This window comes from Plodia interpunctella, chromosome 4, assembly GCF_027563975.2.
Source record: "Plodia interpunctella isolate USDA-ARS_2022_Savannah chromosome 4, ilPloInte3.2, whole genome shotgun sequence".
NCBI classification, from domain to species: Eukaryota; Metazoa; Arthropoda; class Insecta; order Lepidoptera; family Pyralidae; genus Plodia; species Plodia interpunctella.
In genome coordinates, this window is record NC_071297.1 from 7045968 (window position 1) to 7190146 (window position 144179).

The following is a 144179-nucleotide window of genomic DNA, read 5'->3' on the forward strand; positions in this document are numbered from 1 at the left end:
AACTGGCCTTAATGAATCGTAATGGCCCCTATAATTCGCGGCGTAACTAACTGGCCATGTGGGGTCTTCCCCCCTGCCCACCCCGTTTCATCCCGGCGTCCCCAGTTTGGAAGCGAGCCATATCGCGTATGACAGCGGCGATTCTCTTTTTAAAATTTCCAGCCCAATCGCTTCTGCGATTTGCGGTTACGTGTTCAAAATTGTACAGAGGCGATTTGTCACGCTTTCCGAAAATACAGTAATTGGTCCCGCATAGCTCATTTAAACATTTATTTGTTTTTAAAATGACGAACGGAACGTTAACATTTTGAAAAAAGAATATTCTTGTTATATTTTCAAAAAATAATGTTTATTTATTTCTTTATATTTACTGTTAACAATTTTAATGTAAGATGTAACTTCCTAAAACCATATACATTCGCTTTGTATTGTCGTGCCATGCGGTAGTACTGTTTTCATTGTCCGTAAACAAATGGCGGAAAGTGCTAGAATTATGTTTGCCAACGCAACAGCCGTCGCCCTAACTTTAAACTAAAGCTAAGAGGTCGTTATTCCTTCAGTAATTTATTTAATTGCTCTGTGGCGTAATTATTCATGAAATTACGGCAATTAAGTCTCGGGAAACAATTATTTATTGTACAAACTTGACTCTTAACTCACATTTTATTCCATAATGCATCAACAGATAACAAGACGTTGCTATTTTGTTTCAGATCGTTTTAATTACTTTTAAAATTCAGTTGAAAAAATGAATAAGTTACACTATACAAGTACACATAAGTGACACTTGCATTCTGTTACTACTAATAATATAATACTCTCTAAATTATATATTTTTAATAATATTCCGAAACAATCAATCGAAATGACTCGAATAAGTAATCAATTTATTTTTTAAATCTATCTAATCTAATTTTTGCTTATATCATACAACGTACGTAGTATTTTACTATATCAGAGGGTTATGTATGTACAAATAAAATAAATCTAATTAAAGCGCTATATTTTCGGTTTTATATTTTGATTTAAAATGTTAACACCAGAGATATCACTGACGCAAGGTAATTAAGTGGTAGAGTGTCGTTAGGGCCACGTGTGCCGATAATTTGTACGGACGTAGACAGTAGACACACATAGGCTAAGCTCGACCCATCAACTCGACGGCTCTCGAGCGCGCTCTGCGTTGTTACAGCAAGGCTGAGATTAATTAAAGTACTACAACTACTACCTAGGTAGAGTCTATTGATGAAAAAAAATAAAAACCATGTCACGTTGGTGGTCAAATTTTGACAGTTTGTGGTGCCTTTTTTGCCACGTGTCTTAGCTAGTGATGTGGTAATGTGAACTTAATTAGTCTATATTCAATCATACTATTTTTTATATATAAGTTCGAGGATAAACATATTTTTAATATGTGTATTTTTATTTGAACTTTGAAATTTTCTTGCATGTAGCAAATATTATTTAATTTTGGTGCAATTTTATTTAGATTCCAGAAAAAATAAAAGTTTCTAGGAAACTGGATTGTAGGGTACTCATTATATTACGATATAATCTAACAACGATTGACTATGCTTGATATCTCAAACTCGTTTTCTTCAAAAACTGTTATTATTTTATTAACTAGTTATTAAGTGAGTATACCTAATTATAATCAATTAATTATTAATTGATTACGACTAATTAATTGTTTTTATGAAAATATATTTTAATAATAAAATATTAACATGTAATTTTATTTTGGTGATCTTTTTTATAATAGCAAAACAATTAAAATATACGATCAAAATGACATTATAAATATTACGAAATGGGACGCAGAAATGGTCCTTAATTTTAACGGCTCACTTTCAAATTCCACAGCGATCCTAATTAATTTCCCAACTACACATGTGTGTAAAATACCAATTAGCCGATACCCGGGCAACAAAAGACACACGGCCCCTAATGAATTCGTAATCTCGGTAATCTGGTATGAGGAATGGTCGCAAATAGCGTCGCAGGCAAACAAATTAAAGCTAGCCCAAAAATGAATTTATCACGTTCACCCGCTGCCGGCGCGCTCTAGCGGCTCGCTCTGTGAAACTATTTGCAGGTTACATTGTGATAGAATCTGGCACCTTTTTGATATAGGCAGGTTTTTTCTTTTATGAGTGATATATGGGTGTAATCTTTATACGTTTATGTTATAGAATTAATTAACTTAGCATTGATTTCTACTTATAATAGAAAGAAAGTTCTACTATTCACCCAGAATACGATTCCAAAACAACCGGTTATTCCCAGTGGCATTCGGAGCTGTGACGCCTCAACATATGAAGACATCCATGTTATAATAATAACATTTAAATTAAAGTGAGACCCAAATCAACGGCGACCGTGACTATTACCGCCAAATGCCGCGCGTCCCGTGCTGGATGTTTTAATTTAGCGTCCGGCAAACCACTGTCCGGCTGCAGATGGCGCCACTCTGATTAATATGCACAACTCCAACTTGGATGGCTCTCTTTGTATATGAAACTTCTAATTTTAGTTTAAGGTCGGTTGTTACTTCATTAGAAAGAAAAAATCGATAATGATGTCGGGAAGTATTTTTTCAATGGATTTGTTCAAACATTGGTTGATGTAATCATTTATTAAAATCACAAAATTTCTTACAAATTTCTTTCCCTCTCCCTTTTTTCTCGAAATTTTGATCAACTGAAATGCGAGTAATCCTTTGAGAGGTGCATGCTATACACCGGTCAAATAATTGTTTATCTATTGTGTCTCGATTCTGGGCTTCTCGAGATGGGTTGTCGTATTCGAGGATTTAAATAAGAAATAAAGACATGTTCCATACAGGTTTTGCTAACGCTAACACATGCCAAACTCGCATATAAACCCGACACTGATATTAATAGTCAATCTTGATAAATCCGCACCTTTTGTTGAATACTTAATCGTTCCAGGTAATCAGTATTCGGTGGCGGTGCCGATACTGGGGAGCGAGATAAGCTGGCACCGGGATTCCGGGATCCTTGTGACTAATCGCGGGATCACCTCCGTCGCTGATAATCCCGGACAAATTATAGGGGCGCTTATACCAACTTTCGGGCTCATTATTTAACAGTCTCAGTACCTGTGAACTCCCTCTTTATGATGAAACTTGGGTTTTCAATTATGGATTTAAAGTTGCAAGAATTTGGTGGGGGTTTGTTCGACAAGTTTTTGGGTATTTTGTAAGTAAAAGTCTGATAATTATTAACTTAAATACATATGATAATATCATTTTTCATAGAAAAAGCAACCGATACTGGGAACATCTTTATCTGATTTTGATTAAAGGTCCTAAGTTCCATACTGATATTATAAATGCGAAAGTCTTTTTGTCTGTCAGTGTCAGCTTTCACGTCGACGGGCCGATTTTGATGAAACTTTGACTGAATATAGAAAATTACCCAAGGTCAGAAATAGCCGCGCGCGGAACTCCTGGTAATAGCTAGTATGACATAAATTAAATATTCTACTTATTCTCCATCACATGATAATCAGTGACAATCAAGAAAATGGAAATAGCCAATGAAACCGCATCAATAAAATAAAAGGCTGCGGCGACTCATAAATAAATACGCTGAAAAATGCAAAGAGAGAAATAAAAAAAGGAATAATGGCGGGTATAAAAGAGGACAGTTTTGTCACAAAGCCGCATGCGGGCCCAGATATTGACAGTAAATTTCATTCATACGGCATTAGTGCCGCGCCATCAGATACAGGGATAGCTGTCGCAAACATACGACTTTGTAATATGTAGAAGGGAAAATGTACCAATTTTAATTTTCATACCTTATAGTAACTTGGCAATTCATAAAAAAATGTGAGAAGATGATGATGATGATAGGAAGAACTCTTGTGGCGTGTAGTTCCGTCATAGAATAGAACTACTGCATATGCTCCCGTGGTGTTTTACGAGGTGACTAAGGAGCCATCCTAGCAATTCTAAGGAGGGCTGACGTCAGGCAGGCGGCAATTTGTAAATGACAGCACAATCATCAGCATTTTAAGGTTTGTTTTTTATGCTGACTTCGGGATTCGCGTTTTATAGAATGCCATCACTTCATATTAACCTCTCGTGGATGTCATACGTGACATCACGTGAAGATTAGACAGAGATGGGAAGATAAAAATAAAACGTTATGCCCGTTCATAAGTCTACGTCGCAGCGTAGCGATGCCTAGGGCTGTCCGCTACGCGTTCGACACTCAGCCAGTCTAACTTGACCGCTGGAGATACTTCTTTACTACACAATAGCGGACAAACCACTTTGTTTCATCTCAAAGAGGTTCGTGTATAACTTAAATGCAAATTGAAGACGCCAGATAAATAAACTTAAAGTTTAAATAATACCCGCAGAGTCCTATCACGGGTAGAATTATTTTGACGGTGTCCATTTTGATGGATACTTTGGTAAATAATAAAAATACTAAGCAATAAAGAATAACAGTTGAAGTATATATGATACAGTAGCAATACAAAATTGATGTGATTTGTGTTTGTTTCTCGTATTAGTTATTAGCTAATTAGCACTAACGCGCTAATGGGTATCACCATAGCGATGAGTTACATCCAGTCACATAAAAAAAAAACTCAATTTTACCCGTCATATTGACCCAAAACACGTGTTTACAAGGCGGTCATTCTTCAATTGGAGCCAATATTTGGCGCTCCGGCCGACTGTGACCCGGTAATTTATCGCCGGACAAACTGAACTTTATCGAAAGAAGGAATAACTTTATTATATAGTGACCGGATGTAGGGGCCGCTTGTACTCTCGAGTGCTACGATGTTACGCTGTAGGTATATATTTTTACCTTCGGCCGTCATTGAAACTGTAGGTTTCTAACTAGTTGACAAGGAGGAAAAAAATATTTGTTTGAAACCGGTTTTGACCCAAGAATTATTTCTTTTTACGCTTATGAAAGGAGGAACGCTTAAGGGAGGAAATTAGTCGAATGATATAAAAAGTACAGATACAGAAAATTTTAATCATATACAAATCTTAAATATCACTCAGAATTGTATAATCATACAATGTACATAAAGGTGTTTTTTTATTCCTTACGTCTAAATGGACGTTACGTCTCAATGAATTAATGTGTTTGGTGGAAAGTGAGAAGATGAGTGTGCATATTTTATTGAAATCGTTTTAAAATCAAAGGTCTAACAAAAAGGTTTTTCAAAACTCGTCACGTCAGACATTTAAGAACTCTTTTGGTGAAAAATGGTGTCAAAATACAAGCACTCAAAGCATTTAGGTACAATAGATACAGCGCGTTTTCTTTGCACATGTACCGTTTACGTCGTTCCATTTTTATGGAGTTGGAGGCATTCTTTGCAATGATGAAATATGTCGCTCCGGCCTTCATTGTAAACACATTTCGGGAATCGTCCGTGCGTCCGGCTTAGCAATTTTATTTCCTAGGACATTTCGCTCGGACGGAATGTTGGATATGAGCCGAGCGAGTTATTTCTAGTTACATTTTTGTACCGCGATATTTGCACTCGTGATACGATTTTGTGTTTATACGTTCTATTTCCAAACGATATATTTGGAAAAAAATTTACGCTTGGATATTTTTCCAGTTGGATAGAATAAGCTTAGTATAAAAGGTCTACGTAAATAAATGATGATGATAAAGCGGTTATTATGAAATCGAAAATGATTTAATTTGAATCAATAAAAAACTACATTGTTGAAGTTACAACATTTCAATAAATAATAAAAATATATTAGTATAATATTTACTAAAAAATTTAATATATATAAATCACCCAGATTGTGTTAGCTCCAAAGTGAGTTGGAAACTGCTATTTATGGGATACCACATTTTTATAAGATATAGGTACATATAATAAACATCCAAGACCCAAGTCAATCTGAAAAAGATGATTTTCCATCTAGACCTGACAGGGGATCGAATCCGGGACCTCTTGAGCAGCGGAAAGGCATGTTAACCATTGCGCCATGGAGGTCGACAAGGAAAATATTAAATTTTTCGCTATAATATAACAAAGTCCATATCTGCAATATTTTACTTAATTTTCCAAAAGCTTTTTATCCTGGAACCTGTGTGGAGGAACTTGGCATTTCTTTGAGCGTCGGAGGGGACAAATGAAAGATGTCCAATAAAGTTTCATTTGCCGTCCGCGTCCACTACACAGGCCCTTCAGAGCTGATACGATACCCTCACCGTTCACGGCCCACTACGCTTATTCAGTGAGACGTCTTCGCTAAACAGCCACTTACGACGTAAACTGTGGCGATTCAGAATATTTTTCGATGGGTGCCTTTGTTGTATAGATAAGTGTAATGAACAATTTAATTATAGATGAGAGTAAGTAAACGTAAGTATTAGTCTTCGGCTTGTGTTCGCTAACACATGTATTTTTCGTAAAGGCACGCCATGATTGCGGAAAGTCTACTCAGCCATCTTGCATATAAAGGAAGCTTTGCGTAAACTTTTTTCGTAGTTTTTAAAATAAATGCAACTTAATTTTAAACAAATTCTCTACGTTCAATACGTTCCAAAATAGTACAATTTGATGTTGATTTTATTTTCCAAAAAAACGGATTTTTTTGAGAATCATCATCGTCATTCATGCCTGTTTGCTTGCTCAGTGATAGATAAAAAACACTGATTTCATTTTTTTTCTCACACGAACCATACTCGTTTATGTTCTATGTCTGTCAGGTTCAGTGGCGGTCCGTCTGGTCTGATAAAGGCTGTGTAATGTTACAAAGTGACTTGAGTGGAGCCGCGTCGCCCCGGGCGACAGCCCGGCTGTATGAAAATATTCTCCAGCATTATATGTCATTTAAGTATGAAGTTCTTTGTCATGTTTATTGACTGCTTCTAAACTCAGTTCAAAACATTCTAGTTTTAAAACATTCAACATGATATTAAAGTCGAATTATAGATAATACTTATGTATATATTTTGTTATATTTACTATATATAGATAGATAGCTATATTGTTACTTCGATCTTATACTAGAAAATTTCAAATTCGGCTGTGCACATTTTTCGTATTTTATAGAAAATCTTGCATTACAACTGACAATCTAATTTGAATATTAAACTCCATACTACAGTCTTGATTTACATTATGAAATCAGTACTTTCGTAAGTATATAAGGTCACTTATTGATCGATAATCGTGATAGTGATCCACTTGGTTTCTGATTGGCTAAAACAAAGAAACAAAAGCAACCATGCTTTGGTGTAAAAGTATATCTAGCCATTCTCTTACGTTATTGGAAAACGGGAAATCTTATATCGCATACTTTTTCCTACTTTTGACATGATTCAGTGTGACGTATATCACAGCAATACGGCAACACGTGTTAACAGCGCCATAATCGCGCGGGTTAACTGCCGAACTTGGCGCTTGTGAAATACGAGCGACGTGTAGTGTGAACCGCCCTTCCGGAAGCGCCGTGTAGTGTGTAGCGGCCTTTAACAGAGACGCTATAGTTTAAATTTGCTTTGATTCGATTTGTTAGGAATAAAATATTATTAATAAATATATGATTTTCTTATTCTCATATCTTGCTTGAGGTATCATACGATTATTTTCGTATTTTAACTTAATTTTTTTTTCCTTCGAATAGAAAGAAAAAGAAAGTGCCTAAATATTTGTGATAAGGAATGTAACTTATACGAACTACTTTAAAATAAAGATATGGTACAAAATAGGACAGAGTTAGACATAATTAAATAAATGTGAAATGTTTAAAAACAATAATATTTTAGTAATTTACAGCAATGAATTCTTCGATCGAAAGCATAAAGAAGGTTTAAGATTTTCCACAGAGCATTATTATACGAAACCATTAAAAATTAAAAACAAGAAATGTTTTTACCTACCCTGTGAATGAACACCTATACGAAAAAGAAAGGCTATAATATGAGCACCAGGTGGCAAAAAGTGCCTAGATACTCTATAGAAACGGTTTCAAAGAAACATAATATAGGTAATAACCGTTGGCGTCGGAACATAACCATTGACACGATATTAAAGTATCAGGCGCCACACGTGTTTCCATCGACAACTTTGCCAGCACTATATTTATATAATTTAGTTATGGGATTTTGAAAATCATGAAAAATTACAGACTTTATGTATTGCGTATATTGTAATCTAAAGATTCGTTTTCTAGAATACCTAATAGGGTACTTAGTTACCATCAAGTCAAATCAGATACTTTTTTCCGTGTATCAAAAACAAAAATTATAATGGGGCTTGGGGCTATGGGAGTGGGGACGAAATGATATCACAAATCTTGAAATCAAAAAGCGTTTCAATTATACTTTGATGGGAACTAAAAAATTCAAAATCTTACTTTACATGAAATTTATCAATTAATGTGACATTTGATTATCGTGATTTTATATGTGAATGCATTTATACATTTTATTTTATACACAGGCAACTACCCTATTCAGCCGCCAATCTCTCGTGTACTGCTTTTTTCTTAGCCGAATGTCTTAAATTCAAAAATCGAAAAGAACTCTTTTAGAATTTCGAATAAAAAACTTCTAGCAGCCATTTAAAAATTAGACGTTTCTTCAACGTTATTGTGGGGTCGATTTTTCTAAAACTTTTAAATTTAGGTAACGAAATACCAGCCAGGACCAGCGTCGAATTACACATTTTTTATTTGTAATTAGCAGGGTCACACCAGTACGGCTTCTCCTGAACTTTGACCAGGGAATCTCTAGCAATGCGTATTGTGTAACACGATCGTTTCTCCGTGCTATGTTTAGCAACTATTCTCTGGGTTTCTTAGTCTGAAAACAAACTCTCTAGTCTTGTAATATTGAATTCCGATACACACGAGCTGGAAATTTCTTTGGTGCTTCACACACACATACGATGAAAGTGAGTAAACTCACTTCCAACAACATTCAAAAGGAATTGAATAATGTTGTAACCACACATTGTATAAATTATAGTAACAATTTACGATTTTTTTATCAAATATTTCGCAGTACCTAGTCAGGAAATAAATATACTTATCATAAAACGGTAATGATTTTTTCTTTCACATTATCCTACAAATAAAGAGAGGATAAGTAGTAAAATATCTGCTATGAACATTAGTGAGTTAACTGAGACGTTATAACAATTAAACTTCTAATGCGCCTGGTTTAGTGTCCGTGAAAAGGTTAATTACTCAAAAATAACATAACATACAACATAAGCACCTAAGTACTTGGTAATAATATAGATAATTCTTATAAATTTGAAACAGTATAGTGTCTAAAACAACAAACCAATTAATTGCTGTAGATATAGATGTAGCAGAAGGGGCATTAAACCCACACATGGCCCTCAAACCATCTTGCATAAATCGCGGCATTAATTTTACAACTCAAATGTAACAATTTAGTTTTAGTCAAGTAAGCGCTTAGTTAGTCGCCCGCGGCACCCCGCCTCGCAACTTGAGCGCCCTCCTTTGCCGCTAAACAAATTTGACAGCTCCAACTTAGCTCAAGTTTGTGTACAATAACGCAAACTTACATTTCACACACATCAAAATAGCTTTCGCATTTATTACCTCCTAATAGAGCTTATCTTACTTTAAATTTGGATTTTAGAATGGCATATTTAAGGTAGTGGTTCGTATTAAAGTTGCGTCGGACTAGTTAGCATTGTACCCACGTTGAAACAAGTTGTCATGATTATTAAGGTGTTTAGGAGTCGTACCTGGCGTGTGATTACTTTGGGAACTGCGTACGCAACCACCGACAGGTAGTTGGGTATCGTCTAGACATCAAAACTGTTAAACATAATTCAGCATTCCAGTCTAGCTATTGTTGTTAAGTTGAACATCAAACTCGCTGGCTATAGATTTTATATGTACTTATAAAAATAGTACAAACTATATCTACTATCTATTGATAACATTAATAATCTATTGATAGCTTTCTTGATTTAATTGTTTCAATCAAGAAATGTGTTTATTATCATGTTTTTAATTGTATGTATCTATGGTTAAATTACATGTTAAGTTTGGAATGTCACCTTCTTTTGAATCATTTGTGATCTTTTGGTAAGTAAAATTTCTTTTATTTATAATGAAAATACAGTTTTTAATATAAATACCCAGGTAACCGGGTTTTTTAGTGTGATAATGTGGAAATAACGAATTTTCCCACATAAAAATTAGGGTGATATCGTTGTTATAGAAAGCGCAAGAACAAAACTAAGTACAATATTGCTTGTTAGTATAGGATATATGTATTAGTTTCAGGACTGAAGGCCTGAAGCAAAAGGGCGCGGTTCGTGAGCTCCGTACGATAAGATTAGGCTTCCGACTTATTTGCATGCCATACATAAATTCATACACCGCCTAACTGCCGCTGTCAGCGCTTGTTTGAACTAATTATTCTAGATACGGGCTTTTAGATAAGTATTATTTTATTCCTACTAAAGTAACCTAAAGAATAATCTTGATATTTAAAACACTGTTTAGAGTGATTGTTTTTTTCTTCTTTTAAGACTTAATTATGAAAAGTTAGTTATTACTTAAAAATGTATATTGTAGTACCTAAGTATATACAATAAATATTTTTCCGAAAAATCTGTTTATGATTCATAATTTCTACGGACAGAGAACACATAGTATTTCACAAAAACTTATGAAATGCAGGCAACATATAAATTAATTAACCATACAATATAAAATAAAAACCATTTGACGGTGGAAATCTCACGGATTAATTTTAAAAATAGAATCCGCGATACGGAAGCTTTTAAATACGTATAAATTCAGCATGTCATGGGTAGCCCGCCTTTATCAATTACAGGCCCACGTCAAAAAATGTAAAGCGAAAACGGTTACATGAACGACCATTTAATATTTACTGATGCTTAAACGTGGCGTGGGGCGCTTTGAATTGCCAGTATCATTTTTTAAATTTCGAATGCGGTTTGTCTGTAGATTGTATCACGTAGTTTGGTACTTGTGTATCTAACATCATCTAAATGGTAAATCCTTACAGTAACAACGTACGACTGTATAACCTTTTTTTTCACTTTTCTTGCTCCTGCAAAATTTGTAATTATGTTTGGATGTAGGTAAAATTTTAAGCTCTGTGAATTATTTTATTGCATAGAAGCGAAAATTTCATGCAAAGTAAATTCTATAGCAAAAAAGTAAACTCATTTAATTGGCCAAGATAACAGATGCGTAGGTACATTCAAAAATATTAGAATGCTTGTTTTAGTTTTGACAATTTCCTTGCAATCGAAGTGAAAAGAGTATATTTATGTATACTTTTATTGGCGTGTACGTATTACGTTGTGTACGTTGACAATAAAGCGACATTTCAACGTAACTATCCACACACAGTTACGCCTCGTCTAAAATGCTTTGTCAAATATTATTCATAAAAAGGTAATAATTTTCAACGTTGGGTAATTAAAGAAACATAAAATTTCGAAAATCGAATGAGAATCGCAGCAAAAACAAATGCTTAGTATTTAGTACTTCAATTAATTAATTCCGATCGTTGAAACACAAACTAAACCATAATTTTAATGAGTATTAAAAACCATAAGGTCGGAAAGCAAACTGCATATAAAATTAAAACTTCCGCATATTATATTAATTACAACTGGCTTAACAAACGGAAAATATTTGCTCATTTGGCGGCGCACATGATAAATTGCAAATTACTTGGAAATTCTCGTTTTGAGTCCGTCCGTTTAAATTTTTAAACGTTGTTGGAACAACAGTGCGAATGAAATCACTGGCAAATAATGAGGGTGAATTAAAAATGCAAAAATTGATTAATGGGCCGTTGCCGGTCAAATATGTGCTTAATAATATGAGGTGCTGGCAACGCTGCCAACTTCGTTGTTCTCATGTCGCTGCTTTATTTAAATACCACGAAGCCATTTTTTTCTGTCTGTGCAAAACGTATTTGTTCAGGACTAGCTGCGCCCGCGGCTTCGTTTCTATTGGACTTTTGGTTGCATTTATTCATTTGAACTCGCCTCTTTTTGGTTCCATAGTAAACAAGGAACCATTACATATTTCTTTCACGTCAGTCTAGAGTTCTTTTCGCAGTTTAGCACAGTGTTTCTAAAACCTGTAATTTTGTATCGTGTGGACGTACATAACTATTATATATACTATATTTCCTATGATAAATATTAATTTAAAAAAAATAAAAAAGTAACATAGATGTGCAATTAGTAATCAGCATTTCGGTATGTAGAAAAAACTTCTCTTCAAACACAGAAACATCAGTGAACATTTTATTCACTATGTAAATACCATACCATACAAAATATTTTTGTTAAATCTTATCCCTTTATTAATAAAAACGTTATTCTCTGATTAGCCTCGGAATAGTTATTCTTTGTATTGTCTCGTTCTTTCAATGTCAAATACTGAAAAGAGAGAGAGGAACAAAACATAGAAAAACTACTCCAAGCCTAATCAGAGAATTAAATGTTTATTAATAAAGCGGTTAATGTGGTTCACAGAATACATCTACTTACCAAATTTCAACAGTATACCTAATTCTTATAGTTTCGGAAAAAAAGTGGCTGTGACATACAGACGGACAAACAGACAGATATGACGAATCTATCAGAGTTCCGTTTTTCCCATTTAGTTACGGAAATTTTTTTCACTGATTTTTCTATAATTGTGAGGAGCATCAAAGAGGCATCAAATCAAATTAAGTCCCGTAGAATATTGCATCTACATATGCTTCGCCACAAACGCCACGCCGCAGATACAAAATCCCGCGCCCGATGACGCCCGCAGGGCACAAAGTGTCATTTTTACCAAATAGCCAGTTTAATTACACCACTGCCTGCTGCAAATAAAATCCCAGCTTCAAACAAATAGACTGGTATTGTAAACCAATATTGAAAAGCGTGGAATACGCACCTACCTACAGTTAGCGAAAGCGAAGTGTTGTAGAGAAAAGCTACAGAAACAATGGTTATTTTATTTTTCATAAAACTCATGATGACAAGAAACTTTGTTTTGGTACCTTTTAAAAATATGTAAATATATAATAGCCTACTCACATACCTATGCTTAGAACATCATTAAAATATCATTAAAAAAAAATTTCGATTTTGCTGTATTTAAAATTTGTGTAAATAAATGTTATGAAAAAGGAGTGTCTTTGAATACTTTCGAGAGCTAAAATATGAGTTACTGGTTAGGCATATTTACTATTACCTATTTATCGGAAAATAAATATTTCTTTGTGAAACATATGTATTGCGTCTCCATACTTCCATATCTATGCTAATATTATGAATAGGAAAATCTGTCTATCTGTTTCGCTTTCACGGCTAAACCGCTGAACCGATTCCGATCGATACAAAAATCAACCCCCAAATTACTATAATGGAGGGAGAAAGTTTTTATGAAAATCATGTTTGCTATAATTTCACGTGGGCGTAGCCGCGTTCAAAAGCTAGTCTGTAATAAATCGCTATATTATGGCAAGTTACACGTATATTGGTGATTTTTCCTTCCATTTTTACAAAGCTTACATTGTACAAATTGATTCATTCCTCTGCTAGTCTAAAGCAGTAATTATATTGACATGCTCAAGTAACTTTTATACATATAGGTAGACATATGAAATAGCTAATCCTAACGCCGAACTGAAATTGTCCGAAACAGATTAGTTACATTAACCGAATGAGCGGCAGATAAAGACATTCAGTCAGCCAATCGGAGCGATCGGCAAAGCGTTCCACACAACCATTACACAAAGTAAACCGCACGTATCGCGTGCCCGACGCACATTACGCCTTGCCCACGGCAGCTGGGATTCAGTGATTCTCAAACTCTGCATTGGATAAAGACGCTATCGGCATTGGATAAAGGCGTAGCGTAGGCGTGCGTAGTCGTACGTCGATACTTCATACGTAGCGTATGAAGTATCGACGTACGACTACGCACGTCAGTGTCAAATCTTATAGAAAATAACGGAACCGTGACGTGCTACGTCGTCACTACGGATCACGACTGAGCAATGGGACATATTTCTAGTGATATTTTAGAAATAACATCAAGTGCCAGCTACTGACCACTACTTTTTTCAATAAAAGCATATCCGAATAGGCTAAATAGTGTCCAGTTCACGCCCCGTTCCAAATTTAAAAAGTTTGGCGGCCATTGCTCCAGATGCATGACGTCGCCGCACCGCAGCGAGATCGCGACGATAACGCCGCCATGCAACAGTTCTAAACACCGTAAACTGTGAATTATTAATCTTATCGACTAACATGGCCAGGCGCCGGCGAAAAATTTAATGAAGCGCTTTTTACGGTTATTAACGACGAATTCATTGCAGTGAGTAATCGGATATGATTGGATGGAGTTTACATGTTTCTCGCATTTCTGTGTATTGATAGAAATTAAAAAGAGCTCATTGTTGCATAGCATGTTTCATAATTTGTTGGAATATTTGTTATAAATCATATATTTGTTATAAAAAATATTGCTTACAGACTCTAAAATTAAATAGGGAATATAACTAACTATAAAAATATATTGTTTTCATTTAAGTAATTTATAAAAAATACTCTTCAAATATAACAAATTATCTTTTCTAAAAGTCAAATAATGGGTTTATTTCCAAGTCCAAGTCCATTTAATCTTAATTAAAATAAAACAAAGAACGCCTCAGACATTTGCAATCATAAATCAAAGAGAAAAGTGAAAAACATTCCACCCTTTACAACACAAGCGGAAGGCAAGCAAATTCGCTAATTTTATCTGAAAATGCACTGAATAAAGATATATTAGTGGCCGAACAGATAAAGGAATAAATTGTGGGCGCGATAAATCAGCAAAGGATGGTTTTAATTACACGACCTGCGGAACCACTTATTTTAAGCTTCGGACTTAGTGAGACTGTGAACGGTTCAAAGGAAAATAAATTAAAATATTAAATTGTATTTAGGAAATTTAATGATTACTAACTAACAACCACTTAAAGGTGAATGCTGTTTCTAGAATTTATAATACCCAATTTCTTAATATTATATAAAAAAAAAAAAACAAAAAAAAATCTGTATACAAATACACATTTTTTTTGTATGTATATGTATGTACACTTATAACTATATTCCCTGTTATACTCTTCGTATCCTTACTAATACTATAACTGCGAAAGTTTGTGAGGATGTATGATTCTTTCACGTAAAATCTACTGGACGAATTGTTATGAAATTTGGTACACGGGTAGAATATAACCTGGAATAACATCTGGGGTACTTTTTATCCCAAAATTCCCAGCCAGCCCAAAAGCCTCCGGAACCCAGCTAGACAGTCATATTGGAAGGCCTTAGCATATCCTATAAATAAAAAATCACGCCAAATATGTACCTGCATAAGGCCAGAGAATGAATCGTCAAAAAATTTTAATTAAATAAAAATGGAGACCGCGAAAATCTCATTGTGACCCCAGCTTTATAGGTTTTGCAACAAGGGAAAATGTAAATAAAGTTAATTATTGCTAGTTAAGTGATTTCAGACTTACTGAAATATATTTCACCGTGGATTGTAACTTAACCTCGAAGCTAAGTTACTTCAACTGCCTTAAAATTACCGCTGTCTATAATTTGAAATGCTAATGCGAGAGTTAAGAGTTTGCTTAGAAAGCAGGTGAGCGGATTTCATAATTAGTTAAATGTTTGCTGGTTGTACTTCATTTTGTTATTGTTTCGTTCGTGTAGCTTGAATTTTTCTTAACAACTCTCTTAGTTTGTGAAGATCAATAAATATTACGTTTTATTTAAATTAAAGATGATATAAAAATATTTATAAATAATGGGATATTACCACGTGGACCACAGATTAATAATAACCATACAGAGTTTGGTAAATGACTTACAGCTTTTAATATACAGAATTGTATTGCAACATTATAAGGTTTCCTTGTTTATTGCGAAACCCTAAAATTGTTTCAACGCAAGTGGCACGTTACACGCACCAGCCGTTCGGAATCTCGCTTTGATTCTAGCCTAAGAGTTAAGTGTTATTTTAATTATTAACATAATTAACCTTAATTAGACTTTTTCGCGAGTGCGCTCGTGGTAAGCGAGATATGAGAGAAATGTCGGCACACTTTAACACAGAATAAGGGGAGAATAGAAGTGGTACTCATGTGGTCTGACAAGGATTTTGTGACACGATGCCTACTATGGCCCTTCGTGCATTTTCCAATAATTTCGAGCAGTCGGTAGTACCATGCCGAATTAGGGATGTCGATCGATAACCATGAGAAGTGGACACGAAAAAGTAGGAAAGCGACCCATGGGCTCCGATGCTCAATGACTAAAGAACAGCCAGGTTGACGCTCAGATGAAAAAGAGAATAGTGGTACTTATCACGTTTATAACAGGATAATATACATACGGATGAATCTTGTTTTATGGAATTTATCTCAGCTACCGTTCCCTAATGAACTTGTAAACATTGATTAGAGAATTTTTTAAAATAAATATATTAGGACAAATCAGACAGATTGAGCTAGCCCCAAAGTAAGTTCTAGACTTGTGTTATGGGATACTAACTCAACGATGCTATATTTTATAACATATACATATATAGATAAACATCCAAGACCGGGCTAATCAGAAAAATATCATTTTCCATCATGACCCGACCGGAGATCGAACCCGGGACCTCTCAGTTCAGAGACAAGCACTTTACCACTGCACCATTGAGGTCGTCTTGCTTTATTCATATATATTTTAACAGTAAAAAAATATTTTCGTAAAACACCCACAAACATTTTAAAAGTGAAACTTAACAAGAAAATAATTAACATGGAAATTTTCAATAATCATTTTTTTTAATAATCTTTATGAAATTTTTAATAATCTTTTATGGTACATAATTCGCTTTCTCTCTATCACACTCCTAAAACTTTAATACAATACTTACTCGTGGTATTTAAAAAATCGTCTATCGTTCTGTATTTCCATTTTCAACAGGCTGTAATTAGGGTGCAATTTCAGCACAGAGCTCGAGTGGTTGTTTGCTTAGCTGTATGGCTTCAAAAACCCTCGTGCGGCAATTAATGCGCCGTTTAATGAAACTGACTATGTATTGATGAGCTAATTAGCTTTAGCACAATTTTCCACTCGGGGTGGCAAAGGTGTCTTTTTTTAAACGCGCGTCTTTTTTCGCTTGGCTTGAACTTACCTTCGTTGCTACCTATGTACGTATAGAGTAAATAGTATTATTTACTCTATAATATATACTATATAAGTTTAACAAGAAACAATGTATATTGTTTCTTGTTAAACTTATGTGATGCAACTATGTAAGTTTCGATAAAGTAAAAAGCATACAAAACATTACTGTAAAAGATAGTGAACTAGAGAAAAAATATATACTGCGTACTCTAGCGAGAATTTCTGAATGAAAGGGAAAAGGATCATAAAAGAGGACAAATGCAACAATCGTAAATGAACAAAGCAATAATTGTAAATAACAGATAGGGTATGAAGTATGAAGTTTCATGTGCTACATGATAAATTATTGATACACTTTGATAAAACGTTCAAAAACGGAGTGTTTACCTAGTTATCTGCCATCAAAAGGTAAAAGCTGGGATTTTACAGCTAATTAACAGTTGCCAAATAAGCATTTGTTCGCGATGATTCGTGGCCGCGGGATCTGTCAATAACAGGCAAACTGTGGATATTGTTATAGTGGTAAAGCGGAAAATTTAAACGTAGTAATTGTTGATGATGAGAACAGACCGACTTCGATCATGGCGACAACTTCAACGATTTTGAACTCGCTGGTATGCTCACATGTGGCTTATGTATTATTATTTTCTAGGCCAGTCTTATTTGTGAACATAGTTATTGATTTTATATTTATGAATTTCATCATCAAAGCAGGTGAAATATTGTCACGAAATGTCTATCCATGAATAATTTTCATCGAAATCTTTTTCAGAACAACTTATTTATCAAGGAAATAAATTAATATTACATTTCATGGGTTTCGTACCTCTGAAAAAACGGGACCTTTATAAGGACGTTAACTACATATAATTTTTTTACCAAAAGTATTACTACTTTTCGTATTTTCTGAAAAAGTTGGATTCTCTGACACAAGCATTTTCTTAAAGTTTTATCAATTTTTGTAAGTATCATTAATACATTTTTAGCACTTTTTATAACCACTTTGTTGTCCGTCTATGTCTGTCTGTTTGTCAAGATCCTATTTCTCAAGAACGCGTTTGTTTGTCAAGATCCTATTTCCCAAAAACGCTTAGGTATCAAATCGAATTCAAAATTCAAATTCAGAAATTAGACCTTCACAGGCACTTTTTCTCGTCAATTTTTATATTTATAGTTATTTCTCACAAGCTACAAACTACTGGCATTTCGGAACGACCACTGCTGAGAAGAAATGCCGAAAGAAACTCATTTGAACAGTGTCTATCATGCCAGATCGGCTTACCATTATTGTTTCTTCTTTCTATATATGAAATTACAACTGGGCTATTTTGTTCAGGACTCTGATCGGGTTCCGCAGATAGCCGTGAGTAAGGACTGTGATGACCCACCTTATATCAGAAGCGGTACTTCACGGTCTATTTATGAGCCCGGGCTATCGGGAGCCAGTAAACTTACATAGAGAACAAACACACGTATTCTTCAGCCTTCGGCTTGAAAAATGTAGTAAGTATTTAACAGATATAAATTTTATATTAAAATTTATATCTGTACTAAAATATATAATAATATGACTAACATTTATATAATAGATATACATTTTAGTTGTCGCCCTCGCTCGGGTAAAAACAATAAATTATACACCTAAACCTTCCATAGGAATCACTTTATCTATTGATGAAAACCACATGAAAATCCGTGCAGTAGTTTTTTTAGTTTATCGTATAACAGACATTTATATATATATATTTATATTTATAGTATAACAGACTTTGCAAAATAAAACCTTCTAAAAACTTACAAGGAGAAATTATAAGTTATACTTGAGATATTTATTCCATTTAAAAACAGTAAGCATTTTCTCATCAATTAACTGGTGCATTTTAATTAAGGTGTTAGGACCATTATCTCCGTATTTTTCTACAGCGCGCTCATAAATCAGGGTAGAACAATGATAATGCGGCGGAATTAAAAAGTGCTCGCGAGTGACACCGCTGAAATAAAGGACTTTGCAATCTTGGCGGTTAATGAATTACGTTTGCTAATTTTTAGTAGGGGCCGTACTTAGGAGATGCACTAAATATTTTTAATATATACCGAAATTAATAAAAAAATCCGTAAGTCAATATCAAAATATACTGACATGGAAAACTAAAATTTAGCTTTCTAAATACGAACTTTTATACCTATAGGTATGTTAGATTTAATAATAATTAGCAGTGGAATCTATTGTTCTAAAAATAAATATTAATACGAGTATCTCCAAGAATTGTAGTAAAATGTACACATTATACAATTAAGCTTGAACCAGTTTTGAGAATAGAGAACAATACGTACTTGAAACATTAAAATTACTTAATAATATAAATATTTGAAACTTTAGATTTATATATACCTAAAGGCTTACCTATTTGTTTATGTTGTTTAGTAATCTAACAATAGATAATTAAATAAATAAATTGTTTCATTTTTGTTTGTAATAATTTGTTTGTACGAAAAATAAGAAAATACATCAAAATTAATACAAGAAAGATCCATGTACAACCTCTTTGTTTCTCTAAAATTTACATGAAAAACGTTTGAGTGACAAAATATGTTGCGCCAATTGAGGAAAAAAATCCAAATACTTTGTAAAATGTAACTTGAGTCCTTCGCAGGATGAATCGACCAATTGATGGCAAAATAGCTATCGCCCGCGGCTTCGCCCACGTGAAATTTCCCACGGGTACAGATGAAATGTGTAAGTATGTCCTTCTCAGTACATGTATGCAAAATTAAAAAAATATATATATTAGTTAGGATAGGATAGCTCAGTCTCCTACTTCCTTGTCAGCAGCATCATGGATCGAGTTATTATAAGATATTCGAATGTATTCGTGAGTTCAAAATTAATTATTATTGACGCATAGTACCTATTTAGATTTTGGTTATTTTTTATTTATATAATGTAAACACATAATTACAAGAATCCGAATTGTTGTAAATAAATAAATACAGTTCGTGATACATCTCTGTGTGTAAATAAAACATCGGTGCATTATGATGTATACTGGTCGGAGTGGCCCTCGGCACTTTCTTAATTAATCACCGCAGATTAAACATGAAATATGAGCGCGATAACCGATTCCACTGTTTTTCATAACTTACATAATTAAAACTGAAATTAAAACCAACGCTCGGAAAATTTGTTTTTTTTTTTAAAGAAAGATTCTTTATTCAAAAAAATATCTGCGAAGAAAAGATTGTGAAACTATATATTTCTTAGTAGTGACTACGATTTTCTTACGATTCTTTTTCTTTCTTTACGATTAGTGATAAGGAAATTTGTCATCCATAGTTAATCTTTCCTGCCCATTATATTTGATCAGCTTTGCTTCATTATACTTACTAGCACCACTAGCACTGCTAACTATAAATGTAGATACATTCTCGTACTAAATATCATAACGTTTAATAAATAAAATGTTCTAAAATTAAACTTTATTTTAAAAAAGCAAATATGTGTGACATGCATGCATCTACCAATATAAAACTAAACTCCTAAGCTTGAAACTTAAAAAAAAATTATAACCGAATTACATTCTATAAACTTATCAAATATCATAAAGTTTAAAAAATAAAAATTTCTAAAATTAAAATCTTCAGCTTGAAACCAGCCAATATTTCCCGGAATATTCCTTGGAACGAGACATTTAACGTTATTGAGCGGTCCCCGTAGGAACAAAGAGTAATGAAATAAGCATTATGGAGATCTCCCGCGGCGCGCCGGATCTTTGAATAACTTTGAATGAATTTAGAGCTTATCTTTATACCTAGTGCTGCTCCAAAAATTGAAGATTTATATCCTTCGAATACTGTGTTTTACTTACTAAGTATCTTTGTTGCATAAAGAACACATGCTAAAAGTACAAACCTACACAACAGAAAGTTTTAAATATACTGGCGGATTTATTCCACGAAGGGATATATTCCAGTCAACCAGAGCGAGAATTTGAGATAATGTAATTAGTCAATATGAAAAGAATACCTACTTAGATCTATTTAGGTACCTACTAGTACCTACGCTAACGCTTTATACCTAGCGTTGGTCTGTTGTTTCATAAGTACTATCTGTAAAATACTTGATAAGATCGGTTTAAATATTTTGTTTCAATCGCTTTCCATGTTTTTATTTATAATTTAAAAGCTAAAAATAGTGAAATTTCTAAATTTGAAATCTGAAAACGTTTTGAGATTCAGATAAAACACCTTTATGTGAAATATAATCATGAGATGGATGATAAACAGCATCAACGTAAGGGGAATGTATACATGTATTTCCAAAGATACTTCCTGTCTTAGATTAGGTACAGAATTATTAATTCTGTAATCATTTGTATATATTTACTATAAAAAACTTTGAAATCAATCACAATATTTACTGACACTTGAGTCAATAAATATATAATCTTCTTCTTCCTCTACACCAGTGATATTAGGTACATTATATTGATATACATTGACGGAATAAAATAAAACGACCGACGTTATATAAATTTACCAATGTATATGAGATTCCGAGGTTCATTTTTTTATTTTCCCAAAATGCCTGCTAAATATTTTATTACAAACCCAAATAAAACTTGAAGCTTGACTTGATGAGAGTATCATTCATGGCAACGATTCTGTTGCGACTGAGGCTTCGCCGGGTGGGCGTGATCAGAGGGGGGCGGGGCCTCCGCCCAGCGCTGGTCTCCGCCCACCCCGCGCCCCGCCCCGTCTGGACGGAAAACGTGACAGGTGGGCGTGGCTTGTGAAGTATCATCGTTAAAGGACACTTTATGAAGCTATTCGTTATCATCGATACCAATTTAAATTTAGTTTGTCCAGTTAAGTATTCGCAATTATCGGCAATAATTATTTTTGGAACAACAGTTCACAGCAATTCTTCTAACATAAAATTTACTATGTAATATATTACACATAACACACAACTTAATAAGAAATATATTACACATATAACACAAATATACTACACATGACAATAATGATTTGACATTTGTTTTAGTTGCTTTGAAAAACTATTTCATCGTGTGTTTCATGTTTCAATTGTAATTTGTCAATTTAATGCAATACCTACTTGTCCATAGGTACTCTTGTCAATTATAATGTTCCATTGGCAGTGCATTACGTGCACTTATTTCTTGGTTTTTCAATTGGCCAATGAATCCTTGAAATATGTATTATATAGGTATCATGTTATGTTATAAAACTATTTTGTGGGCCAATAAAATATAGTTTTTTTTGGTACCTAAGAGTAGATGGCGGGATAACCTCAACAATTTATAAAAGAATGGCCAGACTTTGCCTTGGATCGAGACGGGTGGGAGAATAAGAGAAAATCCTTGGCCCTGCAGTGGGATATGTCTTATGTCATCAAAAGGTTTAAAAAATATAGTCGTGAAATAAAATAAAGCGTAACATTTCATTAGGTAGATCGAGAGCGCACATCGAGCAAGGGTATATAGCAATCCTATAAGTATACCTGAATAGTTAATAATGTAATGTAATAGTTAATAATGTAATGTAAAATAATAAGTATACCTGAATAGTTAATAATGTACATTGTAATGACGTGACTGCTAGTTACGTTGCTAGATTACAACAAAAAACGAATCACTTTAAAATATCCTGAACCATTAAAAATTTATGTCATTCATAATACATAGGTTACAAAGGTTTCAATTAACTTTATAAGACATGTACTTAAGTACATTGAATAGGTACGTAAAAAAAACTTTAATAGGTACAACCCATGAATGCTGATTAAAACATTCTCTTAAAAAAACAAATTCATTTCAAATTCCGAGCTTGAAAACTTAGCTGAAAAATATAACGATGAATAATTGAGATGTCTTCAAAATATAGCAGTGAAATGCTAGTCTCGTGATGGAGTTGAGCGGCGGCATGGCGGGAATGTCTTTGCTAAATTGTTTACATTAACGGGCCATCTCGAATACTTTGAGCCATAACTCGGGCGCAGTGTGGTAGCTAACTGCCAGGGAAAGTTATAAATAGGAACTCTTTTTCGTAAGCTGAAACGATTGAGTAAAAGGATTTATCGAATAGGTAAAAACCTTTTACTCGATCTTTGCAGTTTAAGAAAAAGATATGTAGTTTATAAGAGTTCTATGCGACTTAGGGCCCGTTTCAATGTTTGCTGATATTTGATAGCATAAATATCTAACACAAAAATTGTGTTTCACAAGAGTTGAATAAAGCTAATTGGCCAATCACATTAGCTAGATTCATCTGGCGATTAATTAATCAATCAGATTACAGTACGACAATGTATGAGAAAAAGTGGCGAAACAGACCCATAGAATTATAATTTTTGTTTAGCTAATATATTCCTGATTTATGCACGTGTCATGGCATATTAGCATCTTCCAACATTTTCCATTTTTTATTCAATGTGGTCTTCTAAAGTTTTATATTTTAATTTTTTCATTAATTTTCCGCCATGTTGTATTTACCAGCTACTACAATGCCACATCCAAGTGTCACGTTCAAGGCTTTGAGTTCCAACCCTTTGTAAAGATGAGAATTTCTTTGATGTCGACAAGTATCTAGGTAGGAATGTTTTGACGTGAAATGTATCCTGTTATACATATGATATATATGATTTACTGATGATGCACCATTTATGTAATCATAATCAATTGAATATATATGGAGGTTCATTTAAAAAAAAAGGGGTTGAGAAATGTATCTTTGCCAAACCTTGTGGCTCATGTCGTATGTAGGTACTCTAAAATAACTACACTACAATCTAATTTTCTAAAAACTTTCCATTATTCAGAAGTCTAAAACAATAATAAAAAATCCATAATGTTTGCTACCTACATGAAAGACAATTTTAGAGAAACATAAAGTTCATTTTCAAAATATGTAATTTCTCTTCGATTATTCTATTTACAAAAAAAAAAGATAACATAACATTTCAATGTGTACATAAACAAAAAACAAACATAAAATATTATCTATATTTCTTTTATCTATGTTATTACCTATTTGTTATTACTAGCTAACAGCATCGCACTGGCGTCTGTTATCAGTGATTACGAGTTTAATTGTGCGTTAATTCGATCTAATTACTGATGTGGGCATCCGTGACCTCATCGAACTAGGAATGTTTGATTGAATACTGATTCCGGCCGAATACTGAGCATTGTGGGTTTATCCAAATTAATGGTGATTAGGTTCCATTCTATAGACTATAGACATTGAATAAATACTATATCACTATAGGGATGTGCCGTATATAAATTCTTTCTTCTCCGGAATTTCTCGCAATTTAGGAACTTAGATTAAATTAATAAGAAAAAATACATAGAATTGACACTTTAGATGATATAAATAAACTGTATTGACCTATTTATCACGTGACACGAAGAATCTGTCTATAATTTTAGATTTATTTATGTAATAAACACTTATTATAGATAATTTTGTTCGTAATAGGCCTATGGAGACAACCAGAAAACACTCCAAATCAATAAAATATAACAGATACATTTTTGTTCTTCATATTACAGTTTTGAATAGTTACAGTGCGTTGATGTAGTTTGAAAATGATAATGACTGCCAATCATTATTATTACCAAATTCATATAACACCAACCTATATACCACCATCGAAATGATTAAAGTGGATAAATTTCCTAAAAGTGGAAAGTAAAACACCTACCTTTTCTACAAACCTAAGACACTTCTGAAATTCTAAAAAATAATGTAAACATATAAACATGATCCATGAAATATTGAAGGTCATCTTACAATTAATAAGTGCAATATAGAAAACAGCTTATAAAAAAATCAAACAAAACAAAAACAATCGGAATACATTCTAATACTTTTACGCACACAAGTTAAACACCCCTTTCGTTAGTCTATGCCAAAAAACCACTCCGATCAATATTGAGTGACGTCATTCAATTTTAATTTCCATCAAGCGTGTCCAGGTTCGGCACTAATTCATTAGCGTCACAGACATCCAATACGTCATGTGCGATGGACGTCAATGCACGTCAGAGCACGTCACCGTGATTAGACGGTGATTGTGCATTGATCGCTGGCTTTGTTTGCCAAGCTAATTTGCTTGATGTACGGTATCGAAACAAGACTTGAATGTAGCATTAGAGCTTCTATATTTAGTGATATATACATATATATTATTTTATACGCCATTTTTTATATGAAAATGGTAATACAAACTTTATAGTTATCAAGTATAGTCACACAATATACAGACTATTTTTTGCATACATTTTGTGAGCAAATACGGATGATGAAATTAAGTCTGTATCCAAGCAATCGATTTTTCGATCTCTCATACAAATTGTATGATCAACTGATCGGACTTAGTTATGGAAAGTCGAAATCGTTCTTCTTTCACTATTTATTTTTATTGGAAGTTGTTTCATTTCATGAACATTGTTATACTGTGAAAATGAGTACAGTGAATAAATTGTTGTATATTTGGATATACAAGGTTGACTATAGACGTCATCCGTACTTACATTCCAAATATAAATCTGTATTAATCTCAATCCTTTAATCCTCCGGAGCTGCCAAAATGAAGTAGTAGCGCTATAAAAAGTGTCATAAAGGCATAACGGGGCGAAACGCGCAAATAAACGAGCCTTTTGTCGTAAAACTGTCGAATTGAACGACGCTATACAGCCGACTCGAACCGGCCGTGGCCAGTTAAAACATTAGGTTTTTAATTCCCAATATCGATTAAGTTTAAGGGTAAGTTGCACCGTTAACTTTGACTTGCGCACAAAAACACAAAGTACGCCACTTTGTTTAAGCGTCAGCGGCGGGCCGGTTAAAGTCAACGTCAAATTTGACGTTGCAACTAACTCTAATTGATAAAATTTCCATCATAAAAGATATTTTATATATATATACGAAACACGTGTAAATTGACCTTCAATCTTCTATTAGGAATGCTGGTTTCCAGGCGGTGTTTTTCTTTCGCTGTTTCAACATGATATTGTAGATGAGTAACTGAGTAAGATGGTATCCATTGATAGACTAACGAGAGCGAAACTATAGGCATTATATTGACAACCTCGGTGGCGCAGTGGTAAGGTTCTTGCCACTGAACCGAGAGGTCCCGGGTTCGATCCCCGGTCGGGTCATGATGGAAAATGGTCTTTTTCTGATTGGCCCGGGTCTTGGATGTTTATTTATATATGTATTTATTATAAAATATAGTATCGTTGAGTTAGTATCCCATAACACAAGTCTCGAACTTACTTTGGGACTAGCTCAATCTGTGTGATTTGTCCCAATATATTTATTTATTTATTTATTTATTTATTTATAGGCATAAGTTAGTTCGCCAAAACAATTCCACGGTAGCATAACATAAAATCAGGTGCGAGAAGGGATCATGTGGGCATTAATAATGATAAATTTGTGTCATTAATTCGTTCGGCTTAGTCTGGGAGTGCGCGGCGCCGATAACCAAATATTAACTCAATTAGTGCGCGCCGCTCTCAAATGTCTGCTAATCCAACCTCTGGGGCCCTGAGAATTATGACAGGACAGAGCGATACTATTGTTTTAATACGAATGTGTTTAAGCCGGTGACGGGTCCGTCAGTTTCGAAAATTGGACTTGGTTGGATTATGTCTATTTGTAATGGAAATCCGACTAAACAAACTGTAGCTTTTGTGTATTACATAACTTCAACTAAGGATGCCGAAGATCGAGTAGGTGAAGAAGAAAAAAAATAGGTAATCATGAGCTCCGAGGCTAAACGAATGGGAAATGAACCGGTAGTAGGTAGTACGCACGGGTAATACGTTTAGAAGAGATTTTTTGTATAGCTGTATTGTGTAACGTAAGGATTGATTTATTTTATTGCATTACATATGTATGTGTCATAATTCTATTTATAACAACATAGTCATATGCACCTTGTCAGGCATTACAATGGGCGAGACAAATATTTTATGTAAGGTATTCTGCGATAGAGTAGTTCGGATGACTTATTAGGTGATTTAATATTCGATTACATATAATTCCATGTTAGGTAAAATGGATCCAAAATCCCTGTCATAATTCTGACACGGCTCCCAGTCGGGCAGGCGCAGTGCAGGTATGTACAATGCCCGCGTCACACTGTGATGGATGCGGCGCGTCAAATTCGAACATGGCTCGCGTCAGCTGGGCGTCGATGCAAAGCAACGTCAGTGTAAAAGTCGACATTTTTTCTCCTACTATTTTTTGACTTTTGTATTGACTATAATCAGCCATTTTCATGTCGCTGCTACTGCGACTTATATTATGAATGGATAAAGAGAATGTGTTCTGAGCCACTACTCAGGCCATTGGGCCTGAGTAGTGGCTCAAAAGTGGATTGATGGGTTTTAACGACTGCAAATACAAGCGAGACCTACAGCTTAATGTGACTTCCGAGGCAAGTACCTAGCTCGAGATAATACAATAATTGTAGATCAATCATTACATGGGCGACCTAAAATAATTTTAAGGTCACCCATCTCATTAGATGGGTGATGCTCGAGTTGTGTTGAGAAAATAGGGAGAAATTTTTTAAGAAAAATTATGATAGCGACTTTTGGTTATGAAAATTATGCAGCTCGAGCATATTTATTTTACAAAATTTTTATATTAATAATTTTTATAACCAAAAATCGCTATCATAATTTTTCTTCAAAAATTTCTCTCTATTTTCTCAACACAACTCGAGTAGACGTAACGTATGTACATACAGTACTTGAGGCAACTATGCGTTGCACCACGATAATATAAAATAAAAGGTAATATTTGGCTACTCTTGATTTCTTTTTGATTCATCAGACATTGAGACCTTTACGAAAATACAAGTAGAAATAGATTCACATTACCTAACGTAATGACTCTGCAATATTTACATGTAAAACTGTACTTGTATACTGTCGTCTTACTCATTTCAAGACTCTACGAAAGAGTATTTAAGAGAGCAAAATGTATGTCATCGGTAGCCATTGGTATAGTACCTATGGCTACCAAATATGACAAATGTGAAGACAAAAATTTTACATAAATTTTTGTCTTCACACATTAAATGAAAAACAAGACACATTGAATGAAGTGCTCCATCTATACGATATTTAATTTGCGCCTCTGCTCGTCTACAATCTGTCATTGCTAACAATGCATTTGTCATTACAATTGGCCATATTAATTGGATTAGTGCAATTAGCCGACCCTTCAGTACAGCAATATGGATTTCCAGCTAACTATGCGTTATACACTGAATACTGTAACACCGTAGGCAAACTTAATTTCTTTTAATAATTAATTATGTTATATTGAATATTGATTGAGGTCATTGTTAATGAATTGGGCCAACTGTGTTAATTACATATAACATTTAATTAAGACGATTTTGTTTCGGTCCTATACAATTACAAAATGTAAGCAAAAATAAATCAAAAGTAAATACATACTTATAAAGAAATAACCTCGAAATATATCCTATTAAAATAACGGATTTAAAATTAAATACCAAATCGTTTCAAAAAAACAAATATGCCGTACAAAAACAAACTAAATCCAATCCAACTCGCGAATAAGACCGTTAAACAAATTATTTGACATAATATCGTTAATTAGAACCCTCCTTTGTAGTCGGGGAGGGTAATTAGGTTCGAATGCTCTGAATGGGGCTTTTTATGCTCGTTACGGCTAAGACAAAGGGCTAAGGAGTAAACACCGTATTCAGCCAAGATTTGCATTGGCTCAATGAAAGAGTTTGCCTTTAATTCGGTTAAGAGTTTGTGTTTGAATTGGTTTTCAATCCAAATTGAGTAAGCATGCTCGTAAGATATATATTGTAAATTCCTTTATGCAAAATATTATAATAAATTATTACTTTTATGAAAAAGGAATAACTTATATTAAATAGCACTAGTCTCATACGGGTATCATGTATGGTTTTTAACTCGTATCTTTGTTGTGTATCAATTTTAATTATAACAGAAATTGTCTTAAAATTTTCACGTAATATTATAATAATACTAGTTTACAATAAAATCTAATTCAGTAATCTCAGTACCAAAATATTTGTAGACAATCTCAAAATAACCCCCCGAATGGGTATCATACAGTCCTAAAGAGTCTCGCCTTAGTCCCGCTGCATAGAGTTCAAAAAACACAAGACGTTCCCCCTTAGTCTAATTGCTGCTATTGTTCCGCCTGATTTGATTCCGTATCTCTCTATAGGGCACAATCATTATAACGAGCTTAGCGGCCACGGACGCTCGCGATCAAAAAAGTTGCATCTCAGTTTTTCTTGTCCATATTAAATTCATACATGTGACAAGCATAGGACAGAGAAGGATAGCCTAAGGGAAGTGAGTCCTGTGCACAATAGCTGGTGCACACTGGTGATGATATGGTGATAGTACTTAATGTCACATTCAATTTATAATTTTTACTCTACTGCAGATGTAATCTTGGTAGGCTAATAGTAATTAATCTATTCAAATAAGAAGGCCACCATGTCCAGAACTCGTTAAATTTATCATTAAGTATACTAATTAATCTCTGGTTTGATCGCAGAAAGAGATCCTTCTCGTCCTTCTTCTTCTTCCTGGCTGCAAACTCAACTATAACTGAGACATGGGTCCATTTTCTTAGTTTTTCTTCTACACACAATCTTCACCATCCTTATTTTTTAATTCATTGTTAAGCAAATCCTCCTCGACAGCCAACTTTTTGGATTTTCCCTATCTGCCAGGAGCAAACTGCCACAATACTGCTAGTTTATGTTTAATGAGTATGTGTAATTTTCCAGTCTATTTTCCTTTATAGACAAATAATTATAGAATAACAAGATTGAGATCTTATTTATAAATGTAAATGTTTGTCTGTGGTTTTCACTCTTTCACGACTACATCGCTGAGCCGATTTTAATGAAATTTGCAATATATATACTTAGTGACCCGTGGTTAAACTACCGCGGGTGGAGCTGCAAACAAAAACTATAGTTTATAGATATAAAAACTATACTATAGTATATATATAGTAGTAAACAATAAAGTATAGTACCTCGTTAAATTTTAATTACTATTTAAATAATAAGTAATTTAAATTGAAACTGTTATAAATAGTCAGCTACACCACTATCCGCCCCGGCCGCCGCATCATGCACACTCTTTCCCTGACAATTTCAACAAACAACAACTTGCTCTAATTGTGTTTGCGATTCCTTTAGAAAGCTTTTGACTCCTCTCCAATTGTGAAAACTCGTTTTGAAACGACGTTAAATACGACCAAATTTCAGATAATTAACTCAGATTACGCTCTTTCAACGTATAATTCGCTTTTGTTGCATTTGCTTCGTAGGTCTTATTTATATATATATATATTATTTTTTTAATTAATAAGTTTTCATAAAAAGTTTTTAAAGTTTCTTCTTTACACAATACAATATAGTTTAAAAAAATCTATTTTTGTGAGTTTATTTAATTAATAATACAAATAGAAACAATATAACACCGTACTGATTGATATATAGTTTTAAAAATCTATTTTTGTGAGTTGATTTAATTAATAATACAAACAGAAACAATATAACACCGTACTGATTGATCGGAGCACAAACATTTTAAAACAATAGTTCGGCCATGCAAATGTCCAATATCGGGTAACTTAAAGCCGGATGCAAATTCGGAAAAACCTATTATAATCTGCATCGCACACCGGTGGACGCTCTTTTCATTCGATGCCTTTTGTTGGCGGATTCAATTAAGTTTACATCGGCGCCGAGGTCAGTTAATAAAAACCGAAGCCTACAAAAATTGGCGCGTAAATCAAATTCAATAAAGTGAGCCACAATAGAGCTGAAAGGGCATCGGAAAATGACGCCCCGCCGCCATACACCAACAGCGACACAGCGCCAATCAACTTATATTGCACTGTTAACTTTTTGTTTCAGGTGCGCCGTATCGATTTCATATCGCTAATTTTGCATAACTTAGTACTGTAATTAATATTGCAAACTGATATTGTCACAAAGCTTTTTTGGTGAAATTATTTGAACTATTACAATGAAAGCAATATTTTTTTCTTTTTTTAGATTACGTACTACAAACATCGTATATTGTGATTATTTACTACATAGGTAGTAATTTATTGTGCTTGAAGTGATACTTGGGTGATTATTACTTATTTATTAGACCATCTGAGATATTTAATAATTGATATTGATGAATGATTTATAAACACTGTGATTGCCCCAGCACAGATTTTAAAATTGATTAAAAAAATAAACAAATACCTACTTAGTTTTCTTTGCTTTATTATGACTTTTAACACTGTTTCTTATTATTTCAAAATCTTAAAATCATAAAGCCAGCTATCTACCTAAAGTGATATCCATCATTGTGACTTTTTGGTCTATAATGCGACTAGATTTTCATTTCATTAAATTACATATTAGATTTAAATTAACTGAGGAAGCAGTTATAAACTTTTCAAATAAAGCCGTCCGTACTAAGCGAATTACCCTTTTCTCAACGCTCAGTAATAAATACTGCAATCGAGTCACAATCGCCCTCCACATTAAGGATTCCCGTCCACCTAGTCCCGTTCCCGAATTAATCGCCCGAGAGCCTCTCTATTAAACTTCTTCGCGAGTTGTTAAGAAGACTTGGTGAACTCTTCAGATAATGTTAAACATTCATTCAGAGCTCCGCCAAGTTTCCAAATGGAGAATAAATCCTCTAATTCTTCGAGCGTTTAATATTCATATCATGGTATGGTGCGCCGTGTCGCCGTACTTTGTAACTGAAAGTTCAGTCAAGGCACCTATATGTTTTAAAGGTATGCCTTCTATTGTACGAGACGATGTATACTTTGATTACTAGAAGAAAATATATAGTAAAAGCAATAATGGTAAACCTTTCTCGCATGATGGCCGGAGCGACACTATTTTAATAAGTTTATTTCGGCATTTCTTCTCAGCAGTTGTCGTCCCGAAATGCTAGTATTTTGAACAAGACTTTGGCATGAAAAAATGCAATAAAAATAAATTGATTGTATTTGCAATTACTTTGCAAGTAAGTTACAAAAGGATTACGATGAGGAATAATTTTATTTATTATTTCAGAATATTTGTTTTATTTCTTTTTTTTGAGCATTTTTCCATAGTAGTCTTTCCCCTAATATTGAAATTTATACTTCAGCAAATATCAATAAAACTTGTAATTAAGCCAACTTACATTAATACTTTCCATTCTACATTTCAAAATCCAATTAATGTCAAATTGTTGCTAAAGGCGTAACCCTAAAGCGAGTGTTCATATTAGGGTCTATAAAATTTGAATGGCATTGCAGCTCTATTACCATTCCGACAGGATAGCCCCCACGGGACTCCACGGCTTGGAACGATTGGCTTCGACAACTTCGCAAGAGCTAGGTGTGGTTCCACCTTTGTTTACCATTCTTGACAGACTTCATGCTGGACAAAATAGTAAAAATATTTTTAACACCATCAGAGCAATGCATGATACAGCTATCTTCTCTACAATTACGTATTAGTGTTCACAAATAATCCTTTTAACATCAAGTTTTCTAATGACATAAATGCATTTGGACTGGGTATCGAACCCAGGACCTCCATATACGGACCGACGGTGGAGTGGCGTGGAGACCACTACGCTATAGGGTTATTTTATTATTCTTTATTAAAACAATAAAATGTGTTACAGGAATGTGTCAATCATAGGATAACAAATTGAAAATGTTAAAATTTAACACAATCGTATAACTGAATTCATATAGTAGTTACAGCAGTAAGACTACTCAATAGGAAGTGTAAAGCAATTGCGGGAAGCCGCCAAAACACGTACCTCGTTCATTCGGGTCGTTACACAGACACCAACTTCGAAAGACACCGACAAACCGCTCTCGCGAGTATAAAACTAAGAATAGTCAGAAGTAAGAAATGTTAAGAGAGGTCTTCGTAACTTGGACGTGTTATAACCATCTAAGCAAGTCGTTCTGACGTCGCCACATCAGCGGTTCGGGAACAATCTCTTCGCTCATTTGTGGGCTATATCCCATGTTAGTGTTCTTTCGAACGAATGTTAAAAATACGTCTTCATAAAACTGACAAAGTATGATCACGTTAGTTCTGGAAACATTTATTAAAAAGACTTCAGATTACTGCATGCTAAAACTAAATCCTTTAATAGAATATATATTACTGTAATGTATTATGCATTTCTAAGATTTAAAGTCAGAAAAATCGCAAAGCTCGCGGTGCCGCCCGCCCAAGCCGTGTTCCCGTCCGCAGTTTAAAATAAACGGCCCTTTTTATATTCTTGGCGTATTTTTCAAAAGTCGACGTCGCTCCTCTCTTATTAATACACGTTCTTAAACACCCCTTACATGAATAATTAGGTGTTTCCCGGATTTGCCGGGGCCGCTATCAGTAAAACACGAGTTTAAATTCGCAAAGTCATTCTTCTGGCTTTATTGAGGATAATACATCTTAGCTTGGATGCGATTCTGATTAATGCTTGAAACTCGAGTCTGGGCAACTTTGTCAGAGATAGCGGAGAAAAATAAAGGGACGTGACTCGACTAATTCGCTTTTTATGACAACGGAAGGTAAAAGAGTAATGGCACTTTTTTTTAAATTACTCTCGCAAAGAAGTTTACATGATTTTATCTACAACGTATAGCCTCCTTTTGATCTGGCTTCTTTATTTCAAACATAATTAAAAATATTAAGAATTCTTCTTTTGAAAACTATATTGTCAAAGAATATCTTGATTCGTGTCTGTCTAATAATTTTTTCTAGTAATTTATGAATTCGTAGTAAAAATATGAAATTAAAGTATATACTGCTAGTTTTTTCTGGTAAGAATTTTACTTATAAATAAATCGCATTGTAAGTAATGTTATTTACTTATTTTTACATTGTTCCAGTTGCATTTGTAAGTAACGTTTTTGCCGACGGAGAAAATGATATCAAAGGAATGTTTCCATATATGGTAAGTACAATATGGCTTTGCTATAAAAGTAAATCTTTTAACGACATTTTTTATAAAATATTTTGGTCCGTCTTATTTTCAAATGTGTGATTGTGATGTCGATTGAACTAATTATTGCATTTTTTTTATTCTGTCAAAGTTTTAGTGCTCGCTTATTAAAAGCAACCTGTAATGTATTTGAATAAGGATGAAAAATGTCGTGTTGTCTATGGTATTTACACTTCAGCAATTATATGTCCCCACTGCTGGGGCACTGGCGTTCCATATGGATAAAGAGATAATTTATTACCCAAGCGGATTTCTATGCCTAGTAGCTATTTTAGGCTGAAGAATGTCATCTGAGCGCAATACAAATTGCTTCTGAGCCTAAAGTCCACTTTCTTACTTCTTCTTCTCCACTCCAATGTCCTTTGTTTCCTAAGATGTTATTGGCACGAATATCCTTAACATCACATCTATATTAACAAATGTACACACCTATATTACCAACTTCTATAATCCAGGCATTCATTTACTACTCGGACGAGTCAGTGGTGGACACCACGGGAGGCCGCTTCTTCCGCGGGGCAGTCCTGATCATGCCAGACTGGCTGGTGACGTCAGCGGTGCAGATCAGCGACAACGCTAACGATGTGGCCTTTCCGAAGAAGACTCTACTGGCAAGGCTCGGCGCAGTGGCCGTTGATTCGAAATTCACGCTGAACGAAGATGAGGATGAACAGGAGAGAGAGGTAGGTCTGTCTTTGTAACTTATTTTGACAGTTCTTGTAACCTCATCAAGTGAACCTTTAATGTGGTTTTGATTCAGGTAAATATAGTTTTTCAATGATTGGATGACACAAGTGGTCAATCATATATCATAATTTTTTCTACTTTTAATTAATTTTAATTACTGAATCGAAATTGATAAAACAATATTGTATTAGGTTATTTAAAAGTCTTTATGGGTTTCAATTTTTCTCTCTGAATAACCAATTTATTAACTCGACTAACTTATAAAAATAATGACCTTTGTCTAACAAATGAAGTTATAGCTGATAATACTGAAGCCCGCACTTCCAAGAATCTTTTGATGCTTAAATATCTCTTTTATATGTGGCTTTACATATGAGGAAGATTGTTGTGTTTGATTGATTGTTAAAAAATATATCGATAAATATAGCTCGAGAATGATTGCAATTAGGATGTATTTGAATTGTCTATCCTTTAAGTATGTATGTTTGTAAATATACAGTCATGTACAGGTGATCAAGATAGTCCGACCGTACAACCACAGCGCGACGCAGTGGTGGCGCACGGACATCACCCTGATGCAGACCCTGCTGCCCTTCAACATGACAGCTGCTGTAGCCACGGCCCCTCTTTATGGCGTACGCACTGACAAGTCCTGCTTTATACTCACCTACGCTGTAAGTTTTTGGGTTTTTTCCACAATATTTCCACTACTACTCCTTACATCGTATTCTCATTGTTGAGGGCCGTGATCCTAATGTGATACCTTCCTATGCACTGTGTTCCGCCTTCCGGGCCTATGCTTTGCTGCTCGAATCGCATCACTAGTTTTGATTGATCTTCAGTGTCGAGCGATGTTGACCCACTACCAAATTATAAATAGATAAGATTTATATATTTAAAACCATAAATATATATTATTTATTTTAATATGTTATTACACAAATTTAAAAAAAGAAGTGTACAAATGGTAGACTTAAGCAATATGGAAATAAGGAATTTATAATTTTTTATCAGTGTTAGTATACATAAATTTATATTGAAAAAAATGGTAAGCCCTTCTGGCATATTAGGGACCAACACTGTTTGAATGAGTTTCTTTCGGCATTTCTTCTCAGCAGTGGTCGTGCCGAAATGCTAGTATAATCCTCAAACTAAATAGCTATAATCCTCAAACTACTCGTTTCAAGTCTCCAAACATATCTAATAACTTAAATTTCGAAAGTGATATTAAAAATATTTGTTACAGAAACGATATAATCAAGGAAACTCATCAGAAGATAGGATGTTGGCTCAGACGATGGTGGATCTCCTTCCACCGTCTCTTTCAAACTGCGGGAGCCATTTCTACGAAGTGACCATGACCTGTTCCTTGGACACCGACGATAAAAGCCCTACATCCAGAGACCAGCTCAGCGCCTGTCAGGTATACTACATTGATTTATCTCATCATCAACAATTAATTTAATAATTTCGTTCTTGTATATATATATCATATCTTGTACTGAGGTAAATTCCCAGTCGTGACATTTTAAAGTTCAAATTTTGAAGGTTGGAGTGTAATTTTACGACGGCGGCTTACCTAATGTCAATGTGTTGGGGATTGTTTTTGTTGCGCCTCGTATAACATCATACACAACTTGTGCCCGGAGCCTGTTAAAATTGATCCCATATATTTTTCTGACTCGAGTTAGCAATATTTCGTAATGATCAATAAAAGAGGCTTAATGTTCATGCGCGGTTAACTAACAATATGATTAGATCACTATTTCATGGTGAGTAAAGTTCAATTTTTGTATTATTTTTTTCACAGAGCTACAAAGGAGGGCCATTGGTTTGTGACAGCGCAGTCGTGGGGCTGCAGACCTATATCGACAACTGCAAAGCGCCCCACCTGTACCAACTCCTTTCTCCCTGGCAAAAGTTTATAGAGTGTGCTACCAAAAACAGGTGCGATCAAGTCGAATGCACTGACCTGTGCGTTGTTACCAATAAAGATTCGCCGTTGGTGTTGGAAACAACAATGATGATCAGCACTCCCGAATCTACCATATCTCAAGAAACAACGGTGACCAATGTGACAACAACACAAGAAACCATCTCTGAAAGTACGACTGAGTCCATATTAGCATCAAACGAGACAACAAAAGTACAAACGTACTCGACAACTATGGAGACTACGGAAGTGACTCAAGAATCACCTACATCTGAATTTGTCCCAACTTCAATACTAGCAATCGAAACAGAACCGCGAAGGATGGCGGCAGATCCAGAAAAGCCACCATCAAGCGCTTCAACTGTGTCATCAACTCGATCATCAAATCGATCATCAACTCACTCGCAAGTCATACCTCAAAACGCAAAAGCACAAAATTCGACTAATCCAAAACATTGGCCCAAAGAAAGAGCTTCTTCAATGAAGACTGATGAGGACGATTGCGACAGGAACTTAACCGTCGAAGCGCATCGCGTCGCGCGTGAACGCTGGGTGAAAGAGAACACCCAGGTGTACAGTAGTGCCACGGAAACAAATGTGTGTCTTTTCCAAAGCGTATTCTGTATTTTTGTTCTGACAAACTTAATTTAAAGCTTTTTGAACACATTAAAGTAATTTGTTTTTAGATTTCTACAATGTTTGTTTTTATTGTAAATCGTCTAATTTAATGTTTTTCATTTATCTATAGGTATCTATATAGATACCCATTTATACTCTGTTAGATAAGCTAATAGATAAACACTGGAATTACAAGAATTATGAAACTATGTTCAGTCTGATCTGGAATATTTGATGTGGACACAGAGACCAGCTACGCAATAATAGAAATGACGTCTTAGCAAAAATTTTTTCAGTCTGATGAACATTTATTGTTATCTTTTCATAGTATAACGACAATAGTTAAGTCAGCGTAATAAGTGAGTTTACTTATATATAATTGAAATTTGGCTAAGCTGGCTAAACTCCCATATATATATATATATATATATATATATATATATATATATAGAATACTAGCTTTTTCCCGCGGCCTGGACCGCGTCTCTAGAAATGGGAAAAATATTCCCGCTCCTCCTACCGATAGAAGTTCGATCGGAGAAACGGGAAGACCCCAATTTTGAGAACTTTGATTTTTTATATGCGAACTAAGTTGCGGGCATCAGCTAGTTAAATTATAAAAAAACTACACTAGAAATTATACTAAAATCTGAACACTAAGATTTGGAAAGCTTCGCTATTCGCAGGGTGGAAGTTTCCCGAATAAGTAGAATTAAGTAAGATGCAACTTCACGCCTCCGCTGTTCTAATAGCATTAACAAGTTTCCAGACCGTATTGGGGAATATTTGTGCACAAACTGTATTATAAGAAAGGTTATAATATGAAAGGAAATTAATTGTAGTACCTACATACTACAAGGATAACAAATATAGAAAATCATTTTCCCTTTAGATACACGTAGTACATAATTACTTAAAAGGTTATTTTATTCGACTTAAATATTTAAAAATCTTCAGTTTCTAAGATACAAAGGCCATCAAATCCACAACATAAGAAATAAAATTTACAACCTGAATACGGGTGTGACAAGCAGGACCATTTATATTCTTATGGTCTGACAGTATTTTTTGTATGCATTGATTTTCCGACTAAATATGTACATAGATGAAATATTTTGTACATTCCTCGTATTAATCATAGGTGCCAGAAGGCAAACTGGAGACTAATCCGAGCCAGGTCTACTAGGGAATGGAAGATTTACGTTTTCACAAGTAGGCTAAGTAGGTACACTAAACTTGCAATCCCACAAGCCGTCTCTGATTTGTTTAAAAGTGTTAAATATGCTTTAATTAATGTATGTTGTTGTCAAGCTACCCAATTTCATTGCAAAGTCATCACTATTACCAATGAAGAAAGTTTCATATCGTATTATGCAATATGCCGTTTACTAGGTATACAATGATAAACTAGGCAACAATAGTCTTTTGCTACTTATTAGGCATTTTAATAAAATTAATTAAAGATTTAGTAATTATATGGCAAAATATTTTTGCCATATAATTACTAAATCTTTGTTCAATTTCAAATGTTACATTAGACCTCTATAACGGTCTATAGAATTTTTATCACAGTTATCAGAAATCATATTTCAATTCTTAAAAGCCAGAATATAATGTTAAAACGGTACATTTGCCTTCCAAACTTTCCGAGTGCACTGAATTGAAATGTATCTTAATACGATTCGATGTGTTTAAATTCCAAAGGGGATCGCATTGGAAAACTGTTATGCATATTTTAAAGTCAAATTTACTTACAGCGGACTCTCGACGCCGGATGAGGATCCTTTAGAAACTTTAAAATGTTTTATGATATGCAACAGACGTGATAACGGTAAATTCGAGAATAACCCTCTCGATCGAAATGAATATAAAACGGCTACATTTGAATTTATCGGCGGTATGAATAAAGCATTCGACATATATTTTCTTGATCGATTGGTAACGCCTGTCTGTTGCGCTGGAGCAATATTCTTAGCAATTACTTGCAGTACTTTAAAAATGAAAAAACCTTCTAAATATATTAGTAAGCTGTATTGCTACGGTAATTTAATCAATTATCGTTGAAGCCGTTAAAATTTGATTTCTTGTCAATTATGTGTAAATAAAAAAACTAGTTTTGTTTTGGATATATTTGGATACCTCGATATACCTACCCTATATAGTAATAACACGATTACATACACGCTGTGTTGATTGCATAACCTCGAAACGCACCAGATGTACAGATAGGGGGGCGCGCCGTAGAAATATCGCCCAGGGCCCCTGTAATGTTAAAACCTCCATTGTAAATAGCCAACAGACTAATTAAAATATTTAACGATTATAACTTAATTTGACTAAGCACGGAGCTAGTAGCACACTCATGCTGCGAGATTGAGTTAACAAACAAAACGAATTAATTCAACAATCTCATAAAAGAAATGAGCAGTTCATAAAACTTTTAATAATTAAAACTCGAATAAAAATAGGTGCCTCGCGGGCATGGGCCGCCAACATTGCTTGGTCTATCTCGCCTGTGCATTGTGTTTAAGATTTTACTTAAATTGAGATTTTTAAGGTGTCAAGTGTTGTGGTTGGCGGGAAGAAGTATTTTCCGGATAAATCCCTAGCTGGAGGGTAAAAGAACTGACAACTGTCGTTAACTCATCCAGACCGGCATTAACGAGTGTAAACAGGGAATTGATCATAAAAATAATAGCTTGTCTATTTATCATTATTATAAAGTGAAAGCATTTTACTTTATGAGCTTCCTCTTGCTGTTTTTACTTACAGAATTTTATTCATTCATGTAAGTAACTCTTGTATTTACACGCGTTTTCGGTCGTCCTTATATAGTCTTTTATTAGAAAATTTTAATTATTCCACTGAAAAATTCAATTACAGAAATTGTTATTATTCGATTCTGGCTAGTCTGTTTAAAAGTAAATAAAAATAAAGACGCCTTGTGTATTTTAAAGTTTAGTTAGTAACTAATAATAATTAAAACTTACAGTAAATAATTTAAAATAAGTATTAATAATTAAGTGACAATCATTAATACTATACAAACCAATCAAATACAACAAAAACGTGTCATACAATAACTGAATCGTCGAATCGGCGAGTTCCATCTGTAGGCAATTTTCAATCTCTTTCCTATTTGTGACAGTAATAAAGCGCCGGGGAAAAGTCAACAATCAATTTTGTATTTCAATTTATTCCGAACCATCCTAGTTCGTGCGGTGATAAGAAAAAGAAAAACGCGTTCATTGAAAACGGAAATTATTGCAAGAAGCCATCAGTGGAGTGCGCGGGGTTCCTACGCTGTTATTATTTTTTTATCATTTTTAGGATTCCGTAGCCATATGGTAAAAACGTATGGTAAAAACGGAACTGCTATAGTTTCGTCATGGCCGTCTGTCGGTATGTCACAGTCATTTTATTGGGCACTTTGCGTACTATAAAGTTGAAATTTGGTAGGTAAGAGTACCTATTCACTGAACCGATACAAAACTTGATTTTCAAAAATAAAGCACTCCATGTAAGTGAGGGATGAAATATTTTTTTAGACAATATAGTATTATGTGGTAAGACACAGAAGACACGTAAGCTAAGGGGTAACATGTGGTATGTTACCCCTTAGCATATATGGGCACGCATATATTGTAAGCAAAACAAGTATTTTATTGCTACGGAACCCTTCGTAAGCGAGTCCGACGTGCTCTTAGCAGTTTTTTTAATGTTTGGATTTGTCGAATGGTCCGCGTTTTGATTTGTGGCCGGTCGAGAATCGGATGCGTCATTTTTCACGCGCGGCATTGTGTTGTTCGCGCTTCAGAGGCGCTCTGAAGGTTCGCTCGCGCGCCCCTATAGTTCACAACTCACATGTTTATTTTTCAATAATCAAATAAGCTATTTTCTTGTTATTTTCCATCTAGTCAAATGCAATAAATTTATCTTTTTTATGTTAAAAATAAATTAAATATAGTAAATAGCGTAACTTATTAATAAAATCGTTAAATTAAACTTCTTTCTTTTCGAGTGTGATAATGATAATACCTATTGGATCCAATTTTAATCAAGACCCTTAAAGGCATCTGACATGATACCGCGTATAGTGCAAATAATCAAATAATATTGTTTAGCAAACTATCGCATCTCACTAGTGAACTTAAAGTGCAAACAGATTTCACATTTTAAGCAACTAGTTGTCCATGAAAACTACTAGATATTATATATAAGTCGAATTTGTATACACACTCATGTGGCTTGGGTAGGATTCGTATCTGGGACCTATCGATCATAGGCGGACGGACCACTTATCTTGTTTAATTATTGAAGAATTTTATTTTTATCCCGTCAAATGGCAAATATGAAAGTAAGTGATACAATACCTATATTCTTAGCAGTGGTGGGGCTTACCATCATTTCTTGATGCGATCCACTTTGCGAACTAAACTGTTCTGCATCGCAAATCCGTACCATCGACTTAATTTTTTGTATGTATGCGATTCATTCATTCATTTTAACCATAAAAGTCGATGGTAAGCAGTGTTAATATAAAAACTACTGTGACTTGAGTCTGGGAATCTGAATTGTATCAATTAGAATTTTTGCATATTAGATTTTAACAAGTGGAGAGAGCCCATCTAGTTTCATTTTTTTCAGCACATATGAAGTACTAAACTCAGGATATAATTTGACTAAGCCGTCTCTGTGATATCATACTTACTTATTGTTCAGTTCACACATGCTTTCCCGTATCGACGTATCTACGTAAACGAAAATTCAATTTTCTTGAATCATCTTGAATTTACATTTTCCAGATAGTAAGTTAGCCATTGTGTGGTTATTGATGCATTTTGGAGGTAATGCGGTTATGTTTCTGTTAAATTAAAGATTGCATCGATAACAACTCCATCTGGCGGCGCCCGGCCGAGAATAAGGCGGGAGCGCGGGAAATTGGGACGATTTTTCTCTTTGCAAGATAAACAGGCTGCAGGGTTGGCGAGAAACAGCTTTGGAGAAGACAAGTATTTTATGTAATAATACAATTACACGGAGATGGTAAAACTGTCATCCTCGCAATATGCATAATTCATTTTCACCCAAGGTCTTTGGGAGTGCTCTAACGTCGGAAATAGTAATCCTTCCTTTGTTGTCCATGTCCTGTCAAAATTACGTTTTTATGTGTGTTAATTTTGGATCGGAATGAATTAAAAGTCAATGAAGTTTTGAACAAGTTTTAATGAGCTACATCTTTGGTTGTATCATTGGTTAGAGGAGACACATATATTCAAATGTGTTACATTGCGCTCTTACTATAGGAATGAACAATCGTCTACGAAAGTTAATACAATCTGTGACATCAATATTTATTTCATGGTTCAACAATTAATTTTAGACGAATGTACCTAAATGCAAAATCAACTGTTTTTGATTACAGTATCCATTCAAAATATCACTAAAGAAACTAATTTGAACTATTTTCAATTAGAATACATTCTAACTAACACTTAATGGATTTTCATAATTCACTATTTAATTCAAGTATTCAGAAGTCATCTAAATACAATATACTACTTAAAGATATAATTATTTACATAAATAATACAAACATTATAACAATGTTTATAGTAAACTTAACAGATAATATACAATATAGTTAGGTACAAAACGAAATAACATATAATTGGATTCAAGCGAAAATAAATTCTTTCAAGGCTAAGCCAAATAATTTACATGTGTGAAAAAATACAAAACTTAATAATTAGCATTTATATTAAATATGTTTATACATTGAAGATGTGGTACAAAGAGATACGAAAAAATTGCAGGTCAGTACGGTAAAGTAATTCCATATTGAACAAAGATTTTATTGCACATAGTCAAATTATATACTTGTCTTGTCTTTCAAAATGTTACATTTAAATCATATTTGCAATATAAAATTCTTCAGTGAAATGGGATTCAAGCACAAGAGACTTGGCTCCCTACTATCGCTATACGCGCGATTATCAAATGCTTATTTACATACAACAACATTGAAGTGTAGATACTTTAATACATTTTATTAAATTTTCTTCAAAAATCAAAATTCAGCAGTCTTACAACCCGCTCGCGTTTGACTGTACGGTACATTCAACGACTTTAATTTTAGTTCTTAGACTTCAGATACCGACTCTTTTAGTAGAGTAATGAATCGTCAAAATTTTTTGTCGTCGACTGTACTAACGTTGCGTACACACTGTGACACAAAACTTAATGTGTGTGGTACATTTAATTACTGTGTGCACTCAAGTCAAACAGCCTGAAAATTAAAAGAAAAGATATTTAATTATCATATCTATATCATATTAATATTGGAAACTATTCTATTTCAGCAAAACTGCCCAATGAGATCATCTTATGAGATTAATAAACTGAAACATTCAATCACTCATATAACATTTACACAAGAAAATCGTAAAAGTAGGTTGAGATTAAAACCTACTGACGACATGAGATGTGGACTAACTACGGTTTGGCATTTTGCGTTTAAAAGTCTCAAACTTGAGTCCATGGTTTATAATATCGTCCGTAAAGCTTGACTCATGCATTAGACTGACGCGCAGGGTCTACACGACAAAAGTATGAAAATATGGCATGTAGATAGATCAGAGACGCCATACATTTTCATTAACTATTGCCCGATAGGCCCATTGTGTCAGTCACTTGTGCAGAAGTCAACCTTAAATCGAGCTGATTCACTTCACATTTGCATCGTATTCACTGTTCAGTTTTGATACTTGGCGTAGGGATGGGCTGCGTCTCAGACGCGATAGTCTCAGCTGGACGCGGACAGCCCTAAGGGCTTGAGGTGCGGGGGAGCGGCGAAGGGCGCGGGGGAGGACCCTGACATGTTGTTGTTCAGGTCCCCGGCGCGACTCGAGCCGTTCATCAGGCCGCCCATGGCATTGCTGCTCTGCTGGTAATACAAATTCATAATTATTATATGGCTTTTGAAACCAGAAAAAGAAAACGGAGCTTAGGACATCCGGCAGCTTGCTGGGTCAACTATTAAACTGACATTGTAAATGTCACGTGACACCAATTATAATTGTATAAAAAATATTTATTTGCTTGCTACTTATACATGGTTTGCAAAAATCTTACTCGCTCTACCTACTTGGGAATGAAAATACTATCGCGTGCATGTGTTATTTTTATTTGTCAACGATACGTGATTTAAGTCTACTTTATTTTATTTTAGTTCGCAGAAGTTGGTCATATAACGAGCGTTATTTCATATTGTTAATTTTCAAATGAAAGCAAAAGTTAATAAGTTATTTTTTTTTAATTGCATAATTTTTAAAATCTTAAAACAAAATTCTAGAGCATGATGATGCATAATGAAAGTCGACTTTGGGTGCACAATAGTTGCCATCATAATTGAAGCCTATTTACTTATTTCTTTCTCATTTGAGCGATATCTCTGTTTCTTCCCCAGACCCAAGGCTAAGTTTGTGGTGGTGTTCGTAAAGAGAAGCTTTTCTTTTTCCCACTTTTTCTTCTCTACTTTGACATCTTTTGTTGTCATCTCTACCGATAAAATCCAAACTAATATTACAAATGCGAAAGTAAGTTTGTTAGTTACCTCTTCACTTTTTATCTACTCAACCAATCTCCTTCAAATTTTTCATATGTTTGCATGTAGTTTCAGTACGGAGAAGGACATAGGGTACCTTTCATCCCAAAAAAATAAATGGGAATTTCACATGGACGAAGCCATAGGCAAAAGCTAGTAAAATAAATAAAAGTACTTACAGGAGGAGGGGGTAAGTGCGTGGTCTGTCGTTTAAGATGAGCCAGGGGGGGAGGGTTATACGCCATGTTGGCGAACACCAGCCTCTCTTCGTAATCATACTCGCAAAGAATCTTGTTCTCGCACAAGTAGAATCTGTCACCTACGCAGAATCTGTTGACAGAAAGACAGATCTTAAAGATCACATGGTAAGTCGCCTGACAGGCGCCAACCAAAACCACAATGAAGATCAGTGGCACCTATATCGCGTCAAATAAAAATGTCGTTTATTTTCCTTCACATAAAAGCCAGATATACAGTAAATAAATAGTTTACGTGTGATGATTTGACTTGTCGGTTTTTAATGGCTGCATTACTCAGTTTGAAATCAAATTTAAATTTTACTTCGTCCTCTTAGATCCAGAAAATTATTTTAGTATTTTTTTAGTTGTCAATGTTGGGATAGTGGTTGCTAAGTAACGAATTAAAATGATGCTAAATATACTTTTTTATTAAACCTGTACCAAGTTATTAGCTAAGTAAGCTAATTTCATTTCAATTGGAATTGAAAAACAACTACTCCCAGAAGTCATATGCGTATTACGCACTATTATTGTGACAATTATTTAAAGTGCTACATAATGTCTTTAATTTATTAGTGAACCAATAACAGTCTATAATTTCCCGGTCATGGAGAAAGGAAGCACCTGACTACCGACATAATCTGTCTTAATAGATGCACATCAGATGCAGTGCAGTTACCAAGAGGGCAGGAAGATCCAATTAACGGCTCTCCATGGAGTGCACCAGTGCAGGCTTCATACGCTTTATTGAGGCTGCATCGCTAATCATATTACCCTATTTTCATCGCGATTCACAATTTCCACTGCCAACTAGCCCGTTAAGATTCTTATCTCTTTGATTATTACTGAAACCACAGTAAAACGTCTTAGAAATAAAATTTACTATCATGGGTTGAAAGGTCGTCGTGAAGAAAGAGGCGATAACGTCACGCGATCTCGCATCCCTCAATGTAGAAAACAAAAGGTATCGCCTTCGACTCGCCAGTGGCCGCTTGGCCGCCGGAACCGTCCCTGATAACACCAGTCTTATCTCCCCTCACTCCCGATCTCACCCCCCCACACCCCCGCCCGCGTCTCCACCACCCTACCAACTCTTTTGTTTCACTTGTCACAAAAATTAAGCGCAATAGCTCGCTACAAATGTCTCTTTTTTAAGGGGCCAATTTCCACCGCAACTCAGTCGATTTCGCCGCTCTTAATTAACTTTATTTCCTGTTCTCTCCATTGCTGACTTTTGTTTTTGGGAGTTGTCCTTTTTATTTTGCTATTTTTTGTCTGCAGCCGCCTAATGGAAAAGATGTAGAATGAAATTTTAATGACTACGCAAGTTAAGCTTTGAGCGGGATCTCCATTGTGAGGAGCGATAACGTTTGACGTGTTACGGTTCTATTGAATGTTCTCGCCAGTCTAGAACAATGGTGTTTAATTGTTTGGGGTGTCGCGTTCTTTTTTAATGACGCAGTCAAGTTGATGTAACCAAACATGCTAATAAATGCAAGTATTGAACAGATGCATAGCATAGTGTATGCGGTGCTTAATCCAGTGGAGCCCGACCTGAATAAAGAGGCGACTAGACAGGGAGCCACAAGTCAAATCTGATGGCGTCACATGGACATATTCGCCTCATAGTCACAAGCGATTTTCCGCCGCTGAGCGCGCGGAAGCCGCGAGCGAGCGACCAGATTGCCACTAAATAATTTAGCCGTTTAGCGATATTCGCCTGATATCTGCCGGCTGCCGTCCGATCGGACAGCCTGCAAATTGGATTCAGACTTCTGCCGCCGTGAAATTGATTTGTACCTGATGTTTAATAGTTAGTTCTTCGGTTAGTTAGCCAAATGCGTTAGTTGTACCAATGTTTATTTAAATATTAACATTAATTTTAACATGTACTTACAACAAGTACTCGATACTTGTATGTTCATGCAATTTATTTCTAAACATAATAATGAATTCACTGAACTTTTCCTTACAAGCACAAATAACCAACAGTGTCTCTATGTCACTAGTTCTTAATAACCTATATTTTCAACAATTAAAAAAAATACAAACAAATTCATTGCCTTATATAATCTATATTATTGAGAAGCACAAATAAATGTACACTGAGATTTTCACAATGCAAAAGAATAGCGCCAATATTTCCCTGTTGATGGGCGAACAGCTGTCTCTAGTTCCACTTGGTGCAGGATTGGAGCAGCATTTGAATGAATACGTAATCCGGAGATGTCGCGAGCCGTACATACTAACAGAGAAAGGTCCACCAGTGACATATAAACCATTCAGGCGGCTCCAATCTCGCGACTTTTCTATTATTTAAACGGACGCAGCCCGACGAAAATTGCCGTTTTCGCGCTTGCCGTCTTATTCTAGACGCTTTGATGTGATTTATTTTTTATTAAGATTTAAATTCTTATCTCTGGTGCGAAAGATTATCAATGTATGTTAAATAATAAAACTCTTCTTAAAACATAACATTTCTTTTTTAATTGGAAAGATTAATCTTACGCCCTATTATATTTTTTTAGGTATCAAAAGTTTTATTTATTGATAAGATTTAAAAGAAAACGTCTTGTTTTTGTTATCAATTGTGTGTAGCTAATGACGACCCATCATCAAGCACGTAGTTCCCGGCGCGGGCAAACAAAAAGTCAACTAACTAGTAATTAGTAATAACAAATTATTTAAAGACCAATTATCATAAAAAATACTAATTAAAATTTAAATATTGTTGTGTAGACTTTAGTATTTCATTTTATGTTCATAATCATAATAATTCCCGAGTAATGTAAATTTACAAGAATTTGACACGACACAATTCAATTCAGTAGAAAATGTAACACGATATTCTTCCAGAATAAGGCGTTAGCATACGATATTCGGGCGGGTGACAATCGTCGTGCATCGCGCAATAGAATTGAATAAAATAGTAATCAAAATGTGAGTGCAAGTTATGAGACAGCCGGAGAAACAAGACCGAAGTGTTACACATCTTTGACGGAATTTACGACAATGTTCTTATATTATGTTATATACAACTATACAAGTAATAATTTTAAAAAGAAGAAAACAATTATGTTTTATTTTTGTGTGTAGAATTTAAGGAGTAGACGCCTTTTGTTGTTATATATATATAGCGGCAATACATAATATGTTTGCACTTCCATCAGATCTTCGCAGACATCTGGTTAAATCAGACATTTAATTGTATTATCATTCATTCATTTATTAGTATGTATAAATACTTAGGTAGTTTGTGAAATAAAATACTAAGCAATTTTTGGTCCATATTCAGTTAAAACCAACTATAAAAAACAATAGAATTATAATTTTAAACCTGTTATATTCCAGCATCACAATAACCGCTTTATCATTTGTGCCTTATACTAGGAGAAGATTTGATCATTTGGTAAAAGTTACTGATAAATACAGATACACCCTTTTCTTCTTCTGAATAAAATCTTCTAGTCCAATTAAACAATTGGACTTTAATCATTTTGACCTGGTACAGTAACCACAGTCTACGCATTACCAGAACTCGGCATTAAATATTCCTATGTGCTTCTCTGGGCAGGATGGAAAGTTACGAAGATGAACCACACCATGACAGTCGACTAACCTGTGATTGCACTGTTGGCAAGCGAAGCACTCCAAGTGGTAGACATTGCTGCGCGCACGCATGACCATCTCAAACGCAGGGATCACCTTGTTGCATGCTGCGCAGTATCCCGTGTTCCCGAATAACCTACCAAAGGAATATAAATTTAATAATCTTAATTCCATTATGCAAAGTCTGCAAGACTATATAGAGCCAATGATCTAGTCCAAGTCACCTTGAGATTGTAAACTTAGTTGGTAAATTAGTATATTCCCATGAAATGGAAACTTTATTTTCTGTTGACTTAGCGGAGCCGGCAGCTATAACTGCAGAATTTGTAACCTTCCTCGTCCGCACTGATCCATAATGTTGTAATGCCTCACCTCAAGTAGTCCCGCTTGCAGAGGATGAGGTTGGCGCGGGTGTACAGCGTGTGGCCGACTTCGCCGAGCCGACAGTCGCAGCAGCCGCACTTGAGGCAGTCTTCATGCCAGAGCTGGTCCAAAGCCTTCAGAAGGTATCGCTCCGTGATCACTTTGCTGCAGCCCGCGCATATCTAATAAGTAGAAGGAAATTTTTTAGTTATTACACTTGTCATTTATGAAAATATTTTAAATATCTTGATAGTTTATTGATACGATGAAGCTTCACGTCCGTGGTAAATTTTTATACTTAAGACTAGTTCAGAACAGTTTCCTAATAGGTAGTAGAAGATCGTAAGGCCTTCTACTACCTATTATGTCTCTACACCTGAGACGCAGGCAAGGGTGGATAGTTACGACGAGGGTAAAATGACGACTTACGATTTCCATGAAAGGAAATCTAATAATAATATTGCAAATGAAATTATTAATTACCTTTGTAAGTACTTGGTTTTTCAATGGCTGAATATTTTCAATGTAATTTTATTTCACTTATCTGAATTATTAATTGTAGGTATAAACATTTTTTTTCCAAATTGCAACAAATTAATTTAACTAGAAAACATGAATTTCCCGCCGCCATTTTATTATTTTTTTTAAATATTCACGCATTAAAAAAGTAAAAGAATCTATACAGATAATGCCAAGTCGATTTTTACAAGATTAATAATTACTACTTTTATTATAACACAGACCTTGACAAAGTGACAATTACTTTGGCAAATTATTATAATTACCTGTGGCTGCGTCTGCTGGGTGGGCGTCGCGCTGTTTGGCTGCGACGTCGCCGGGAGGGGCGAGGCGCGGGCCTCCTTGGTCACGTCCATGGCCAACATTTGTACGTCTAGTCGGGGACTCCCGCCGCTGCTGGCCTGCTGCGGCGTACGCCTCTCGCACTGTAGAAAATAATTTATATTGAAAGGGAAACTATCTTGAGGGATTTGTAAAGAATTGTGAAGTACCTAGCTAGATAGTGAAACACTAATAAAATCGCACTAATATTATAAAGGCAAAAGTTTGTCACTATACTTCTTTACGCCCAAACAGCTGTGCCAATTATGAAATATAGTTATTAGATAGGTAGCTGATACCTTGGATTAACATATATCGTAGCTACTTTTTATACTGAAAGTATGGCGATTCCTGTAGGATTTGGCCAAAAAGTCTGACATAGTCAATGGCGCTTTATAAAGTAGATATAAAAGTAGATGGCGCTACTGTGCAAATAGCAACGTAATTATTTTTTAAAATAATAACGCTAGTAACACCGCGGGGTACAGCTAGTAATACATAAACGTTCCGCCGTGATTTATCAAAATGCATACTCAATTATTGTATGAAGTCATAACTTACAATAATATATTAACTTGGAACAATACGACATCTCATAGAGGCTGTTTTATATTACAGCATAAAACGCAGAACCATGAAATTTGCCGCCCGTGATATTTCTCGAAAAAATTAGCACAACTACTCAAGCGACTAATGAGAACGTGAAACACGACCCACAGTTTCCGAACTATGGCAAATTATACCTAAATATCGAATAAATAAATAAAAAAGTTTGTAATTGAGATCGTGTCGGGAAAAAACAACCTGTAAGCAATAAAGTTGGCTCACAAAATATAAATATCACAGAAGGATATTTATTTTTATATGAAATTCTAAATCTAAAATGGCGCACTTTTTAAAATCATATTTTTACCTTTTCTTTACGTTCCGTGTAATACTACAGTCTGCTGCCGTGACGTAGACACGGTTATCATTTTCAGTATTAGCTATATTTCATTAAGTAAGATTGTCGACGGGATCGCGCCGTATACGGTTAAGTTGAATATGCCAATCAACGATTGGAGAACACGTACATTTTCGCTTACTTTTGGTGCCCACTAGAATTACATTATAATTCTTGTACAAGTTGCGTTTCAATCTGTTTATGTACTTTATAATAATTCCCAGAACGCGCCTGGTATGAAGAGTTCATTCTGCAGCCTCCTCATTTTAGAATTTTGCGCAAAGCGGGCCGGCAGCGTCACGCTTAATTAATATTTTAAATACAACATTTTTCAATTAAATTTGGCAACTACAGCTTGCACCTCGGCTCCCAGTAGATTTGCCGCGACCTTTCGACTCCATTTCACGCGGTCTCGATCCAAATCGAATCGGGTTTGAAATGACAAGAACAATACCTATTGTGAATTCGTGACGAATGCTTTGCGTTTCTCATTTTTGTGTGTTTTCGAGAGTGCGTCCGCTCGGCCGTTGATAATGGCTACGGATATTGGACGGAAGCATGCACTGCCCACAAAATTGTGTCAATGACTGTTTGTTTAATCTAGAGAGGAAGTTAATCAACTCTGTTGTGCCTTACTTAAACTCGAATAGCGGAGAACCCACATCCCGTGCCGTGGCTAATCTCTTAATTGCCTTTAATGTAACAATAGTTAATTTACCGTGATTTTTATACAATATGCACGCACAAAAGCTCATAATTCATCGCAAAGCGCGTACGAAACTGTTAATTAATGATAATAATACTTTAAGGAGTGATGATAAATCATGCCATGCAAGCTGTCGTGCAATTAATTCTTCGCGGTGAAATATTCTCGGAAATAATGTGCGAGTATCAAATTCAAATTGTTAAATTTATTTTGTGTGAAACGATACAGATTGGATTGAACATAATAATGAGGAAAAAGACATATCTGATTGATAAAACATTGAATCATCTCTGTTACTAAATTAAGAGCTAATATGTGTCTATTCCAATTAACGTTACAATATTAAACAAAATAAAATAAAGAAATTCTAGCTAATGTTATGTCAGAAATATTTTGAGTGATATAGACAGCTACAACAAGCGGGGTGAAGCTAATCGGCCGGTACGGCACGTTCGTCCGACATTTTTTCCGTCGACAGGCCGTGAAGGCTCACTTCGTGAATAATTACAAGTCGGTGACAGCGACACGCCACGCCACTCGAAAACAACCCGTGCCGAATGCAACCAGCCGAGATTAGACGCAGTTGAAGCAAAAAAGCTCACGCCTTCCATTACAGCTGGCTTTCCAAATGTCAATACGCACGAATTAAGATTTAATGAACGTCAGCCGTCAACCAAAATAAAACTATGCGAAAGTGTTGTCTCAATTTCGGGGCTGTGTTAGCTTGCTGTGTTGGGATGATTTTGCCATGGAATTAGTAGATACTCCGTACTTATTAAATCCATGGATTTTGCTTGACTTGATTATAATTTGACTTTGTTTAATTTAATTTCCTTTGCTCCTTTTATATTCATATCCACATTGTATTATTGTATCTTAGGTCTTAGGAGACGTTTATCTCACGTAGCTTGAACCCGAAGATAAAGAGAACTGCATAGCTTATCTGCTCTAGCAATAAACTAGCGCTTTTAAAACTGCAACGTCAAAGCCGTAGCTTAACTGGACGTTATCGCGTTAACTCCAGTATAAAGCGTACTGCTGCGCTGTGGTAGGAAATGAAGGATACTGTCCCAGTGGAGGCTGCGTCCAGCCACGTTAATGATTAACATGATGGCCCGAGACCAATTACTGCTGCCAGTGCTGCCACCACCACTCCAAATTAGAAACTATTTCGGCCCATTAGTGGCCAACTTCATAATCAATTACACGTTAAAATTTCACAACGTTTCGGGGCTCTCTGTTTGGATAATCTGAGTTTGTGGTCCCATGGCGGGCTATTACGTGCGCTGGACGAGCCATAAAGGTTTTTGTTGCAGTTGCGAAATTTTAATGCACATTCCAAATGCATTTCGGTTCAGGTAACTATATTAAGGTTAATCGTCGTAGATGAATAAATCCCTCTAGAATTGTAATTGAAAATAATGTTATTTGATGTTATTGTACAAAACCAGACAAGATAACAATTTGTCATTGAGTATAATGGAAAAAGGATAGTGTTCATTGAATCATTTAATCAGCAAGCACCCTAGCTATTCAATATAGTTACAAAAAGACATATGTGTAACGTAATTAGAGTCAATCAAAAAACAGTGTAGTAGAGTTGATAAAAGTTACCCCGCTAACAAATCTTCGGCAACATTTAGAGCAAACACTAAGAGGATTGAATGCACTCAGCTAATCATAATTCATCAGCGAGATTAAAGAATAACCGGGAATGGGGGGCGCCAGGGGGGAGGGAGAGACAATATGATTGCCACACCTGCCGAGACTGAGACCAGAGCCTAAATAATTCACACTACAATTTAATAAGCTATATGGGGCCTTTTAAATATATTTCTAATCTGTTAGAACTATCTTGCACGTAATGGAGTGGTTTTACTTTATTTATCTCTAATTGGTGAAATAGATCTATAAAATTTATTAGAACAGTAATATATTTTTATATAAGGGACTTTTATTTTTCAAACATATTATTAATTAATTCCCTAATTACTATAAGGGGGAATGAAAGTGTGTATGAAAATCATATCTGTACTCCTTTCGCAGATAAATTCATTCAAGATAATCATTTTGTTGTTTAATTATCTATAATTAAATATTTACTACGTCTTCGCCCGCGTGAATTTTCCACGGGAACAATTATTTTTCCAGGATGAAAAGTATATAACCTATGCCTTATCCACGATTGGTTGAGCAGATAGAGCGTGAAGAGGTAACTAGAATCAAATATTTAAGAGACACAAATTACAAGCACAAAAGCTACACAAGAGCTACAAACACTCATAGCCCATTAAACCCACAATTCCTGTGCGTCAGAACCTGTGCGTCATTCACGATACCAACCAACATTACAAAACTAGGAAAGAAGGGTTGGTATAAACGCGGCGTAATATACATCTCGTCTTTATTAGACGTTCATCGCGGTAAGTGGTGTCTCGCAGGGCTCTTATTTAGCAGATTGCTTCCCCTTAAGTTGTTCTTTAATCTAGCGATGGCCGGCGCTTGTTTCTCTAAGGATGCGTTCACATTAGTTCACACTATACGTATAGTTTATTTGTTGGAAGAGGCGATGCTGATTGACACTGTTTATGATGATCAAATTGTTGAATGAATGACGGACTCAGAGTTGAATCCTACTCATAAGTGATTGTAAAATGAAATACGAATTTGAATAATATATTGATTCATGTATAGCACCACTTGCTTCATGAGGAAATCTACACAGTGGTTGACTGTTACCAGTGTGTATGTGACTACTTACCACTAATCGGTAAGATAATAGTCGCAAAAAGTTAAGTCAGATAGCATAGTTCGTTGCATAGATAAAATAAAAATATAGTGTAAAGGTTCGTTGCCAATGGGTTGCCAATGCTTTCTGTACTTCAATAGAAAAATCAATTTCATGTCATGACATGGAATATGATGATGGGACATATCTAACTCGTATTAGTTGTATAGCTTAATTAATAAATTTGCAATTTATATTGTTGTTTCTATTCTATGTTATTTTGCTGTGCATATATTTGCATTGTCATTGTATATAATTTTACTTATCTATTTTAAAGCTAAGTAAGTAACGAGTCCAATTAACTTAATCGCTGTTTTGGTAAAAGGTATATAATTGTTTGTATTATTATAATGACTATGAAAAGATAATAGTATGTGAGAGTACGTTTTCGTTCAAAGAAAAAATATTGCAACCACATTGAAACAAAAAAGTATAAATTAGGTTTATGACCATGTAATTTCGTCTCTCAAAAGTACCTTAAAACAAATTAAGGAAAGGAAAAATATAAAAAACAGTCACATTATTCTCATGCTGGTCTGGGAGCGAAGGAAAAACGGATTGGAAGAGTCAATCAAGGGACTTTTCCCTTGTACATCTTTGAAATCGTAGTGGTATTATATATTTGAAACTGGAAATTCTTCTCATAGCTAGCAATATCAACCAATCGCTATTTAATCTTAATTCTACAAATAAGCTCTCCATACAGCTAAACGTGGCCTTCGAGTCCCGCAACTCATAGCTTTGTCTACTCCGCAAAGGATAAAGTATGTACATTTACTCATCTATGTGAATGCACCTTTACATTTCACACTGTGCCGTCCCGCTTTATCTACACATACAATTCTTTGCACGGCGTATCACGGTATCGCTTTAAACTTGTTTATCCATAGCTATCGATTCACATTCGTACATATTCAGTCGTTAGGCAACTGGGACCGAGGTCTCACTCAATCTTCCAAATAAATAAATAATAAAAATATATAGACAATTCATACAGGTTGAGCTCGCCCCAAAGACAGTTCGGGACTCGCGTTATATGGGATACTTACTCAACGAATTATTCGTTCGTTATTTGAGGATTACTCAACGAACTATATTTTGTTACTATATTTCATAACATGTACATAATATAAATAAACATCAAAGACCCTGATCAATCGGAAAAAGATCATTGGGTTATAGCTATAGCGACTGGAGCAGTTCGAATGTACCTATGTATTGTTGGGTTTAAAAAAAATCTGCATGTCTTCTCTGAAAAGAATGCGGTCCCGATCAACCAATTCTAAATTCTTGGATGTTTGAGACCGCATTTTATATGAATCTAGTACTTGGGCAATTGGGTTGCGGTCCCAATCGCTAACGTCCACGCGCTACCCATCGTTTTATTGCCATAGTTGCTCGCATAATTAGTGCATAATGAACGAAAGGTACTCCTGATATGATTATCACTAATCGATACAGCATTCGCTGTAATCATTAATAGCGGTTATTATATTTCACCGTTATTAACCACATTCACCAAATTAATTGGTCTCATTAGAAAGTATTTTAATTGGCCGATTGTCACGTCAATTTACCTTAATTAGATGGAGTAAGTTATAACCATGTAGTCTAAGATAAGGAGGTCGTTAATTAAATGAACAAACAATATTGTCCTCGAGCGAGACCATATCAGCGCTTGATGTCACAAGCATTAAATACCAGATAGACTCGCGGGGCGTGTGGTTCCCGCCCTAAATATAAGACCTCTCCAAATCTTCTCACGGATGACCTACGTGTAATGAAAAAGCCTTGACTGCTGATATACAACAGCGTTCTAAAGAGAATTGACCAGATTCAGGCATGTCGTAGAATCACAGATGAATTTTCAAACTTTTATATCTCTTTGTGGAATTATAGTCATACATCAGAGTACAAGCTTTAAAAAAAAGACTCACGCCGTCTGTCATCCACTCTTGAAATCAACGCGAATACAGATTTTAATCGCAAAGTTGACTTCGCGAGACCATTTACACTCGCGCATTGCGGTGTTCGCAGGCGATCGCGACGCGACTCCATCTGGCGCTTTATACAACTCGCAACGAAAGCCGCGAGAACGAAGCGAAATTTCGTTAATACCAGGCCATATTGGATTACTGCCGGCACTCGCCTGCCGCAATAATATAACGAAATTCAAACATTAATAGGCTCAAACACAATCACGGATGGCCGGATAATCGAGTTAGCTGCTATTCGACTAAACCCCTATCGGGTAATCTGGCCCATTGTATGACAGTCGTTGTGCTGATCATGTGGGCCGATTATTGTGGCAATTTCGTGTTTATTGTTTTCAGGTGTCACCTGTCCTCAGACGCACAATGCTTCTGTCTTATCTTTGACTAAGACGCTCGTAAAATGTTACAGTGAACGTTTATTATGCCTTAACATATAGATGCAATTATAATTCCCTCTACATCTGTAAACGGGCTGCTTACGTATTTGGTCCACTTGTCTAAACGTTTTACTTTATAATTTCCAACATTATACGACAAAATACTTTCTATACGATCAATATTTGAAGTTACAGGTACAGTTGAGTTCGAGACTATCATTCTTTTCAGAGAAAAGACGTGTGCAAACTGACCGAACAATAACAGAGTGCACTAGCCAGATAATAAACAAAGTCCCACCGCAGTCGAAGTAAGTGATACGTGGAATATACGTCGGTAAAGTTAAAACTTCCACCTCAGATGCAACTGAAGGAACAAATAAGTAGATAGAAGCTGTGTCAAAACTGCCAAAAACAAAACTATAAAGTTTGCTTTATAACGAGTAGATATCGCTTTATCTATTTGAAATGTCAGACTCAATTTCGATGGCAGAACTATTCGTAACTCTGGATAACTTGCGATCCTCTTCCCGTGATATCTGTTCAATGTTCTAAAGGGTGGTTTCATTTTGATACCATGACTCACACTATGTTACATTATTTTGCTAATTCATTGTATTAATTTTCAAGGTTCGATCATGTTTTGACGGTATACCTATCTACTGATCGTCTGTCGGTAAAATAACAATACCTACTTTGTTATAAATTTATTTATTTTTCAAATGTAAGTAGATTATTAAAAAGTTTTTCATTTTGACAAATATACAGTACACACAATAGTTTTACAAGTCAGTTAAATGAAAGAAACTAATGTCAATTAGTGTAATTAAAAAAAATATTAACATTCATTAAAAGTCAACTAATTGCAGCGACCGATATACGACTAGGAATTAAACGTTAATTCTCTTAGCAAAGTAAGTTACTGGCGTCTACTTTGTATCGAGAAGTAATAAAATCGAAAGCGTTTTATGATTACTAAAAGATAAAGGATATGACGTGTGTTAAAGCTATTCGTGTAAAGCCTGTTTTACACATTAAAACAACATTGCTTTCAATGATCGTTGTAACTGTTTAGTTTTGTCTTATGTCATGGACTAATATCATTATGGGCTATTAAAAAAGTTTATAATATGTATTAAATTGTATCTTTCAACAAATTGTTACAAATTATGTAAAAAGTTTAAAGGCTGTTGTTTAACATTATATAACTGTATATGAAAGGACCTTGTTTCTTTTATGGTATAAATAAAATTATTAACTTAAACGAGAAAAGACACACTTCTTGTTCTTGCTCTTTAGGAAACATAGTTATATGTTTCCTGTCATACCTACATTCAAATAAAATTTTCATAGGATTCCTAACACAATCCTTCCATCTTTTCTTCGGTCTTCCTCTCCATCCATCCATAATCATACAAAAATAATACAAGTAGTAAAATCAAGTCAACCAAAAATCGGCATGCCCCTACGATTGGCCGCAATGTTGGACCAGTGTGTAAAGCGACCTTAACATCGCTATTGAGCGATTCTGCTGATGTTTTAGTGGAAGATAAAACAAACGTCTCGTATTAATTATGACGAGATGCAGTCACATCCCTATTGATCGTAAAGGATCTTTGATGACTGCTGTAAAATGTTCCAAATCGTTGTCGTGATAATTTATGAAGCATGTTTATGGATGGATTTATAGCGATTTGTGCCTGGTTCCTATTCATGTCTACGTTATTCCGTGCTATGTTATTATCTGCATTTTACTAAATGTAATATTTACAAAATCTTAAGTGACTGACTACACGCAGTTACGGAAATACGATATCTAATTAAATACATACTATCATTTGCTATTGTTTGGTTAATAATTATGTGTATGTAGGTTCAATTTGTATCAGCTCTTTCCTAGAATCCATTAGCCCTTAATAATCATTTTGATACCAAATAGTCGTTTCAGGAAAATTACAAGTATGAATCGCAAAAAGTTATTTCAGAAACGATATTTTTGTTGAAAATAGGGATTAACAGGATATCAGTGGCATTTCGTATTTACTTAAGTACTTAACAAATGATTCCTTCCAGCGCTTAGGCTAAATTAGCAGACAAGCCCAAGGCAAAGTGAATTAAAGCATCCGAGCCTATTACGCGAAGTGAGTTATAAAATAAAGCGCGAACTTCATACATTACAAGCCGATAACCAGACGAGACTGGAGACACAAACCAGCCCCTTTTAGTGAAATTGAAAACTTTTTCTCTTACTCATACCGACCGCGACACCGCCTTTTAAATCAATTGCCTTTATAATTAACTTACTCGCTATTGGAGTGCACTCGCTCTCACTCAATTAAAATCCGATCTGGATGTAAATCTGTCTGTTGAGAAACTGGTTTTTCTGTTAATCGGATGTGATATCGATATAAGAACTTGATATTTACTTTCGTACTCAATTCCATATAAGTAATTATTTCCATTTCTATATACGCTACAATTATGTTATCTTAAAATATTAGAAACTAACTATTATGAAATCATTAACATGACCAGTTTAATTTGGAAATACATAATGCATAAAAATACCCGGAGCATTCGTTTCAATATATTATTATCCAGTTTTTTATCTGAATCATTTCGTTATGAAAAAAATGTTATATCAAAATGGGAAGTTCCATTAAAGATGATTACCGAGTGGCTAAGCTAGGGCGCCGGGCGTGAGTCAATACTGACATTATGCAATTCCTAATGCAATGAGTCTCGCCGTATCGCGCCTAAGCCACTTTTACCTAATTCCCATTAAATATTTATTACATTAGACAAAAGCCATCGAAGGTATCAAGCGCAATGTTTTATTTATTACCTCTTATAAGATTGCTTGCTATATAAAACAATCTTGTAAATGTTCCGTTCCTTTGGAATCACGCTCACTCATTGATTGGATTGTAGGAGTTTTTTTTTTTATCTACTATTTAAATACATTTTGGATGCACGAATGGAACTCAAAATAATAAATATATAAGTACCTAGAATAAATAAGATTATTCTGTAATATGAATTAAATATCAAATCCGACTACGGTACTAAATATAAAAGGTATTTGCGCTTGAAATAGAGCTACAAAGAAATCCATCTGAACCGAACAGAAAATGAAAATAGAATGCAATTTGGCGAGTGTGTTGCAGAGCTCCCGGATTCGAACCTGCGACCAAAAATAGTTTAATCAGAGTTATGGGACATTAATTAAATTACGCCGGCTATGGGCTGGGCTATAAGAAAATTGCTTTTATTTGTGGGGAGCTTTTCAATTAAACATTCATTCATTTGCGGCCATCGAGTGGCATCCATTACATTTAATTATAATTTAGAAGGCCTCTTTAATGATTACATTCATTTTTCCGTCGAGCATTCCTCGTGGTCTGGCTCAAATTAATTTGATAAGTGATTGTCTGATTAATAAGAAATACATACTTGAAATAAGTCTCACACACTGTATATACATAATGAAAAATATAAATCTTCATCTACAAGCCCTTCTGCATGAGTTTATTTAGGCACAGTGGTCGTTTCGAAATGCAACTAGTTTGTAGCTTTGATAAATATTATATAATTTCAATCTTGACGTGAAATAGTACCTCTGAAAGTTTAATGATTTCAGTTGATGAAAAACTGAAATTGTGCATATCACTATATATATAAGTTGGTTCGTTACAAAAAAATATAAAGAGAATAAGTAATGAGATAGGAATGTTATGTATTTAAAAAACGCATTCATCAAGTCACTGCATATAATAAGCTGCCTGTAAAAATGACGACGCATGCATTTTTTTATAAAATTTAACTGGAAATTTTGTGATTAAAATGACAAAAAAAAATGAGGCACACTTATTGAAACTCCTTTAAAATAATAAAGTATAACCAATATTTTTAACTATTCTGAGTTTCTCGTTTTAATGATAAAAATAGACCAATTACAAAGAGCTCGTTATCAGTAACTCTCTCTCTAACCTCCCACATTTTCCGGAAAATTCTATTGTACAGGATTATAAAAAAATAACTAATGATAGGTATATTTTCGAAAATATTAACTACTGGATGGATATTTGTATTGACTAACACTACACGATTGATAGCAATAAAATTAAAACCAATGTCATTATGCGTTGACCTCTGCGATGACCTACATTATTAACCAATTAGAAATAAGAATGAGAAAATTACTGAAATTGAGAAAAAACTTATAATTTATTTCTTTTTTGTTCTAGCATATGTATGAAAATATTCTTGTTTATGCTACCAATTAACAGTTCAAAACTATTCTGGGAATGATTTACTATAACTAAAACGGTAACTTTACTATTTTTTTTGTTTGATAGGAAAAAATAATACTTCATAAACTATATAAATAATGGTAAATCTACTATTTTTATAGCATAATTTTATTTAAATATCTTTGTAAACTCATTAAAACCTCGCCGAATTAGGCCAAAACTATATTTTTCTTATATGGAAACAAATAAATAATTACTATTTCCAAATGGTTACACGCAATAATTAAACCATTCTTAGCATTAATTAAGGACTGATGTTTTTCACAGAACCATTCTAAATATCTCACTGCTCTGCGTAATTATGTCTTACTATTACAATTAAGTTTTATTAAAAAGCCAGTCCAAGTGAACACAACAAATTAATTACACTCGCTTTAAGAATGAATTTAGTTTGTTTAAATTAATTAATAATTTTATGAAGTATTTCATAGAGGCCTATAAGGGCCTCTATTATTATAATACTATAGTTTAAACTTGTTCCTTTTAATGCTCAATAAATTTTTTAATAGTTGCGGCTGTTTTGATGTGGCAGTTTATGAGAAATGCTTGAATTTTTTCCCGAATATCTAATTGGTTTGATAGTGATAATAAACACTTGTCTGACCAAGGTAACTTTATTTTTGAAAGTATAAAACTAGATAATATTTTACTAGATAACTAGACAAAATGTATGACGTGTGCCATTTAAAATAATAACTACCTCAGATGCAATTTTTTCTTTGACCAAAGTGGTATAAGTAAATTTTAGTGTATTGTATTGCAGGTTTCTGTTTTTCATTTCATTGTTTTAAAAAATATTGTTATAATTTCTGTAGATGACATCTTAATTATCTTAATTACTTATTAAAAAGTAACAAGTCATGTCTAGTAATTGTGAGATAAGTTATAGTTTTTATTATTTAACGAACATACTTTTTCAATTAAAGCTAATAATAAAAAGAATTGGTAAGCCAAACTTCTTATGTAAATTTAAATTTAACTACCTATGGAGTAACTGGCCAATTAATAAAATATATAATAAAGTTACTTAAGTATTTACCAAAACAGCCTACAAATTTAAATACCCGTTAAAAAAGATATCACCAAACAAGTGGGAAAAAACTTAAAATCATTAAGCGTAAAATATGGTCGGCAAAGATTAAAAAAGGCTATAAAATTACACTTACCATAAAATTAATTAGTTTGACTCAAATTCCAAGATTTAGATGTATTAATTAAGGTTCACAGAGGTTTAACATTATGGGTGGCACTAAACTGTTTTCGTGGTGCGCGCTCGAGGCTCAATAAGCGCGTGTTTACATACCGCTCTCCTTGTAAAAACTGAATGAGTGTACGCGCGGACTATCGGGTCCCTACTGCCACTTCCTGTGTGCAATGATAACACTCGTCGCTGCATAGTCTAGCTACCTCACTCGCGATTGTTTTACATCGGAATATAATTATCATTATCAAACAATACAATTAACCCGTCATTATAAATCCCACTTATTGTTTGCGCAGTTCATTCAATAATTATGAATATTATGATTGCAGTGTGGATAGTTTTAATAAATCAGTTTGTTTTATTCCGTTTCACAAACAAGGTAGTGTATTTTCAAACTTGCAACGATAACAGTCAAGATATCTAACCAATACGAACTATCGGAATCGAAACAAGTATTTGGGATAGTTTATTTTCGAGATTGGCCACGTGCAGTGGTAGAAAAAAGTGTAATATTATTTTTCAATTCGCATACAAAGGTGGTCGGCTGCGGCGGCAAATTGGTTGTATTGTCAATTTGGGCAGTGCGTGCCGGCGCAGATGAAATGTTTATTTTCAATTTCCGACGTTTTCCCGCGCGCGGCCGCAAGGATTAGGATGCGAACCGCCGCGCGCCGCGCTTCCGCTTCTAGTTTTTGAACTAAAGCCGCTTTTACACTATGCTTACCTGTGATGCTTTCTTTCTTATCTAGTGTGTGTTGCTAACACTGGTGTCTTCTTGTTCTCTTTTCTTGTGATTTATTAGATAGAGTGATTCAAGAGGAAGGTTTTAGTACATAATTTATTACAGTTTTACCCAAATGAAGCCGGGATGGGCGGCTAGTTATACAAAAAATGACGCAGTTTAATGAAGTCATACACAGTGATATTACCCTGAGTATATAATCCCTGCTATGTCTTAAGATTAAATGCTCGCAGTGAAGCATACAATAAACAAAGCTAGTACTTATAATAGTTTGTTATGTCATTCATTTCTTGTCACACAAAAAAAAATTATTGATAATCTTTTTTTTTATTGAACATGTACGGTAACAATATGCAATTTTGAGTGAGTAGGTTCAATGTTTTACCAATTCGGCAATAATACGGATTTTCTTAATTCCAACTGAATACCGAAATATGAAATTAGTAGTTCACTGATATCAATTTAATACTTATACTTTAATTAAGCAATTTATGGGTAGTTGTGTATTTAATTATAATATAATAAGGGGAATTATAATAAGGGTTTTCTTAGCAGATTCAGCATTTATAAGTATTGGACTCCCGACAGATTTACAAAAACACCATCATCTATTTCAAAAGTGGTTTAGTTGCACGTAGTGCCTACTTTAATGTTTTATTATCCCTGTGTTATATCTTAATTCCAAGTAAAACATATTCAATCCCTTTAAAAATTGTATTTTATATGTGCGACACCCGCGACTAATCGCGCATGACGAACGCGAATAATACGTTATGTCGGTATGTATTCTGGCTTTACATCGTTGTGAAATTATTGCTTTTACAACACCGTGTTTTTGCTGCACTTCTTGGAATTATGTTCATATGTTTATTTTATTCAACGAATAATGGCAAAGATTAGTATTTTTAAAAAGTAAAACTGATTAACTGCATCACATTCTCAGGACTGGCTCTTGAATTTATTAGGCACGGCTCCGCCTGCGACAAAAAGTAGCCTTTGTCACTCTCCAATCCATCATCTCCTATCTCCATACCAAAAATCACTTCAATCCATGACTCCGTTGACAAACATACCTACACACTTTCACATTTGTAATATTGGTAAGTAATACGAACAGGGATGAATAAGATGTAATATTGTTACTGATAATTTTTATTAAGGTTGTTGTAAGAATATATCATGTCGATGCCTTCAAACTAAAATTATCATGGAATTAAAATTATGACTAAAAATATAATGCAGAGTTGCTATGTGCAAAAGTAACGATTTCTTCGAAATGTATGTACGTATAAAGTGAGATATGAACCCGTCTCGATTATCACGAGCGAGTTCCAACTCGATACAGGCCGGTGCTAATCGAGAAATTCGTAATACCGTGTAATCGGTAACTGACGAGCGTAGCGCACGATTTCAATCCGACCCGTCCGAACCCAGATGTCATGGCGATCGCGAATACCGGTTCTGAATTTTAAGAAATTTTGAACGGGGCGTGTGAAATTAAAACATATATATTAAAACCAGTGTCACGGCGATTTAAAATAACTGTTTGGCAAGGACTTTATATACCCATCCAGTACAAGGTGGATATTGTCATATACTAACGGCACGTCCGTGTAATTTTGTTTCGCTAATGGGTATTTTATTTAAAGATTCCATAAGCGTAAAATTTACTATAATTGTACCTACTATACCCAATTACCCATTAATATCATCACTGTATTGTTTCAGACTGAAGCGGTTCAAGGTATCGTCGTTGGTGGCAATGGTGGAAGGAAACTTAAATATTAGCACATTTTATTACCTAATGTTTGCTCACAGCTTCCTTTGAGCCACTTTGACGTCGCCGGCGGCTTTCCTAGATAAAATTGCAAAGTATAAAGGGTATAGAATTGACTCTGAATGCACTTCGAAACTCGAGATATTTTAATATTCTCTTGGTCTAATTTTGCGATCTTTAGTCCATGCGAAATGATGCTAATAGATAACACGACATTGCAATGCCGTAGAATTAAACTTGCTATGAAAAATTCTGGAGGTAGAAAAGACACAAAATACAATGTAGAAATGGATGACAGGTGTGTTGCAATCGAAATAAATAAAATTAATTAATCAAATATATGGTTTCAGAAGATGAAAATATTAGTACATCATGACGTATGAAAATATTTCATCTAAGTAAATATAAGAAGGAAGTGTCGTTTGGCATGTGGCAGATCATAATGGAAGGATGTTAATGTACCTACGTGCCTAAAATGGGGCGTTCTAACTTAAGTATTCCTCCGTACTTTCATTATTTTGTGATAAAGGGTGACTGTTTCATATAAGTTAAGTATGTATGATGTCTGTGGACTCTTGATCACCGTTGGAATGAGAATTTATCTCTATCCTTCCTATAGATAAACTGCTAATAAACCAAAATGTATGTTTTGGTTAGCTCTGCTAGTAACAAGTATTTTCTATTTTGTTAACATCATCTCTGTTAGTTGCAAAATTATGCTAGAATTATGACTAATTGCACATTACAACTTATCATGACTTAAATTTTCCTATTGATTCTCTCTTTTACCTGAAACGACATAAAAAACAAATTGTTAATAAATAAATTAAATGTACAATTAACTACAGAATGACAGAAATATAAACGTATTAAATCGAATAAACAAATTGAGATCACAGAGCTTCAATAAAACCCCTTTTTAAGGTAGGTTTACTAAATTTCATCTTTTTTTTGGACATTGCTTAAAATAATGTTGTTGTCGATTTGCCATAACAGTTCATTCGTTATTAAAAATGTATGATGTAGGTAGGTATCGCAAATTAACTTTCACAGTATGTTGTGTTTACAAATACATGGCAAATTGATTTAAACCCTTCCGCCTGAATTCAACTAATTCTAGTAATAAATGATTATTAATTAAATAACTTTAGAGGTACGGAACTCTAAAAAATATTTTCTAAAACAACTTTAACAGTTTAAACGTTCCAGGTAACACTAACAAGTGCAATCAGCAATATTATGCAACACGGACTGCAATCCGTCTGTTTGTAAAGGGCTCACAATTGCATGTCATTTGCGTACAAGGAAAAGGCTGGCGTTACGGCCGGTCAATATACCTGCTGCGTAGAATTTAGAATTATAATGACTAATAGAAGTTACATCTACTTTGTCTGTATGAAACTATCGAATTTCATACAAGAAGTATTAAAGCGATCTTAGACGTTTAATAAAAATGCAATAGTAATTTAGATTAGGACCATTCCATATACTCGTACTAAGGCGCACATAGCCTTGGCCACTTATAAGCAACAATAGATTCCCAAATATAGTTGACATCAGGCAGGTAGCCGGTTGTAACAGCACAGACGATTTATAATACGTATATCAAAAATACTGAATTACTTGGGGGACTGTAAGGCCTCCTGTTTTCCCGTTCGTATTCAACTCAGATTCGATTTTGATCGTCCTCTCGTATCCGCCCTGAACGTGGCTGCAGAGTCCAACGGCGCTTAATACAATATGTCTTTGACACTTCTTTCTTATCGATTACATTATTGCGAACACTTATGTCATGTTTTATTTCAATCCAGTTTTATTCCAATTTACGACTAGCTATTACCATATAATGACACTTCTATTGTCTTATCTATTCTAAATTCGATGACTAGCGGTAATAGTAAGCAATTTGGTAAAAAACCCTGTGTACTCAACAACTACTTGAACGTTATGTTATGATACCTGTTGTGTTGTGATGCGTTATATTATGTAACTATTATTACCGTCTCTTAATGCAATGCAAAATTACTGAGATACTTAAAATGCCTATTTGAATATAATTAATCTGATAAATTAATATGGCTCATTTTTAGCATCAACTAGACAACTCATTGCGGACAAAAATAACTAGAAATTATAGAAATAGACAAAGACCCTTTTAGTATCAGTAGACATTACTTGAACATTGGTAAATAGATATTTCAAGCAAAAGCGCGAACATCGCAGGCAGATATAATTAAATAAAAGAACTTTTAATAAAACATCTTATAATACATTTAAACTGGACCAAAGATCAGTTTAAATAGACCATAATACAAAATGCTATAAATAATTCCTTAGTCTATTAGCTAAATAATTGAGATAATTACGTGTACCTAATAATCCAGTTCATTACTGAATGCGGCACGTTCGGAATGTGCTATTTAGATGAAATTGTATCGGTAATATGATAATGACGCTACCGGCTCACTAACGTCACCATTACGTTTTTATGACTTTCCTAACTAAAAACTAAATAATAATTTTAACAAATTATGCCACACTAGATAAAGAATTTTATTACAAAGTATTATAAAAATATGACGGTGCTGGTGTATGCGTATAGCCTTAACAATCGAAATATCACATTTCAGACTTCAACGGTGTCGCGTTGCACGAATACCGTGGCTTATTAACTCCGTAATTAAATTATTAGAAACCTGGACTAATTAGTGAAGAATTCCAACAATTCGTCCACCTATTGGGGTTTAATTAAAACTGCCAAAGCCGAGAGCGCGCCAAATATCGCGTTATAATGAAATGATCACTCGAACTAATTAAATTATCGAAGTAATGGTGCGTGCTGATGATACCGGTGGCCGGTGGTGTTTGTTACACCGCTCCGCTAATAGCTTTTTGAATTAATAATACAGATAATTATAATGCAGTCGCATATATAAGTGTATACTGTGATAATTCTAATAAAAACGATTATTGAAAAATAAAACGACGTGCACAATTCAACTGCGAAACGAAAGAGAGTTTTATTCAGTGTTATCACATTGAATACAATGACAAAGTAAAGGTACCTAATAAGCCACGGAATCCATTATTATGCAGCTTTAGTTATTGTAGGTGGCAACATATACAAAAATGGCAAAATTTATTGGTATAAAAACTTAGGTTACACAAACTTAATTAAACACGTTTTAGTCACATACGCGTAAAATTCAAATTATTATTTTTTTATTTAAGGAAGTTTTGTATTTGAGGAAGTGTTGTTTGAATAACTAGATTAATTTCGTATATTAAACAAACATACAATACAAGATTTGCAAATGCACTGCATAGACTAGATAAGAACGTAATGCCACTATAAGACTACCTATGGCAAAGAAGACAATAATACCATGATCCTACACTTTATTGCCAATACCGTCTAAATAAACCACGTGCAGAAGAATCTTCAGGTACCCCCCGCCCCGATACCCTTCTACAAGTTAATGAGTAGTGCAATCATTAGATGGCAACACTGTGCGAGGCACGGCGTGACTCTAGGCGCAGCCACATTAAAATGACTAATTATAATAAAGCTGATATGTCCTCATAATTAACTAAGCCTGATGAAGAGTGCTTTGATGAAAATAACGCGAATACAGCCGCTTCAGCGCTTTAAATAATGGAACAGGTGCTATTTAAATTATTTGCTGAATTCTATAAGTAATGCAATTGAATATTTAAAATAACGAACATAACACTCGAAATTGTATTTTAATAAACAAATAAAAAACACAAATTTAAAATGCGCAAAAAGAAATCGGTGCGCGATACTTAGGTACATACCTAATAATACGTACAAGATACTATAATAAGGATTCTGCAAATGGTTTAAATACGAATAGGTATACGAATATAGACATTTGCTTTGGCATTCTTCTAAACTAAGTATAATATTTTAGGTACACAAATAATTGTCGTAGGCCTTACGGGTGTTAAACTATTATAAAGATTATAGTAATTAGTTGATAACCTAGATAAAAGGTGACGTCAATATGTGATTGTTTTTTTATGCTATCATGCAGGCAGACAGATATGTCAACGCCTGGAACACTAGGGGAATCACACGCGCGTTGCACATTTTGCACCCAAGATCGGTCCCCAACGAGGGAACTCCACAATCGCCACTGCACGGACTTTTGTTGTCACACCAATGTGTGACAAAAAAAGTCCGTGCATACACCATATTTCCCTGAAAACAGTAAACGCTTCTTGAAAATCTTCTTGTTCGATAAGCATTAAAGTCCGCCTCCTGTTCTTTACTCATTGTGTTTTAAGCAATAGTGTTTACAGAAATATATAAAAAGGATATCTATATCTATACATATTTTTCATCGCTTTTCACGGTAACCCGTTAGCCAATAAAGCGCTGTAACGCTTGATCGACACGCGGTCACAGCAGCACTAGCGCTAATTAGGAAAAGTGACAACCCACTCCTGCCATAAACCGGTGCAGATTTATCGTCACAGATTATTTATATTATGTTTATTAGACCCCTCCCTGCTTTCCCGCTAATTGAATTGCCCGGATTTTTTATATAACAACACCTGAGGAGTTTATTACGGCTCATTGTTTTATGATGAGCTTCTGGGACCGCTTGCGAGTGCCATTACGCTGCTTTATTTATACACGTTATACAGTTATACACATGAAAATTTTGCGGAGTTTCACTCGGCGTTGTTGATATAACCCCTTTTACTTTTTTAAATTTTAATTTCTGTTTTCAAAATGCGGTTAACTTTAAATTAAATCATAGTATATTAACGTGGACGCAGAATAAACACAAACAGGAGACACCTATTACATATTACTTAAGCTTTATGATTAGCTTCGAAAACAGTAAATCGCCAAGATAGTCAATTAAGCGAGTGACCAAAACGTCACTGTAATTAACATACCACCATAACTCATAGTCGACGAGGATACAAGTTATTTTGGCAATATCGTTATGATTAACAGCTACTCCGCCCCCGTTGGCGCACTTTGATAAATTTACAACGAAAATAACTGTTATTTTATAATTATAACGTTGTAACGTTGTTGGACAAGAGCGTGGAGGTGCGGGCTCATTAGATTTGTTTCTTGGATTGCGTCGTCTCTTGCTGTCAATTAGTTGAAGCAGGTGATGTGTTCTACTAATTTGGGCGCTAAATATAATGAGGACTCGGCTGTAATGAGCTCCCAAATAGTTTTTGTCTTATACTTGTAGCTTACATCTACGTGATGAGATCAACTGTGGTGTTGGATATTTTAATGGGATTATCACATTCTATATTAGTTACTTCATTGGTTTTTGGACGGACACGATTATCACTTATGAGGTACCTAATAGCTATGAAAAATTATGTATGATAATACATTAATATATTTAAAAAAAACAACTGAAATAAATTAGAAAGCCAATTCAAGCGCCACGCATAACATAAGTTATCTCAGAGTATATGTGAACTATATATAGTTAGTAAACGTGAAATTAAATACAAGAAGCATAAAATTTTCTTGGTATTAAACAAATAGCAATACTCCAGTTTAACAAAAAAAAAAGATAAAGCACGCCAATTTACTATACTCCGACGATATCTCATACGAAACGCAACATATACCTAAACATGAACTTAATACTTCCAAAAACAAACAATGCTGCAGCCGCATCGCTAATTAGGACTTTACGCTAGAATAAATAAGATCTAATTTCGAAGAAGCTGCTCTCATGTCCGTGGATAAGGACACAGACACAGCTATCCGAGTTGTATCTACCGTTGATTTGTTGCTTCGGCTTGCGGAGTGTGTTCCGAACCTAATTAATTTTAATTGGACTGGATTGCGAATCGTCTATTGTGAGACTTTTAGCCCTTTCGCTTCAGACACACTGCTGGAAATAGATTAAATATTACAGTTATCGATTTCTATGACTCCTCTATTTTTCTTATCATTTGTATTCAAGATATTTTATCTCTAATCATCAGCCATTTTAACGGCCTCATAAATGCTATGAATGGATAAGGAGTATGTGCTATGATACAGGCGGGTCCAATGCGATTGATACCATCTCTCATCCTTCCTAATTTCATATATAAGCATCAAATAAAGGATTGCCAATTAGAGATGCCGACGACCGTGCGAAGTGGAGAAGAATTCTATGCAGTCTACTGCAAGAGCTGTGGTAAAAGTTTCAATACGCAAGCCATTTATAACACCGTTAATGGTGAACAAAATTAATGGGAAAATATAATACGTAAGGAGAAAAAAGTTAGACCCCTATTAATTGAATAAATATTTTTTTAAATAACTACTTAGTTTTATTCATAGTGTTTCTCATCACGAGGATTTTATTGAAGCACGTGTCGTCATAGGAGTGTAACATGTATAAGTTTCAATTTGCCAGCACAATGACTGCGATTCAGATAGACGTTGATCGGCGAGTGCGCTGCTAATCCTTCCATTATGAGGCTGTCACAAATGCGATCATGGTTGTGACGTTGTGACTGTCAAGTCGAATTGGGTTATTCTCTCATCAAAACCACAATGGAAATAAGTGAATACTTAAACCAGGTTTAACATAAGTAGACATAGGAGCATTTTTAACTGTTCTAAGTTATTAGTTAAAACAGTTAAGAATGTTCCTGTAAATGTACAAGTTAAGCGTAAAGGATAATTGATTAATTAATATTTATTTGTTCGCTACGTATTTTAGACATTCAAGAAAGGCTTGTTTAAATTTATCTTGACTAGAACACATATTTTTTAAAATTAAATATTTAAACAAATTTATATTGATTACTATTATAAAAGTATTATTTTCTATACAAAAGGAATGACCCGCGAGTAAATAAATTCAAAGTTCGTATTCCGAACACTGCAACAATCACTCTCACTTCATTTTCCGCTCGTGCGCATTCATTAGAATTGCACTCGATTGTATTTATTATTGTGAGAATTTATTTAAATATACATTGCTAACCTGGCCCAATATTGAAAAATAACCTTTATGATACGTAAAAGGAGTTGCATTATTTCTCTCTTTTATAATATTTTATTACAAACAACAATATATTCAGGATATATTACTATAGTAAAAAACATTAGGATTAATTAAAAAAAAATGATCCTATTGAGAGCTTACTATTATACTGCCAATTATTTTGATGAGAGCAAATATTTAATTTTAAAAAAAATAATCCTGTTGAGAGCTTATATATACCTACTGCCAATTATTTTGATGAGAGCAAATATCCAAATTGAGAGTAGAACTGTAACCGTACAACAAGGAAAACATATCCCTAATTAACATCATCGATCGCATAAAATTGTGGGCATGTTCCGAGAACAATGTGTCTACATCTACCGCGTCTCCCACTTGTCATATCGCAATACCGAGCAAGCTATCATGTCCACTACTCTTGTACCGTCAGAAAATTAGGTAATTTTATACTAAGGGTGGGTTGCACCTGTCAAGTTTGACATTAACTTTAAACTGCGCGCCACCGCTGATAACACAAAATGGTGTACTTTGCGTTGTTCAAAATTTGCTGCTGTAAAATCGAAGTAGCTAAATTGAATATAAATATAGTATATGCGAGGCTTTTGGTGGTCGTTTATACAATTTTGAGCATTTTATGTATTACGTTACATGTCAAAGCTATTTGACTAGAATTAATAAAAACATAACATAAGAAATCTCTGTAACAAATACCGCATAAGATAGATTTCCCAAAAAAATGACATTATTACATCAGGCGATGGTCCAAGTAGGGTCGATTTTAATTTATTTTAAACACATTTTTATATTTAAAAGTATGTTTGTAATAGTACTTGTGGTGCTAACAGTACCCAGCAGGGGCTGCAATCTGAATATAAAAATTCTGACAAATGCTACTTGTTTAATCTCATGAGCAGGCTAATTGTCCAAGCAGTGACAATGACAGCGCGGCTGGAGAGAGGGGGGGGCGGGGGCGGAGAGGAGAGGGTCACGTGACCCGTCACTCGCAGGGAAATTAAAACATTCCGTTATTATTTTCATTTCGCGACTACACTTTTAGCAGTGCGCGGTGCAGGAAAATGTAATAAAAAATATGTTCATTCAGGACCGGTACACATTGTGATTTATTAATAAAACGAATTTTTAATTGTAGTTAAGATTTCCAGAAAAAGATTTACCTTGAGCTATGCAAACATTTTCAGCTTTAACTAACTTTACTAAAACCATCTTGAGAAATATAATGAAGAAAAATAATACATAATTAATACATAGATTATATGAACTTATTACGAACAATGCTTATTATGAATATATTTATTGCGAAAATAAAAACATAAAAATCATTATTTAAAATACTAGTAAGTAATCAGATAAATTACGTTTGACACCACGCAGAATAATCGGGCTTATTGGTATATCCTGATGATATACATGCGATTTATTAGTAATTAAGTTTGTTGTGAAATTATATAGGTTAGCCAATCATTATATTCTAACAAAATACAACACACAAACAAATTCATGTTTAGTTCCATAGATATAAAGACGTATATCGCGCAACAAATCAATGCAATGTGTGTAATGCAATAGGCGGCCATATCTCGCAGGGCCCCATATCAAAGTAATATCGGCAGACGCCGGCGGCAGAATTTTAATAATTAAAAATCACCCCAGCACGAAGGGAGTCTACTCACTGCATTACACGTTATCATTTTTAATTAAAATTCTACGGCCCAACCAACTATAATGATAAAATATTCCAACGTTGCTATTGAGATTAATTCATAAATAATGTCTTTATTTATCACATTGCACGTATTTAGTGGCATTCTTCGAATATAATTGAGTTAAAAAGTATGAAAAGTTCCGCCGCCAAAGACCACCCATGTGGTTCCATTAGATACACATATACAGTCTTATCTGGCTTACCACCATTAATGTGCCACCGTTATTTAATTAAATTTGATTAATTTTCTTTTTAATTATTTTCTTGAAGTTTCATACATTCGCATGTATCTAGCAGCGTGTGATGTTTGTGATAACGTCATTTTTTTATTACCTACTAATTACCTATTTATTCAACTAACGAACATTTAAGTATATATTATACATACTACCTACTTTTGACAAATTATAAATTACTTAAGTATATAAATCATTCGACATCTTAATAAATGTTAACATTGAAATTCCGATGGATATTTCAAATCACCAATAAATAGGTAGGCTATATTTATTTACAGAATAGGTACACCCCGAAAGCAGTAGCAAAGTAGTCATTACAATATTAACATTCCGCCCCTAACTCTCGAAATTGAATTGCATCTACAAAGCAAACAAACAATTTAATTTTCCATTCCATTTAAACGTGCGTGGGGGCAATATAGAAAAAATAGCAAACATTCATAGCGAATCCAATAGGCTAATCGCGAGTTATTAAACCCGAAGCGACGACCCACCTGATCGCCGCCGCTATAATAGAAATACCAGGGACTTATTATTAAAATTGCTGCTAAATTGCTCCCTTCACCCCTCGGTTTCGTGGCTCCGAGCTGACTTATTGACTTATATTGTATTCGTAATAATATTAATTTGTCATTGTATCGACAATTTCGTTTAGTTCGTGTTACAACAGGCGGTCCAAAAATATTATAGTTCGAGTGCTATTGAAAAATTACAATGCTTTAATTTCGATGTTGAACGTCAAAATCCTGTAGGTACCTACTTATACGAAAAAGTGCAGACTGTATACTTGCGTTTTTTTTTTGTTAATGCCATATATGCATTTGATTGTATGATAATTTTGAATTACTGTGACTTATTGTTACAATGTAGTTATTTAAATTACAATGTATTCAGTCAATATCGTGCGACATAGTTTATTTATATGCATTAATGCATATCGTGTTGGGTTTTAAAAGTTATTCGAATTAATATATGGTTTCTAAACTGAAATTTATTTTATTTAGACCATCTTAAGATTTTTAAAAGGGTTTTAAAGTTAGTTTTGGTACGTATATACGTAAGTACGTATAATATGCAAGTACATTATATAAAATACGTGTTATATAAAAAGGTTATCCTAAGTCACTTTACGCTATACCTTAGTCTAGTTTTAAAACTAATTACAGTGCTCTAATGAAATCTTACTAACATTCAAAGGTATATGGGGCAGGGCTAACTCGATCAGCAGTAGTTAGTGGTATTACAATACCGGGAATTGTCGCAGGCAGACGTTAATTAGGTAAGTACGTGTGACGTCACTAATCAATTGCGCGCATTTGTAGCTGCAACCGATGCGGTTTGATGTATATCTACCGCACATTAATTTGCATTTTGTTGTTCGATTCTTTGTATTAGTCATTATAGAATAATGACCTAAAGCTCTGTTGGTTTAATTCAAGTAACGTTGTGTTCGTGTAAGGGTTTATTAGTTTTATTTGTATATACGTACAATAATTACATTTAAAAACATTTTTTTTATTCCAGTATATTCCTTTATGGATACCTACTTATTTATTTACAAAAAGTTCATTTTTATTTATTAAACTTTATTGCACAGAATTATAAAAATAATGTTCTTAACGACAAACGGCATTCTTTACTAGTGAAACAGTATCATTTACTACTGAATCAGTGAAGAGAGATAGTATACATATTTATCTATTTGTATATTAAATTCTAAATTACATTCTAACATATATAAAGAATGTATTATATCTAACTAGGTACATCTTCAATTTTCCAGTTTATAAATAAATAGGTAATTCCTCATTCAAAAACCAACTATCGCGATTTCCTGTTTCATCATTAGGTTTACATTCAATGACCAGCTAAATAATGACTGACCATCAACCGATGAAATCCGATATCCTTAGCATAATTACGTTAATCCAATAACGTTAAATCGACTAAACACGTTAAAATTAACGAGTCGCATCAATCGGTAATCGCACAGAGTGGACCTAATTCGCGTCACTGATTAATTGAGTGCATTACATGCGTTACGGAGGCTAATCGGTAATCTGATCGTTTGTTACTCGATGCATATCGATTACTGTCGATTGTGTGGCACGTCGATAGTGGACGGAGAATTGGATATCACTAGTTCCATAAAAAAGAGAATCACGTGTTCTTTTGACTGGATCTCCCAACTCGTCTATCCTCGTCGATACTATTGTTGTTCAATTGTTTTTGAATCGAAATCACATTTGAGCCGTTCATTCTTTACCTCTTTTTTCATAGGATTACATTGTTATTGTTATTATAATTTATATGTTTTAATAATTATACACGAGTAAATCTTTAGAGTCTCTCTCTCTGTCTTATGTCAGCGTTTTTCCCGGTTTCTTCCTCAGCCGTTGAGCGTCGGATCCCGGAGACCAGGATCCGCTTTCCTATTTTTTCGTCTCCACTTTGAACGGTCTTCGGTATCCCTAGTTGCCAGACCATATAATAAATCGTTTGACCCTATTTCTATATAAATTACACAACTCCAAAAAGACTGGAAGTGGTCATCAATAACTCTTAAATTCACGTGGTTTGATCTAGCGTCTACCATCGCCGCCAATACGCCAAATAAACTCATAATACACAAATAGCGGTGTGAAAAAAAAAGCTTGTGAATGAAGAAAGAAAAAATAGAGCTAACGAAATCACGAAACCAATGCATTTCGCGGTGATCTTTGTCGTTTTAAAACCTTCGCAGAATGCCGTGCGCTCTAATAGACTATCATACTGTCTGTCTGATTCAGTATTTGTTCAGTTGTATTGAATATAAAAGGCTGGTATTCGAAAAAGTTTTATTCACGCAATTTTGTTAAAACAATAAATCTGAAAATGGTACGGAAATCTCTGTGATACCCGACCTGCACTTGACCCGTGTCTATGTTTAGCCCGGGATACCAAGTATTTTATCGAGTGATGAGTTTATATAATGTTCAGGTTTTTTATACAAAAAGGATTTTTATACAGACTATTCTGTACTGAAACTTAACTCTTTATTGTCTATCTCCAACACTATCTATTAATTGACATGTACTCTCACTGCAACAAAATTTAACACGACAGTGACCAGTCTTCAAGTTTCCATTATTCATTTTTTTTTATTAATTTTATTTATATAATGATAGTTATGAAAACTAATAGAAGAGGAAAAGGAAAGCAAGGAAGGGCTTAATGGACCACATAAAGGAGGGATTAAAATTAATTTGCAAACGCAGGTCAAAACGATGGCTGAGGAAAGAGAGAGATGGAAAGAAGTCCATCGAAGAGAAACATGTTCTTAAAAGTTGAATGAAAAAAATAAATTTCGGTATAGGTTTAGGAGCGAAAAATCTAACATTTCAGATATTCAAAAACAGCTACTTTTATATCTTTTTTTAGTTCTTCTTCGTATAGTAAGTAACTTCTAAATAATATTTTCATAAATTGTAAATGTAGAAGAAGCACACTTAACTCGTAACTTGGCAAAGCCGCGTCGAAGCCGAGCTATCTAGTTTCAAAGCCCGACCCGACTCTAAGTGGATTAATTACATAGATGATCTTCAGCTAAATTAGTATAACAACGGTATTCTGTTACAGCGATTACAGTCAACAGCACTTCAACCTACCTAACTTCATTGCAAATACACTTCTATTAGCGCGGCATAAAGCTGCCCTGAGTGTAACTTTATATGTTCTCTGTGAGGCGCTTTCAAATATGTAATTGCGGGCCGAAAATTTACCTGAAACAAGAAAGAACAACATTTAAATAAATGATTTTAAAAATAAATTTGTTCGCTGTGACCACACCAGGTGGACATACCGGATAAATCCTGGGTCATCATCTATTTCGGATTAACCTTAAATTTAAGATCCTATTTATATATTAGTTTTTGTATTTATAAATAAATAACCCCATAAAAATCGAACCGTTAATAATTTGGACTGGGATAAATTGAAAGCGACCAATTAAACGTACCCATAGCCAAACAAACAGAAGCAGCTGGACAAACAGTGTGCACTCGTTTGTACTTTTAATAGTCTAAGCCAGGGTTTCTCAAACTATGGGACGCGGCCCACTCGTGGGTTGAGTGCGAATATTAAGCGGGCCTTGTAGAATGATCAAAATGACAAAAGTGGCCCATAATCCGACTCGCAAATGCACAACATATTTTGTGAGAAACCCAGAATATCTGAAACTAGGATTCACTTGGCAGTTTCTGATCTCGTCACCAGGGTTTACCAATCAATACTTATTACTACTAGGTTTACTAGGTTTTCACTTCCTTTTGGTTCTTGAGTAAGAAGGTAGTCACGAAATGGGTTTATTATCCCATGAGTGAGTAAACCCAATCCGAAATCAGTCTTAGGCCAGAAAACTTTAAGAACCACAGGTCTAAGCAAATATTGAGGCAAACGAGCACATTGGTGGTCAATTGGTCGGAAAAACTATTGCGCTTCAAACGAGCGGCTTATGGAAATTCTCACGAATATTTTTACGCTAATTAACTTTAAGCACATATTAAAGTATTCTTATTTACAAGCGACATATACTGCCGTTTACCTTTACGATATTATTAAAGCGTGAAGTGGGTAACGTTATTTTAAGCGCAATTTTATTACATTAAGTACCTAACTAGTCAAGGTCTAACACTTAAGATAAAGTACCTAATCTATATTCTCGTTTCCGTGGCTTTATACTAACTCTATACTACATTCTGAATTAAGACGTTAATGGTAACGTTGGTATCATAAAATTGAATTAAAAAAAACATTTAATTTATGTGTAATAAATATCTTAGTTCATAAAATATGCTATAATGTCTCATAGACATTGTTTTTTTCGTTCGAGATTAAAGTGATATGGCTAATCCGAAACTAACGTTACCACTAATTATAGTTGCCTAGTTGCTGTATGTATGAAAAGTGTTAGGTATATCTAAATAAATAATTGAACATAAGTAGGTTATGCAGTTGAAAGATTATAGTTCAGTCAACTGCATAACCTAATTAGTATACAAAGGGTACATACCTAGTTGTATGAAGGGTACGTAAGATAAGTTAACAAGGTAACTTGATATGATTACTCAACAAATTTCCTACATCTTCCAAGAGAATCGACACACTAATACATTCTAAATTGGCTAATAAATATTCAAAATCAATATAGTCCGCACTCGCACGCAATCAATACAATGGCCGGCTAATTGAATTTGAATCACACAATATTCTATTAATAGTGGCAAGCAGGTGTAATCAATCCGCGGCCGAGCGGGCCGCATTGTGCGGGCCGCGTGTGACACCCCTGACGGCGGCGTGGCGTTGACAGCAGCCCGCCGCTCGCCGTGCGCCGCATGCCACAGCCCTGGCTTGAGTTATCATAACATTATAAAAACTACAGAATGTTGTACGTGTGTAACAAATTCTTCTTTGTTTAATTGATTGCGTTGTGACTGATTGAATCCCAAATATAGAAAAATACCTATGTTTCAAGCAATAAATTTAAGAAATCGGCCAAGTGAAATAATTAGTTCATTCTGTTTTTTTGTAGGTATTTCTTGTTATTGCGGCAATGTCCAGAAAGTACCTCATCTATGAAAATTTTAACTGTCGAACTATTACAGTTTATGCTATAAAGCCTAGTAACAGACGGAGAGACAGCAGAGTAATAACTATATTACTCTTTGGGTACCGAACCCAAAAAAATACTGCTGGCTTGTATAACTACTTGTTAGAGACGTAAGTATAGGAAATGTCATGATAGAATTCTAAGAACATAAGTCATCAAAGTTGTTATTAATAATATCGTACCTAATAACTCATGTTCAGCAGAAGCTGTCAAACAACACTAATGAATAAATAATCCAAACAAACAGATAACAAGAGATGCCAATTAAACAATACAGTAATTAATTCCAAACATTGGTGCAGTGGACTTAATTAGGCAACAGTATCGAACGAACACAGTCGCAGGTGTATAGGCAACTACGAGTATAGCACGTGTCGACTGCTAATCTACAAGGCATTTTTAAAACACTGACCGAATTTTATAAAGGATGAGTTGAAACGACGAATCATTGATCAATACCAAATAAGAATAATAAAATATTTTGCAAAGGATGTTAATTTTTTACTTTGTTATATAAACTGACCGGATCGAAAAATAAATGTATATTTTAAATGCGAAAGTTTGTCTGTCTGTCACGCTTTAACGGCTAAACCACCTGGGCTGGTTTTGACAAAAATTGGAATGGATATAGTTATGATCCGCCGGCACCTTATAAATGACACATAATGTTTTATGTGAGTCTAAATAATATAAAAAATCATAACAACATGTACAGATATTGGTAAAGACACTTGAAATGTTATTCATCTCTTCTAGATATGACTATCTTCTAATAACTAAACATGTAAACCTTTAAATTTTAAGAAGAGTGGAGCCCGGGGATAGAACTAGTTATATAACAATTCAATAAAGCAACAAAATACACAAAAATAAGAGTCGACATAATCGATAAAATTACACGAGTAATAAGTGATATTACACGAGCAATTTCTTTTGCTCATACAACATAAACTACTTTACGACAATCTCATAAAAGGAGCCCCACTAAGTCGACACTGGCTATTTTAATATCACAGCCGCACTGTCCCACGAAACATTTTCCATTAATAAAACGCGAAAAAGGAATATTACATATGAAAAAGACATATATCCGTATCGCCGGCCCGCCGCTATCTCCTTGGAAGGTAATAACTTCTTTACAAGTCCAAAGTCCGAGGGATTGGAAAGCAATTTCAGAAGGACACCCCGCCCATGCCGGACCAGCCATATTTCTTTTTCGCCGCTACTGTAATTCGCCTTTGATTTAATCTCGAGAAACAAATCTTTGAATGTGAAAGTTTAGTGATAGGCATCAGTGAAACTAGTTCCACTGATTGGATTCCAGCCCCCGGTACAGATCCGATCGTTGTACAATTTGAATTGGTCACTGCAGATTCGAGCATTTGTTTGATCCTAATACAGATTGCATTCTTATTTTGCGAATTGTATTTCTATGTTATAATTCAGTTTTTTTAAAATTTAATATTAATTATCATAGAAACCCTAACCCGTGAAGGAAAACATCGTGAGGACACTCTGGTTGATTATTAACTTGTGTGTGAGATGAAGAAGGCATGCAACGGCAAAACACTCCATCAATAATGCCAATAAGGTCGTTATGATCACAACCCTCTGCCATGATACATACGACAATTGAAGAACTTCTGTGATGAATCAATCTTGTATGGAATGTAATAAACTCTTTTTTTTAACCTACTCCATCCCACTGCTGTGGTCTCCCCTAACTCCTTCCAAGTTATTTTATCATATGTCAAAATTAATCGTTTTAGGTCAAACATATTTTGATTACGTAATCAAGCTGATTGGGTTAGTTACCCTCTAACTTTAGCAGTGCGTATGTCCTGTATATCGGATGACTGCGGCTCAATTTGTACGTATCAGTAGACGGATCGCAACCGGCCGACGAACCGGTTGCCGGGGGCGGCCGTCTTGCCGGATCGGATGACCGGCCCGGTCGGTAACCGCAAAATATAGATTACCATTGCTGGAAACCTCCTAGGTTTCCCATGATATAATGTAATATCTGATGTTATTAATACGTCGTGATTATTAACGTGCAATGCATTTGATTCGTGAATTCTGTGATTTAGTTGCTTATATTATTTGGGTCACAGATAAGCTAAGACTGGCACAGGACCGTAGAAAGTGGCGCGAAAAAGAGAGGCTTTTACCCAACAATGGCTTGATATGGGCTGAAAATGAATGAAAAATAAACAAACAATTTAAAATTCTATTAAATTAAAAATTCAGTAATTTATATTTCTATTTCATAATACGTTTACTAATACCAATTAAGTAAATCAATCCTAAAAGATTTCAATTCCTACATTTTGCTTCATAATATATATTTTTATTAGTGGAATGGAACAAAAATTCACAATATAAAATACCAACTTTTTCATTAGTTGCAAATACAGAATTCAGATTTCATTATTCCGATGCCAGCCAATCCTCATTTATGATGAATTCTAGGAAGCTCGTAATTAATTTACGGGTTTATTCTTCTCTGTGATAGTTATAATGTTCGTAGTAGTACTAATTGCTAAAATACCTATAGGTCTCATCGTTTTATTATAAACTCGTCGATTCCATCATATACTTGTAAAAAGCTAGTGGAAAGAAAAAAAAATATGTATATACATATTACAAAAATTTACAAAGTGGTCATTTTTGGCGTAAGTGTCATAAAATAAGTTGCTCCTTGATCCACTTCGACATTTCCCAATGATTGAATGTTTATATTAAGAAAAATCTGAATAGAAATTCGGTGTCCAAAGACAAATATATGATTTTAGAAATTTACATAGTGTAATAGGTTTATTTGAGACATGAAATCTTTCTAAATCCAGTCAATTCGGTCGCAAGCCGTCCTCCCGACCACAGATCTATATCTAACAGGACCACCCTTTATATAATCTAACTATTTGCGAGGGACAAACACCCCTTATGATGTTATTCCGTTTTTGTTCTCGTAGAAATTTTTGCAATACTCTCGCAGCTTATTTTCTGCTTCAAGTGTGCAATTGCCTATTATTGTGAAAAGCTCTTCAACAATTGCAGAAACAAATAGCTACGATATTTCTTGACTTATTTTTATTTGTTATGTGATATTAATTTAGGCACTAGAATAAGAACTGACACCAGTGATATAAATTTTAATTTATTTTTATCAAAGATTTAAAATACATATTCAATGTGTTCTTTTTAATGCCAAGACGAATGACATATTATTAAACAAAGTTCTTATTGATTCTCAGACGAATTATGTAAGTATATCTTCGTATTTTTTACGAAGACAAAGATTATTTAATGGCGTGAGTTTACATTATTTATTTATTCCTTATTTTGGATTTAAAGTTGGCAAACATGAAATAAGTACACAGTAGAATAGCAAACAATGAAGTAATTGTGGAGCCGCCGCCGAATCTACGGGGGGAGTCGTGCGGGCGGCCGCTGTGCCATTTTCTGCGCGAACGAAACTCTATATTGAATACGATTCTAATACAAAACAGTGTCCACAATGTTGTTCCAATTCATTTTCATTATTAAGTCTTATACTAAGTATTAGATAATGTACATGTATTATATACTAAGTATTAGATAATGTACACCTGATAATATATTATAAGGAAAGGTATTTAACATATTATATTGAACTTGTGTACAATAAATAAAATAAAATTGAATCATGGATGTTTTGTTTAAACTTTAGTTGAATATGGCACACTTTTTTTTACGTGAAAAATTTACTTATGACTAACTTTACAAGACAAATTCATGTAAATATTTTTTGAGCTTGCGTAGGTATAACACTCTAGTACTCAGCTTTGCTTTCCACGAGTTTGAGGTCAAACTCAAACCTACATTTAAAATTGAATATAGGTGTAGTAGAACATTACTTCAATTAAACTTTTAGGTGTAACAGAAAAAAAATATGCTGCGAATAGTCTCAGTGTGGACGTGGCCTAGTCCAGGCCGCGATCGGACCATTTACTGCTGTTTTCAATTTGCCGGTCGCGACCATACATCAGCGCGCGCCACGCACAACCCAACTTTAATACACTTACGTACAGCCCACTGCAAGATGAGTCACCCTCCATGGACCTGTATGCCATGGTAACAACTACATGTTTGCGTAGGTTCAACTTTCGACTGTACGCCTGACATTTTTCCGCCCATTATGCATTCTGCTAAACCAATTCTGTAAATAGTAGGGAATTCCATATGAGAAAGCAGTGGTCGGTTTCTGGAAACGTTTTCAATTGAAGGCTAAAAATGAACGGCCCTCATACGGACCTGATTGATACGTAATAATAAATAAAAAGGATGAATATATTACTATTTTGTAATCCCTACAAACTTGTTACTTTTTTATGTATCTTAAAACATTTCTTCTTAGCGTGTCGACTGGGCGAATCATATTAGTCGACCAATAAAACGACACCGACACAGAATTATCGCACAAAAATCGCTGGAATGTGCTCAGACTGATTCTATACGTACCTACTTACCTCAAAGCTATTCCTGAACATACTCTGTTACATAGCCAGTTGTAACATAATCCTTTAGCTCAAAACACAAGTCTCATTAAAGCGGAGTTTGTTACTAAGTTAATTAACGTCAGGAGTCAATAATTGCAGGTTCTAGACAAGCAGATACGCTCGCCGTAGCGTTCTAATTGGGCCCAGTCCGCTACGCTGTTTGACGAATGGTCACAGGTTCACAATATTGATAGGGGGCTATTTTTGAAATTATCAAATCATCGAAACTTCTAAGATTTTTAGGCGATACTGTTTGGAAGTCAAATCAAGTGAAATGAAATATCTCATTCTATGTAATCGTTGAGTTGAGAGGAATGAAAATTTCCCGCCTCTTGAACGTCTTTGCGTTGAAAAGCCGAGCTATTGTGTCGTGAAAACACTCACTTCACTCTGGCTTCGATTCGAAAATTCAAAATTTTAACATAAACTTAGATTATAAAAGTGCCTACTACTCCTACAACAAAGAGAGTTGGATTCTTCATCAGAATAATATGGATGGATTTATTCATATGGATTCAACATATGGATTTAAATACTCGTATCGAATCATTTTTACATGGTCTGACATCTAGTGAGTACCTATGTACTTACGTTATGGGGCATAGTTAGATATTTGCAATGAAGAGTGGAGGAGAAGAAAAAATCACTTACTATGTTATGAAAAAATACTGCTTAGAATTTTCTTTAGCATTTTTCTTTCGATAAGTACTTATGTAGAAAAATATCAACAAAAACGCAGTCCGGAATAAAAACAATCATGCTCATATATCGGTACAGAACCTATTTCACTGAATGAGTGTTTATTACCTCTGTTTGAGCGGTCAGGCTGGAATCGGATTTGAGCGTTATTAATTCCGCCAAATTGAAACCCGATGCAACCGAACGTTAACTTTGTTGACATAACGTAGTATTTCACTTCTACGGGGAATAATACTGCAAAACCATGGAAGTGAAGTAAAAATGTATGTTTTTCTTCGACAAATAGACATTGATTTGTGCACCCTGGCAACGCGCAGTTTGTTTCCGCACGTGCTGATGAGCCAGTTGCGTTGTGCTTTGTGTAATATTCCCAATAGTGTTGCCATTGCCAACAACTTATAGAATCTCGATATCCAATAATAAATGATTGTCTTCACCTGATGAGAATAATGGGCATTCTTGCCATCACTAGTGTTTTATCACGAGCTATTTATCTGTATAATATCAAATATTTATATTTACTAAAAACTTATACAGATCTTGACCACAACGGCTACTAGTTTTTGTAGTATTTAGAAAAACCTTTTTGCTAAAATTATTTCAGTTAATCCATATAATTGATTTTGCTCTATATGCAATTGCTAATAAGATTCACTTTTCTGAATAACCGTGGAACGTTTACTACAATCCCAGCGAAGTGGTACAGGTCGAGTGGTCATAATTTGTGGAGTGTTGGTTGGCGGTCCAATGCGCGTCCAAATAGCCGTGACGTCCGGCTCATTACTAGTTACGTGTTATTGGATGAGGGAAATGAGCCGCAAGTCGCTACAAACTCAGTGGCTGGTGAAGTGGTGATGCTAATACAGAGGTAGTCCGTTTAGGGCAATGTTCCGCAAAGTGTGTACCGCGGCACACTGGTGTACCGTTGTCTTTAATCGGTGTGCCTTGGAAAAATATCTTATAAACTTTATGAGTAACGTTATAAACTTTTTTTTAAATAAAAAAAAATGAGCTTTGTTGATGACTAATAAATAAATTCATTGATAACAAATAAATGTTAATTAATATTACCTAAAACTTGTTTTAATTTGTGACGTACCTTCAAAAATTTTCGTTTTCCTCGATGTACCTTGAACACAAAAAGTTTGCAGTACCCACACTGGTTACTGGTTGGACTCGTGAAAGGGTTATAATGGAAACTGCTTGATGAAGCTGGTCATTGCTGACAAAATAGTTATTAGAGCTTTTCAAGATTTCTTGTATCTTCTCATATAATCAAACATTCAATTTGTTTGTTACCTCTTCACGCATTATCTACTGGATCGATTGTTATGAAATTTGGTGCATGGTTATAAAATAACCTGGAATACATAGAGTACATAGGGTACTCTTTATCCCGAAATTCCCACGAGAGCGAAGACCCGGGACGCAGCTAGTTATCTATGAAGAGTGATATTGATTTTTATATAATTTGTACCAGCGAGTTTCCAGTGATCTACTTAATGTCAATATACTGCAATTTAAGAGGACTTACAAAGGTCTTTGCAAAGTAGTAAAACAAGGACACACTTTGCTCCCCTACTTAACGCAAGATGACAAAATTTGCATAAGTCTACCGCCGCCGCAGAACAAACTTTTGAATGTACTTTATAAGCACTAAACATCGAAATGGGCTATAACTGAGCGACCCACAGTAGGCTACCAGACTTCCTGATCACTTACTTAAACGTTCAATGCGGTCAGATATTAGAAGAAACATTTTTATTAACTTTTTATAACTAATAAACGGACCCATGTTGTCAAAATATCCTTCGGTCTCGACAAGAGTGGAGATTGGCTCCTTTAAAGTGACCCCAAAAAACTTTTTTCATATCGCATGCTTATTAAAACCCCAATTGTCCATAGCCAATACTTGAAAGGTTTTTATTGCGATTGTTATTAATAAAATATCCCATGTTGACAATTAATATCAAAACAGATTAAATGGGAGGTAACTTTAAATTTTTAGGTAAATGTTCTCGAATCTCATTGGCCACAGATGACCACTGTGGTATTTGCCTTCTTATCAGTTTAAAATATAAATGAGTTATCTCCATGAGACCTTTAAAGTTGGAAGCAATTAATTAAAATATCTGTCAAATGGTTAAAATAAAACAATTATAATGAAGAGTTAAGATACGTCATAATAAGCGCAAGATAATGTACAAAACAAATACATGACTACAGCAGTTTGATCAGAATTCGTATCAAAATCATTAATATATGCTTGAAATTTTATCTATTTTATTTTGATTGATAAAAGAAACGATGTATCTGATTGTTTATATATCTAGTACAAAACCAATCTTATATATTGCTATATATTGAGATAGTTGTCCTGCTTTCCACAATAATGAAGTTGTAATTAATAAAGAACTAATAAAAATGTTAAAGTACAAGAAGTACTGCGCCGTATGTCTTATTGCTTCCAAAAGTATCGTAGAAAATTGAGCAAGAACTAGATACCCTGAGAAGTATCCCTTACTTATTTTTTTTTATACTAAGATAAACAGTTTTTTAATAGAAAAGAGAAATATTTCCAATAAGTCTGTCAATGATTTATCTCCTCCCCTACAGATACTATAACGGCTCACACTTGACGTCAATTGGTTCGTTGTTAATTGCCGATAACCCACCGCGGGTCGCGACTTCCTCCAGGATCAACTGTGTTTGTTGACATTTTGCTTTTCTATATAAAACACTAGCAGTACACTTTAGTGGATTCCGCGTCATTTGCTGAATTCCTAAATTTTGGAGACAAAATATGTAACTAGGTACTTCATCAAATTTTCAGAAGGAAAAGGTTCTGTTTCGTTTGTACATTGTGGCAATATAAAACCTATACGAGATTTAAAATATTTTTACAATAACATGAGAATAACTACTAGATTTTAATTTACAATAATTCGAGATAGTGTTATTGAAGTAGATTAGTTACCAACGACCAAATGGCTATTTACGAAGGCTACGTATCAAACTCACAGCCTTTACGTACTTGTTTGAAGTTTCTGACGCGAATAAATCTAATTGAGTTAATGAAGGAGAAATTCCTTAATTAGTGGTGTTTCGAACAAGCCATAGGCACACGTACTGTACCGAAACGGGTTAATTACTAGCGATAACTCTTTAATTAACCTGCCTAATAACAGAGCGTTTGCATCAAACCGCGCCCGCGCACCGACGTTCTGCCAATTACTGATTGATGATCTAAATACGTGACTGGCTATCGCATCTGGTTCCGCTCCCTTGAGAAATTATAGAAAACTTTTCCGGTTAACGGACAAAGTCCTATTCTTAAAAAAATATATGAATTATCTTCTGTGCTTCTGTACAAATAATAACTGACAAATGATAACTTCCCAGAATTGTTCTACGATGATCGGTCATTCCTCTTATCTAAGTATGAAAGATCATTACAATAAAAAGTGGACGTTAACTTTTCAGGTTGTTCACAGATAACGTCAACAACATCACAAATGTACTAATTGGGTACAGTTTGACACGTCTACATTAGCAATACCTGACCCACCTATGTAGACGTTAGTCTGTGGGTTAGTTTTGTATGCCCTCGTACAATAAATTCATTATTGGTAAAACGTGACTTTGACATAAAATATTTTTATCTTAATTATGTATTTACAAAGAGTACTTATTTTATTATGCGAGAGTGCGTTAATTGCATTATTATTGTCTATCTGTGGCGGTCCGTACGTGCAATTAGTGGGACAAACACATGCGTCAGCGCACGTCATGTAGCATCACGCCACTCGAGGTTATCGCCGCCACGGGAAACAAGGTTAACTTTACTTTCTAATTAATAATACATCATTGAACATTATCTCAGAGCAGTAATTGGTATCGTCTATCATGTTTTGCCTCAGAAACAGAACTCTGGTCGGGATGTGGCTTCGGCGCTATTCAGAAGAGGGAATGAAGTCAATTTTGCTTGAGTCTCTCTCATCTGAACGTTTTCCCGGTATAAGCCATAGAGCGTTGGAGTCCTGGGCCCGTTTATTTTACTTTTTTCCTCCACCTCATACGGTCTAGGGCATCCTTGAACGTTGTTGTCATGTTTGAACCTGATTGGAAAAAACGACCGACCACAACATAAGTAGATGTAAAAAGTTTCAGGAATTGAGTCCAAAAAAGAGAATCGCGTCTATACAGTTCATATGAATAGGAAAGTATTGTCATACAATTTACAATTGTCACACAGTTCATACAACTCTAAATAAATATGTGTACCAAGTTTCAATATAGGTACATATACAAGTAGGATATAACCTAAAATAACAAACAGGAGCGCTAGAGCGTAAGGTTTTTCTTACACATCAAAGTTATTGACATTTTGAACTGTACTAAATTATAATCGTGAAATTTAGACTTCCTTAAAAAAGATTACAAAATCTGAAGTTTTTATTATAATATTTAATGTGACACAATAGATAGGTACATCTTTATTGTTTTGTTTATTACAAACAACAGTAAACAATGAAATCAGTCCAAGTGCAGATTTCGTCATCCAAAATATAACATATTTGATATTCGGAACATTGATACATATTAACACGTTGAACGCCATGACGGACACCGTGTGTCTGCCATGTACTTTTCGCCGGGAGCCACACCAATAAATCAAAAGTTGTTGAAAAATTATCGAGGTGTTTTTTTGCAAATATAGTAAGGAAATAACAAAATAATTATGGACAACTTACAAAAACACGTATTTCGTAATTATTTTCCGAATAACCAAATGTCAGACAGCAGTGTCCGTCACGGCCCAGTCAAACGTTCAGCCGTATGTGGTCGCGCGGGGGCCGCGCGGGTCCCGCTGTCGGCTCCCCCCGCGCCACGCCGTCTGCGCACCCGCGGGTTCCAATACGACGCTTTGCTCGTTCATTTGCCACTGCGATCGCGTGAGAGTAGGTGATGTCGTATTTTTATAAAATTAGGGTTCCGTTGCACGTGTAATTGTTATTATTACCCACTATGGAAGAATTTGAAAATTTTGAAGTGACACAAGAAGATTTAGATGAAATCGAGAACATTGAAATAAGCCTCTTGAATTTAAGTTTTCACATTTCTTCTGAAGATGAGGAGATTGATCTATTGCAGCCACCTAAACGTCGACGCCGCCGCATTATTTGCTCAGAAAGTGAGGCAAGTGATTCAGAAAATATTTTACCTGACATGGTCAGTCAAACCCATAGCAATGAATGGGGACCTCCTAAAGGGAAACAAAGGCGTTTAATTCCTTTCACTGACATTTCTGGGCCAACATTTTCTGTTCGTTCAACAATGCAAAATAAGTCTCCAGCTGATTTCTTTTCGCTTTTCGTTTCTGATGACTTGATAAATTTTATTGTTTCTGCTACTAACAAATTCGCAATAGAACAAATAACCAAGAACCCAGAAGCTTCTGCTGGTGCACGAATAAAACAGTGGGTTCCAACAAATTTTTATGAGATAAAAAAATTCTTTGGCTTGCTTCTTTTCATGGGTGTGGTCAAGCTTCCAAAATTATCAGATTATTGGTCTAAGGATGAAGTTATCGGCCATCCTTTTCCCAGAACTATTATGTCACGTAACCGCTTTGAAATTTTGCTTCGCATGATGCATTTTTCTGAAAATGACGATGAACACAAATCCGACCGCCTTCATCGTGTAAGAAATTTGATGAATATTTTGAATGTCTCTTTTCGCCAGCATTTCATTGCAAATGAAGATATTTGCATCGATGAGAGTATGGTGCCTTTTCGTGGTAGAATTATATTCAGACAGTACAACAAAAATAAACGTCATAAGTATGGTATCAAATTATTTAAATTGTGCTCAGTTCCTGGATATACCCATAAAATTAATGTTTATGCTGGTAAAAACGATGTTACAAACACGTCACCTACAAACGTCGTTATGGATTTATGTGAAGACTATGTTAACAGGGGGCATACTTTACACACTGATAATTGGTATACTAGTATTGATTTAGCACGAAGACTTTTAGATAAACAAACACATCTTGTTGGGACCATTAGGAAAAATAGACGGGGGCTTCCTAAAAAAGTTATAAGCACCAAACTCAAGAGGGGTCATTATTACGCTGAAGAGAGTAGAGATGGAATAACTGTATTGAAGTGGAAGGATAAGCGCGATGTTCTTGTATTATCCACGAAGCACTCGGTGCGCTTCGTAGAGATTACAAAACGCGGAAAAGTTTTGAGGAAGCCACAAATCGTGTTGGAATATAACAAGGCTAAAGGAGGTGTCGATTTAGCAGACCAGATGGCTTCTTATTCGACCCCATTGCGCAAATCAATAAGATGGTACAAAAAAATTGCAGTGGATATGCTTCTGAATATAGCTCTCATCAATAGTCATATTATTTACCGGTCAGTAAATAAAAGAAAAATAAATATAGTACAATACAGAATTGCTATTTTAAAATCTTTTTGTAGTACACAACAATCAGGTGAACCAACGACTTCAAGACAAAAAAGAAAGAAACATGTATTGGAAAAATTTGACGGACCATCCAGAAAAACGAGACGAAACTGTGGAGAATGTTACAAGATGAATGTCAAAAATATGGGTCGTCTAGAAGCACGCAATAAGACCAAAAAAGTGAACACTTTTTGTAGCGTTTGTCCTGGAAATCCAGTTTTCTGCAATATCTGTTTTTTTAAAGTACACGTTTAGATTTCTTTTACTTTTTCTAAAAGGATATGTCATTTTTTAATTTACCGGCTCTTATACAGTACAGTTTTATTAAGGCATAGGTTTTAGATTGATTTATTAGTAACTGAAATTTAAACCTAACATCTTATTACGTTTTGTTGATTTGATAGTTAGCTCTGATGTTTGAGAAGTTCATTACGAGCATTATTTTATAAAAATGTGATTAAAATTGATCTCTGGTTTAAATAAATATAATTTAAAATATAAAATATTATTACTTTATTTAATTTATATATTTTCAAAGAGTTTATATATCTCTGTGAACTCTTCTTAGCTGCGCACTTCCTTATAAAAGTGGCTTCTTTATTAAATACTACCTACTGAACCCATTAATTTATATGGTACGTACTTGACGCTAGTAAAATAATTCTAAAGACAACACATCATAACGCCCAAAAAATATATCTTTGTATATTATATAATAGTGTCAAAAACGATTAACATTTGAGTAGTCATTTTTAGAACTGACATTTTCAAAAGCCCAGAAATTCTAAGTCCTTTTTAGTTTTCTTTTGCCAAGTAACCTGTTTGTACTATGAGGCCGCGCGGATCACTTTCCTTAGTAAAAACAGTCAAAACGCTGTCCGTCGGCCGTCTAGAAGGTTTTGAAGTTATCGCGGGCATGCGGACACACCTTGTCCGACGCGGCTCCCTGGACCCGACATACTGGCGGTCACATGGTGTCCGCCGTGGCTCAATGAGCTAACCATGTTTATCTGTCATGGCGTTCAACGTGTTAATAATTCTAGTAGAAATAGAGTATCGTGGAAGATAAACAGGCGTAAGGAACTTATATTATTAATAATCATGAATGAACTTATATTATTAATAATTAATGATTTTCACACATTGATAGTTATATCAATCATTTTTTTTTTTTCAAAAAACTAAGATCGGTTTATATTATCAATGACGCAGGCGAATAGCGCGTCTATCTTTCAGCAAATGTGCGAAAGTAATATACCTAATAAGTTCTATGTTTTAATTTTGGAAATACGTTTCATAAAAAATCCACACTGAGCTTTGTTTGTGATAATTATGTATTTTTACAAGCTTTTACTCCACTTACAATGAATTTAATTATTAATCTTGCATATTTTGAAGCAGATATCTTCAAATTATTAAACTGAAATTTTGCATACACGTTTAGTTTGAATGACAATGCAATAATATGAAATATATGACCTGATGGTGCATCCAAGATATGATGCTCCTGAAAAGAGAATTCCTCAGCGAAAATCACGGTCACGAAAATTTAGTTCGACGACTCTCTAACGATAATAAAATTACATTTTCGTAAGAACTTTTTTAATGCATAAATAAGTAATTATACTATAGAAAAAAGGTACGCTTTTAATATTTTTTATCTAATAAATAAATACCTTACCTACATCGATTTGATCAATTACGTAAATACTTGTATTTATCTCAATTGCTATCAAAGTAATTAGTATTTATTACTGGCTGCAAAAAACAATGAGAAAGGAGCAAAAGGTCAGAGAGCACATTATACAAACTAATAATAAATTAATACACAACACAATTTCTAAGTGCACGTCTTACCATATCATTTAATAGCCATGTTGAGTATAAGATTTAAAATAACAATATGCAAAGTTACTCTATTGCTACTAAGATTATTAGTTATTGTTTAGTATTTTTTTTAAGTTTCAAATATTTTGCTTTAACATTTAAAATATATACCTATTATAGCCTGAAATTCGGGATAAGGGTTTCTGGTTCACTAGTTAATGAGCTAATATCTTGCATGTAAGGAAGGCGAATGCGAAAGAGTTATAAACCTTCATTCACCAAAAACTTATTGTTTATTGTAATAAGCAGAACTTTGTCAAAAATACCGACCAAATTCCAGCCGAATTCGCGCATCGATGTTGTCAAAATCAATAAAATAGTAATTATTACAAATGTGACAAAAAAGCAACCGATAATATGACCCAACGGCATAAATCAACAAGGCTTTACGGCCCACCGCGTCCTAGTGGTGCCAGCACCACACATTAGTTTTCTTGCCCCAAACCCCGTGGGGCCGTGGGATCGTCGGGCCCACTAATTGGGCCCCACAGCAGCACCGCTCTTCGCCGCACTAACAAACAAATTAGTCCCAGAAACGAACTTCGATGCCGTTTTAGGGTTAACACAGGATGATACGTCTGATAGAATACTATTTGTAAAATATGTTTGTTTGTATGTAATGATATTGTACTATTTCTTCGTGGTTTAAAATAATAATAAAAATTGCCTGCCTGGTCAATCTGGTCATGATAAATATAAATAAAAAACTAATTATCGTCCGCTAATTTATTTAGTTTAACCGAAAAGTAAATTGGCAATTAAGCGCTCTTATTCAACACCTCGAACCCGAACTGTTTCTAACTCAGAGTAACTATTTAATCCATAGAGTCCATAGTATTGTAAAAAAAAATACAATTGTTCAATCAAGTTTTTTCTAGCAATATTGTATTCGTTTGCGCTAATTCAATTGAATTTTCTTACACTACATTTAATTCACTGCGCGCGCTCTAACACTAATTCGCTTTCTAATAAAGTGCAGACAAAGGATTAAGTAACTATTACAGGCCAATTTTTTAAAATATTTTTTGTCAACTGCCAACCCTATTTAGCCGAAGGTCGAGACTAATTAGATCGTCGGTGGGGTTATGTTTTTCACCGTCGTCACTGCTTCCTCTCTTTACTAATATAATTAGTACACCCAATGTCGTCCTTCGCATCTTACACTGTCACAAGTGCATATTTAGAATAGTCGATAATTTATTAAATTATAAAATACGATGCAGTCAATTTATTCGATAGTTCGTCAGCAAAATTCAATCTAATGTAACAATGTTTTAAAAGCCTATATGCGGGCACAGTGCGGACCAATCAAGGTTGATTAATTTGTCATAACACCCTCATTATTATAGCCTGTTTATTAATTTACCAAAGTTAATTACCTAATGGAAATGCACTAGGTTATATTATGGGCCTTGCTAATATTTTATGAACGAGCCAGTCATTACTGTATGCATGGTTTGATAGGTTTGGACATTAGGCATTGCATTTAGAAATTCTTGAAAATATCATACCATACTTAGTTAATAAGCATAAATTGTTAAATTGCTAAAACAGCATACCAATTTATGGAAATATGGCATCTTTGGGATATAACTTCTTGCTCACTTGCGTTTACAAGATAGGAAATATCTAAGTAGATAAATGTAGTGTCACTATAAACTTTTCTTCTATAACATAAATACTTTCCAATATATCGGCTTATTTCTATTATTATTTTAGGACAAAAGCTCTTAAAATAAGTCTTCCTATTACTGAATAAGAAAACTTATTTTAAGAGCTTTTGTAAAACAGAATAACATATACAGAAAATTATAATATTGTTCTGCATTTTGAAATAGAAAAATCATATCGACCAGAAAACACGTAGTGTATCAGGTTTTATTTTTCACGATTATACTTAACAATAATGGCTTCCTTAATTAAGATAACTTATTTTCAACATTTATACTCACGATTAATTAGTGGGGTTTGAATACACGCTGTAGATTTTTTCCATTGGAATGTCATTACGGGTAATTGAGATATTTTATACGAAGTCTTAATTTGGGTAAAAAATATATAATTGTGCCTAATTGGCCGAACCTGGTATCGAACCTGGGACCCCCAGTGTAGCAGTCCGGCATGATGACCACCACACCACGGAGGTCGAGAAGGTGATATTTTAAAAACATAGACAATTAATAAAAACTTTTGAGTTATATAGCGAATGTTATCGTAGCAAAACAATAACAATTATCCATTATTGAGCTCAAGTAGCAGCGTCTGTTATGTTCCCTTTTGTCCCGTTAAACTCACTTTATAAAAAGGGAAGTGAATAAATCTATATCGTATCATAACATGAAAAAGAGAATTTATTTATAACATAAAACGGATACACATATCAGTTTAGAATTCTTATTACCAAATTATGTTTTATTTTAGTTATACTTATACTAACTCAACTTTTCCAATTCATAATGCACTTTGTAATTATAAGATTTTACTATCAACTAAAGTGGAACCAACCGTGTTTATAATATTGAAGTATTGCTCCTAGCTTTAAAAAATATATAAAATAAAAGTGATAATTTTATATGGAAACTGAAACAAACTTTTAAAAATCCATGTGAAAGTATAAGGATAAATCTATGTAGATACAAATCCAGAAACGATAGCTGGGAACAAACTGGAACAAATCGTGTTTATAATTAAGGAACGAAGCATCGCTCCTGGACTATGATGTAGCTCTAATGAGCCACTCGCTAATTAGTGAGTAAACAAGCGGCAGATTCTAATTGGCTTATGGGACGACCATGTCGCGTTTGGTCTCTCTACGTGTACATACATTCATATTTTATAGTGATTGTGATTAAAATATATTTGTTAATTTAGATTATAAACAATGGTGGAACTCTTTTGTCATTGTATTATATTTTATACTAACAATTTCGTAATCCCAACTTATTTTATAAATGCGAAAGTAAGCTTGTTTGTTTGTTACCTCTTTACGCATTATCCACTGGACCGATTGTCATGAAATTTGGTACACGGGTAGAAAATAACCTGGAAAAACACATAGGGTACATTTTTATCCCGAAATCCCACGTGAGCGAAGCCCCGGAGCGCAGCTAGTCTTACTATACATACATTATGTTATTTTTATTATTATTACTGGTTCAAACCACGTTAAACAGATCAGACTTATCTATCATAGGACATTGTATAGATTTAAAAAATGAAAATGCTCAACTCAAAATATTGTCCGTGTTCGTCTATTTATGCGTATGAAGTTTACAATGCTTTCTTGGAGCTTTACCTTCAGAATGAATTTTGATTATTTTTTAAATTATAATTGCTAATTAAGTCGAGGGTAAAAACAAATTTATGTGTTATATGTGCAATGCATACTTATTATTTTTTATTATTATTAAATTAATTAATTGTAATTATTATAGTTACTTGAAACTCTAGTTTTGTGAGTAAATTATACGAAAGTAAAAGTGTATCGTCACTAAAAAAAGTGTTTTAAATATTGAATATAAAATTTCAGAATTTGATAAAACTATATAAATATTGAAATTAAACTTTTCTTTGTTACAACTGACGTGTACTGAATATTTGTTTAAATTGCTTATTAAACATTAAGCTATGTTTTAATTTATACAATCGGCAGTTTAGTTTGTATTGATTTGCCCTACTGACTTTCTTTAAAATATTTTTTTATTGATTCTAAAATAACTCGACTTTAAATCTTGATAATTTTAAAATATATTTTTATAGCCTGTATTTTGTGTCCCACTTCTGGGCAAAGGCCTCCCCTTCAATCTTTAAAAGGTCTAAAATTAGGTATTTTAAAATAATAATGACTCTAATAATTGCCCCTATACCAAACACATATTTTGTGGTATGCAAAAAAATCGATATAAAAAAACATCACAATTGAATCATTACTCATATTAGTAACAGTATTAACCTAAAATACTATATTATAAACTGCATAAAAGTATAAAATAATTTTATGTTGGTTTCATTAACCAAAACATTTTTAACAATTTTATTGCAAAACCATGAAGCATCAATCGACAATTACATATTTTTTATAAAATTATAACATTCTTACACCTTTTAAAACACAAAATATTTAGAAGGTTATTTTATTGGTTTGGTATGTTATCTTTGGAGTGCCCAAAAATAATGACTTTGCTTTATCTGTATCCAAAACTTGGTTTCAATGACAGTAAATTAGTTGCACCGCCCGATAAGATAACTAAGTGAGCGCGCAGCTATTATAAGCTTTTAGATAACTTTTTGTTTACTAAAAGTTTTTACATATTACATACTTTTTTGAGTAATTTAATTAAAACTTATCGACGAACTCTACAAACAACTTTGTAGAGATTGAAAATTAATTGAAAATTTATATCATTCCAAAATCATTATGATAATCGAGACATACAATAATTCCAATTAGAATTTTTAGATTCCACGAAACTTAATAAATTAGCTCTAGTTCTAAACAAATAGTTTTTAAACTATGGAGTGATATTAGAGCAGGGATAATTAAGCTCACTCTTCAAAGCTGTCGCCGCATTACACTAATTGACGCAATTAGAGGGATTGCCGAACGGAAATAAAAGTCGGCTCACCTTCATGAAACGCCGGCCTGCCAATTAGCTTAGCAACTGGTAATTAGCCTCTTCAGAACACTCTTACGGCAGATAAGTCTTTTGCACAAGGGGATCACAGCACAGAAAAAAATGTGTTCATTTTTCGTGCGGGCGGATTTTTTTTCCCACAGCACTGAAAAGTTTTTCGCGATCGCGTGTGATGTGTTCGAGCGCCGCGTAGCTACGTGCGCTCGCTACGGCCGCTACTGAGCGAATGAGTGGTTTGGCGGGAGGAGGCCGCCACTCACACCGACGAGGCGGGTTCAGCCCTTTTCATCCAAAAGCTCAGCCACTGAGGAGCTTTTCCCACTGAGCCCGCGAGCACATCCGACCTTTCGTGCGTGGAGTGACGCTTTAGCACTGTAAGTGGGCAGATTTTGTGCGGTATTGCATTTAGGCCTAAATAAAAACGATACAGAAACAAATTTACTTCAGTCGGTTGAAGAATTTGAGCGTTACTTAATCGATTGACTTAATATAACAGAAATATAACCAATTATTTTGCCAAATACCTCTGCTGTGTGTTATAGAATTATTTATATATCCTTATATATTTTTTGGACCATTAAATAAAATAAATTTTATAAAAAGTTTTATAGTACTTTGTTTAATTTTATTCTTGTATTTACATTCATTCATACGAGATATCACGCAATCTTATACTGCGTAATTTAATGATACATTTAAACTTACAATTAAGTATTCAATCACCACATTTATGCAAATATATGTATAAGACAATAAATAAAATATAAAGATTTTTATATAAATTCTATCTAATTCGGACGTGGAAATGTTATAGGTATAGCCAATTAATAAATAAAGTGAATAAAAGTTTATACTGTAACTTGGGCTCTATGAATGTAATCTTGTCTGTCACTGTCACTGGCTTATAATGGTCGATTTTTTGCGGGTTCCGGACCCTCGCCCAGTTCCAACACCACGCTATGAAAGAGGTGTGCCGACTAGTCTCTATGATGAATGAAGGGCCCGGGCTAAAATCTACAATGATACATTAAATGGTTCCTGTTATTGACCCCTTCCTAGGCATAAGATATTAAGAATACTAAATTGAAGTTAGTACTTTTAATATTTATAATAAATGTGACATTATGTTTGTTTGTCTTCTTTCACAACAATATGGAGTATTGCATTGAGTCGATTTTTGGTGTGGAATTAGTTGAGTGCTGAAGAGTGACGTAGGCTACTTTTTATCGGAGCTGCGGTCAACAGCTAGTACCTTACATATTATAAAAAGAAGTCCCTTGTCGCGTCTGTCTGTATGATTCTGTCTGGTTTTACCCAAGCGAAGCCGGGACGGGCCGCTAGTTTCTAAATAAATGTGTACTGTAAAATAAAATTTACACATTTAGAATTTCTATCTACTATACTGTATACGTGGAAGTCATTAGTTGATCTTTGATTGTAGTAATACGAGCGTATCAATGTTAAATACACTCAAAAAGCAAAATTCAAGGTTGAAAAACCACAGTTTACACTCAATCTTGTATTTTGCTTTTCTTCAGCACTTATTATCAAAATAACGCTTCATTAAAAAATACAATTAATGTTTAGTGTCTAACTACTTACTTTGTGTTTAACCATTATAATTTTAGGAATATAAGTAAGTAAAACGCTTACCAAAACAATGTACAAGATACAAAAGATACAAATTTGAAAAAGAACGTTAGAAAAAAGTACTATAGCCGGCCGTATAGCTAGTGCATACTTTAAAATTTGGATTTAAAAAAATATTAGCGAGAACAGAGTACATATATCAGTGTAACGTTTAAAGTTTCATAGCCAATTTACTTCTAATTAACTTGCACAATAACGTAACATTTCTCTCGAACCTTATGCACGAGTCACACAATCACAGCCGATTCATACCAAACCTTGTTATCCGTCTTTTCTTGCGCATGCACCTCTATAGAATCAATTAAGTCGAGTTAAAAGGGGTGCCATAAAGCATGATTTATTACCCACGGCCATAATAGTTTTTAATTAATATTTCAAGAGGGTAGTATCTAGGTGGAGCAACTCTAAGGGCTCTAGTACCTTCTCAAGTAACCAGTTTTACGCACTTTTTATGCTTATTAATCTTTAGTCGAAAATGTAATTACATTTTTGGAATACTTATAAATAAATTGTAGTTTATGGTTTCATCAGAGGAATGCTCCTCTGGTTAAACCATAAAGTATAACTTGTGAGAGAATGTAAATGTAGTCTGAATCCTTATATCGTATTTTACTTACATATAAGTAAGTCATATTGATTATTTGGATTTTCTTTACTTTCAAAAATACTCACACAATTCGGTATCACAGCTGTTTTTCAAGGTACATTTGAAGTTATTGCGAATATTATACATAACGTAAACATTCATACATTCATAAATAATTTTTTTAGTACAAAATGTGTTTAAATTCACTACAGTTTAAATAGCGTAAAGCCAGACCAGTTTGATTGGGGGCTTTACTTTATAGAATAGGACAATTACAATACTGTATAACATGAATAAGCCAAAATTTGTAAATAAGCGACAAGAATGCGTTGACGTTGCGTTTCTGGATCAATTTGCGATCCATTCATACGCCCCATCAAAGTGATGATGCGGTACGCTTGGTACTAAACGAAGATCGATAAAAATATATATACTGAACAACACAATAAAAAAGGTGTTGCCAAAATCCCTTGATGTTTTTTATATTTTACCAAATTTTATACTCTTGTTTTTTCTTTTTTAAATGGACAACACTCAATGGCTCACACTAATTAAGTGTTTATTTTATTGCATCACGGGTCCGACGAACACAAACACAGAAACGAGCACAAGAAAGATAAATCGTTTATTTAATACAATGTTAACAAACATTATGAAGTAATTTATTTACTATTTATAATTTTGGTTAAATAACCTCCAATTTATTATTACCCTAGGAGAAATTATTACACGCAATACTCACCATAGGTACTCACTTAAAATGCAACTATGTTAAATCGTGCAAATTCAAACATACAACACTCGTTACAACATCGATAAATCAAGTGACATCACTAGCCTGGCTGCGTTCCTGCGGCATACAGTGACGTATTTATTTTCAATATGACTTTAATTTATTGCTCTGTAACTCGAGACATGTTCGCTCACAAATCATCTCGGCTTTTACGTATTTTCAGCGACACTTTGTCTGCTACTTATTCTTGTGCCCCCCTCACTAAAAGGGTTATAGAAAACACCTAGTCCCAACCATATTGATTTACAGTTCTATATATGCACTTTAGCATCTTAACTGCAGTGCAATAGGGCTTAGATTCGAATATTATAGAATTTCGAAGTGCAAATAATGATTTTGATTCTTGCGATCGGCTTTGTGCGCACTCGACCTGATTTTATTGAATAGGCTATAATTTCCATTTTCTTACAGTGTGTCGCTGCTACAAACGGAACCGGTTTCTATTTTATTGAACTCGTAATCAACAAAGGAATACTCCCTACTTTTGCCTTAGTTGGTGAGTCGTGTAAACGGATGACTGTATTGTTTTCTATTGAACTAAGTACTTAATTTACTTATTCGTGCGTTTGGAGTTATTTCATTGCAAATTTACCTTTATAATCATTTCCATTGTTTCATTTTAATTTAAGAAGATTGTTCTTGTCCTTGGAGCGACTTCCATACGTCTGTCTATCCTCAGCCATCTTCCTTGCATGGGACAGTTCTTGCCTTCTTTTATCTGCTCAGCTGAATAAACAGAAATAGAACTGGCTATAATTTTTCTTTTTAAATTACGAACGATACGTGCGAATATGGAATAAAACTAACTTTTTTAAAATCTACAATAAGGCCCGGTAACAAAACCGATTTATCACGTTGGAACTGTTTAGGCCGGCTTATCCGAGCACGAAAGACGCCGTTTCCTACCGCTTTCATTGAATTCGACTTAAACCAATTAATCACTCTTATCAGGTTACTCGAGTTTTTCGGAGGGACTGACCATTGAGCTGCTGTGGGGATAAACGGGCCATTGTGGGCCATCGGGCCCTTTGTTGTGGGCCTTTTGTAACCTATTGTGGGGCTGATGGAGCCGGCAAACTGACGATTTGTCTTCGGCGTTTAAGAAAATGATCGCCTGGGATTAAGAAGATGTATTACAAGTACAAAGTCCTTAATGGTTTTTAACCTACCTAAATACCTATGTACACATACATCAACAAAATATAACAAAATGTACTTGAATGTTTTTAATTCATATTTATTACGTTAACTGCTTAAAATGTGTGTTTTCTCACTTCTATTCCGCGCTCTTCGCCCTTTCCCACCCCCAGACTTAGCAAAGAAAACAACAAAATGAGAATTTGCATAAATTAGACGAAGCACCTTCGCAGTTACGAAATGTGCTAATGGCGGCTTAAGGCTCTCATGCGAATGATTCGGTGTCACGTGACGCGCTTTTCATTCTGTTTTCCTATTCTTTAAGAAATATATACCCTTTAGGAAATCCCCATTGGAGTTGTTTTTTTAGTTTTAAGATCTTTCTTTTGCATTTATAATATTACTGACAGTTAGGACTACGATTATTTAAAATAAATTAATTTTAAGTTGTAAGAAGGTGAAATGTTTTTTATTACAATAAACAAGAGTAAATAAGTAGTAGTTCTTCTTCGCTTCATTTTGTAACTAAGTATAATCAATACAATATTAAACAATACTTAAATCAAAATAGGTACAGTCGGCGACTGATAAAAACTTCCTTTTAATTAAAAAAATGAGGCCAAGAAAATTAACGATAACCTTAAATTGGTTCATTTAAGTGAAACATAAATCCTAATTTTGTTGTTGCGATACGAAGTAAAAAATTGTAAACGTGCACTTTCAATCAACCGTGAAGTATTCACAGCCATTAGTGATATTTTATGTAATTTGAAATAATGCAGACAAAAAGACACTTAATTGTCGGGCCTAGGATTGCAATAGAAGTTTTTTCTTCATTTTTAGCGGTAAAATATCTTGCGAAAATGTTAACCCTTGATATTCGGCCTGAACGGCTTGTCTTTTTTTGCCCCTGGAGCACAGATTATCCCTGTTATTTAAGCTAAAATATGTTTTGTCATATTATAATCTAATATTTGCAATTGACAGAAAGAGACAAAACATATTTAGCTCAACTTTTTTATAAATTGTTATTCATTCTGAACCCTGTTGGGTAATTAATAAAATATTTAGCAGCATAGATAAGTACCCGGAGTCACGACGATAGCGGATCAAACATTTTGATATATTTATGTACCTACTCGTATATATAAGTAGATACTATGTCATCAAACAAATTATATTAACGTCATTACTTTACTTCAGATATCACTGATTTTACCGGTTTGTTGGTAAAAGCAAAATAAATACATAAACATAAATATCAGACAGGTAAATACACAAAATTGTTTGATCAACTCGTAGTTACGCAAACATAACTGTCATTTCACGTTTAATTAAAAAATAAGGGACAGTTATTATTATAGATGGCAGCAATTTTGATAACATTTTGCATAATTTCGCTCGAAACGATTGTAAAATATTTATTCTTCACACATTAGCTTGCTTATAAGATACAATTAATAATTAAATTGAATACAATACACCATTTTCTCAGAGCACATTCATATGAGCATTAATAAGAGTGTGAAATCAGAGATAACGCTAGTCGCCCTAAATTTCATCATCTCTTTCTTCTTCATTTGTATTTACTTTAGGTAATAGAATTCCAGTTACCAGGAAATAGCTGTACCTATATCTAACCATCTGTTGTTTTCAACTATAAGAATTTTATTAGAAAATACTAACACCGTTTACCAAAATAATAATAAGCTAAACAAGAATCATAGAAATCATAAATATAGAGTTGATTTGAGTATCAAGTACCTAGTGAAATTTTTTAAAATACCTATCAAGATATTTTTGTAGTATTATTATTAGGTATAGCTAACATAGGCTAGTCTTAAATCCCTTGACTTTCTCAAAAATGGTGCAAATCAAATCGTTGCAAGCGACATGACGAATCGTAAAATTATCAACGCGGCTTAAAATAACCAGATCGGAGCCCTAAAATTGAGCCATGGGAAATGTAAACAAGGGAAGAAGCGCCATTATACCTATGCTAATCCACAATTACTCGATAAACAGTCCGCTCTTCAGCCGTAAAATAAAATTCCACCCCTGTCTCAATCGCTGACTCGAGGCAACAATATATTATTACATACAATACATACCTACTTATGTTGAGTCAAAATAGAAAAATAAATGAAGTCGTGATGAAAAATGTTGTCACCCTGAATTATTAAAATACAGTATGTAAATAGAATTCTTTTGTGTAAGGTCCAAGATAAACAATGAAACGCAAACGCAAGATCAAGCCAACAACGACGTTTTCAAAATGGCCGGCCTTTTAGTCTCTAAAAGTAGTCAGACAATCAAAAGTAACTAGATTTTCACCTATGTACAGGTGAAAATCTAGTTACTTTTGAGTGTCTTACTCTTAAGTATCATTTAACCTTAATAAAAAGCAACATTTTAGTTTGTATCATATATTTATTCAATCATAAGCAAATTGAAAAGTTGTTTTTAATTATACAATAAATAAATATCAATAGATGATTCCTAAGAAATTTGATACTAACATATTTTTCAACATAAAATATAATCAATAAAAAATCATCTTTCTAAGCTGTGTCCGTAAACAGAAAACAAAAGGAACAAATGAAGTTAACCCTCCGCTGCCCAATCGTCCATTCAGCACGCGGCGTGGCCATAAAATTAAATAAATCCGTTATTTTTCAAGCTGAGAAATGTGCGGCCGCGACGCCGCGCCGGTCAATCGGCCGGCACGATAACGGCCCACATTTGTAAAGATTTTCTCGGCCCGGCCGACTATTCGCTCGGCTAGTGGCCATACGTTTGTATAGAGCTAATAAATTAAAGACATTCCTTTTATAATTTTGCTTTAAATTTTTTATAATACGTTTTTATAATATGATAATACTGACGATTTATATTCGCATATCCGATAAGATTTTTTGTGAAACGTATTAGATAAATAAAGCAACTGTTTACAGAGATTTTCATTTATTTCAGTGCAAGCAGCAAAACAGAGTTCTCTTAGAACACAAATAAAATGTGCTCATAATATAAAACAACTGTCAATAACAACATAGTTTACCCCCTCCCACACGTCGCGTAGATCATGCTGCTACGAGCCGACTGTAGCAGGTTACAAACAAATTTTAAGAAAAAGTATATTTTATTGATGTTATTGAGAGTTATACATGATCTTAATATTACAATAATTTAGAGAAAAATATCAATATTATAATTTTAAACGGAAAATAAATATCAAAATTGCCAAAGTTGTAATGTAAGTTACTCAAATCTCAATGACACAAAATCTACTGGGGGAGGTTACTGCCATTCTAGCATAGAACAACACATATGACATTTAGTGATTATCACGGAAACGGATTCACAGGCGAAGATAGTAGAAATAGAACGTAATGAAACAATTAGGACATCAAAACATAATGTTTTTATATCTGTGAAAACAGCAGAGAAAGACAAAGATTGTTTATTTGCAATTATATAGCGATATAGGTTACAGGAAATGATTTTAACAAAAATAGCCGCGTCTAGGATTCAGCAAGGTCTGTAGACATCATCAGGCACGCACTAGTACGGCTAAGCTGCGAATAAATGAAAATTGATTTTAAGATTGCGTTGCCCCCGCGTCGGCGGGTTGACAAATAATACAACCTTCCCTTCGCCCTTCGCATTACCCTGACCAGTTGTCTTTTTCTTTTATATTATTATGTTCTCACAATTACTTCATATGAACCATTACACTTTATAGATCCTAAATTTATGTATTATAATATTAGCTACAAAAATTTACGATCGATGACGTCCTAAAATATTTGTGATCTAAACGAAAACGTTAGTGACTGCAGACCATTTATAATAATATAATTTTGATATAACTAGGCGCCTGGACTTTATTTCCTTTGGGTAAAAAATTAAAAAGTTTACCGCCCACACTGGGGGGGTGTCAATTAGGCACGGTGGGGGGCGGACGTGCTCACCGCGCACACGTGACGTCACTCATCTGCATCACAACCAACGCTGATGCAAATTTAAACACAGTTTAAATTCACCTTTTTGCGTAGCACATTTTTCATTTTAAGCGCCAGTTGGCTATTAGTAAAAAGTACGTAAAATATTAAACGTTCCTGTGAACAAAATACCAAAACTTTTTTATACTAGAATATTAAAAAATCGTCACGTATAATCGTTCCATTATGTACTCACTGGATAAATCTAATGAGCGTTAAGTCTTTTGTATAAAGCGAAAGCATTCATTCATTCAATTTTAAATATGGAACTCCTTATCCGTACACTGAATGGCCAAGAAATTATGCAGCGTGAACGCATTACTTACTAAATGTAATTGTGAAAATAATAAAGAACATAAAAAAAAGTTCGTGGGAATAGAACGGTATATGTAATGAGTTGTACGTTTTTTTTTCTCTCTTTAATATTGTTAGAGGGATCCGATTAAGTTTGGGGCTTAATATCCGGCGGGGATGTGCTTCGGATGCGCAAGATATAATGCACTTTTGACTCATATCACTAGGGTTGACTACAAATTAAAGTATTTAATCCGATATTTTTAATATAGGTATTGTGACTTTATAATAAATATGTTAAAAAACCATTATTTTCATTTTAAATAAAGATCTGTGTTTCGAATTACTGTGTTACAAAATACTACTACAAATATTATATCCTATTTATATTTTCAAACATGCACTTTAATTCATACCAATATTTGGCAGCTGCAAACATATATGGGCAGGTGCATCTAACAAATGTTATCTCCTATTTCAAATGAATTCTAATAAAATGCAATAAGTACATAATAAAATATACATTTTCTTCTGATATTGATGATTGACAACCCTACTAATTTGCCACATCGACTGGCCAGTAGCGAATAGAATACGACCACCACCGTGGCAATAGGGACGCATGCCAGTTATCGAACCAAAACATTTTGACATGCTCGTGATATTCGTACAACCCATTTCAAACCTTATTCCTGTAGTACTTAAGCACTTGCTATTCTCAATGAACATTTGATGACCGCAAAAATATAATTGTGTTACCTAAAATAAGCAGGGAGAGACATACACAACATTTTAGTACAGAATTGTAGCTCCGTTAACGCTTAGATAATTTTTACAACATTCACATAATGAGATTTGCGAAACTGTGTACTAAGTAGATAATATTTGTAAAATATAACAAACCTAAGCACGTCATGATACCTGTGAGTATGTTCTGGCTTTTAATAGGTAATTATTTAACGGGATGCTTCCTATTATTATTTTTAGAGAAATATCTAGTCTGCCTTTATTTTGTACCTACTATAGTTAGCAGGGAGAGTGTGTGTATGACGTTATAAAATAAAATTGAAGCTAGGGCGGACACGGATCTAATTAAATGATAACTGTGATCCAAGATCCGAGGTAAAGAGAACAGACAATCAGAGGTTGTGCTTAATACTTTGTAGTCAACTAGGTCCAATTGAATGAATGAAATTCACTCACCAATCTAAATGATAAATATGAGAAATCTTCTTTTTTATTTTTTTGTGTTTATTATATTTATTAATAATTGACTATAACCTAGATGGTTAATAGATTTAAATTCGAAATTAATTGTAACTATTATGGAAGTTGTATTGCTACAAATATTTGAAAATGCGAAAGCTTGGATGTATTTGAGATGTTTTTAACTCAACCACGAAAAATTTACATTATAATGAATTTCGATAGGTAGATACCTACACCTAGTCGAATACCTAATTTTCTGTACTATCGTTCAGAATGGTCAACGAGTTTAGCCACACTGCGGCACACTTATTCCTCTAAGATATATGTTATTTATAAGATTACGTATTTTTTGTTTGCTTTTGTATTAGTGTCTGCGTCGTCTATACACGTTTTCTATATGTACCTGGGTAAGTATTTTATCACGAAATTTCTTCAGGAGCCCGTTACCTCTAATGTTTTTTATTAAAAACTAGCGGCCCATCCCGACGTCGCAAACAGACACAATAAATTACCTAAACCTTCCTCAAGAATCTAACTATATTTTCGTGAAAGCCTCATTAAGTAGTTTTTGCGACAGACAGACGCAGCAGAGAACTTTGTTTTATAACATGTAAGGATTATGTCAATATTATTAACATGATGCCACCACACAGTAAGTCATAAAGTAAATCCTTAACTCAGAAACCGAGATTTGCCTGTTCATGTCTTTCTCACGACACTTAACCGTCAGTTAAATTAATCTTTATTTATTTTGCGGCAGCAAACTTAATGGCGTGTAATCCAAAGTTCGTATTAACGCTCAGTAAAGATTAGGGGGCGATTTGCTGCGTCACGTCGTATTTGTGGACACATTACTTAGGATTACTATAACAAACAAGACAATACATTTTATTCTTTAAAAAGTACGTCAATAAACCAATTTCAATTTCGGATAAAATGTTGCTATATATATATATATATATATACTCACCTAGGTACCTACCTAAAATGATAATTAAAATGACACTGCCCTTAATTTCTATTTATTATTAGACAGGTATTTCCTTAATTGCGCATTTCTGAACATATCTAGTTTTGTACTCATGGGTTTCTCCAAACATGAGTCTCCAATCTATGAGTACCTATGAATCTACGAATACAGGAGGAATATGCCAAATCACAGATTATACAATACTTCCAGTAGCCAAGTCTCAGTAAAATGATCACAATACCATTATTAACACTATCCTATTACTGAGTACAAACGAGCAGCATTTCCCGTATTGCATCCACTATCAATAGTGCACAATGCGCCTGATTCTCATTGGCGTATGAGCATTACTCGGGATTTGTGCCTGGTGGCCACAAAGGTTCGATAGCGGCCAAATGATCGCATTCAAACATTCACGGACACACAACCGGCCCCGCGTATACGCAGACTTACAAAGGCGTAGACCTGTCTTGAAGGTTGAAAGTTTTACATAGATTAAAATACTAATATCAATTTATATAAATACTTATAAACGCGGAAAAGTTAAATGGCAAGAACAAGTTTGGGTGAATGTTGAAGGAAAATTTTTTGATAACATATAATTTGTTTGCCTCGAAAATTAGAAGAATGTTAAATTTTGGTACTTACCTCCATTGCTTTTTGAATTTCCTCGTGAAGTTATACGATGCCAACACACCTAGTTTTCTCGCCCATCTACTTAGATATAGGTATAGTTACGAAAAAAGTCCAGTCACCAGATTTCCAGATAGTAACAGCAGCGTCGTGTAAACTGATTCATGTATTAAAATATGAGCTTTAATACCCCTATATATTTAGCTATATTATTGCATAGTATAGCCAAAACGATACCATATTTATTTATCTATCCGTCTCTACAAGTTTCACTGTCTATGCGGCTGTGAAATGAACGCACGCGCGGCACGCGTCAGCCGCGGTTTATCTTCTTTTTATCTTAACCGTGCTCGCGCGCTGCGTGTGACACTGCATAGGGTCATAATGACCTCTTACCAACATGCAATTTATCGTTCAAGCCCCATTGAGCAACAATCACTGAGTATGGTTCACTAAGTAAACTTTTCATCTGCATCTAAACTGTTGAACGAAATCGAAATTCGCTATTTTCCAACTAGCCAAATCATCTAACGTCAAAAACAAAAGTTTATATGGAGCTTGGGTGACTGTTGTAACTGGGTCACAGTTGTCTATCGGTGTTCAAAAAGCATTCATGAGAATGCTTTTTGCACATCGATACCTATCCATTTTTACCTATAAAGGTAGTTTAGTCGGAACAAAAATTATTAAGTACATAAATTTAAAAAAACGCAGATATTTTTCAAATCAAGTTAGATTGTAGAAGCCCTGACTAAATCCTATTTCACCTTGAACAGTTCCCGAAAATCGAACCCTTGATCATTCCTGCTTCTCATTTATAGGTACTCCTTTTATATCCTTCTTTTATTCTCCAAAAGTCATCACAGTGCTAATAATGAACCAGGAGACAGAGACATCCGTGAGATCTCCAATAACCCGTACCGTAAATACCTGCATACCGCGCGAGTCTCTCCGCTCATTTGTACTCCGACATTTTAATAATCGCATATTTTTATACGAGTCGCAGGCGATACTGAAATCGGGACTTTTATCGAGAGGCCAATATTTGTATTTCAATTAAAATACCTTCCTTTTTAAACATTTTATCACGGTTTTGTTAGTAGTCCAATACACAACACAAAACAAATTCATTATTCAGTACCTACATAATTATAAGAGAACTCAATAAAATATTATATCGTAGATAGTAATAAATATTTTGCTCGGTATTGTTTTATATAGAGTAAAACTTTTACAATCTAGAGGTTATTTTGTTACATAGGTACTTTTCATAAAGTAGTACTTACCCCACCAATAACATAAAGTAGTAGGTACCTACCCCAACTCAATGAAGAAAAGCTTTAAGCGAAAAATAAACTATACTATAGAAAAAAAAATACATATCGATTTTGTTGTACTTAATTATAAGCATTAATATTCATTTACTATTTATTATTCATAGATGACAAACTTGACAAGTCAGGCGGAAATTCTTCAGAATGCTATTTTCCCGAAGTGACTACAACGCACATCGCCCGTGTCTTCAGAATTTTAATTAAATTGTTCATTGGCTCAATTAAATCGATTATTATAGGCGTCTACATAGCTTCACTCTGTGTAAGAATTGCTTTTCATATTGTTCAATGCATGTGGCTTTCTCCCATTGGGCATAATGACATTTGTGGTGCAAATCACAACTACTTTGTAGGTACTCTTTATTAAGGCACAATAGGTACATATTTAAAGTAAGTTTTTAGACATGTTCTACTAGGTTTTTAGACGCTTGGTTTAATTTCACATATGTACCTAGGTACATCCTACACATAGATACAGCAGATAGACAGTCGCGAATGTAGGTTGCTAGTCCAAGCAAGTTTACTTAGCTAGCGCTTAGATGCGGCGAATTCTGAATATAATAATTAAGTATGTATGTATTCTGTATGAGGGAAATGTATTCGAACGAACTGTGCAAAAAACCTTGATAACATTTCTGTCCGTTTTCACAGTGAACCTTCTGGATTTTTCCCTATGCAACTGTAGTACCTAGGTACTTACTGTACTACGTATCGTATACAGATACGAATTAAGGGCAATTAGCAACGACCATAAATTGCCTTATTGGTCCCAGGGCCGGCTCCCAGGGGCGTCATCAATGCCTAATTTATGGCTTTTCTTATGCCTGCCGGCGATCGAGATGAAGAGTGATATATTCGTGAATCATTTAGCATGCTTGATGGTTTCTACCAAGATTTATGAAGTAAATATGCAATCAGACAAATACCTAGTTAGGTATTGGACGTTTCAAGAAGACTTATAAATACAGGATACGAATTTGCCGACATGTTTTAAAGAAGGTACCTTTATGGTTACATCTTAAATAAGTAAGTACAGTTTTTCAGATTCATTTTGTTCCGTATCTTATGATTTTAGGCAAAAAAAATCATATGTACACATACAAATAAAGACAACAAAGCGTTATAGAATTGATCCTCTTCTAAATTCTGCCGGGCGACATAAACCTTGAACGTATTGGCATATTAAACGACAATAACTTAGCATATACAATTTGAATATGTCAAAACGTCGATAAGGAGTTGGGAACACATGTTAGCGTTGTGGAAACTTTAAATGCGGGTAAAGAGCGATCAATCACGAACAACGGCGGAGCCAGTAGTACCCAAGGGGAAAAAAGTTGAACGGGTGTTGCTGATTTATCGGCGTTGTTAGAATTATCGCCATTTGCAATTCTTGCCGCGGCTAGAACAACTTGAGATAACGAGTTTGCACGGCTTCTCATGTTTAGTACCTTTGTGGTAACTCTTTTATTCTACCAAGCAGCAAACACAAACATGCTGCATGTTACCAGATGGGAAGTGGTCAACACCAGGGGTGTCACACGCGCGTTGCAGGTTGAGCATTTTGCCTCAATATCTACCCTGAAATATTACTATTGTTAATACTATTACCTTTACTTTATTACATATAGCTACAAAGTATCCATAATATTAGATTCATTGAAATCGTAAATTGAAGTAAGTAGGTATTTTGACCGAGATTAGGTATAACCATCCACCCTAGAAAATTATTACGAATCGATTCCTTTCGAACCTTGTCCAACAAAATATTAGGTAGGTACTTAAATATTTCCAGGATCTATACGTATCTACACAAAGATAAATTACTAGGTAAGACAGTATTTATCCTCCAAGCCTACGTTACCTCGGGCGACGACAGATGAGGCCCAGGGGACCACACCATCGCTCCAGTCAGCCCGGATAAAGTGCGAACGAGTAAAATATGGCCGCGATCTTTGCTAACTTCGGTAGCTTTGGAACTCTCGTTTTGGAATAATTTTTGCTCAAATAATAAGAAAATGTAGGTACTAAAGTCTAATGGATGGCTCATATAGCATCATTGAATGAATCTATATAGATTCATAGGTATGGAGGCAATAGCAAACAGCCTAATCGATAAACTCGTTCGAATAAATGTTCGTAGTCGAAATTAATCTGAATATCCCCATGCAATTTTCTAAGATAAATCAAAGAAAGGTTTATTTATACGATATACTTGATGCTTGTATTAAATGCACGTACCTTTTGGTTATTATTAAGTAAACATAGGTAACATTGAAACGCCGAAGTTTAAAATTAGCTACATACAAAACGCATACTTAGTTTAAAGGGTCTAGTAAGGGTAGTGTTAATGTAAATCTTTGTATTTCATATCAAATACTCTTCCACGACCTCTAACTGATTAGATAGTGGTATTCTCCTCCTCATAAAACACACAATCACAAACAGTTTTCACCGTAATAAACGCTCGAGACCGTAATCAGAGGGCCGTCCCTTCGAGCGTTCCCAACTAACATTACACTTGATGGCTCTTCGGTGTGACGTCTAACTGCTCCTCTATTATCTTAAAGTTAACCCCGTCGTTTACGATCCTTATTTGCGGCTGTGACTGCTACTTACTTGGTTGGTTAAAGGCTTCAATCACATGTTAACGAAAACCACGGTTGTGTAAGCAAATAATTTATATAATATTGATTAAAAGCACTTCGACGACATGCCTTTTATTAAGTTTAGCCTTTATCATTTCGGCTAGACCTGCAGCCGAAATAATAAATGCTTAACCTAGGTCTAACCTGACATAAGAAGCCTACACCTTATAAGTACTTTGTAAAATACAACTTGACTTTCCTATAAAGAATATTTAATAAAACTCCGTGTGCATAATTTGGATGTATGCCCAGACAGACAGTGTGAAAACGACCATAGTTCGCCTAGTAATAACGATGGGTTTGCAAACAGTCTCGGAATGAGATGCGACGCCGATGGCCGATTTGCGTCGCCGCCGCCGCGGCTTCCTCCTTTATTGACCATTACTGCGATGCCCGCTTCGATTGCCACAGGACCCAATATCCAACAAAGTAATTCTACATTTGTAAGAAAATTTCATCTTTTATAATAGACTAAACATGACGACCTCCTTATGACTGACCTTTTAACAGAATATTTAACTCCTCTATGCTTGAAAACTGAAATCAAAAATTGACGTGATATAGTTAAAATGACAATAAACTAATAAATTACTTACTGTCAAAAATCTAGTAAAAATATTTATTAATTTTTTTATAAATGTATATCTATAACATAGAAAGAAATCATTGAGACGGTAACAAGAACATGTAGAGTCTACTCTATTAGCAGGCATTGTTCAAAATATCATCCACAATGTTTGTTCTTAATAGGCTCTCCAAATATTTGTGCAGGAAATGTTTCACAACCCCCGTGAGGAATTGCACAGTGTCAGTGATAGGAGGCGCAAGCGATATTGGACAAACGTTATGTATGATGTTGAGGGCACAACCTACCGTCTCAAAACTAATTGTTTACGACAAATCGGAGTCAACCAATGGTGTCTTGATGGATTTGTCTCACATACCTACGGACGCCTGCCTCAAGGGTTACATAGGAGAAGAAACATTAGACAGAGCACTGAAAGAAGCGGACCTGGTGCTAGCAGTGGGGGCAGTCCCAGATGGCAGAACAATGTCAAAAACCAAATGTACTTCAAAAAATATGGATATGGTGAAATCTATCGCGTACAAATTATCGAAATTGAATACAATGCCAATGGTCGGTATCAGTGCGGATCCATTAAATGTTCTAGTGCCGATGGCTTCGGAAATATTAAAACAGCACAGTGGGCATGATCCGAAAAAACTGTTCGGGATTACGACTATAGACTCGCTCCGAGCGCAATCACTGTACGCGTATTACAACCAGTGGAGCCCGCGCGAGTGTATGGTCCCCGTGATCGGAGGCCATTCGCGAGACTCGACCATCCCGCTGCTGTCGCAGGCCAAGCCGTACTGCGACTTGAACGGGAAGGCGCTGCACGAACTGGTGGCCAAGATCCGGCGCTGCGAAGAATCGGTTAGGGACGTGAAAAGAGGCCGCACTCCCACTCTGTCCATGGCATACAGCATCCTTATGTTTGCTCGAGGCATCCTGGGCGCGTTAGGCGGGGGAGTGTCGAAAGTGAACGCGTTTGTTGAAAACAATGACTTCGGCACTGGATATTTCGGTGGACTCGTGGCGGTGGACGATAAAGGCGCTATCGAAATGCAACGGTATTCTCATCTATCCCAGCTCGAGTGTCACTTGTTGGAGCGCAGCATTGAAGCTATCAGAAAGGATGTATTGAAAGGAAAAAGCGTTTTAGAACTGGCGTAAAACATGTCTTATCTTTTTATGTAGTAATTCATTCATGTGAATATACATTTGTGAAAGAAAAGTCATTATTATTTACATCATCCTGGTTTATTATACAAAACAACCAAAGAAATAACAACCGCGGACAACTTAATCATATCACAGAGAACTCTAATTCATTAATCATGAATACTTTCAGACAAGGAAAGTTGTGGAAACTAGAGAAATAATAAAATATGCAACTACATTGATTACCTACTTAATAATACTTAATCCTAATAATATAAAATATATGAGACAATACTGAACACTTTGTTTTTGGCTAACGAATTAATAAAATTGATTTACCTAAATGAGAATAATACACGTTTTTTTTATGTGATTTCTTTTCAAATTATGAAAATAATAATTTGTAAAAAAAAAATACCGTTGACATTATACCGTTGATATGAAACTTATCAGATTGTATGTATGTATACTCCACATTTTAAGATATAGTGGACGTTTCTTGTTATATGTATTGGGCTACAACGTTGCTAAAGATGTAGGTGATCCAAAAAAATCAATTCTTTGTTAAATAATGTCAGATCATATTTTGTAGGTAGGATAATATCAAAGGGAGCTCTCATCTCATATCCGATGATATTCGGACAAATTATTATATTGGATATTGTAGCAAAATCAGCGTAATTGTCCTTATGACCGGGTCACCGAAAGTGATCCGAACGAAAAGGACGAAAGGTTTATTTATTCTAAGTTATGTAAAATAAAGATAATTATAATTACATACTTTTACTTCAAAATAAACAACGAATAGACTTTCTGGGAAATTGATTAAAAAATATTAAGACTTGCAAATAAAAAAAAAAACAATTTTCTACCTCTATAAAGTGTATACTCAATAATTCAATATTGTATTGTGAAGTTTACACGGTGTATTTTAAACAGCCAAAATTTGTTTACAAACTATGTTTGCAGCAGGAATGACGAAATAGAACGTATTTAAAAAAATACAGATTTTTCCAGTAAAATTTACCGGTCAGTTGATCAGGAATATCGTTTTTTTACTGCCTACATATATATATTTTAAATCCATGTGCCTATTCCATCTTAGTATCCTCAGTACGAGTATGTGAAATTTTGACTGGTGTTTAAAACAAATTTCTCACGAAATCGAAGATCACTTTATCAATTTTCTCTAAATTTTGTCGACGTATATAACCAAAGTTATAAACGAAAATGTTCGATCGATTGATGCGTTTGCCTTTTTTTTTTAACTTTTCGACGGTGATTTTTTGTAAATATAGAAACAGTGCTAGTCCGTCAGAAAAAATGGAGAAAACTGATGAAGCGAACTCGAATGCGTGAGAATCAGACCCCTGAATCATCATCTACAATCAAAATGAGACAATATAATTTTGTGCTCAATATAATCATAATCGATTGAATTTGTTCATTTTTAAATTTCACTATTTGATTGAATAAAAAAATAATTAACTTCTTGGTGTAATCATTAGAAAATGATCCGCCATCCGCCAAAAGTTTACTTTGGAAGTATACAAAGTATCATTTATGTAAGTATATACAACTTGTAAAATATTAACTAGTGGCACAAATAGTATTTTCTCTAAACCTACAACGATGAAGATCTATAAAAGATTCAATCAACACGCATTGAGACCATTGCTTATGTACAAGACGCATTTTGTATCCAATCTGTAACAATAAATAATAAAAAATCAATATTTACGTTTTAATAACACATATTATAATAAGCAAATGAATGAATGAACTAGTAAAATATAAGTTAATGTGAGACTTCATTTTAAAAAATTTCTTTAGAATCTTAGGATTCTAAAGTTATCCGGAGTTAGCTCCGGATAACGTAAGAATTAAATTTTATTTCCAAGTTGTGAAGAAGTAGTGGATTAAAGAAACATACATATTTGTGTTTTCTTATAAGTTATATCAAGCAAACGTTCATGAACATATAACCACAAACGACCGACCTACTCGTTTATTGTCACACCTCTACTTGGGAGAGCTGAGGGGCGCGAAACAGGACGCGAGGGGGAGCGACGTCCCATACCAGTTCATTGTGAAGTTAATATGGAACGTCTGGAGCTAGTGGACAGGGCAGGGTCAGGCTAGGGTGTGGATCAATATCAATCAAGGCCATAAGACCATAGACGTCTGTATGGATTACAAGTAATGTAGATATGTTTGACACGAATAGCTGTTTTATAAAGCCAATTATGTTTACAAATAAAAATGTATACTCACCACTTTAATCTTCATTGCTTTTACTCATTTCACTGCCAGTGTCACTGGACGTGGAGCGTATACTGATAGAAGTCTCTTTGAACTGGCTGATGAAATCTAAAAGTTTCTGAAGGTTCCGTTGCGTTTTAATTTGGTTCGCGAGGAGTTTCCTCTTCTCCGCATTGTGTTCGTTTAAATTCTCCTTCAGTGAAGCCGCCCGCGCTTCTAGTTTGCGAAGCTCCACGCACAATTCTATGTTTTTCTCTTGGAGACGTTTACGCTCGGCTAACTTGTCTGTGGATAGAGCAGAAAGCTGTTAAATAGGTGATAGGCACTTATTTCTATTTCTTTGAATTTAAAATTTTACGATCGGTCATATTCTTGGTTTGGAATTCACATAGTGCACTGCGAATCTACTTACATCATTGATGTACCTCACAGAGTGTATTTTTTATGAATGAACGGAACTTAGCACTAACTTTTACTTTTGCAACTGACTTTTTAACTACCTTGCAGTCGCCGTGGTCGCAATCAGACTGGAGTATTTCCGGTGTCAAATTATGGTGGTGGATGCAGCGACACAAAAGGGAGTTGCGAGTCACAGAGACAACAATGTTCCGTTGGATGTATGGTGTCACGAGGAGGCCAGGAGAGGATCTCGCGCACTCGTGGCATTCTTCATGTCCGTGACATAGCAAACTGGGAATACGGTCAAATGAGAATGATGGCACACTGACCTGAGAACCTGTCGGGCAGCGCGTGGGGCCGGGCGTCGGGGTCGGGGTCGGGCAGCAGCCCGCGGCAGCGCACGCAGCGCCCGCGCGCGCCGCAGCCCGTGTGCTGCCACACGCTGCAGCCCGCGCACCACACCAGCAGCGACACCACGTCTGCGCCGCATTATATTACTATGTATGTGCTTGGATATACGCCCCCGTGGGAATTTTGAGATAAAAATACCCTATGTGTTATTCCTACCCGTGTACCAAATTTCATAATAATGATTTTGGATGTATGAGTAACAAACATACATGCACACATACATCACAAACTCACTATGATGTACACGCATGTAATCCTTCCCCCCGCAAAAAATGCTTGAATGATTTTAATACAATGTCAGTGCCCAAACTCCAGGTTTTTTTTCTTTTTGTTGTTATAACTTTACGAGAAAAAGTGCCTGTTATATAACCATTAAACTTACCATTTCTCCCACATCCATGACAAACTTTTTTAGCTGACGGATAAACAGGCTCGACGGACAGACCAGCCGGCAGGGCGGCAGCCCACGCTGGCTTATTATTACTCCAACCTGTAAATAAAAATGAAGATTAACATTCAAATAATAACGAAAAACACGTCTGCCACCGCACGCGCGTCAATGTTACACCCAGGTTACCCACCACCACCTATTTAATCAAAGCTAAACTATTGAATTTATTACCTTTGTTTTCAGAAGACGATCCTGAAGGTGAGCCTTCACGCGAAGATTTGTTTTGAACCTTAAAAAAAATATGTATTTTGTATTTAGGTACTTTATTTACTTATATAACATTTTAATGTACAAAATACAATTTATAGTAAAAGTAGACTTAATGTTAATGAGCATTATGTAACAGTCAACCTTTGGGATACACAAATATATTGATTAAAACTAGTCTCAAAATGCAGTCTGAAAATGCATTTCTTTATGTTACTTGTTCCTTTAGGTTATTGTGAGGATTGTTTACATGTTAGGACTCGTAAGAAAAAAACCGACTTTACCTGCTGTTTTTTCAATTTTGCGGATCGCGTCTGTGGCGGGTCATTGTGTGACTGCAGATACGGGAACTGATTATACTTCTTACGTTTCTGTAATCATTAAACGTAAACCATTTACAGCAATAGGTAAAATAAAGGATCTTTTTTATGGCTTTTATACTTCGGAACCCTAATTAGAGGAATATAGTCAATTATTGAAATATTGTAACCGAAACAAATTTATATAATTTTATCATATTTTATTTCGAGCATCAGACATTCTGTTTAACTGAACTGTAACGAAGTTGAGATTTCTCTTTTATTAGTATAATAACAAAATTTCGAAAATAAATAATTAAAAAATACTTTTCATTTTCAATTCAAAAATGTTTATCAACTAAGAATATTTCATGAAATGGATGTTTGGGTACTATAAATTGTTTACCTGTAACCAAAATACTTGAACAAGGATGTTTTTCCATAATTTTAATACTATCTTTTTTCATTTGTAAAACTAGTTTTAAAACTTTTAAATGAACAATAAATAATAAAAACACTTACAGGCATCATATCGAAGTTCCCATATAGGAAATCATTTCTATTTGTGCTAGTAGTAGATCGCTTGCGGCGCTCATTACGTTTCTTTAATAGAATTTCCCTCTGCGCTGAAGTCACGAGTCCAATGAGTCTAAAATAAAAAATGAAATTAATCAAATCCTATGAATGTTTTCGAAAAATTATATTTTATACTGCCAATATGATCAGGAATGTTGATCAGGAATCTGATCACAAAGTATTAAAATCATAATAATAGAGAATATGCATAAGGAGACAAAATAATTTCAATAAATTATGACTCAAGATGGCCACATTGTTGAATATATTGTTCTTGAGGACTACTACTAATAATATTTTAAAATAACATATCCAGAATATCGCATTTAGAAATACGTAATTTTGAGTTACATAAAATTGTTACTTAATCAACCTTTTTTTTTGGCAAGAACTTTACCACTGCGCCAGCGAGATCTTCACTTCCTTTCATAAAGGCTAAACAAATTCAAATGCTAACCTCAAGAAAGTCTCCTGAGATACAGGCTGCCCCGGCTCCGGCAGTGGTGGAGGTGAAGGAGTGGGAGATGGTTCAGCACCTGGGGAAGAATCTGAGTCTGATCTTTGTTCTTGCCAGTCATTTTCTTGTAGTTTGGAACCACTGAAAATAAAAAATATGATATTGGATTTTGAAGATATTGAAAAATAGTTTAAATATTTAACACAAAAGTATCAAAATGTTTATTTGTATGGATAATGTAAAGCAAGAATTTTCAAGCAAGAATTAAATTGAAAACTTCAGTACCTATCATATTTAATTGTATACAATACTTATTAGTAGTGTGCTAGCATAAAGAATCAAGTATTTTTCATACAACTTCCACCCCCATTACACTTATGTTTAACTTTGGGCATTAAAATTGATCCGTGTTTTGCCTGAAAGCTTGACAGAGTTTCACATTTATGTGAAATAATTAGTATGCATATACAAATAGAATTTATTTATATGATGTAATTTTTATAATAGAAATAAAAATTATTTAACAAATATTCAAAACTTACATGAATGCCTGTTTGACTTTGTTAAGGGCGTTAACAAAATTATTTCTGCTATCATGAACAGTGTTTGGTAGTTGTGAAAAATTCCGGTACTTTTCCTTGTTGTCTGCTTCACTGTGACTAGAATTTTCTTTCTCATTAAATGACTTTATTTCGTTTTCAGAATCAGAAACGTTTCCTTCCTTGATATCTTCCTGGTGATTTTCACTTGTGATATGTATTTCTGATAGTACAGATGGTTTCAATAGTGACACAGAATTAGTCCTGCTTTTGTTACGATACTGCAACTGATGGTCTCTTAGTTGTTGTGCCACATAGTGATTGTCTGTCTCAATATTCACTTGTTTATTTCTTGCCTTTAAACGTTGCTGGTAGAGTTCTAGCTCTCTTCTTAATCTATCCACCACCAATTTCTAAACAAAAAGAGACAGTTGAGATTACCTTTTCTATCGAATTTGGGAATATATCTACTCAATATCATGTCACCTTCAATATTATATAAATGATTTTGGAATTAAGAGTACTTTACCATGTATTTAAATTCTTAATAGTTTGAATTATGTTTAACAGGAAACTTAAAAATTTGCAAACAGTAAAAATCTAACAATAAAAAAAGTATAATTTGGTACTATGATGAGAAAAATTGCAGGCAACAACTGGATTAGGATGGCCCAGAACAGACAAAGACTTATTTGGATGGATCATTAAGTAAGCTTATTTTACACTAAATGTGTCTTGGATTCCACTTTCTAATAAACATCTCAGAATAGAAAATAACCTATGTTTTTGAGGAACTCAGAATTATGATGCTGGACTGCTACGCTGGAAGTCCAGGTTAGATGCCCATTCAGATAAGATTTTTTTTTACAATTAAGTTGGGTCTAGGATGTTTATTTATACATATATTTTTATATATATAGATACTTAATAGATGGAATTTGTCCAAACATATCAGTAGGACTTAAGAGACAAAGCTAGGGAGAAAAAGATATTTTTCTCACAACTCTATCTAGAACATCTATATCTAAAAGAATAGCTAAAATCTGTAATTATATTTAATAGACTATGCTATTTTACATCTTTCGATAATTAAACTTACTTGAGTTTGTCCAATGGAAATTATGTCTTTCTCAGCTTCTTTCACTTTAGTTTTAAGATGCACATTCTGAAATCAAACATAAAATATAGGTACCTAAGTCGAAAGTTATTTAGCCTTAGGTATGTACAACGAAAGTAATAAAAATTGTACATTATTAGGTAGGTACTTACGTTTTCATCTTCCTGTAAACGCGCTACCCAAATCTGCAAATAAAACAAATTCTAAGATTAGAAATTAATTAAACTAACCAATTTCAATATGTACAACTCATTTAGTGTCTCATCGTAAAAAATAAATTATATTATGTTTGCTCACCTGATGAACTCTGATCGCGTTTTTCAAGTCTGTTTGAGTTTTGCGAATATCTTCTTTAATTTCGTTAGACACTTCCATAATCTAAAGTTGTAAATGTAGAAAAATAGTAAGATTAGTTACCAATTTATAAACTTGTGTAACACACAAACAAAATTTGCAAGAAAACAACAAAAAGTAATGAAACAAAGATAATTTACTGTACTTACTATATCAAACGACGAACACAGTAAAAAAGGAAGCCTTATTAGATCACTTTAAAACTTATATCATTTTAATAACAAAGTTTACTTAAATATTAAGTAGAAGACACCTTTATTGTTCGTAATTAAATTATTTTTAATTTTAATACAATTATTTTCCCTCAAAATTTCTGAATTTACAAAAAATTACATTGGTTTGGTGCACCAATGGCAAAGTGAGAAACATATATATTGCTTACCGTTTCACAACTTTTCCAGCTTTCGATGATTGGCTAAAAATAAAATCATAAATTCTAGACCAAACGGTCCGTTGTCGCACTGACGGACGATACAATACAACACGGCAATGGGTGGGAAGGTCCATGTGAAACAAGGAAACAAACTTGAGCGCGGCCCCATTCGTAATGCGGTTTCCGAATCAATTTTCCTGTTTTCTGATTCTGAATACCGTCTTCCATGACAAGTACTTTAGGTTTTTTCATTCTGGCTCGAGGAAAGTTTCCAATCCGAACGTTGGTTTTTCTGTTCGGAAAATGATCAAATCATGGCCGCACGCGTTTCTTCTGAACATGTGAGGCCGCGGTGTGAACATTTTGTGAAAGAAGAGCATTAGGTTTCTGAATTTGGATTTCTGCCCATAGCCAGCCCATAGATTATTTAGAAGGGCTTCGCATGGATTTAATAAAGTACTTCGGAGTACCTATTAATAGGGCATATTACGCAAAGCTCAGCGTAGATGGCGCTACTAGTACAACTAAGGTACACAAACATTGTCTATGGAGACAAAAAAGCGCCAATTTTCAATATTGTTGCAGATTTACTACCAAAAATACCTTCTACGCAATCGTGGTGCAAGTTTATAGGAAAAAGGAAGGATTTAGTGGATTATCCTAAAAATAATAACACTAGGTTATGTTCTGCATTATTTGGTCAACTGTGGTCATATACTGACATAAACTTGATTTTGACTGAAGATCTTACCTTTATGAAGTCCATATTTTAATAAGTCTTCACGTGTGAAGTGTTCCGAGCTTTCGTCGACCGTTTAATGGCTCGAAAATTTTATTCGAAGTTTTTTATCTTATGTAAAACGATTGTTCTCAATATTTCGACATCCGAATAAGCTACATTGTTGTATATTTTCACAAATGAATGCTTACATAATGAATGGATTAATAAAGTACTCTAAAACAAACGTTTTAATCGACATAGCAAAAGGCGGCAAAGATTTTGTGTACCTAACATACAGTGCTGTACTAATACTCCCTATTCATTGAAGGTATGATATAACTTAAAATGGTGTTATTATTTTCAGAATAATCCACTAAATCCTTCCTTTTTCCTTTAAACTCGCACCAAGATTGCGTAAAAGATAGGTCGTAAATCTGCAACAATATTAAAAATTGGCGCTTTTTGCCTCCATTGGCAATGTTTGTGTACCTAAGTTATACCAGTAGCGCCACCTAAGCTGAGCTTTGCGTGATATGCCCTATTTTTAAATTAAATAAGAAGAATAAAACCGGTAATGAATGTTGTGAATCGGTTTCGTACCGGTTCTTGTTGCATCTATTAAAAGCTTGTTTTGCACTGGTGTAACTTCTACTACCTAATGTCAATTGACATTTTAAATTCGCGTGTGTTTGTGGAACTGGGGCTGTTCGGCTGACTGGGCTGGGATTTCGGATTTGTCATGTCAGATTTGTGACATTTTTTTGCGTTAGAATAAGTGCGTGTTTTTTGCAATTTTTCTAAAAATCCCATTAGAGATACTTTTTATGTTTTACTGCGTGATTTTATTAAAGCAGTTAGATCAGTCACTGTTCACATCTTCTCGAAAATGAGTAAAAAGTAGTACCTGACGGCACGAGGACCTGCCGCAAGAAAACCTATTTCGCTCTTCAAATCTACTGTGAAAGTAATAATTATATATATAAATAATGTCTGTAAAACGACAAGCTACGACTGATCTTAACCATGAGAATTGGAACGACGATGATCCAAGTGAGCGGGAAGAAATGGGTACGTTCAAAGCAGCGCCTAAGGACGTTCTTGAAAAACGCGTGATTAGGACTGCGAAAAGACGATCACTAGTATCCGGTGATGAGGTGATTTTTTTTCAGATGTTAATCTAATTTCATTTTTTTTATACTTGCCACCAATATACTTGAATTTTGAAAAACCCATACCTACAAAGGTATATTTTATATATCTTTGTTGACAATTTTCTGGCTAGAATAATAATGCATGTCAATTTTATTTAGTAAGTATCTAAATGAACTTCCTAATGTTGAAGATATTAAGGTTATTATTTATCTGTTTGTAACAAGATACTAATATTTTGGAAATGACTAGCAAAGGTTATCAGTTCAAGTTTTTAGACAAGTAAATTTTAAAATTTCTCCTTTTTCTTATTTTTAGCCAAAGAAAAGTGTTTTTAGTGGATTCGGAGGTTTCAACAAGACACAACCTTCATCATTTGATTTTTTGGCAAATTTAACAAATGGCAATAAAAATTCACACTCTACGGCAAATAAGAGTGACACAACTGTGACATCAACCATATTTAGTAACACACCAATTTCAAGCAATTCAAGTAATGGTATTTTTGGTGTACAAGGACCATCAGAATCCAAACCTATGTTTGGATTGGGCACAAGTCAACCATCATCATCAATGTTTGGGAGTACTACCACTAGTGCATCTACAGCAATGTTTGGGAGTACTACCACTAGTGCATCTACAACAATGTTTGGGAGTACTACCACTAGTGCATCTACAACAATGTTTGGGAGTACTACCACTAGTGCATCTACAACAATGTTTGGGAGTACTACTACTAGTGCATCTACAACTACCGCTTCATCATTATTTACTGCTACTAAAGCTGATTCCACTGTTAACGACTCACCATTCAAAATTCAAACACCTATGAAATCAACCAGTGACAAGAATGAGATGAAGACTAATATGCCAATATCACAGGTATCATCCACTATGTTTGGTGGACCAACTACAAATAGCAGTAGTAAGTTATTTACAAGCTCAACAAATTCATCACCATTTAGCATTAAACCTTCTACTACTCCAGTAACCCAAACCAGCACTGGTTCTTTATTCACATCTGGTTCTAATTCAGTCAATTCAAATAAGCCTACAGAGAAAGCTGATGATAAAAAAATTACTTATTGTTCAAAGTTAAAAGGGTTGAATGAGTCTGTTTCTGATTGGATCAAAAAACATGTTGGAGAAACACCATTTTGTATTCTTACTCCAATATTCAAAGATTATGAAAAATACTTAAAGGAAATTCAAGATGAATATCAAGGAGTAAGCAAAGAAAGTAAGACCACAGAATCACCATTCCATATACAAAACAATACATCATTGCCAAAACCAACAGGTTTTATGCTTGGAAGTGCTATAAATAATACCGAAAATGAAAATAATAAAACTGACACACATAAAGTAGGATTTGGTATACCTATGGCACCCACAGCAACTACTGCAACTTCATCGTTATTTTCCACAAATACAAGTACTAACACTAATGGAGCAGCACCATTTTCATTTGGTATTGGGAAACCATTTAGTTTCAGTTCTAATGTTCAAGCACCTACCCCATCGGAACCAAAAAAGGATGAAGAAAATGAAGATGAAGATGCACCTCCTAAAGTAGAATATAAACCTATTTCTGAAGAAAACAGTGTTTATGAACAGAAATGTAAAGTTTTTGTTAAAAAAGATGGAAATTTTGTTGATAAAGGTGTTGGTACTCTTTATATTAAGAAAGTTGGAGAAAATGATAAACACCAGTTGTTGGTCCGTGCAAACACAAGCTTGGGAAATGTTTTAGTGAACTTAATTCTTGCATCAGTACTCCCCATCCAACGCATGGGGAAGAATAATGTTATGATGATGTGCATTCCAACTCCAGATTCAAAGCCTCCTCCAGTTCCAATACTTATAAGAGTGAAAACTGGAGAAGAAGCAGACGAACTATTAGAAATGCTGAACAAATACAAATCATGAAGAAATAATCAAGTATATTTAGATACTTATCTGGTTTAGACATCATACTAGACTGAATAAAAATTATTTCATTAAGATATGATTTAATATTTTATTGATATAATTTGTAATGGTTTTGTTTATACTACTCATTAAAAGTAAAATTGTGATAAAATGTAGATATTTTTTTTTAGTATGGGGCAATGGGCATAAAAAATTTCTCGTAAAGACTCCAGTGAAAATGTCCAGTAATTTGTATGATATCAAAATTATTATAGAGAGGAAATCAAAATCATACATATGCCGGTCCGGACTAGGACACAGCTTTACTGTTTTACTTTCTGATATGCGTATGTCGTAGTCATATTGTCGAATCCGCCGAAAAACTGCTACCTAACGTTCCGGATTGTAATGAGCGCATCGCGTTTCTCACGGCATCGGATCGTGCCGCCAACATTCAATTTGATACACCAATTGATATCGAGAGTAGAACACAACTTGATGCTAAAATGCTTGATGTAAAAACCCTTACATACTCTGCCAAGAACCTAATATGTCTTATGTATTTTATGCATTAAGAGTATAAAAAAGAAGCTTGGTTTGGTTGTTATATTACTATGTAGCCAAGTTTTCTATAACTTTAGCTCTTGCCTATTCATTGCCAATTTACTGGATAGTTAATAGTTTAGATGTCTATGTGGCCGCAGCGACGAATGGTTATCTAAAACTATATCGATTTATGCTTAGCGTTATTGAATTGCGAAATGCACACCCATCAATTTTGTATCATTGAAATTATGTACTAAGTACATTAATAAAATTTGATTCATGAACTATATTGTTTAAGGTGTATTAATTATTTATGAATTGGTATATTATTCCCTGGACAACTCAAGGATTATCCCAACCACTCCCAACAAATGATTCCTATGTATAGGGAGTTACAAGTACATACAGGAGACATACAAATAACATTTCACCCCGAATGTACCGAAAACGTCCATGTTTCTAGTAGAAAATACTAAGGGGACCCGCGCGCGGAGCCCTTTCTAAATCTATGAGTGCTCGTTATTCCAAGGGCACACTAGTCCCATCGTCCCATAAAAAGCTTAAGCATACCAGTACCACAGGAGATGATTTATATGATATATATGACACAGTTGCTGCTTTGAGGAAGAAATCGATAGCCTTGGTGGCGAATTTTTGTCTGTAGCTGCCGAAGCCGCGGGCAAAAACTAGTCCTTTTTAAAGTACTAGCGACTCGCTCTTGTAGTATGCCTTTCATCACAATCGGCCTAGTAGTTTTTGAGTTTATACATTACGAATAAAAATACAAACCTTTCCTCTATAATTATAATATTAGTATGTATGTTTATGTTGATGGTAGTTTAATCTCCTGTGACGGTGGCGCTAGTGTGCAGATTTAGCTGGCCCAGAGAAAGAACAATGCTATGTAATCTTGTTATTCAATAAAACATACCTACTTTAAGTACCTATTTTTTGTTACTTTCTGTCAATGGCAAATATTATAAAGTGAGATAGTGACATATTTTAGCATAAAGCATGTTTTAACTTTTATTTAACGGGGTAAACATTTGACAATATTTTATGCATCCTAAAATAAAATTGCTATTAGGAAATAATACAATAGATTTATTCTGGCGCATGCGCTGCTCTATATATACACTTAAATAACCTATTTAAATTTGATCTTAATATTTAAATATATTCTGATACACAGACTCTTGGTAAGTTGTAATCTAGAGAATAATAAGTTTTTGCATTTAAAATCATCTTAAATCCATGCAACTACATACATGAAAGGGAAGCCTATAAATGTATTATAACAAAGCACTTGAATAAATCATGTAAATTTCATCCATCACAATTAAAATCATTTATAATTATTTATATAATATAATGGTTATGTAATTTGGGTTTATGTACCAGTAACATAAGAGTTGGATGACATTTGACCTAATCCCATCTGTATTCTATGCATATGAACTTCAACATTGTTTTGGAACAACTTTTGATGTTGCGGTTTTAACTTCATTTTTATTAAATCCATGGTTCCTTGCAAAACACTCAGTTCATAAGCATTTTCATCAGAATCAGACAAGCTCTTAACTTGTAACATGAGGGCAGTAAGATCTGTTATAAGTTCTATTAAGAAATCATCTTTCACAGAACCTTTGTTATTCTTGTCTACAAGCACACTGGCCTCTTCCCGACATCTTTCTCTCAAATGAGATGGAGCTAACATTGCATCCAAGCTGGGTCCTGGTGCAATTTGCTGACAATATAATTGTATTTCATTGATATACTCTTGTAAGTCCATGTTCATTCTTTCTAGATCAATTACTGTGGCAGCATATTTTCTTTCAAAGTCTTCAGGCATTTTGTCACCAAAACATTTCCTTTTCTCAGCTTCACAATTATATTCCCGGAGTCTATCAATTTTCGCTCTCTTAGCACGTAATATTTTTGTTAATTTTATTATTAACTCCAATAATGGAAAAGGATAATTTGCTGGAGTTGAATCAAACTGTTTATTGATATCTGAGCAACCTATAAGTGGATCATTTTGAGCATTGTTATTGTTAATGGGAATTGGTTGCTGATACAAATTATAGATGCCTTGCATAACATGTCGAGGTCTGAACTTTGCTGAGATACTAGAAAGGCTAATTGTATCAGGAGGTTCATTAGACAATACCTCATAATCTGGCACTGAATGGGTCCCAAGCTTAGGTCTTTCAAAAGATATTCTATAAGTATTGTTAGAAGTGTCCACCGCATCTATGCAGCCTGTGAATAAACCATCCTGTGGTTTTCTTAGTCTTGCAGTCACTTTAGTGCCAACAACTAACTGCATGGGAATTTCATTAGGTAGATCTTTGATGCAAATGTCAGTACTTTTTCTTTGTTGGATATATCTAATTAATTTTCTCTTTCTTTCAAGCTCCTTTCGTTCTTCAGCAAAGAAAGCTTGGGAACATCGACGAGGTTTACCCATCATGCGTCTGATTTTGGCCCACTGAACTTGAGTCAATTTTCGATTTGTCAATTGTGGAAATGACTCTCTGAGACATATCATAAAATCATTATCCCCATCAAATAAAGCTTTGTCAATATTACTGTAGAAATATTCAAAACACACCCATTTATGTGCCTTTGGCAATTTTAACAAATTTCGCAGTCTCATACCAATCCTTTGGCCTGACTTTCGGTCTGGCGACTGGCTCCCAGGGCTCTCTGGCATCTTGTCATCCACCTTGTCATTATTTCTCTGTACCTTGGATGGTGACTTTTGTTTCTTGGCACTTGACTGTTTAATAGGGGTTTTAGATATGATTTTTGGTGTTCTCTTTGGAGATTGTCTTGGGGGAGATGTATTAACAAAGTCATCCACAAAGATAAATCTGTTTTTCTTCCTTATTCTCGCTGGCATACCCCTTGCGTTCAATTTTTGCACCGGCTCACTAGGGGTCGGTTTTGGCGGTAACTTAGTGCCAACCCTGTGAAGTCCAAGTGCAGCTGGACCAAAGGCTGGTGGTTCTTCTTCGTCTTCTGGAAAATCCATATCCATTGGTTCATCTTTAATTCGATATTGAGTACGAGACGTATCTCCATCGCGCTCCCCTGTGCAAACAGCAAAATAAGAATTGATATTAGTTGTATAGAATATTTAGTTTTAAATATGAACAAGATAAAACTATACCATCATAAAACGATTAGTACAAAGTGGACAATATATGATAGCTAGTCACAACAGTAGTTACAATTTCAAAAATTCAAATTTCGATAAATTTAATGACAATTTCATCTTCAGATTTGAATTTTTTCAAATTTTGAATACATCGAAGCTAGGTCATCCTAATCCAAACGCGAGTAGTGTCTCAAATGTAAACACTGGCGCCAAGAGGTTATATATAAGGTAAATTTAAGATGGTTTCAGTAACATATTCAGAATTCTATGAAAATGTTTTACGATTTTGTAAATAAAACTTACTTTCTGATTTATCCGCCATGTTGATGTTAAAAAATTTGATTCAATTTGAAGATGAAGAGCGCCAACCAAAGATTTGTTTCGTTCGGATACATACAAAAGTTACAAATTTTAATAATCCACAAATATCCGAATAAATTCATTGAATCAAACACAATGTGATGTGCTATCCTCTATTTCTATCTACAAACAAACAAGACGTTTCATTTTGTCTATGGGATTTATTTAGGCGGTAAATCCATTTTTAAACCAATCAGAAATCTTTCGCTGCATCAGAATGAGACGCAAATATGTATGTACAGTTGACATTACAACAAGTTAACCTGCATGAAACTCTGTGACACGGTAATAATGACGAGTTTGCAATTTTGGTAGGTTTGGGTAGGTTGATGTATATAGATATTAAAACTCTTATATCTGTGGTATATGTATATATCATGAAATTAGTAGTTATAGGCGCTTCTTGCCTCCATTGGCAATGTTTGTGTACCTTAGTTGCACCAGCAGCGCCATCTGCTTTGAGCTTTGCGTAATATGCGCTATTTAGGTTCCTGATTAGGATTCTATATTCGGAAAGCTAATGTGTAAGGCCGCGCTAATTCGAAAACCGAACTTAAGCGGCCTAGGGGCGGAACCACGGTTCGTCGTTCATTTCATTCCCTTCTTTGGAGACTTTAGATGTTGGAACCACTACTACTACTAGACTACTACCGCTATTAGTGACTGAAAAAGCGTGAGCGTGACAAGTTGGTGGTGGTGGGTGATGAACTTTTTGCGAGGCGTGTAATTTACTAATAGGCGATGACACGTCTGGTAAAAGATCATCTGTACATCACTATGCAGTAATGTAAATAAACTAAGTCTTCAATTAATTGTGTATATAAAGTAGAAGATAAATGATATATTTTGAACATGGTTGTATTTTTGCTTTATGAACTTTATAATATTTTTCTAAAATTTTCTTCCATTTAGCAAACATTATGGGATATTGGTATGATTTTTTTAGTTTTCAGAAAAATGAAAAGTTACTAGGAAGACCTATATAGGCATAAGATTACGACATTTAAGGACAAGGTTTGGTAACGATTAATTTCTCAACATCATCAAAAAAATAACCACAATAATCGATTGTAGGAATAATATTATTTAGGTGCGTTAGTGATTGTATTACTAGTGATAAAGCAATAAATCGCACTTGCAACATCACTACATTTGTCTTATTTACAATAGTTTTTATGAGTTTTATGTCAAAAAAATACCTACTCGCATCACATCCGAGTTTGTATAGTTCGATATAATCACTATATAGGTATGTACTATATTCGAATCTCAATGTTTGGATTATTCCACTGACGTAGACACGTACCCATGTAGACGTACTCCAAGTACTTACTAACCATGTAGGTACTATGTAGATCAATGGGCAACACTAACATTGCTTCATGACGTTGACGTTGACGAATGACGCGACGGACGTAGCGTAAAATTATCATTCATTCAAAAAGTGATAGCGAGCTGTTGAATGAAATTTACTTTAGAAATACCTAATGTAAAATGAACATATTTGTATCACTTATATGTAATGGTTCATGATAGTTTTATATTACTTATTATTTTGAATGTAGCAAAATGAAGTGCAATACATTATTTGTGAGCGCCGTGCTGTGCCTTCTTCTAACAGAAGAAGCTAACTGTAAGTAACTATTTTATTACCTACAAGAATGTTTTCAAGGTAAAGTGAGAGTTTTCCTGACAATGGTTGAAGATACCTATTTAATATGTCAGTCATACCTTAGTTTAGTGGTTTGTAATGTATCTCACAAAGCTATACCTATCATTACAAAGGGTATCACATGTTTTCTTTATATTATACTGTGTACTTTGTTCACTTGGTAGGTATTTAACTGGTTTAATTAATGCCATCAAGCATTTAGCAACAAACGACCAGATATTTTTCCAATTAGAACACCTTATAAGCTCAGTTCTAATACTACGTAATTAATAAATAGATATGAGTATGAGATCTGTCAGTAAGTATAATGAACATATTTTTTTTGTCTATTGACCCCTCAATTCCCGCACAGCTAGATCGACTACAATCCTTTTGTTTATCAATTGTCTTTATCACCTCTGGGCTCAAAGGTAAATTAAATAAGCATTGTCAGAAATAATCATAATAAATACAATGGTTTTGTATCAATAATAAAAACAAAAAGTAAAATTACAGTTAAATGTTTTAATTTATTTCAGGCATAAACAAGCGATGTATTAGATGTAGATCGCGTGGTGAACTAGGCACATGTGGAGATCCATTTCCATTTAATGTGACAGAGCCTGAAGCTGAAGCCGGCATTCATGTTATGGCTTGTCCTTCAGGATGGTGTGCCAAAATGATTGAGGGAACTACAGGAACCTTTAGGACTGATGGTTAGTAGTATATCTATGTACTAAACTTCGCTACATTTTTTTTATTGAGTGTTAACACACCTGCTAACACTGGTGTCATATTTTATTTAAATCGCCTAAAGGCATCTGACAAGATAAACATATGTGGGACAAGTAGGATTCTTGTATGAACCTGTGATGGTGAGTGATAGAAAGTGTTACTTCATAGCCTCAGAAAACATGTTGGTAATGCTTTTTAAATAGGTAATGTAAAAATGCTAAGACAGTGATTTTACCACTGAAGAGTATGTAATTGAACCCATTGTGTACCAAGCTTATAATTACTTTCTATAATGGTTGCAGATTATGGAGCTGCAACGGAAAGAATGTGCCTTCAACGACCTCCAAATGATTATGAAGAGCGATGCGCATACACCATGTGGAACCACAGGAAAGTGTACATGTGCTTCTGCAATGGTGATCTGTGCAATTCAGCAGTTAGTGTGTCCTTGTTTTCACCTATGATTTTATTAGCTGTTCTCATAACAGCCTACAACATTTTATAGGCATAGTTGGAATATGATGTCTGGAAAAGCAGATTGTTTCAATTTTCATTATATGATATTATGTTGATAAAAATATATAAAGATCTTGTAAATTTATTGGTCAATTTATAAGTTTCTGCTAGGAACTCCCTTGCTCATAATATTTTGTGATAAGAAAAAGTGATAGTCTATAGACAAATTCAGACAATTCAACTAATTTTCATTTAATCTACTTATTTACATAATTTTATTATAAAAAGATATATTTTGAGAACAAATTTATGATTTCAAATATTGAAAACAATTTAGTTGTGTGTGAAAGTGATTAAAATACAATATTAAATTCCTAAAATCACTGTGCTTATGATATTGATAAATTGTTTTTAACATTTGAAACTGATAACATTTTAGGTAAAGGAAAAAGGTGCTAGAAATAGAAATAATACTCAATTGTGATGTAGTTTCTTAAAAGCAGATTCACTTAATTTTTTTTCTGGCGATGTTATAATATTACAGATAAAATATATCAATTAAAGATAAAATATATTAAATAAAGTATGTCAATTAATTGTTTATTTGAAATGTAAATTATAGAATATTATTTACTCCTTTTAACTTTTTCAGTATGTAGTTCTTTGAATGCTATCCATGCCGGATTCCTTATAAAAAAAATTGGTAAATTATTTTAATCACCACAGATCTGTAAACAAAATGATACACTAACAATATGTATGTATGTATCCATCCATAGAATAAGACTTGTAATTATGAATCTCAGTTTTAAGCACTGCCTTTTTTTGAAGATAGATTTAATTTGAGATAACTACTACAGATCTTTAGTATTTTAGTATTTTTGTATCCGTCCTTAAAATATACTTACAATTATGAATGTCAATTTATGCACTGCCATTTTTATATTTTTGAAAATAAATCTAATTTAAGATTTATCTACTACTTCTACAAAATACTTGTGTAATGTAGCGACTTTTGTATAATTTTAAACATGTATCTATAAGTACATAAGAAAGAAAGTATTATATAGAATATTATAAAACATATACTGTTTGCATTGTACTTTTGACTTAATTTAGAAACAATTATATGGAAAGAGTCGAGTATAGAATTTATACATTGCTACAGTTCATTAGTTTTAATGTGGAAAATGATTTTTATAATGGGAAGTGTGAAATATGTAAATAATGAATGCTTAGATTGAGGTATATTTTATTAATGAAATGCAGATTTAATAATTATGACTTTTTGTAAATGAGTATTTTTTATAATATTATACAAATATAAAGTTTTATTTTACTTGTTTAATTTAACGGGCTAAGGGCGATAATAGGGCCAGGTGTGTCGTATGCTGGCTAAACGATGGGGTTTCAATTGGTTTTTGATCCTAAGTTGTTGGTTTTCGAGCAGGGACATGATGTGGGGAATGTCGTGGAAATATAGGTTGCCGTGGAGGTTGGCGCGCTGCACGGCCTCTATGGCTTCAGAACCTTCTAGTAGGTATGGATCACTGATCTCCGACTCTGCAATGTAAGAAAGTGCCAAGTTATTCATATTAATATTTTAAGGGATTTGTATTTTTTAATAAACTAATAAACTCAAACCGACTTGGATGAAATTTGGTACAGAGATACATGAAACCTACGAGAGAGTAACGACCTAGGTACTTCATTATATTATTGGGAAAAAAAGATTTAAAAAGTTAAGCCCTTATCGCATGACAGGGACCAACACTGTTTTGAATGAGTTTCCTTCGGCATTTCTTTCTAGTATTGTATTTTCGACGCTAGTTAGCTTTTTGGGAAATGATTATATTTGGATGTGAAGAAGTGGCTGTGTAGGTCTTATTTCTAATTTATAAATGCTTTGACAAAATGATTGAATCATAGAAGTAGTAGGTACTGTACGGAGTACCTACTAATTCCATGGATTGAATCGACACCTTATTATAACAACTACTGTGATGCCGGGCATTGCCGTCACCACATTATCGCGGACTAGTTCTTGAACTTGGAGTTTTCATTGCGGTAAATAAAATCACTCATACAAACTACGCCATGTTACTTAATGCATTCGTGTCGGCATCTCTTCGAGTTCGGCGATTGTGTGTAGCCTTCATAACATAAGGCTAGTACGTAGTAGGAAGTAGGTGCTGCACACTACTAGTAGATCGTCTGTGGAAGGCGATAGACATGGTCATGTAAAGCAGATGCTGCTAGGCCACCATCTTAGACGTTGGTTGAAAACCTGACACCAAAGTTGTAACGACCTTGGTTTACCTGATGTTACCTCTGGCGAGTCGATTCGGCGGCTGTAGACTCCGAAGCGCGGCGGCGGTACCGGAGGCAGAAATAGACCTTCTGGCCACAGCGACTCGGGGTCCGGAGAGTCCACTTTGTACGGCGACGGTGGCAGCACTGGGATGGGGACGTCTGCAACGGTTAATGCAAATGGTTATAAGTAAGTATATATCTTATCTATACTATAGCTGATAGCGCCACCCTCTCATGCAGCTTCGCTAGGGTAAAACCATTATAAATTATAAATCTATAAAACTTCCTCAGGAATCACACAATCAAGGTAATAACATATCATATGACATCCACAAGAGGACATGGAGTGGTCCTATACTAAGGCGGAATCACACGCTACAAGCATTACGGCCGCCTAATTGTAAATCTTTCTACTTAGTTGTCTTTTTCAAAATCGTTTCTTGTTTTGGTCGTAATAAAGGGTTGTTACTTATATCAACTTACCCACATAATTGTTGTACTGCCATGGTGCGTTCAGAGAGTTGAAAGGCGGCGCTTCCTCCGCAGTGAAGGGCACGGTCGGCTTCACCTGCGGGTAGCCCTGGGGCGACCCTGCAATGTGGATTAATTTATTTTTTTGTTAGGTTAGGTTTTGGCCGAATTCCCCTGTGATCTGTAAGTGGAAGAAAGGAAAATAATAGGGAATATGCAAAATTATTCAACAATTACGCTCAAAACGTTTCCGTTATATTTTGAAAAAAACATTTTATTTTTATTTTATTTATTCAGAAAACTTACAGCATTTTTTAACAAATTAACTAAGATAAATAACTTTAAAGTCATTTACAAGTTTTCACTTTTAAATTTTGGTGAAATACTTTGGTAAAGTAAACAATAAGTCATCGTGATCGAATATTTCACAAGCTTTTGTTTAACTTGCAATGTATATATATAATATATAATAAACTAACTTTTTTTTTAAAATTACAGTAGAAATTTCTACTCACTTCGCAAACTCCTCTGCTGCGCCCTCTGTGACTGTCTCTGGAACGCCCTGCGCTCCAACAGATGCACCGGGTCCCCCACTCCGTGTGAATAGCTCCTCGCTGGCGTGTTCACATTGATGTGTGACGAGAACTGTGTCGCTGCAGCCGCAGACATGTGAATGATGCACAGCAAACTGTATGCTATTGTTTTGTTTGAGAGTTTCTGAAAACATAAAAAAATAAGATTATAGGTAGGTAGGTATTATTATTTGCAATCCTACTAATGTTATACTAATGTTATACTAAAATGCGAAAGTTTGTGAGGATGTGTGTATGTATGTATGTATGTTACACGCAAAATCTACTGGACCGATTGTTATGAACGTGTACAAAACACGGGTAGAAAATAACCTGGAATAACACATAGGGTACTCTTTATCCCGAAATTTCCCCAAGAGCGAAGCCCCGAGGCGCATCTAGTGAATTATACTTATATCCTCGAAAAGTTCTTCGCAGTTGAAGCGAATGAATAACTTAAAACTATCGTCATTAGTCAGTCAACCAAGTCATTCAACCAAGTGATCAATATCATACGTTATTAACTACGGATGATCGTACCTACATGCATTGCTAAAAACTAGAGTGCATTTGATGCAGTCCCACGGAGTTGCAACACAATACACGCTCAATTGGACCTTGCGGTGGCGAAATGACGAGCACGTGGGATGGCACTGCCCGCCCGCTGCAGTAATTTGTGTGGCATGCCATCATAATGACTATCTGGCTGTAGCCAGACAGGGTGTCTTTTTAAACAAGGGCATCCAAAGCATGAAGAGACTGAGCATGAAGACACTTATGTCTTCGTGCTCTGTCTATGATCATGAAATGAACATATAGACAAATGGATGCCAAAGTTTAAAAAGTCAACCTGTATGTAAAAGTCCTGAGTGCTGGGTACTTACCTACATAGTGTAGGTGTGTGTGAAAGTCGTGAACTATCGTTAAATATTTTGTTTTTTTAGATAGTGTGCCAGTTTTACTAAAAACTGGTTTGCATTAGAAGTTAAATGTCAAACATTAGGTATAGTAGCCCTAGACAGTAATTGTGTAGTAACTAACCTTACACCCGTAAGTACTAAATCCATGATGTTCAAATATTTCTTTGTTTGTACTAAATAAAGAAATGGTGACGAACAACGGCGGAGTTATCCCACGGAGGGATCTTTTCAAGTGAATTTCCATAAGTATGCGTAGCTACAGTGGTTACAGCCTAAATGTATTTTATTTGTGCCTAAATGTATATAATTACTTCTAACTTGTATATTTTTTATTATGTTGTCTGTCCGTGACCGACATAAGACAGAGCCATTAAGACTAGACGAGCTAGATACTTCTCTGCAAGTCTTGAATGTACAGTCAACAGCACATTAAGTTACCCTGCATAGCGACGAGTTTGAAATGAATTTTGATATGTTAATGTGCTGTTGACTGTACTAATAAACTATTAAAGGTTTTTGGCGGGTCTGGGAGAGAAATAAAAACAAAGAGATTTGCTAGATGCTTCTCCTTCCGCGCAGATTGAAATAGCCAATCAAGGAAGAGCTATAACTATTCTTCCCATTGGTGATACGTAAGCAACTATTTAATCTCAATTCTATCAATAAGCGGACCATGCAGCTAAATGAGGCCTTCGATTCCTTGATATTTTTTTGAAAAAGATTGGTAAGAACTTATAAATCGAAAGTAAATCCACGTCAATACAAATTCAGATATCTCTTCAGATATATCTTTAAACTAAAACAGAGAGTAGAAAGTCATTAGGTTGATAAAAGTTAGATCTAACGGAACATTATGTTTATCTAAGATAAAAACTTATCTAATGGGCTAACTTAATTATCATTCATTTAATAGTCATTTCGATATTCTTCATCATAGGAAGAAATCTAATAATGTCCAGACATAGTAACATCATCGATGTTATATGCTAGCATAAATAGTTAAGAACCTAGAATTTCATTTGCTCTTCGAAAGGTCAAAATTATATTATTGTAGGTATTTCCGGTTTCATCCCGTCATGTGTGTGTCGAAACCCAAAGTCCGCTGATTATACTGCATAACGGCCATGAATAGCAGTGCTTGCATTGTTGTGTTCCGGTTTGATGGAAGAGAGGTAGTGTAAATACAGGACTGTGGCGAAAGACCCTAAGCCACAAAGCCTCGCGCGTGTCGACCCCGGTTTTGCAGGCGTCCATAGGCTCCGGTGACCACTTACCATTTGGTGGGCCGCGTGCCTACTTGGTTCATAAAAAACACAAAATTTATATTTAACGCCTGCGCTATACTAAACTATGGAATAAATTTCCCTCAGCGGTGTTCCCCAATAGTTTCGACATTGGGGTTTTCAAGTAAGTACGTACCTACAAGAGTCTATCGTTTTTTCTCAAAAAGTCGGCGACGCCCCGGTGACCCATCTCGGGTTGCTGGCGTCCCTGGGCTGTGGTGTTTGCTTACCATCAGACGTCCTGCATGCTTAAATAAAATATTTTTTGCACTGAGTACCTATTTTATTTCAAATGAAATATGATATGCTATTACAATGATTACTATCATTAGGTTACGAGCAGCTGATGAACTCGTTAAGTCAGTTGCGTGCAAAGATACTGATAATGACCCCAGAAGCCACCAGATGTCTATAATTCATAGACCTTGCTCACTATTGTTTACATTTTGTTGTAATTTTTAACACAGTTTCGTCTCAATAGAGAGCGGTGTCGTGAGAGAAATTACGACATGAATCATGAGTAGGGTTGCCATCGGTTGACAAAATATGTCTAAAAATAGTAATTCAAATTGGAACTAAAGGTATTGGAGAATCCAAGAAAAAAAGTAGTAGGTACAAATTTTCTTTCGTGTAAATGTGATCCCTGATTAGTTAATCAGGTGGTTGTTTACATTACCAACGAATGAATGCCGCGCTCAATATGCGGTTTGGCCCCCACTGAAAAGATATGCTTGTGCGAACAAGCATAACTTAGCATTTTAGTGGGGGCGCCACTTACATTCACAATATAAGTTTAATAGCTTAGATATAAGTGGTAAAATATAGTATTTTGGTACTATATATTATTTAAATTAAATTTTATATTACGGATGGCAACCCTAATCATGACCCTGACCTTACACCGACATAACGAAGATGGCTTAACGATTGAAGTTCTAATGGAGTCGTATAAGAGACTATTTACACCAAGGTGAGACATATAAGCAACAAAGAAGTGAAGACAAAGACACACGGATATCTGTTACGGTGTTTTGATGTCTAATTTACTTAAAAAAATAAATGGATCAAATTTGCTATCATGATTCAGGATATAACCTTGTACGTACCTACCTAACTTTCGAATAGAATAAAGTTTTTTAAAACATATAAGCTCTATCTATGTATCTATGTAGATAGAGCATATCTATGTAGCTAGCATAAGCTCTATCTATGTAGATAGAGCTTATGTGTTAAAAAAATGTGTGTTTTAAACTTAACTTCATATGTGTCAACCTTATACTCTTATGTTTTAAAAATCTTTATTATTTACACAATTACTGATATATTCATTTCTATGTTATCTTAACATACTTTTTAAATAAAAATGTCTCCTTGCTGCTTAGTATTATATATCCCGTCTGTTGTATGATATAGTCTATAGGCTTCAACGTATTTAGAAAATGAGGAATGTGGAAAACAGGGGCGTAGCTACCGCCGTATCAATGATACGGGACCCCCGGGCTACAAGGGTGTTGGTGAACGTGTTTAAGCACAAATTAATGTTATCCACAACGTCACTTAATCTCGTGCTTCCTGGATTTTTTATAATCAATAAATATTTATTTTCATTTAATATGGCAAGCATTTTTGTTTATTTTGTGAGGAATCTTTACCCAAAGAGTATATAATTACTTACGTTTACTCTTCCAACTAATGTTGATACAGGGACGCACGCTGCGCCACTGATGGAAAATATAACACATATACTTATGTATAATATCTCATATGGCATTTGTTTAAAATTGTAACTTAGTTCACTTATAGCATGTGTCAAAATAAAGACAATATTTTGAAATTCATCACGTGAAAATGTAGCAACAGGTCGTTACTCCTCGAGCGATTAAGTCTAACCGTTCCTTTTGTCTCAGGAACCTGCAATCTATCCGTCACTTGTCAAAAGGAGCTTTTGCAGAACGTGACTAGTTCAGTCACTCCAATTTATCTCTAATTATCAATTCAGCGATCTATTTTCCCAATCACCGATTTCAAAACAATGTCGCAGTGTAGGATACCGATTCGTACACTAACATGAAGACAAAATATTGCTTCTTTTGACCGCGGCTACCCCCGTGTGAATTTCCCATCATAAGTGTGTCCTCCGCAGTCCTCTAAGTAGGTAAAAGGCATGTATGCAAAATTAAGGTGATGGTTTGTGTAAATAAAACCATGAATCAAAACAAACAACCCATTTAATCGAGTCATTGAAACTTATATTTGGGCATAATTTGTATTCGGTAGTGATTGTACACACGTATTTTTGTCTACTCTTCTTCCGGAATACTCGTGTTACGTATAAGTACGTATAAGTTCGACGAATTAAATCAAGTAGCTTTTCAAAAATATATTAAATGTATAGGTAATGTATATGGACATATCACATTTTTTCAAATTCAAAATTCTTTATTCAATTTAGGATGATATACATCACTTATTAACGTCAAAAATTCAAAATTCTTTATTCAATTTAGGATGATATACATCACTTATTGACGTCAAAGATTGAATTGGCCCCAGAGTAAAAAATCTGTAGTTAAATTTAATTTTAAATGAATCCTGGTTTTATACATAGCTATAATGTATTATACTTAGGTAGGTACCAATAAGATGACATTAGCCCATTGTCCAACGGGTATATTTCTTATGGCTGAGATGATAAGAACCTAACTAAATTCATTATCGCTGTAATTATTAAGCAAGTATTAGGTTCGCTTAATCCAGCACTGGCTTTTGGCAATATTCAGAGCGATCTGCGTATTAACCAGTGGTTTTGCAAGGAGGAGACGCAGGCGCATTGTCACGAGCTCTAGATGTCATGTGACTAAAGTGCGCTCACGATTGAAGACAATGTTTCAAGGACAGACGGATATAAAGTGTTTATCTCAATTAAGAGTACCTTCATGTTTGCTCTAGTTCACGTCGCAGGTTAGGTACCTGTACCTAAGAACGTTTCGTAAAATTGAAAAAAAAAAACTTTTTCTTTTCAGCACACCATACAAAAAAAATCTGAGAATATCTCAAATTCAAATTCAAAATTCTTTATTCAATTTAGGATGATATACATCACTTATTGACATTATTGATGTAACAATCACTAACATTTGATTTGGTTTGTTAAATACACAACTATACGGTATAACAATAGATTATTAAAGCTGAATAACAGTGGACACGCATTTTCACAATAAAAAATGTTTTGAAACAGCCACTCAACATTATAACTTGCACTTGACCGATTTTTACTGTGAACAAAAACAGTACTCACGAGTCGAGTAAAGGTAGCTGATCTACGTCACTGAGAAATTCGAGAGTATAAGATTGTAATACTGATTACCATATATGGGTTATTTTAGGTGTATTTAAGTACATTGCGACAATTTCCGCTTTAGCGTGTGAATTTTTATTGTAACCAATATTGTAAACACTACTCGGCCACTTGTAACGAATAACTGCTTTTAAAACAAATTAACGCATTTTATACTACAACAATGTAGTAGCGTAGCGAAGTCTTCGACAACGAAGACTTCGCCCGCAGCCTATTTTCGGAATAAAATACATGGAGTTAGTAGGTACCAGAGTATAGCTATTAATTCCATGATAAAATATACGTAACTAAGTACCTACCTATCTATATCTTTGCTCTTCTTCACAATGAAAAAGATAAACATATTTGGATACTGGCAAGCTGATTTTTCAAACCAAACGGATAAGAAGGTATAAAAAAGTTTAAATTATGTTATCCAATGCAAGGTAGCTAGAACGTAAGATATATTCAGAATAAGACTAAAAGTTCAAAAGACTTGGCTTACGCCTTATAATACAACATTATTAAGTAAATAAGAAATTACAGACGACGGTTTATCCCTTGCATCTCCACATAGATAAACGAAAAAAAAAACTTTACGGGTGAGTTGCACCGTCAAATTTGACGTTGATTTTGACCGGCGCGCAGCCTCTGTTATTTAGACAAAATGGTGTAGACTTTGCGTTTTTTTGCGCATGTTAATGTTAACGGCAAAGTTGACGGTGGTGCCCACCTTATGCGGTATCACCGTCAAGATATGAGCTAATGAGTCTAAAACGAAAATTAGGCACCAGATTTAGCGAGACATATAAAAGTACACACGAAAAGGCCAAAGGTTAGAAGTGCTGTAAACTAAGAATTATGATAATAAGTAGGAGATAGAAAGGAAAGGTACGGCAAGTGGATGTCTAGTTGACCGCGCCCAAAACCTGTATGTATCCTGATGAACACACTGATGACGTGGGAATGTGGCTTAAGGGCCATCGGATCGGAGAGAGCGGCCATTGTGATTGTGACTAGATTGACCACAAGTATATAAGTATCAAGCGTAGCGTAAAGTGAAAACTTTATGTGTACTTTCAAACTTGGCTAGTGTCGCTAATACAAACTCGAACTAAATCCTATACAGATCTCCCTTAGGGAATATAAAGTTGTTGGTTTATGGAAAAAAAAATACCTAAATAAAAATAAAACAACAATATTGAAAGAAAATCCTACTCCAACTACTAACATTATAAGTACGAAAGTGTATGAGGATGTATTAGTTTATGTATGTTTGTTACTCTCACGCAAAATCTACTGGACCGTTGGTTATGCAATTTGGTACACAGGTAGAATACTGGAACCTGGAATAACACACAGGGTACTTTGTAACCCGAAATTCCCACGAGAACGTAGCCCTGGGGCGCAGCTAGTTATTAAATTCATGGTCACGGTCACAAGTTCAAGAAAATAACTTGATTTCTTTATGACGGTGAAAAAGACATCAACGTCCACTTTACGCATTTGTTATGTCTTTCGCGTGATTTTTTTAAAGTAAACATTTTATAAAGCGGTAAATTTCTTTAAAAACAGGTAGGTACAGTATAATAAAAATCTTATCATCATCATCAACAGCCCACTTCTGAGGCACAGGTCTTCCTTATGCATGAATAAAAATATACTTACGTTTTAATCTACTAATCAATCAAAGTAATAAAAACGTGTCGGTACAATCGTGCTCTTACAAGACCTAGAGTTTTCTCGTAGTCTAAATTTTGGGCCTTTTTGATGTCTATCGGTAACGGTGTGTAAAGCAGTGTCGTGTCTGGCGGTACCTATTGTCAAATAGAATGAAACAAATTCATCGTAAATCACGCCTGTCGTCTGCGCGGGCGCACGAAACGTCATCTGATGCAAACATTGCGAAACAATTTGGCGGATATCAATTTGAGACTCGGAATTTATCGTAATTCAATAGCTAAAATAATATGACAGGAGATATAGGAATGGCGAAATTAAAAAAAAAACTTTTTGGATATGGATTAGGTTATATATAACTCATAGCATTCTGTAATTTTTTATGCGCACTAAAATAAGGTCGAATACAAATAAATATACACACTTACCAATACTGAATATTTAATTTGATTGAAATTTAATATATTATATTAAAATATATTATAATACGATATATATTATAATAAAGTTAGGTGTTTAATTTTCCATAGAACAGCT

The 144179-nt window shown here is 34.5% G+C and overlaps 8 protein-coding genes and 1 long non-coding RNA gene across 17 annotated transcripts in view; 4 read left to right on the forward strand and 5 right to left on the reverse strand.

Annotated features, from left to right (window-relative positions):
* Window positions 1–32484: 32484 nt before the first annotated feature.
* On the reverse strand, window positions 32485–33893 carry LOC128669348 (uncharacterized). Its single transcript, XR_008404633.1, has 3 exons — window positions 33688–33893; window positions 33147–33430; window positions 32485–32755 (listed from the first exon to the last, which is right to left on the reverse strand). It is a non-coding gene; the product is annotated as an uncharacterized LOC128669348 (long non-coding RNA).
* Window positions 33894–34020: 127 nt separating this feature from the next.
* Window positions 34021–37659, forward strand: LOC128669331 (uncharacterized). Its single transcript, XM_053744089.1, has 6 exons — window positions 34021–34161; window positions 34231–34295; window positions 34799–35026; window positions 35540–35704; window positions 36277–36453; window positions 36841–37659. The coding sequence occupies exons 1-6, from the start codon at window positions 34128–34130 to the stop codon at window positions 37612–37614; spliced, it is 1443 nt and encodes a 480-aa protein (XP_053600064.1). The 5' UTR covers window positions 34021–34127; the 3' UTR covers window positions 37615–37659.
* Window positions 37660–42789: 5130 nt separating this feature from the next.
* On the reverse strand, window positions 42790–98179 carry Bx (Beadex). 3 transcript variants are annotated; one of them, XM_053744092.2, is made up of 6 exons: window positions 97937–98179; window positions 50184–50342; window positions 49408–49580; window positions 49046–49171; window positions 45367–45517; window positions 42790–44524 (listed from the first exon to the last, which is right to left on the reverse strand). In XM_053744092.2, the coding sequence occupies exons 1-6, from the start codon at window positions 97940–97942 to the stop codon at window positions 44387–44389; spliced, it is 753 nt and encodes a 250-aa protein (XP_053600067.1). In that variant the 5' UTR covers window positions 97943–98179; the 3' UTR covers window positions 42790–44386. The 3 variants fall into 3 exon arrangements, with proteins under 3 accessions (XP_053600067.1, XP_053600065.1, XP_053600066.1); XM_053744090.2 differs by having other exon boundaries at window positions 42790–44527; window positions 97937–98178; XM_053744091.2 differs by lacking the exon at window positions 97937–98179 and adding an exon at window positions 62523–62711 and having other exon boundaries at window positions 42790–44527.
* A 15572-nt stretch (window positions 98180–113751) lies between these two features.
* On the forward strand, window positions 113752–116065 carry LOC128669459 (malate dehydrogenase-like). Its single transcript, XM_053744317.1, has one exon. The coding sequence runs from the start codon at window positions 113934–113936 to the stop codon at window positions 114936–114938; it is 1005 nt and encodes a 334-aa protein (XP_053600292.1). The 5' UTR covers window positions 113752–113933; the 3' UTR covers window positions 114939–116065.
* On the reverse strand, window positions 115588–122527 carry LOC128669458 (uncharacterized). 2 transcript variants are annotated; one of them, XM_053744316.1, is made up of 13 exons: window positions 122381–122527; window positions 121942–122022; window positions 121797–121829; window positions 121627–121692; window positions 120531–120940; window positions 119989–120129; window positions 119478–119604; window positions 118941–119027; window positions 118621–118678; window positions 118381–118488; window positions 117917–118066; window positions 117201–117473; window positions 115588–116633 (listed from the first exon to the last, which is right to left on the reverse strand). In XM_053744316.1, exons 2-12 carry the CDS (start codon window positions 122017–122019, stop codon window positions 117205–117207), a joined length of 1527 nt encoding a protein of 508 aa, XP_053600291.1. In that variant the 5' UTR covers window positions 122020–122022; window positions 122381–122527; the 3' UTR covers window positions 115588–116633; window positions 117201–117204. The 2 variants fall into 2 exon arrangements, with proteins under 2 accessions (XP_053600291.1, XP_053600289.1); XM_053744314.2 differs by lacking the exon at window positions 122381–122527 and adding an exon at window positions 122148–122371.
* A 1230-nt stretch (window positions 122528–123757) lies between these two features.
* Window positions 123758–126987, forward strand: Nup50 (Nucleoporin 50kD). 2 transcript variants are annotated; one of them, XM_053744554.1, is made up of 2 exons: window positions 123758–124246; window positions 124560–126987. In XM_053744554.1, exons 1-2 carry the CDS (start codon window positions 124079–124081, stop codon window positions 126168–126170), a joined length of 1779 nt encoding a protein of 592 aa, XP_053600529.1. In that variant the 5' UTR covers window positions 123758–124078; the 3' UTR covers window positions 126171–126987. The 2 variants fall into 2 exon arrangements, with proteins under 2 accessions (XP_053600529.1, XP_053600530.1); XM_053744555.2 differs by having other exon boundaries at window positions 123759–124160.
* A 794-nt stretch (window positions 126988–127781) lies between these two features.
* Window positions 127782–130390, reverse strand: mip130 (Myb-interacting protein 130). Of its 2 annotated transcripts, none has more exons than XM_053744556.1 (2): window positions 130165–130390; window positions 127782–129794 (listed from the first exon to the last, which is right to left on the reverse strand). In XM_053744556.1, the coding sequence occupies exons 1-2, from the start codon at window positions 130181–130183 to the stop codon at window positions 128089–128091; spliced, it is 1725 nt and encodes a 574-aa protein (XP_053600531.1). In that variant the 5' UTR covers window positions 130184–130390; the 3' UTR covers window positions 127782–128088. The 2 variants fall into 2 exon arrangements, with proteins under 2 accessions (XP_053600531.1, XP_064292006.1); XM_064435936.1 differs by lacking the exon at window positions 130165–130390 and adding an exon at window positions 129874–129892.
* Window positions 130391–131666: 1276 nt separating this feature from the next.
* Window positions 131667–133655, forward strand: rtv (retroactive). 3 transcript variants are annotated; one of them, XM_053744570.1, is made up of 3 exons: window positions 131667–131854; window positions 132412–132588; window positions 132910–133655. In XM_053744570.1, the coding sequence occupies exons 1-3, from the start codon at window positions 131791–131793 to the stop codon at window positions 133110–133112; spliced, it is 444 nt and encodes a 147-aa protein (XP_053600545.1). In that variant the 5' UTR covers window positions 131667–131790; the 3' UTR covers window positions 133113–133655. The 3 variants fall into 3 exon arrangements, with proteins under 3 accessions (XP_053600545.1, XP_053600544.1, XP_053600546.1); XM_053744569.2 differs by lacking the exon at window positions 131667–131854 and adding an exon at window positions 131937–132053; XM_053744571.2 differs by lacking the exon at window positions 131667–131854 and adding an exon at window positions 132077–132191.
* Window positions 133656–134288: 633 nt separating this feature from the next.
* LOC128669631 (uncharacterized) overlaps window positions 134289–144179 on the reverse strand; it is a 30218-nt gene continuing 20327 nt past the window's right edge. For both annotated transcript variants that reach the window (XM_053744567.2, XM_053744565.2), the window contains exons 2-5: window positions 136363–136564; window positions 135860–135967; window positions 135383–135535; window positions 134289–134626 (exon numbers count right to left, since the gene is read on the reverse strand). In XM_053744567.2, coding sequence (XP_053600542.1) covers window positions 134421–134626; window positions 135383–135535; window positions 135860–135967; window positions 136363–136516 — 621 coding nt within the window. In that variant the 5' untranslated portion in view covers window positions 136517–136564 and the 3' untranslated portion in view covers window positions 134289–134420. The remainder of the gene's footprint in view (window positions 134627–135382; window positions 135536–135859; window positions 135968–136362; window positions 136565–144179) is intronic.

What these genes read in the sequence shown, in the direction of transcription:
- LOC128669331 (XM_053744089.1), top strand. Translation starts at nt 34,128, where the DNA reads ATGAAATTAAAGTATATACTGCTAGTTTTTTCTG. An exon ending in TATACTGCTAGTTTTTTCTG is followed by an intron (nt 34,162 to 34,230) that starts GTAAGAATTTTA and finishes ACATTGTTCCAG; the next exon opens with TTGCATTTGTAAGTAACGTT. An exon ending in ACCAGCTCAGCGCCTGTCAG is followed by an intron (nt 36,454 to 36,840) that starts GTATACTACATT and finishes TTTTTTTCACAG; the next exon opens with AGCTACAAAGGAGGGCCATT.
- Bx (XM_053744090.2), bottom strand. An exon ending in CCCAGCAGACGCAGCCACAG is followed by an intron (nt 49,581 to 50,183) that starts GTAATTATAATA and finishes TCTACTTATTAG; the next exon opens with ATATGCGCGGGCTGCAGCAA. An exon ending in TGCAAGCGGGACTACTTGAG is followed by an intron (nt 49,172 to 49,407) that starts GTGAGGCATTAC and finishes TTCCTTTGGTAG; the next exon opens with GTTATTCGGGAACACGGGAT.
- LOC128669459 (XM_053744317.1), top strand. Translation starts at nt 113,934, where the DNA reads ATGTTTGTTCTTAATAGGCTCTCCAAATATTTGTGCAGGAAATGTTTC.
- LOC128669458 (XM_053744316.1), bottom strand. Translation starts at nt 122,019, where the DNA reads ATGGAAGTGTCTAACGAAATTAAAGAAGATATTCGCAAAACTCAAACA. An exon ending in TTTCCATTGGACAAACTCAA is followed by an intron (nt 120,941 to 121,626) that starts GTAAGTTTAATT and finishes CTTTTTGTTTAG; the next exon opens with AAATTGGTGGTGGATAGATT. An exon ending in ATCGTCTTCTGAAAACAAAG is followed by an intron (nt 118,489 to 118,620) that starts GTAATAAATTCA and finishes TTTTATTTACAG; the next exon opens with GTTGGAGTAATAATAAGCCA.
- Nup50 (XM_053744554.1), top strand. Translation starts at nt 124,079, where the DNA reads ATGTCTGTAAAACGACAAGCTACGACTGATCTTAACCATGAGAATTGG. An exon ending in CACTAGTATCCGGTGATGAG is followed by an intron (nt 124,247 to 124,559) that starts GTGATTTTTTTT and finishes TCTTATTTTTAG; the next exon opens with CCAAAGAAAAGTGTTTTTAG.
- rtv (XM_053744569.2), top strand. Translation starts at nt 131,972, where the DNA reads ATGTATCTCACAAAGCTATACCTATCATTACAAAGGGTATCACATGTT. An exon ending in CTGTGTACTTTGTTCACTTG is followed by an intron (nt 132,054 to 132,411) that starts GTAGGTATTTAA and finishes AATTTATTTCAG; the next exon opens with GCATAAACAAGCGATGTATT. An exon ending in AGGAACCTTTAGGACTGATG is followed by an intron (nt 132,589 to 132,909) that starts GTTAGTAGTATA and finishes TAATGGTTGCAG; the next exon opens with ATTATGGAGCTGCAACGGAA.